General features: G+C 51.3%; 1 protein-coding gene across 1 annotated transcript; it reads left to right on the top strand.

Annotated features, from left to right (window-relative positions):
• The first annotated feature begins 47,479 nt into the window (after positions 1-47,479).
• Positions 47,480-140,653, top strand: LOC139272909 (uncharacterized). Its single transcript, XM_070889010.1, has 2 exons — positions 47,480-47,960; positions 140,494-140,653. The coding sequence occupies exons 1-2, from the start codon at positions 47,482-47,484 to the stop codon at positions 140,651-140,653; spliced, it is 639 nt and encodes a 212-aa protein (XP_070745111.1). The 5' UTR covers positions 47,480-47,481.
• Positions 140,654-144,179: the final 3,526 nt, after the last annotated feature.

Below are 144,179 nucleotides of genomic sequence, written 5' to 3'. Positions count from 1 at the left end.
TCCCCCGCTCACCCATCCCCCGCTCACCCATCCCCCGACCACCCATCCCCCGCTCACCCATCCCCCGCTCACCCATCCTCCGCTCACCCATCCCCTGCTCACCCATCCCCCGCTCACCCATCCCCCGCTCACCCATCCCCCGACCACCCATCCCCCGCTCACCCATCCCCCGCTCAACCATCCTCCGCTCACCCATCCCCTGCTCACCCATCCCCCGCTCACCCATCCCCCGCTCACCCATCCCCCGCTCACCCATCCCCCGACCACCCATCCCCCGCTCACCCATCCCCCGCTCACCCATCCTCCGCTCACCCATCCCCCTCTCACCCATCCCCCGCTCACCCATCCCCCTCTCACCCATCCCCCGCTCACCCATCCTCTGCTCACCCATCCCCCGCTCACCCATCCTCTGCTCACCCATCCCCCGCTCACCCATCCTCTGCTCACCCATCCCCCGCTCACCCATCCCCCGCTCACCCATCCCCCATCCCCCGCTCACCCATCCCCCGCTCACCCATCCCCCGCTCACCCATCCCCCGCTCACCCATCCCCCGCTCACCCATCCCCCGCTCACCCATCCCCCGCTCACCCATCCTCCGCTCACCCATCCCCCGCTCACCCATCCCCCGACCACCCATCCCCCGCTCACCCATCCCCCGCTCACCCATCCTCCGCTCACCCATCCCCTGCTCACCCATCCCCCGCTCACCCATCCCCCGCTCACCCATCTCCCGCTCACCCATCCCCCGCTCAACCATCCCCCGACCACCCATCCCCCGCTCACCCATCCCCCGACCACCCATCCCCCGCTCACCCATCCTCCGCTCACCCATCCTCTGCTCACCCATCCCCCGCTCACCCATCCCCCGCTCACCCATCCCCCGACCACCCATCCCCCGCTCACCCATCCGCCGCTCACCCATCCTCCGCTCACCCATCCCCTGCTCACCCATCCCCCGCTCACCCATCCCCCGCTCACCCATCCCCCGACCACCCATCCCCCGCTCACCCATCCCCCGCTCACCCATCCTCCGCTCACCCATCCCCTGCTCACCCATCCCCCGCTCACCCATCCCCCGCTCACCCATCCCCCGACCACCCATCCCCCGCTCACCCATCCCCCGCTCAACCATCCTCCGCTCACCCATCCCCTGCTCACCCATCCCCCGCTCACCCATCCCCCGCTCACCCATCCCCCGCTCACCCATCCCCCGACCACCCATCCCCCGCTCACCCATCCCCCGCTCACCCATCCTCCGCTCACCCATCCCCCTCTCACCCATCCCCCGCTCACCCATCCCCCTCTCACCCATCCCCCGCTCACCCATCCTCTGCTCACCCATCCCCCGCTCACCCATCCTCTGCTCACCCATCCCCCGCTCACCCATCCTCTGCTCACCCATCCCCCGCTCACCCATCCCCCGCTCACCCATCCCCCATCCCCCGCTCACCCATCCCCCGCTCACCCATCCCCCGCTCACCCATCCCCCGCTCACCCATCCCCCGCTCACCCATCCCCCGCTCACCCATCCCCCGCTCACCCATCCTCCGCTCACCCATCCCCCGCTCACCCATCCCCCGACCACCCATCCCCCGCTCACCCATCCCCCGCTCACCCATCCTCCGCTCACCCATCCCCTGCTCACCCATCCCCCGCTCACCCATCCCCCGCTCACCCATCCCCCGACCACCCATCCCCCGCTCACCCATCCCCCGCTCACCCATCCTCCGCTCACCCATCCCCTGCTCACCCATCCCCCGCTCACCCATTCCCCGCTCACCCATCCCCCGCTCACCCATCCCCCGACCACCCATCCCCCGCTCACCCATCCCCCGCTCACCAATCCTCCGCTCACCCATCCCCCTCTCACCCATCCCCCGCTCACCCATCCCCCTCTCACCCATCCCCCGCTCACCCATCCTCTGCTCACCCATCCCCCGCTCACCCATCCTCTGCTCACCCATCCCCCGCTCACCCATCCTCTGCTCACCCATCCCCCGCTCACCCATCCCCCATCCCCCGCTCACCCATCCTCTGCTCACCCATCCCCCGCTCACCCATCCCCCGCTCACCCATCCCCCGCTCACCCATCCCCCGCTCACCCATCCCCCATCCCCCGCTCACCCATCCCCCGCTCACCCATCCTCTGCTCACCCATCCCCCGCTCACCCATCCCCCATCCCCCGCTCACCCATCCCCCGCTCACCCATCCCCCGCTCACCCATCCCCCGCTCACCCATCCCCCGACCACCCATCCCCCGCTCACCCATCCCCCGCTCACCCATCCCCCGCTCACCCATCCCCCGCTCACCCATCCCCCGACCACCCATCCCCTGCTCACCCATCCCCCGCTCACCCATCCCCCGCTCACCCATCCCCCGTCACCCATCCCCCGACCACCCATCCCCCGACCACCCATCCCCCGCTCACCCATCCCCCGCTCTAAGTTCTGCCACAACCACCAACAGTGACCACTCTTCCAAAGTAACTCCTTGGCTGTGAAGCCCTTTGGGTCATGAAAAGCACCTCCTGGGCTTGGTTTTCCGCTCCTGTCCGCCTCTGTTTTTGTCCCGGCCGGGCGGCAATGGTAGCGGTGAGCTCTTCTGGGCAGGCGACCAGCTTCCAGGGCCCCACGAGTTTCTCGGGGCCACTTTCGGCGGGGCGGGGAGGATTACCGCCCGGGAGAGGCGCGCCGGTGTTCAACACCGGCTCGATTTTTGAGTCCCGCCCGACCCGCAGCGCCCCCTGCTGGGACCGCCTGTGAAGGCGGGCAGCCCGACCTATACCGGCTGCAGTGAGGTAACTAATGTCCACCTCGGGTAATTGTTTTGCGATTGACGTTGTGGTAGCGTGGGCTATGTATTGGGGATGTTTTTGGTGGATTTTTTCTGCTATTTTTCTCCACAGGCCTCTCTGAGAGCGAAACCCGGGCCGGATCTTCAGCTCGCCAATTTTGCTGACTGAGGTGCAAACTGTTCCCGGGCGCAAACTTTACCGCCCCACTGCCATTCCCGCCCGAAATCAGCAACGCCAAAATCCAGCCCTATAAATGCAAGTTTTTTTCATTCTTAAAATAATCTCCTGCCCCCTTTAAGACGTTGCTGATCATCCCGAAAGTACTGGCAACTTCACAAACCCTCTCCCCCTTTCCCTTCATCTTCCCCCGCTACGCTGTGTGGTTTTGGGCAGTATAGTGGAGGGAAATCCTGTTCTACACAATCCTCAATCCTCCCTCCCTCTTACAATATGAGCAGCTTTTAAACAAAAAGCTTGTTAACATCTGATCGTTATCCCGTGATTCACCTCTCCGTCCCTACTCGGTTTAACTGTGCTGCTGCTGTAAACAATGAAACCTGGCTCTTCATGGAGAACTTCAATTTAAAAATCCCCTGTGAAATATTGTAGCTGACAGAAAGATCAACATCCAAGATACGTGCATTGCCAGCAATGTACGGAATCTGCTATTGATTATATATCATGGCCAGCTCAGAGAAAGATTGGATCGTGGCCTAACAACCTGCCCACTCTGGGGCTGGAGATTACATCCTGCACTGACTCATACCCTGCCCTCACACTAACATATAGTCAGCTAGAAAAGGCCAGGCTGAAATAGAGAGGAATATTCCTTGTTCCTCATCCTCCTCAATCCTCTTCGATAAAATTCGATTCCTTGTACATGTGACTGGGGCCCGGCTAACCTGGGAATAATAATACGTTGAAAAGAGTCATCAACAATACAATGGGCTAGACTTTCCCTTAAGGCCCTCAACACCTGATTGCCCGCTGAGAAGAACAGCTAACGCTTGGTGAGAAAAGCTGGCAAGAATTGAAATTTTTATGTTTCAAATCATTAAAACTAATCGCCCGGCGAGAAAAATGGGCGTTGCACACTCATTGTTGGCGGGTAAGTGGACAGTTAGTACCATGGGCGGTCGTTACCAGAATGGATATTGGAGGGAGCAACATCAGCAGGCCGGGGCCATTGGAGGGAGCAGTGTGCAGCAGTCCAGCCCAGAAATTGGCACGGTCCCGGCCGACAAGACCATCAGCAGGCTGGGGCCATTGGAGGGAGCAGTGTGCAGCAGTCCAGCCCAGAAATTGGCACGGTCCCGGCCGACAAGACCATCAGCAGGCTGGGGCCATTGGAGGGAGCAGTGTGCAGCAGTCCAACCCGGAAATCGACACGGTCCCGGCCTACAAGACCATCAGCAGGCCGGGGCCATTGGAGGGAGCAGCGCGTGCTGCTGCAGGAGGGCGACGGCTACGAAGCCAGATCGCTGATTGCAGTGCGGGCAGGCACAGCAGGAGGGGCGAAGGAGCGTCAACAGTTTGTTGGGGGAAGTGACTGGGGCCCAGGAGAAGCATGAGTTAGAAACATAGAAACATGGAAAATAGGTGCAGGAGTAGGCCATTCGGCCCTTCGAGCCTGCACCGCCATTCAATAAGATCATGGCTGATCATGCAACTTCAGTACCCCATTCCTGCTTTCTCGCCATACCCCTTGATCCTTTTAGCTGTAAGGGCCACATCTAATTCCCTCTTGAATATATCTAATGAACTGGCCTCAACAACTTTCTGTGGTAGAGAATTCCACAGGTTCACAATTCTCTGAGTGAAGAAATTTCTCCTTATCTCGGTCCTAAATGGCTTACATCTTATCCTTAGACTGTGATCCCTGGTTCTGGACTTCCCCAACATCGGGAACATTCTTCCTGCATCTAAGCTGTCCAATCCCATCAGAATTCTATATGTTTCTCTGAGATCCCCTCTCATTCTTCTAAATTCCATTGAATATAAGCCTAGTCGATCCAGTCTTTCTTCATATGTCAGTCCTGCCATTCTGGGAATCAGTCTGGTGAACCTTCGCTGCATTCCCTCAATAGCAAGAATGTCCATCCTCAGATTAGGAGACCAAAGCTGTACACAATATTCAAGGTGTGGCCTCACCAAGGCCCTGTACAACTGTAGTACGACCTCCCTGCTACTATACTCAATTCCTCTCGCTATGAAGGACAACATGCCATTTGCTTTCTTAACCGCCTGCTGTACCTGCATGCCAACTTTCATTGACAGATGTACCATGACACCCAGGTCTCGTTGTACCTCCCCTTTTCCTAAGCTGTCACCTTTCAGATAATATTCTGCCTTCCTGTTTTTACCACCAAAGTGGATAGCCTCACATTTATCTACATTATACTGCACCTGCCATGCATTTGCCCACTTAGCTAACCTGTCCAAATCACCCTATAGCCTCTTAACATCCTCTTCACAGCTCACACTGCCACCTAGCTGAGTGTCATCTGCAGACTTGGAGATATTACATTCAATTCCTTCATCTAAATCATTAATGTATATTATAAATAGCTAGGGTCCCAGCACTGAACTTTGCGGCACCCCACTAGTCACTGCCTGCCATTCTGAAAAGGACCCGTTTATTCCTACTCTTTGCTTCCTGTCTGCCAACCAGTTCTCTATCCACGTCAATACATTACCCCCAATATCATGTGCTTTAATTTTGCACATTAATATTTTGTGTGGGACTTGGTCAAAAGCCTTTTGAAAGTGCAAGTACACCACATCCACTGGTTCTCCCTTGTCCACTCTACTAGTTACATCCTCAAAAAATTCCCTTTCATAAATCCATGCTGACTTGGACCGATCCTGTCACTGCTTTCCAAATGCTCTGCTATTACATCTTTAATAATTGATTCCAACATTTTCCCCACTACTGATGTCAGACTAACCAGTCTATAATTACCCATTTTCTCTCTCCCTCCTTTTTTAAAAAGCGGGGTTACATTAGCTACCCTCCAATCTATAGGAACTGATCCAGAGTCGATAGAATGTTTGAAAATGACCAGCAATCCATCCACTATTTCTAGGGCCACTTCCTTAAGTGCGTTGGGATGCAAACTATCAGGCCCTCAATCCCATCAATTTTCCTAACACAATTTCCTGACTACTCAGGATTTCCTTCAGTTCCTCCTTCTCACTAGACCCTCCGTCCGCTAGTATTTCCTGGGCCCAGCAGAGGTGAGGACCCAGGGGCAGCACGGGCCAGCCCACACTGTGGTATGTGTGCGCACTAGGTCCATGCAGCAGAGCTGGTCTCCAGTCGTCCTGGTTAATCCTTGCCACTGGACCGAGTCCTAGCTCTGTCAAGCCCGTGTGGCGGCTGGTGTGCAACGGCCACCACACGTTAAAAAAATCCCCACACAAAGGCATCTTCCACCCTTCAGCGTGTAGTTTGGGATCCGGAATATTAGGTCCTTCATTGAAACACCTGTGAACACATCCCTTTTTGGTATGGAAACAAGTCATGCTTGCTTTGAGGGACCGCCCATGGTGATGATGCTGGGCGGTAAGTACTAAAATTTAGTCCGAGGCTGCAGTTGGGCCTTGGGCGGAGGGGGGAAACTTTAAAAAAAAATTTCAATAAAAAAAACATACAAAACATTCCCAAGACAGTTGTAAACCGAATCGCCGTTTTAAAATTAAAAAATAAATAAAGAACCTTTCACTTACCTTTCTTTTCAGGGTCCCCCCTTACGGCCCTGATAAAGCAGCTTTTACAGGGCGGGTCACGCGGCAATCTGGATGTCGGCGGTTGAGACCAAACTTATGTCCTGGCGGTTGTTCTCGCCGTTGCCCGTGGGCGGTTTGGTCCCGGTGGGCGTCTTTAGATGTGGGTGATACCATGAAAAAGCTTCAGTGGAAACTTTCACCGGGTGGAGAATTAGCTGTACTGCCGAGAAAATCACTGACAATGAAGCCCGATGGGTTCTTTACTGGTGTCAGAAGAACATAAGAAATAGGAGCTGGAGTCGACCATTTGGCCCCTCGAGCCTGCTCCGCCATTTAATAAGATCATGGCTGATCTGATCATGGACTCAGCTCCACTTCCCCGCCCACTCCCCATAACCCTTGACTCCCTGTGATGTGTCACATCACAGATTTAACCAGCTCATCGACAGTGAAACTGTCAGCTGTGGCACAGTTGGTCTAACTCTCACCTCTGGGTCAGAAAGCCATGGGTTCAAGCTCCCTCTGGGACCCAGCATGTAACCTCGGCTCCCACGCCAGTGCAGAGGCATCAACACAGGTGCTGTCTTTCAGATAAGACAATAGACCGAGGCCCCGCTCACTCACTGAAGAGGAAAAAGAGGACAGAGTTCCCCCAGTGCCCAGTCCAACCCTAAAGCACCAAACACACATGAACCAGTCGTCCATTCATTTGCTGTTTATGGGATGTTAGCTGTGCATATTTTGGTTCATGGAATCACAGAAATGTACAGCACAGAAGAAGGCCATTCAGCCCATCATGTCCATGCTGGCTGTGAAAGAACTACCAGCCTAATCCCACTTTCCAGCTCTAGGTCCGTAATCCTGTACGTTATGGCTCGTCAAGTGCACATCCAAGTACTTTTTAAATGCTATGAAGGTTTCTGCCTCTACCACCCTTTCAGGCAGTGCGTTCCTGACCCCCACAACCCTCTGGGTGAAAAATATTCTCAACTCCCCTCTAAACCTTTGACTAATTACGTTAAACCTATGTCCCCTGGTTGTTGACCTCTGCGTTTGCCTATATAACAGCAGTAACTGCACTTCAAAATAACTCATTGGGAAGTTCTTTGAGACATGATAAGTTGCTCTGTAAATGCAAGTCTTGCTTCTATTGCTTTTCACAGTTTGCCCCAGTGGGTGATTATGAGTTGGTGCCAAATCAAATACAACAGAAAGGTCTTTGCTTCAATCCCCGGCCATTCTGAGAGCTGGCTCAGGATCAGGCACGATGGGTTTATCCCAATTGGGCTCCATGTCCCTGGGTTAAGCCAAGGTTCCGGCTCCTGGTCATCACCCTGCAACGCTTGGCTCTGGCTGGGTGTCACATGAGGACAAGATGGGCTCCCTCCAGTCCTCGAGCCCAGTGCCACTATCTGGGGACCAGCAGCACAAGGCCAGGAGGGAACAAGCGTGGAGACTGGAAGATTGAAAGCTAAATTCTTACAAAATGAGGGAGTTGAACTTTGTTGTGAGCCAATGATGACCTCACCTAGTCATCCCACAACACACATTCATTCCTAAACGCTCCAACATTCCACAGACAAAAGCTTGTTTAGTACACTTATTGGTTACCCTGGGATACCTCTTATCCTTTAGCCGTTGAAATTTTTTTTTAGCTTTGTATATTTCCAGATTTCGGCTCGAGCAGCAAGACATTAACCATTGCGATAGGCCGTTAGATTTTCTCAGAAGACCACCTTTCAGTTTGTGTTGCGGCTGGATACGACCAAGCAGCTGACTGGGTACATCAGAGGGGCGGTTAAAAGTCGACCACATTGGATTGGGACTGGAGTCACATATAGGCCCAGACCGGGGAAGGACGGCAGGTTTCCTTCCCCAAAGGACGAGTTGAACCCGTTGGGGTTTTACAACATTGAAACATAGAAAATAGGTGCAGGAGTAGGCCATTCGGCCCTTCGAGCCTGCACCGCCATTCAATGAGTTCATGGCTGATCATTCACCTCAGTACCCCATTCCTGCTTTCTCGCCATACCCCTTGATCCCCCTAGTAGTAAGGACTTCATCTAACTCCTTTTTGAATATATTTAGCGAATTGGCCTCAACAACTTTCTGTGGTAGAGAATTCCACAGGTTCACCACTCTCTGGGTGAAGAAGTTTCTCCTCATCTCAGTCCTAAATGGCTTACCCCTTATCCTTAGACTGTGACCCCTGATTCTGGACTTCCCCAACATCGGGAACATTCTTCCTGCATCTAACCTGTCTAAACCCATCAGAATTTTAAACGTTTCTATGAGATCCCCTCTCATTCTTCTGAACTCCAGTGAAACAATCCCAGTTGATCCAGTCTTTCTTGACAATCTATATGCATATTAAAGTCACCATGATAACTGCTGCACCTTTATTGCATGCACACCTAATTTCCTGTTTGATGCCCTCCCCAACATCACTACTACTGTTTGGAGGTCTGTACACAACTCCCACTAACGTTTTTTGCCCTTTGGTGTTCTGCAGCTCTACCCATATAGATTCCACATCATCCAAGCTAATGTCCTTCCTAACTATTGCATTAATCTCCTCTTTAACCAGCAATGCTACCCCACCTCCTTTTCCTTTTATTCTATCCTTCCTGAATGTTGAATACCCCTGGATGTTGAGTTCCCAGCCCTGATCATCCTGGAGCCACGTCTCTGTAATCCCAATCACATCATATCTGTTAACATCCATTTGCACAGTTAATTCATCCACCTTATTACGGATACTCCTTGCATTAAGATATAAAGCCTTCAGGCTTGTTTTTTTAACACCCTTTTCCTTTTAGAACAATCCGACTGCTTCACGCTCACCATTACCGATACCAGATTTTTATTTCCAGATTTTCTAAAACTGAATTCAGATTCTCAAACTATCCACATGTGGGATTTGAACTCACGTTCTCTGATTATTTAGTCCAATAACATAACAGATACACTAAAGATTGGAGCTCTATAACGAAGCGTAGGCGCTCCGGGAAATGATTGTGCTGAACTGGTGCTATTGAGCTCCCTTCAGTTCCAGTGCACGTTACCCCTCCTCCTGTACCAATCTATTCTGTGCTTCTCAAACTCAGCAGTTTAAAATCGAGCCAAGTCTCACCCCTCCACCCAGAAACTTCTCCCTTTCCTCGGCAATTCTCCCCGGTAAACCTCTCTTCGAATCAGACACCAGAAACTAGCTCACGGGTATTAAGTATTGAATAACTCCATGAGGCTAAGTACGGTGAGCTAGTTCAGGTATGACCTTACTCTAGTTTATTTATTCTCAAAGTGAGGATCCAATATGGCTGCCAACATTATATACACTGCTTGCACGTGTCTGCCAGTGACCATTAGGACTCCGACAGTCACGCCCTCCGGTGGCAGGTAAAACCCAGTTAACCTACATAACATCATTCCCCCCCAAAGTCCTTGGTACAGGTTGTATTTACAAGTTGAGACGGTCCGGGGCCTTCCACTCCCTGGTTGATCTTTTCAGTTCGAAGCCAAGCTTGGGTGAGTTAGTAGGACCATTGCTGCATTACGGAGCAGTCGGTCTGACAGGACTGTCGGGGATGGTAGGTTCGTCTTCGTGAATGACACAAGGGTCAACTGATGGTTGGTTGGTCGATGATGATGTCATCTTCAATTTGTTCTGGGTGGTCTGTGAATCGCAGTTTGGTTGGGTCGATGTGCCTCTCGCACGTTTGGCCATTTAACAGTGTGACTACAAACACCCTGTTACCCTCTTTGGCCAAAACTGAGCCAGCAACCCACTTTGGACCATGACCATAATTCAGGATAAACACAGGGTCATAAACAGCAATGTCATGTGATACGGCCGCGCGATCGTTGCCTTCTGGTTTCGACATGATCATTGAGATCCAGGTGTACAAGGGAGAGCTTGGTTTTGAGGCCTCTCTTCATTAACAGCTCAGCAGGAAGGACCCTGGTGAGCGAGTGGGGTCTCATCCAGTAACTGAGCAGAATGCGGGACAAGCGGGTCTGTAGGGAGCCGTGAGTCACGTGTTTTAGGCTCTGATTAATGGTTTTGACAGCCCGCTCTGTTTGACCGTTAGACGCGGATTTGAAAGGGGCAGACCTGACATGCTTGATGCCATTACGGGTCATAAACTCGTGGAACTCCGAACTGGTGAAGCTCAGTCCGTTGTCGCTGACAAGGACGTCAGGCAGACCATGGGTGGCGAACATGGCCCGGAGACTTTCAATAGTGGCTGTGGATGTGCTGGTAACGACATAATTACGCATTCAATCCATTTGGAGTAAGCGTCCACTGCCACTAAAAACATTTTGCCGAGAAAGGGGCCGGCAAAGTCTGTGTGGATCCTTGACCACGGTTTGGATGGCCATGACCACAGACTCAGCGGAGTCTCCACAGGTACGTTACTTAGTTGCATGCAAGTGTTGCACTGATGCATGCGTGACTCCAAGTCCGAGTCAATGTCTGGCCACCAAACGTGAGACCTGGCAATGGCCTTCATCATGACAATGCCTGGTTGGGTACTGTGTAAATCTCACACAAAAGTTTCCCTGCCTTTTTTGGGCATTACAACACAATTACTTCATAACAGACAATCAGACTGAATAGACAATTCATCTTTGCGGCGGCTATAAGGCTTAATTTCATCCTGCATTTCCCTGGGAATGGCAGACCAATTTCCATTTAGGACACACCTTTTTACGCTTGACAGTACAGGATCCTGGCTGGTCCAGGTACTAATTTGGCGAGCCGTGACGGGTGACCCCTCGCTCTCGAAAGCATCCATGACCAGCAGCAAGTCTGCGGGCTGTGGGCAATGGTAGCCGGCTAAGTGCAGCAGCACAGTTTTCAGTGCCTGGTCTGTGGCAGATGACATAATCATAAGCGGATAATGTCAGTGCCCATCTTTGGATGCGGGACAAGGCATTGGTGTTTATACCTTTGCTCTCAGAAAACAATGAAATGAGCGGCTTGTGGTCTGCTTCAAGCTCAAACCGAAGCCAAATAGGTATTGGTGCATTTTCCTAACCCCATATACGCATGCTAAAGCCTCTTTCTCTACCATACTATAGGCTCTCTCAGCCTTAGATAGACTTCTGGATGCGTAGTATGCAACTGGTTGGAGTTTACCTGATACATTGGCTTGTTGGAGCACACAATCGACCCCATATGATGAGTCGCAGGCCAGCACTAACTGCTTACATGGGTCAGTGTACCAGTAATTTATTGGAACATAGCGGGTTCCTGGCCTTCTTAAAGGCTCTGTCTTGAGATTTTCCCCAAACCCAGTCATTACCCTCTCTCAGCAACATGTGCAAGGGCTCTAGCAATGCGCTCAAACTAGGTGGAAAGTTACCAAAATAGTTGAGAAGACCCAGGAACGAACGCAGCTCCGTCACACTCTGGGTTCTTGATGGCCTCTGTCTTCGAGTCCGTAGGCCTGATGCCGTCTGCTGCAATCTTTCTCCCCAGGAATTCGACTTCTGGTGTCATGAAAACGCACTTGCAGTGTTTTAGCCTGAGTCCCACTCTGTCCAGACGACGTAGAACCTCTTCCAGGTTGTGCAGGTGTTTGGTGGTGTCTTGGAACACCGACGGTTCTCGGGACAGACTTCAGCAAACTCTCCATGTTTCTCTGAAATATGGCTGCCGCCGAGCGAATTCCGAAAAGGCATCTGTGGTATATAAACAGTCCATTGTGTGTGTTGATTCGACCAGCTCCTGTGTCATGTAAACGGAGCTCAGGTCCAATTTGGTGAACGACTTCCCCCCCCGCTAGCATTGCAAACGGGTCGTCAGCCTTGGGTAACGGGTACTGATCCTGTATCGAGACTCGGTTGATCGTTAATTTGCAGTCGCCACAGTTCCTGACCGTGCCATCACTTTTCAACACCGGGACAATTGGACTGGCCCATTCGCTGAACTCGACTGATGATATGATTCCTTCCCGTTGAAGTCTGTCCAGTTCGATCTCAACCTTCTCCCTCATCATGTACGGAACCGCCCGAGCCTTGTGATGGACGGGTCTTGCATTGGGGTCGAGATGGATCTGTACCTTGGCTCCCGTGAAGTTGCCTATGCCTGGATCGAACAACGAGGGAAACTTGCTCAGCACTTGAGCACACGAACGTCATCCACTGATGATAAGGCTTTAATATCGTTCCAGTTCCATTTAATTTTCTCAAGCCAACTCCTGCCGAACAGCGTTAGGCCATTGCCTGGAACGATCCACAACGATAAATCATGCACAGGATTCAACATGGCTGCCAACATTATATACATGGCTTGCACGTGTCTGCCAGTGACCATTAGTCCGACAGTCACACCTTCTGTTGGCAGGTAAAACCCAGTTAATATACATAACAACAGGTCCTCCCGATCGGCCGCTGATCAGCCTGGAACTGATTGACAGCAACCCCGATTAAAGCACCTTTCTGCCAAGGATTTATCGACCAATCGGCAGAACCCCCAAGGACATCTCCTGGTGGAATTTTGCAGCACAGAAAGAGGACATTCAGCCCATTGCCTCCCTCTGAAAGAGTTCTCCCTCAGTCCCATCACCCTGCCTTTGCCCCACACCCTTTTCAAATGTTCCTTTTTCAATATTTATCCACTCCTTTTTGAAAAGTGGTGATCAATTCTCCGCACCCCTCTCCCCACCCCCCCCCCCACCCCACATGTCTGTGCAAAAAACTTCTCCTCAGTGTAACATTCACACCACAAAAGTGCCAGGCACTGGCTATTTCCAACAAGTGAGAATCTAACCACCACCCCTTGACATTCACCGGCATTACCATCACCGAATACCCCACCATCAACATCCTGGGGGGTCACCATTGACCAGAAACACAATTGGACCAGCCACATAAATACTGTGGTTACAAGAGCGGGTCAGAGGCTGGGTATTCTGCAGCGAGTCTCTCACCTCCTGACTCCCCAAAGCCTTTCCACCATCTACAAGGCACAAATCAGGAGTGTGAGGGAATACTCGCCACTTGCCTGGAGGAGTGCAGCTCCAACAACACTCAAGAAGCTCGACACCATCCAGGACAAAGCAGCCCGCTTGATTGGCACCCCATCCACCACCTTAAACATTCACTCCCTCCACCACCGGCGCACCGTGGCTGCAGTGTGTACCATCTACAGGATGCACTGCAGCAACTCGCCAAGGCTTCTTCTCCCAAACCCGTGACCTCTACCATCTAGAAGGACAAGGGCAGCAGCCGCAGAGGAACACCAGTTCCCTTCCAAGTCACACACCATCCCGACTTGGAATTATATATATCGCCGTTCCTTCATCGTCGCTGGGTCAAAATCCTGCAACTCCCTCCCTAACAGCACTGTGGGAGTATCTATTGTGTTCCTAACACAGATGAGACTGCACACAGAGAGGTTAAAGTAACAGTGACCTCAGTCTTTATTAAGACACTCCAGAGTGAGGAACAGGCCTTAGGGGCCAGCTTATATACAATCCTCCCAAGAGATGCTGAGATCCCTTGGGATTTCAGGGAATGCGCTCCCTGGTGGCGGAACATGGGAGTGCATGCTTTACAGATACACAACATCACACCCCCCCCAAAGTCAAAGTGAAAACTATTTACAAGGTGAGGCGGTCGGGAGCCTTTCTTTCCCTGGTAGACCGCCTCGGTACAAATGTCTGTTCTGGTGTGTTGACTGTGCCCTCTCTGGGCTGGTGTGTTGTTGGCCCTGCAGGGCTGCTGGGTGAGCCTGGCCTTGCTGGGCTGTTGGATGTGATGGGTTCGATTTCCTGGTCCGGGGTGGTGTCGTTGATCCTTTGGGTGTGTGTTGTGGGCTCGATAAAGGTGGTGTCTGCTGTGGGTTGTTCAGGGCAGTCTGTGAACCGCAGCCTCGTTTGTTCCAGGTGCTTTCTGCAAATTTGTCCATTGTCTAGTTTGACAACAAACACCCTACTTCCTTCTTTAGCTATCACCGTGCCCGCGATCCACTTGGGACCATGTCCATAGTTTAGCACATACACAGAGTCATTCAGATCAATTTCCCGTGACACAGTGGCGGCGACCATCAGTTTACATTTTGTTGCTGCCACCTGCTCTCTACCTGATCATGCAGGTTGGGGTGAACCAGTGAGAGTCTGGTTTTAAGTGCCCTTTTCATGAGTAGCTCAGCCGGGGGCACCCCTGTGAGCGAGTGGGGTCTCGTGCATTAGCTGAGCAGTACTCAGGACAGACGGGTTTGGAGTGAGCCTTTTGTGACTCATTTAAGGCTCTGTTTGATGGTTTGTACTGCCCGCTCTGCCTGCCCATTGGAGGCTGGTTTAAACGGGGCCGAGGTGACAGGAAACTGGAAGCAATACGGTGGAGGAGGATTTCCTGGAGTGTATAAGGGATGGTTTTCTAGACCAATATGTCGAGGAACCAACTAGTGGGGAGGCCATCTTAGACTGGGTGTTGTGTAATGAGAGAGGATTAATTAGCAATCTCCTTGGGAAAGAGTGACCATAATATGGTGGAATTCTACATTAGGATGGAGAATGAAACAGTTAATTCAGAGACCATGGTCCAGAACTTAAAGAAGGTTAACTTTGAAGGTATGAGGCGTGAATTGGCTAGGATATATTGGCGAATGATACTTAAGGGGCTGACAGTGGATGGGTAATAGCAGAGATTCAGAGACCGCATGGATGAACTACAACAACTGTACATCCCTGTCAGGCGTAAAAATAAAAAAGGGAAGTTGGCTCAACCATGGCTATCAAGGGAAATCAGGGATAGTATAAAAGCCAAGGAAGTGGCATACAAATTGGCCAGAAATAGCAGTGAACCCGGGGACTGGGAGAAATTTAGAACTCAGCAGAGGAGGACAAAGAGTTTGTTTAGGGCAGGGAAAATAGAGTACGAGAGGAAGCTTGCAGGGAACATTAAGACGGACTGCAAAAGTTTCCATAGATATGTAAAGAGAAAAAGGTTAGTAAAGACAAACGTAGGTCCTCTGCAGTCAGAATCAGGGGAAGTCATAACAGGGGACAAAGAAATGGCAGACCAATTGAACAAGTACTTTGGTTCGGTATTCACTAAGGAGAACACAAACAACCTTCCGGATATAAAAGGGGTCAGAGAGTCAAGTAAGAAGGAGGAACTCAGGGAAATCCTTATTAGTCGGGAAATTGTGTTGGGGAAATTGATGGGATTGAAGGCCGATAAATCCCCAGGGCCTGATGGACTGCATCCCAGAGTACTTAAAGAGGTGGCCTTGGAAATAGCGGATGCATTGACAGTCATTTTCCAACATTCCATAGACTCTGGATCAGTTCCTATAGAGTGGAGGGTAGCCAATGTAACCCCACTTTTTAAAAAAGGAGGGAGAGAGAAAACAGGGAATTATAGACCGGTCAGCCTGACATCGGTAGTGGGTAAAATGATGGAATCAATTATTAAGGATGTCATAGCAGTGCATTTGGAAAGAGGTGACATGATAGGTCCAAGTCAGCATGGATTTGTGAAAGGGAAATCATGCTTGACAAATCTTCTGGAATTTTTTGAGGATGTTTCCAGTAGAGTGGACAAGGGAGAACCAGTTGATGTGGTGTATTTGGACTTTCAGAAGGCTTTCGACAAGGTCCCACACAAGAGATTAATGTGCAAAGTTAAAGCACATGGGATTGGGGGTAGTGTGCTGACATGGATTGAGAACTGGTTGTCAGACAGGAAGCAAAGAGTAGGAGTAAATGGGCACTTTTCAGAATGACAGGCCGTGACTAGTGGGGTACCGCAAGATTCTGTGCTGGGGCCCCAGCTGTTTACATTGTACATTAATGATTTAGACGAGGGGATAAAATGTAGTATCTCCAAATTTGCGGATGACACTAAGTTGGGTGGCAGTGTGAGCTGTGAGGAGGATGCTATGAGGCTGCAGAGTGACTTGGATAGGTTAGGTGAGTGGGCAAATGCATGGCAGACAAAGTATAATGTGGATAAATGTGAGGTTATCCACTTAGGTGGTAAAAACAGAGAGACAGACTATTATCTGAATGGTGACAGATTAGGAAAAGGGGAGGTGCAACGAGACCTGAGTGTCATGGTACATCAGTCATTGAAGGTTGGCATACAGGTACAGCAGGCAGTTAAGAAAGCAAATGGCATGTTGGCCTTCATAGCGAGGGGATTTGAGTACAGGGGCAGGGAGGTGTTGCTACAGTTGTACAGGGCCTTGGTGAGGCCACACCTGGAGTATTGTGTACAGTATTGGTCTCCTAACTTGAGGAAGGACATTCTTGCTATTGAGGGAGTGCAGCGAAGATTCACCAGACTGTTTCCCAGGATGGCGGTACTGACATATCAAGAAAGACTGGATCAACTGGGCTTGTATTCACTGGAGTTCAGAAGAATGAGAGGGGATCTCATAGAAACATTTAAAATTTTGATGGGTTGAGACAGGTTAGATGCAGGAAGAATGTTCCCAATGTTGGGGAAGTTCAGAACCATGGGTCACAGTCTAAGGATAAGGGGTAAGCCATTTAGGACCGAGATGAGGAGAAACTTCTTCACCCAGAGAGTGGTGAACCTGTGGAATTCTCTACCACAGAAAGTTGTTGAGGCCAATTCGCTAAATATATTCAAAAAGGAGTCAGATGCAGTCCTTACTACTAGGGAGATCAAGGGGTATGGCGAGAAAGCAGGAATGGGGTACTGAAGTTGCATGTTCAGCCATGAACTCATTGAATGGTGGTGCAGGCTCGAAGGGCCGAATGGCCTACTCCTGCACCTATTTTCTATGTTTCTATGTTTCTATGTTTGATCGCATTGCGGGTCATGAATTCTTTAAATTCGGCACTGGTGAAACATGGCCCGTTGTCACTGACCAGTATATCAGGCAGGCCGTGGGTGGCAAATATGGCCCTCAGGCTTTCAATGGTGGTGATGGCAGTGCTTCCCGACATTATTTCACATTCAATCCATTTTGAAAAAGCATCCACCACCACCTGGAACATTTTACTGAGAAACGGGCCCGCATAGTCGACATGGATCCTCGACCATGGTCTGGAGGGCCAGGACCACAAACTTAGTGGTGCCTCTCTGGGCGCGTTGCTCAACTGAGCACATACGCTGCATTGCCATACACAGGACTCTAAGTCAGAGTCGATACCAGGCCACCACACGTGGGATCTGGCTATCGCTTTCATCATTACTATACCCGGGTGTGTGCTGTGGAGATCCGAGATGAACGTCTCCCTGCCCTTTCTGGGTAGCACTACGCAGTTACCCCACAACAGGCAGTCTGCCTGAATGGACAGCTTGTCCTTTCGCTGCTGGAACGGCTTGATTAGCTCTTGCATTTCAACGGGGATGCTGGCCCAGCTCCCATACAGTACACAGTTTTTTACTCGGGACAGCAGAGGATCTTGGCTGGTCCAAGTCCTAATCTGGCGGGCCGTGACAGGTGATTTATAATTTTCAAACGCTTCCATGACCATCAACAAGTCTGCGGGCTGCACCACCATCAACAAGTTTGCAGGCTGCGCCATTTCCACCCCTGTGGTGGGCAATGGTAGCAGACTGAGAGCATCCGCACAGTTCTCGGTGCCTGGCCTGTGGCGGATGGTATAGTTATACGCTGACACCTTTGTGTGCGGGCTGAGGCATAGTACTTATCCCCTTGTTTTCAGCGAACCGAGATATGAGGGGCTTGTGATCGGTTTCTAGCTCAAATTTGAGGCCAAACAGGTACTGATGCATTTTCTTTACCCCGAACACACACGCTAATGCCTCTTTCTCAATCATGCTGTAGGTGCTCCCGGCCTTAGACAAGCTCCTGGAAGCATAGGCGACAGGGCGCAACTTCCCCGCAGCGTTAGCTTGTTGTAATACACACCCGACTCCGTATGACAATGCATCACATGCTAGCACAGGTCTTTTACACGGGTTATACAATACAAGCAGCTTGTTGGAGCATAAAATATTTCTGGCTTTCTCAAAAGTAAGTACTTGGTTTTTTCCCCATACCCAGTTCTCACTTTTATGCAATAACACATGTTGGGGCTCAAAAAGGGTGCTTTACCCCGGTGGGGATTTACCAAAATATTTGAGGAGTCCCAGGAACGACCGCAGCTCCGTGACGTTCTGTGGCCTGGGCGCGTTCCTGTTAGCCTCTGTCTTGGCGTCTGTGGGCCGAATGCCGTCCGCCGCGATCTTTCTTCCCAAAAACGCCATAAAGACGCATTTCGACCTCTTCAGCTGCAGCCCTCCTCCAGGTTTTGTAGGTGCTCGACAGTGTCTCGACCCATGACCAATATGTCGTCTATTAAAACCACCATGCGTGGTACCGACTTGAGTAGGTTCTCCATGTTTCTCTGGAAGATCGCTGCAGCCGACCAAATTCCAAACGGGCATCTGTTGTAGATGAACAGTCCCTTGTGCGTGTTGATGCAGGTGAGGCCCTTCGAAGACTCCTCCAGCTCCTGCGTCATGTAGGCCGAATTCAGGTCGAGCTGGGTGAACGTCTTGCCTCCTGCCAGTGTCGCAAATAGGTTGTCTGCCTTAGGTAGCGGGTATTGATCCAGTAGCAAGAAACGATTAATAGTTACTTTATAATGGCCACAAATACTGACTGTGCCATCACTTTTGAGTACTGGAACAATCGGGATGTCCCACTTGCTGAATTCCACTGGGGAGATGATGCCCTCGCATTGCAGCCTGTCCAGCTCGATTTCCACTCCCTCCCTCATCATGTAAGGTACTGCTCGCGCCTTGTGGTGAATGGGTCATGCCTCTGGGACCAAGTGGATCCGCACCTTCGCCCCGGAAAAGTTTCCAATGCCTGGCTCAAAAAGGGAAGGAAATTTGTTAAGAACCTGGGTACATGAGGCCTCATCGACATGTGATAGCGCTCGGATGTCATCCCAGTTCCAGCGGATTTTGCCCAGCCAGCTCCTTCCAAGCAGTGTGGGGCCATCGCCCAGGACAATCCAGAGTGGCAGTTCGTGCACCGTGCCCTCGTAGGTGACCTTGACCATGGCGCTGCCCAGGACAGTGATAAGCTCTTTGGTGTACGTTCTCAGTTTCGTGTGGATGGGGCTCAGGGCTGGTCTGAGTGCCTTGTTGCACCACAGTCTCTCAAACATCTTTTTACTCATGATGGATTGGCTAGCGCCAGTGTCCAGTTCCATGGCTACGGGTAAGCCATTCAATTTTACATTTAGCATTATAGGTGGACATTTCGTCAAAAATGTGTGCACCCTGTGTACTTCAGCATCTGCCTCCTCTCTCTGAGGCTCGAAATTGCTTTGATCCATCATGGACCGATCTTCCTCTGCCACATGGTGGTTAGCAGGTTTTGCAGAGCTTGCAGCTCGTCTGCAAGCTCATTGGAGGTGCCCCATTGTCCCACAGCTCTTGCAAACATACCCTTTGAAGCGGCATGATTAGGCTGAATGGAAGCCTCCACAATGCCAACAAGGTGTGAATTGCCTTGCATTCATTCTTTGTTGCAGACTCAGTCATCTGGGTCACCTGAGGCCTGCTGGCAGTTGCAGTCTCGTGGTTTCTGCCCTGTACATTTCTGCTCGCAAACACAGTTCCAGTTAATTTATGAACTTTGCTAGCACTTATGTGCTGAGAGATTTGTTTGGTGTTATCACTGGTGGACATAAACGCCTGTGCTATCGCAATGGCCTTACTGAGGGTCGGTGTCTCTACAGTCAAAAATTTTCATAGGATAGTCTCGTGGTCACTGCCCAGTACAAAAAAGTCTCTGAGCATCTGCTCCAGGTAGCCATCAAACTCACATTGTCCTGCAAGTCGCCTTAACTCGGTGATGTAGCTCACCACTTCCTGACCTTCAGATCGCTGGCACGTGTAGAACCGATACCTCGCCATCAGCACGCTCTCCCTCGGGTTAAGATGCTCCCGAACCAGTGTACGCAGCTCCTTGTTCGGCTTATCTGTGGGTTTCACCGGAGCCAGAAGATTCTTTATGAGGCTGTAGGTCGGTGCTCCGCAGACCGTGAGGAGGACCGCTCTCCTTTTTGCAGCGCTTCCTTCTCCGTCCAGCTCGTTGGCTACAAAGTACTGGTCTAGCTGTTCGACATAGGCTTCCCAGTCCTCACCCGCCGAGAACTTCTTCAGGATGCCCACAGTTTTCTGCATCTTTGCGTTGGATTCGTATACTCGTTGTCAGTTATTGTGTTCCTAACACAGATGAGGCTGCACACAGGGAGGTTAAAGTAACAGTGACATCAGTCTTTATTAAGACACTCCAGAGTGAGGAACAGGCCTTAGGGGCCGGCTTATATACAGTGCTCCCAAGGGATGCTGGGATCCCTTGGGACTTCAAGGGATGCGCTCCCTAGTGGCGGAACATGGGAGTACATGCTTTACAGATACACAACAGTACCTTCACCACACGGACTGCAGTGGTTCCAGAAGGTGGCTGGTGACTGGAGAATTTATCTATGAGGAAAGACTGGATCGGCTGGGGTTATTTTCTTTGAAACAGTGGAGGCTGAGGGGAGACCTAATTGAGGTGTATGCAATTACGAGATAGAGTGGATAGGAAGGACCTCTTTCCCTTGGCAGAGAGGTCAATAACCAGGGGGCATGGATTTAAAGTAATTGGTGGGAAGTTTAAAGGGGATTTGAGGGGAAGTGTCTTCAACCAGAGGGTGGTGGGGGTCTGGAACGCACTGTCTGAAAGGATGGCAGAGGCAGAAACCCTCACCACATTTAAAAAGTACTCGGATGTGCACTTGAAGTGCTGTAACGTACTGGGTTACGGACCTCGAGCTGCTAAGTGGGATTAGGCTGGGTGGCTCTAGGCTGGGTGGCTCTTGGTCGGCCGGCGCAGATACGATGGGCCGAATGGCCTCCTTCCATGCAGTAAATTTCTGGGATTCTATGATAAGAAAACCAGCAGACCAATTTGCCGCGGCCCTTTGACTGACCTCATTGGGCAGCATGCACAGCCCCAGCCTCATTCCCCGACTCCACCTCCGTCCAACTTCTGTGCATTGCAGAGTGTTGACTGGGCAGTGAGTGAGCGAGGGGCCCAGGGAGTCGGGACATTGAGAGTAACGTGCTCAGTGACAGTGCATCAGACGTCGTGTCCTCAAGCCCCGGGTCAGGGCTGGCCTCCTGGGGGAAGGCCATGGTAAGGATGAGTTCAAGGTTACTAGTGGCCTACACCAAAGCGCCGAGATCCATCTGCTTACAACGCCTGTCTCTGCCTGGCCCAGTCTGCAAATGTCAGTGGGATTAGCAATCTGTCTCAATGTCACAACGGGTGATAATAGGGAGGATCAGATACAGAATCCCAATAAAACAGCTTACAGCAAGCCCTCCTCTCCGCTCACGGTTGGTCGTCATGGAGATAGGTGCGTCATAAATCATTCTGCTATACTATGTCAGCCTAAAGGCAACAAGGCACTTGGAAAGGACAACAGGGAGAAGCAAGTTAAAGATACAAAAAAAAAGACTTGGATTTCTATAGTGCCTTTCACGATGACTGGACGCCTCAAAGCGCTTTACAACCAATGAAGTACTTTTTGAAGTGTAGTCACTGTTATACTGCAGGAAATGCGGCAGCCAATTTGCGCACAGCAAGCTCCCACAAACAGCAATGTGATAATGACCAGATAATCTGTTTTTTTCATTGAGGGATAAATATTGGCCAGGACACCAGGGATAACTCCCCTGCTTTTCTTCGAAATAGTGCCATGGGATCTTTTACGTCCATTTGAGAGGGCAGATGGGGCCTCGCTTTAACGTCTCATCCGAAAGATGGCTCCTTTGACAGTGCAGCACTCCCTCAGTACTGCACTGGAGTGTCAGCCTAGGTTTTTTGTGCTGGAGTGGGACTTGAAGAGGCGAGTGTGCTGCCCACTGAGCCACAGCTGACACTAAATGAAAGTTTGTTTTACAGATATTGGTGTGTATTCCATTAGACGAGATGGATTTGCTCGTGGCAGAGAACAGGGGTGGAAAATCGCAGTCCAAGGTGAATTGGGAGCCAACGTTGAATTCTCCATCACATACCCCCAGAGAGGAATGGCAAAGAGTAGAACAACCCCCTCCTGTTCACAGGGCTGCAGAAAGATTTGAAGAGTAGGTCACCAGGGGCAGGTGATATGTACCGCGCACAGTGGCTCAGTGAGCAGCATGCTCACCTCTGCGGCATAAGGTCGTGAGTTCCAAGTCCCACTGCAGAGATTGAGCGTAAAACCTAGGTTGACATTCCCACTGCAGCACTGAGGGAGGGCTGCACTGTCAGAGGGGTAGGACTGAGTGAGTGTTACACTGTGGGTATTATGTCTGTAGTGTACTTATGAATGACTCCACGAGGCAATGTGTTGTACTCAAACTGTAGTGACTTTGGTCCTTTGCTCGTAACTCCAGAGTGAGGCAGCCGCATGGTGGCTCCCCTTTTATACAGCCCCTGCCACCAGGGCAGGAAACCCCGGTCTCCACCAGTTGCACCCTCTAGTGCTGCCAGCATGTAAAAACAAAGTGTAAACCTTATTGACAATACATTAGGTAAACAGATCTCCATCTTATGCAACTAGACAGTGACTACACAGAGAATATATCTGTAGTCTGCATATACAACATCCCTCTCCCCCAAGTCCTTTGTGCCAAATACTTTTGCACTATGTGCTCTGGCTTAGCTCTCCCCAGACTTAAGTGCCAATAGCACTTGCAACTTGGCTGTGCTTTGGCTTGGCTCTCTGCCTGTTCACCCCAAAGTCCTTTTGCCACAACGTTGTTTGGATGGTCCAATGATGCAGTGGAGGTTCCAAAGGGTTCTGGGTGTGATCCATGGCTACGTACATCCAGTTCCTCCCCCCCTTCCCTCCCCCCCCCCCCACAGCGAGATCATACAGCTGGCCCATTACAGTAACATACAGGATCAGACACAGTGCAAGTAAAAAAAAAGGAAGAAAAAAATATTTTTTTTTACAGTTTGTATCGTGACACCTTGGTTCCGTGACTTACATTCGTTACGTTTTACGGTCGTGCGCCAGGATTGGCTAGATTGCATTCATGGTTCAGGCATGGTCAGTACTGAGGTAGCAGTACAGGTATGCGAGGACGCAGGTTCCAGAGCAACCGGACAGGGTCCTAGTCGTCTGATGGCGGCGCTGTGCCCCCTGCTGGCGGGGTGGGCTTGGTTCGCTCACCGAGCCAGGACTCAGGGCCTTTGCCGTTGCCTAGTGGTGGGCAGAGCCACAGATGTGTGTGGCCTCCCTGTCCTCCTTTGAGGGTTGCAGAATCTTCTGCCTGCTCTCTCACGGTGTTGGGAAGCTGGCTGTTCCAGGTCCCGTTTGGGGAACTCGTTGGTTCTGACCTTTCACTCCTGGACATGGCCGAGGTAGTGACTGGGTCTGGGGGCTGCACCGTCTCCACCCGGGTGCTGGGCAACGGCGGCCGACTGCGTGTATTGGCACCATTTTCGTTTCCAGATCCGTGGCGAATCTCCTTTAAGAGAACCCTGCTGGCTTTACCCCAATCAGATCCTTTGTTAGACACCACGTGGTGGTCCCTCAGCGTTGCACCTCGTGGTCTGGCCGCGCCCATCTTTTTTTCAGCCACGCTGCCCCTCGCTGCAGCAGGGACGCCATCTTGCCTCTGTCCTCGAGGTCGACTGCCTTGATCCTTCTCTCCCGCGATTCTGCCACAAAAGCTGGAAGAGTGCCTGTGAATTCAATCTTCCTCCCCAGGAGTCCTGCCACTGGAGCCGGGAAGGTACTTTTAGGTCGTTCCAGTCGGATCATTGCCACGCAGTCGTGATGGACGGTCTGTGCCTCAGGTGCTGTGCTGGTCTGTTCTCTGGTGCCTGGCCCAAGCGAAGGTGAGGTTTTGCTCTGCCTCTGAGCACGGGGGACATCGATTGCTGGAGTGAAGAGGTCTTCCCATTTCCACTGGATCTTCCCCATCCAGCTTCTTCCGAGTAGCGTTGGCCGATCACCTGCAACAATCCACAGAGGTAACTTGTGCACCACACCATTATGGATTACACTTACATCCGCACTACCGAGGACTGGGATCAGCTCCTTGGTGTAGGTGCACAACATTTCCTGTACTGGAACAAGCTCGAGTCGTTTTTCGTTCCATAGCCTCTCAAAGGCATCCTGGCTCATCACTGACTGGCTTGCTCCTGTGTCCACTTCCATGAAGACTGGAACGCCGTTTATCTCGACTTCCATCTTCACTGGAGGACAATCGGTGGTGCAGGTATACACTCCATACACTTCTTCTTGGGGCTGAGCTGCCTCTCTGGTCAAATCACCATACTTCCCGCTGGATTCAAAGTCATCTATCGACTCCTCTGCTAGACGGTGAGTCGTATTTCTTTTACACATACGCTGGAGGTGGCCCTTTGTGTTACCTCAGGCTTTGCATACGTATTCAGCAAACCGACACTGGTGAGCCCTATGGTTTCCTCCGCAACGCCAGCATGGTGCTACTCGATTAGCACCCCTCGGTGGACTCTGAGTTCTGGAGCCATGAGGTCTGTGCTCCCTGCCCTGGGCAGAGCCACATTCTACAGTCTTGCCAGTGAAAGGCACCATTCTGTGTACAGTACTTGCCGGGTTTGAGTCCACAGGATGAATAATTTGCTTGGTGCTGCAGGTCGAGGTCATGAACGCCTGACTGATGCCGATGGCCTTCTGCAGGTTGACTGTGGTGTCGGCAGATAGTAGCCTCTCGTGGCCAATTCCTATAACGAAGATGTCTCGCAATGCTTCATTGAGGTGCATGCCAATATTACACAGTGCCGCAAGTCTCCTGACGTCGGCAGCATATTTTGCAATCTCCTGGCCCTCACGTCTGCGGTGAGTAAAGAATATGTGCCTGGCCATGAGGATGCTCTGTTTTGGTTTTAGATGGTCGCGAAATAATTCAATCAGCTCATCGTATCACTTATCCTTGGCCTTCGTGGGTGCCAGCAAATCCCTGATGAGGTGGTAGACCTCAGGCCCACAACTGGTCAGCAGTATAGCCTTGCGCTTCTCCGCCAATGCGTCTGTCTCCCATTCCAGGTAATTTGCCACGAAATATAGCTCGAACCTTTCTGTGAAGGTATCCCAATCATCACCCTCTGCGAAGTCTTTTAGTGTGCCAAAGGTAGCCATAATCACGTGAAAGTCCATATTCTCATTACCAGTCCTTTATTCATAACTCCAGAGTGAGGCAGCCACATGATGCTCCGCTTTTATACAGCCCCTGCCACCAGGGCAGGAAAACGCGGGCTCCACCAGTTGCACCCTCTAGTGGTGCCAGCATGTATATACACAGTGTAAACCTTATTAATAGTACATCAGGTCAACAAGTCTCCATCTTATGCAACTATACAGTGACTACACAGAGAGTATATCTATAGTCTCATATACAACATCGGGTGTGTGAAACTGTGGGAATGTTGCACTGTGGGAGTGTTGCACTGTGGGAGGGCTGCATGCACTGTGGGAGTGTTGCATTGTGGGAAGGCTGCACGCACTGTGGGAGTGTTGTACTGTGGAAAGACTGCACGCACTGAGGGAGTGTTGCATTGTGGGAAGGCTGTACGCACTGAGGGAGTGTTGCACTGTGGGAGTGTTGCACTGTGGGAGTGTTGCACTGTGGGAGGGCTGCACGCACTGAGGGAGTGCTGCATTGTGGGAAGGCTGTACGCACTGAGGGAGTGTTGCACTGTGGGAGGGCTGCACTGTGAGAGGGCTGCACTGTGGGAGTGTTGCACTGAGGGAGTGTAGCACTGAGGGAGGGCTGCGCGCACTGAGGGAGTGTTGCACTGAGAGAGGGCTGCACGCACTGAGGGAGTGTTGCACTGAAGGAAGGCTGCACTGAGGGAGTGTTGCATTGAGAGATTGTTGCACTATGGTAGTATTTCACTATGGGAGTGTTGCAATGAGGGAAGGCTGCACTGAGGGAGTGTTGCACTGAGGGAGTGTTGCGCTGAGGGAAGGCTGCACTGAGGGAGTGTTGCACTGTGGGAGTGTTGCATTGAGAGAGTGTTGCACTATGGTAGTGTTGCACTGTGGGAGTGTTGCACTGAGGGAAGGCTGCACTGAGGGAGTGTTGCACTGAGGGAGTGTTTCACTGAGGGAAGGCTGCACGCACTGAAGGAGTGCTGCATTGTGGGAAGGCTGTACTCACTGAGGGAGTGTTGCACTGTGGGAGGGCTGCACTGTGAGAAGGCTGCACTGTGGGAGTGTTGCACTGAGGGAGTGTAGCACTGAGGGAGGGCTGCGCGCACTGAGGGAGTGTTGCACTGAGAGAGGGCTGCAATGAGGGAAGGCTGCACTGAGGGAGTGTTGCACTGAGGAAGTGTTGCAATGAGGGAAGGCTGCACTGAGGGAGTGTTGCGCTGAGGGAGTGTTGCGCTGAGGGAAGGCTGCACTGAGGGAAGGCTGCACTGAGGGAGTGTTGCGCTGAGGGAAGGCTGCACTGAGGGAGTGTTGCACTGAGGGAGTGTTTCACTGAGGGAAGGCTGCACTGAGGGAGTGTTGCACTGAGGGAGTGTTGCACTGAGGGAGTGATGCACTGTGGGAGTGATGCCATGTGGGAGTGTTGCACTGAGGGAGTGTTGCACTGTGGGAGGGCAGCACTGAGGGAGTGTTGCACTGAGGGAGTGTTGCACTGTGGGAGGGCAGCACTGAGGGAGTGTTGCACTGAGGGAGTGTTGCACTGTGGGAGGGCTGCACTGAGGGAGGGCTGCACTGAGGGAGGGCAACACTGAGGGAGTGATGCACTGTGGGAGGGCTGCACTGTGGGAGGGCTGCACTGTGGGAGGGCTGCACTGAGGGCTGCACTGAGGGAGTGATGCACTGAGGGAGTGTTGTCATGCGCTGAGGGAGTGATGCACTGAGGGAAGGCTGCACTGAGGGAGTGTTGCACTGAGGGAGTGTTGCACTGTGGGAGTGATGCACTGAGGGAGTGTTGCACTGAGGGAGTGATGCACTGAGGGAGTGTTGCACTGTGGGAGGGCAGCACTGAAGTAATGCTGCACTGTGGGATGTGCCGACTTTTGGATGAGACGTTAAACTGAGGCTCTGTCTGCTCTTTCAGGTAGTCTCAAAAGATCCCATGGCATTTCTGGAAGAAGAGCATGGTGTCTTGGCCAAATTATCGCTCAACCAACTAAAAACAGATTATCAGGCCATTATCACATTGCTGTTTGTGGGAGCTTGCCGTGCACCAAAATGGCTGCCGCGTTTCCTATATTACAACAGTGACTGTATGTCAAAAGTACTTCATTGGCTGTAAAGCACTTTGAGACGTCCTGAGTTGAAAGGCGCTATATAAATGCATAACATTCTTTGGAGGCCCAGGAGGGCAGGCTGAACCCGTGGAGCTGCAGCCCAGCTTTAACTGACCCTCGGTCCCAGACCCTGGGTCTCTGGGCCTGTCCACCCAGGAGACTGACCCTCGGGCCCAGACCCTGGGTCTCTGGGCCTGTCCACCCAGGAGACTGACCCTCAGGCCCAGACCCTCGGTCTCGGGGCCTGTCCACCCTGGAGACTGACCCTCAGGCCCGGACCCTGGGTCTCTGGGCCTGTCCACCCCGGGAACTGGAGCTCGGGCTCTTAACGGCACAGAGTGTTGCTCGCTGAATTGTTTAACTGATACCAACTGCTGTCAATCATGACTGGACGTGCTGTGTCAAGAGAAATCGTATCTGTTAATATCCAGTGCCAAAACATGACACCCAATACCCCAATACATCTTCCACCTTTTAAAATGAAGCTTGGGACCTGGCCCACGCTGGTCTCAACAACCACCTTACAACTCATGTTAGTGTGGAGCACTAACTCTGCTCCGGGCACTGCCGCAGAAGAAAATAACCTGAAGATCCAATTTCCCAATTTCTAATATCCAATCTCCCAATATATGCCCAATAGCTGAAACACCTAATATCCAATGTTCAAATTAAATGACTACTAGCCAATACGCAGCATCAATTATACAGGAACCGAATCTACTGTCCGCAACCTGAACAACTCACATTCAATATCCAAATTGTAATATCCGATATATAATATCCAATATTCAATTTGAGCATCCAGTGTCCAATCTCCTGTAAACTCTTAAACCCCAGAGCCGCACAGGAGAATTCCTGCTCCGTCAAGCCCCACACAGAACTCAGAGAAACAAACCTGTTGGGAGTCTCTCCCCCCCCGAACTCCATCCGACGCCTCCCCCGACCACTCTCATAACTCCTCCCGCCACCTGAACCCTCCACTCCTGACCCCTCCCCTGACTCTTCCCCCCACCGACACCTCCCCGGCCCCTCTCATGATTCCTCCCCTCACCCGACCCCTCCACTCCTGACCCCTCCCCTGTCTCCTCTCCCCACCTGAGTCTTCCCCGACCCCTCCCATGACTCCTCCCCTCACCCGACCCCTCCACTCCTGACCCCTCCCCTGACTCCTCCCCCCATATGACCCTCCACTCCTGACCCCTCCTCTGACTCCTCTCCCCACATGACCCTCCACTCCTGACCCCTTCCCTGACTCCTCCCACTACCCGACTCCTCCCACTACGGACCACTCACCCAGCGGCCCCTCCCTTGACCCCTCCCACTCCTGACCCCTCCCCCACAAACCACTCCCCTGTCCCATCCCATCACTGACCCCTCCCCCCACCCCCAACTCCTCACCCCACCTGACTCCTCCCAGTCCTGAATCCTACCCCTCACCGATCCCTCCCCTGACCCCTCCCACCACTCCCCCCCCCGCACTGACCCCTCCCATGGCTCCTCCCCCCACTTCCCTCCACCCCATTCAGGCAGCCATTTAAAATTGCTGTCAGGTATCGATGAGGTAATCTGGACCCAACGGGTGTGTAAAGAAGGATCATGTCAGTGTTGTGCAGGCATCCTAGCCAACTGTTGAGGGGAGCCGGTTAAACATAGAAACATAGAAACATAGAAAATAGGTGCAGGAGTAGGTCATTCAGCCCTTCGAGCCTGCACAGCCATTCAATATAATCCTGGCTGATCATTCACCTCAGTACCCCATTCCTGCTTTCTCTCCATACCCCTTGGTCCCTTTAGCCATAAGGGCCACATCTAATTCCCTTTTGAATATATCTAACGAACTGGCCTCAACAACTTTCTGTGGTAGAGAATTCTACAGGTTCACCACTCTCTGGGTGAAGAAGTTTCTCCTCATCTCGGTCCTAAATGGCTTACCCCTTATCCTTAGACTGTGACCCCTGGTTCTGGACTTCCCCAACATTGGGAACATTCTTCCTGCATCTAACCTGTCCAATCCCGTCAGAATTTTATATATTTCTATGAGATCCCCTCTCATTCTTCTAAATTGAATATAAGCCTAGTCGATCCAATCTTTCTTCATATGTCAGTCCTGTCATCCTGGGAATAAGTCTGGTGAACCTTGGCTGTACTCCCTCAATAGCAAGAATGTCCTTCCTCAGATTAGGAGAACAAAACTGTACATGATATTCAAGGTGTGACCTCACCAAGGCCCTGTACAACTGCAGTAAGACCTCCCTGCTCCTATACTCAAATCCTCTCACTATGAAGGCCAACATGCCATTTGCCTTCTTCACCGCCTGCTGTACCTGCATGCCAACTTTCAATGACTGATGTACCATGACACCCAGGTCTCGTTGCACCTCCCCTTTTCCTATCTGGCACCATTCAGATAATATTCTGTCTTCCTGTTTTTACCACCAAAGTGGATAATCTCACATTTATCTACATGTGTCACTCTCCATCTTGATGAAGAATTCTACCATATTATGGTCACTCTTCCCCAAGGGGCCTCACACAACAAGATTGCTAATTAATCCTCTCTCATTACACTACACCCAGTCTAGCATGGCCAGCTCTCTAGTTGGTTCCTCGAAATATTGGTCTAGAAAACCATCCCTTATACACCCCACCGTATTGCTACCAGTTTGTTTCGCCCAATCTATATGTAGATTAAAGTCACCCATGATAACTGCTGTACCTTTATTGCACGCATCCCTAATTTCCTGTTTGATGCCATCCCCAACCTCACTATGTCTGTTTGATGGTCTGTACACAACTCCCACTCGCGTTTTCTGCCCTTTGGTATTCCGCAGCTCTACCCATACAGATTTCACCTCATCCACGCTAATGTCCTTCCTTACTATTGCGTGAATCTCCTCTTTAACCAGCAACGCTACCCCACCTCCTTTTCCTTTCAGTCTATCGTTCCTGAATGTAGAATATCCTTGGATGTTGTGTTCCCAGCCTTGGTCACCCCGGACGGTTCCAAGGCAGGCAAGTTAGTCAGGCTGGTTAAACTGCTAACCGAGCTTGTGCCCGCTGGGCAGGGTGGCGATAAATCAGGCCCACATTTCTGAGGTGACTCAAACTGTGGACCCTGCGGAGATGGTTCTCCCTGAGAATCCTGGCCTTTGGGTCAGATTGTGAAAGCAGGCCGTGCCGGGGAATCTGACTCACCTTGGAGTCGCGCCCAGTCTGCCTGAGCAGCAACGCAGTGTTTCCAGAGCTTTGTGAAACTGGTCGGGAATGTTGTGGGCTCTCTCTCTCTCTCTCTCTCTCGAAGCTGAGCGGTGAAGGCATCAGCGAGGCTGTGAGGAGGAGGTACTCTACTCCCCCAAGCTCCCCCCACCCAGCTCAAAGATCACCAGCTTCCCGCTACCCCTCTCACCCGAGAAAGAGCACAGGATAGCGGGCACCAGGGCTGAGGGTTGGTGGGGGGGAACCAACCTTCTCCCAAGGGAGGGGTCATGATTGGGAGGACCTTCCCAACACCGGGCAGAACCTCAGCATCAACAGCTGCCACACCGGGGAGGGGACAGTGGCTGCTTCCGAGGGCAAACTGAGCCCTGGAGCCTCACAGTGTACAACCACACCTTGAAATGAGCGGCAAAGGAGGATCCCGGAGGGGCGGGGGGGGGGGGGGCAACACATCAAAGGTGGATGTGAGGGAATGATTTAGTTGGTCGAGAGAAGCCAACATGGCAGATGTTTGATTAGTTAGTTAGTGAGGCACGGGGAAACCCTCGACTTCCACTGCTCTCTGTCCAGACCAGGAGATCAGACTCCATCATAAGTTGTCCCTTTCCGATCGTCCAACCAGGCCGAGCCTCATCCTCCTCCGCACCTCTCCCACCCCAGTCTAAGGTGGATCGTGGGATCTTGCCTCTCAGAAAGCTGGATCACTTGGACCAGTTAATGGGGTATCCTCACACCAGCTCAAAGCTGAAAGAAATGCAGATATTGATGAGAGTGAGGAATGTTGGAACCTGCACCTCAGGAGCTGCCCCCTTAAGGATATAATCCATGAGGAAACTGTGGGAAGATATTCCGTCGGTGATTGGTGGGGGAGGGGGTGGGGATTGGGAGAGGGCAGGGTCAGTGGAGAGACGGCTGGAAGTTAATGTCAGCCGGGATTAGGATATGTGCAATTCATAGGCTGAGGGAGGAGATCCCAGCGAGGGAGATCCCGTGAGGCGTGGTGGGGGGGGCAGGGGGTGGGGGAGAGGGATGGGGTGGGGGGATGGAACGGGGTGGGGAAGGGCGACAAGGTGGGGGAGGGGGTTGGGGTGGGGTTGGGAGAGAGGGTTAGGGATTGGGATGGGGGGCAGGGGAGGGGGTAAGGTGGGGAGCAGGAAGTTACTGTGTGGGGGTGGGGATTGGGATGGGGGGGTGAAACGGGGTGGGGGTGGGGATTGGGACGGGAGATTGGGACGGGGAGAGGGGTGGGGAGGGGGACAGGGTGAGGGCGGATGGAACGGGGTGGGGGGATGGGACAGGGGGGACGTGTGGGGGGTGGGCAGAGGGGGATGGGATGGGGGGGATGAGCCAGGGGTATTGGGATGGGGGGGAGAGGGGGCGGTGGGGGGATGGGCCGGGGGTATTGGGATGGGGGGAGGGGGGGCGGTGGGGGGATGGGACGTGGTGGGGAGGATGGGACAGGGGTGGGGGGATGGGACGGGGTGGGGTGGGGGGGAGGGGACGGGGACGGGGGGAGGGGGTTGGTGGGGGTAGGGGGACGGAGTGGGGGATTGGGACGTGGTGGGGTGGGGAATGGGACGGGGGGGATTGGGACGGGGGTGGGGAATGGGACGGGGGGGATTGGGACAGGCGGGATTGGGACGGGGTGGGGAATGGGACGGTGGGATTGGGACGGGGGGATTGGGACGGGGGGTGGGGAATGGGAAGGGGGGATTGGGGCGGGGTGGATGGGACGGGGGGGATTGGGATGGGGGTGGGGGATGGGACGGGGGGATTGGGACGGGGGTGGGGAATGGGACGGGGGGGATTGGGACGGGGGTGGGGGATTGGGACGGGGAGGATTGGGACGGGGGTGGGGGATGGGACGGAGGGTATTGGGACGGGGGTGGGGGATGGAACGGGGGGATTGGGACGGGGGTGGGGAATGGGACGGGGGGGGATTGGGACGGGGGGGATTGGGACGGGGGTGGGGGATGGGACGGAGGGTATTGGGACGGGGGTGGGGAATGGGACGGGGGGGGATTGGGACGGGGGGGATTGGGACGGGGGTGGGGGATTGGGACGGGGGGGGGATTGGGACGGGGGTGGGGGATGGGACGGAGGGCATTGGGACGGGGGTGGGGAATGGGACGGGGGGGATTGGGACGGGGGTGGGGGATGGGACGGAGGGTATTGGGACGGGGGTGGGGGATGGGACGGGGGGATTGGGACGGGGGTGGGGAATGGGACGGGGGGGATTGGGACGGGGGGGATTGGGACGGGGGGGATTGGGACGGGGGTGGGGGATGGGACGGAGGGTATTGGGACGGGGGTGGGGGATGGGACGGGGGGATTGGGACGGGGGTGGGGAATGGGACGGGGGGGATTGGGACGGGGGGGATTGGGACGGGGGTGGGGGATGGGACGGGGGGATTGGGACGGGGGTGGGGAATGGGACGGGGGGGATTGGGACGGGGGGGATTGGGACGGGGGTGGGGGATTGGGACGGGGGGGGATTGGGACGGGGGTGGGGGATGGGACGGAGGGTATTGGGACGGGGGTGGGGGGGTGGGACGGGGGGGATTGGGACGGGGGTGGGGGATGGGACGGGTGGGATTGGGACGGGGGGGGATTGGGACGGGGGTGGGGAATGGGACGGTGGGATTGGGACGGGGGGATGGGGAATGGGAAGGGGGGATTGGGGCGGGGTGGATGGGACGGGGGGGATTGGGATGAGGGGGATGGGACAGGGGGTATTGGGACGGGGGTGGGGGGGTGGGGGGGTGGGACGGGGAGGATTGGGACGGGGGTGGGGGATGGGACGGAGGGTATTGGGACGGGGGTGGGGGGGTGGGACGGGGGGGATTGGGGCGGGGGTGGGGGATGGGATGGGTGGGATTGGGACGGGGGGGATTGGGACGGTGGGGATTGGGACGGGGTGGGGAATGGGACGGGGTGGGGAATGGGACGGGGGGGATTGGGACGGGGGTGGGGGATGGGACGGGTGGGATTGGGACGGGGGGGGATTGGGACGGGGGGGGATTGGGACGGGGGTGGGGAATGGGACGGGGGGGATTGGGACGGGGGTGGGGAATGGGACGGTGGGATTGGGAATGGGAAGGGGGGATTGGGGCGGGGTGGATGGGACGGGGGGGATTGGGATGGGGGGGGATGGGACGGTGGGTATTGGGGGGGGGTGGGGGGGTGGGACGGGGAGGATTGGGACGGGGGTGGGGGATGGGACGGAGGGTATTGGGACGGGGGTGGGGGGGTGGGACGGGGGGGATTGGGGCGGGGGTGGGGGGGTGGGACGGGGGGGATTGGGGCGGGGGTGGGGGATGGGACGGGTGGGATTGGGACGGGGGGGATTGGGACGGGGTGGGGAATGGGACGGGGGGGATTGGGACGGGGTGGGGAATGGGACGGGGGGATTGGGACGGGGTGGATGGGACGGGGGGTATTGGGACGGGGGTGGGGGATGGGACGGGTGGGATTTGGACGGGGGGGGATTGGGACGGGGGGGGATTGGGACGGGGGTGGGGGATGGGACGGAGGGTATTGGGACGGGGGCGGGGGATGGGACGGGTGGGATTGGGACGGGGGGGGATTGGGACGGGGTGGATGGGACGGGGGGTATTGGGACGGGGGTGGGGGATGGGACGAGGGGATTGGGACGGGGGTGGGGAGTGGGGAGTGGGGAGAGGTTGAGGTGTAAGCAGGTGTCGATGGGGGCAGGGCAGATGATGATGAGTTTAATTGGGGAGGTGTCAGTGAGCCACAGGGTTTGTCAGTGTGAGCCATGTGTCACTTAATGCCTGGCTCATTGAGTGATCCTCCACTAGTTAACAATTCACAACAACAACTTGTATTTATATAGCACCTTTAACGTAGTAAAACCTCCATTGGTGCTTCACAGTAGCGTTATCAAACAACATTCGACACTGAACCACAAGAGATAGTGGGCCTGAAATTCCGATCGAAGGTTTCTGTCAAACGAATGCCTCCGACCGGAGAATTTTTACGAATTTACCTGGTGGTCCCGGAGATGCTCCGGATTCCGTTGGGGAGGCCTTCTCTTCCCACGCTTCCGTCCTCCAGGTTCCCACGCAGACGGTGCAGTCACGTGTGACTGCTCAACCAATCAGGTAAAGTATTCCACAGCATTCTCATTAGCAGCAATGGGGACTCCGTATCTAACAGTTCTCATTGCTATTTATGAGAAAAAAACAAACACACCTCACATAATTAAAATTAATGGAAATTAAAATTAATAAATGCCTTAAAAAATATATATTTTTTTTCCGATTTTTAAAAAAGTTTTGTAACTTACCGTAGTTTCTAACAATAAAATGTGTTTTTAAAATTTTATTTTATTATATTTTTGTATGCTTTAAAATTCTTACGCCTGTAACAGTAGGCTATGTACCTGCTTTTATCAGGCGCAAGAGTTTTGAGGACATCCGCTGGGCAAGGCATGGGTAAATATCCGCAATCTTGCCCGTGTGAATGTCCTGGCTCCCGAGATGCGGAGGATCTGTCTAACTGGAGCTGGACAGATCGGAAAAGCCGGTTTCCGGCAGATGCGCATTGTGCGTTGAAAACCGGCCTGCGCAATGCCTTCCCAGATCGGTACACACTCCGTACGGACGTGGGGAGGCCGGGATTTCTGGGTCATTGGGACAGGTGACCAAAAGCTTGGTCAATGAGGTAGTTTCAAGACACATCCTAAAGGAGCAGTGTCGGTATCCCCCTTTTTTGGGACTTCTATTATTCCAAAAGATTCAAATTGACCCAAATTGGTAGCAGAGATTAAAACATCATTGCTGAATTTTATTCAGTACCATCAAGGATCATCATTAATTGCGGTGTCTTAGGCAGTGGTAACAAAATACAAAGCATAGCCTTACTACCCGCCATACCTTGGGTAAAAGTCACATAGGGGTTGTCTGCGCCCTCACACACGCTCTCCGACCCCCCTATTCTCCCCTCGAGGTGTCCCTCCCTCTCACACACGGCCCTCCGAACCCTTATTCTCCCCTCTGCCTCACACTCGACCCTCCTATTCTTCCTGTGCCCCTCTGCCTCACACATTGCCCCCCGACCCCTCTATTCTCCCCGTGCCCCTCCACCTCACACACGCTCCCCCAACCCCCCTATTCTCCCCATGCCCTTCCCCCTCACACACGTTCCCCCGACACCCCTATTCTCCCCATCCCCCTCCCCCTCACACATGCTCCCCCAACCCCCCTATTCTTCCTGTGCCCCTCTGCCTCACACATTGCCCCCTGACCCACCTATTCTCCCCATGCCCCTCCCCCTCACACACGCTCCCCGACCCCACTGTTCTCCCCTCTGCCTCACACACAGCCCCCCGACCCTCCTATTCTCCCCTCCCCCTCACACACGGCCCCCCGACCCCCCTATTCTCCCCTCCCCCTCACACGCTCCCCAAACCCCCCCTATTCTCCCCTCCCCCTCACACACGGCCCCCTGACCCCCCATTCTCCCCGTTCCCCTCCCCCTCACACACGCTTCCCCGACCCCCCTATTCTCCCCTTCCCCTCACATGCGACCCCAACCCCCCTATTCTCGAGGAGTCAGGCCTCAGTCTTTTACAAGTAACCCTTTCTGAGATCTTTTTATACCTTTCCTTTCCATTGAAATCTATGAGGTTCCTTGGCCCAATCACAGACTTGCACCTTCTTTCTTTCCATTGGGTCTCCTGTGTCACCCGACCGAGCCCAGATCCATTCTTGTGTGGCTCCCCACAGTAACTCAGCTATTTTAAAAACAAAGTATAAAGCATTTGTTTTGATAAGTTGTACCCGGGCCCTTCCGTATCTGCCTGTTTTGCTACCTCATCTAGGCTCACACTCCCAGTGCAGTATTGAGGGAGCGCTGCACTGTCGGAGGGGCAGTACTGAGGGAGTGCCGCACTGTCGGAGGGGCAGTATTGAGGGATTGCTGCACTGTTGGAGGGGTAGTACTGAGGGAGAGCTGCACTGTCGGAGGGGCAGTATTGAGGGATTGCTGCACTGTTGGAGGGGCAGTACTGAGGGAGTGCTGCACTGTCGGAGGGGCATTACTGAGGGAGCGCTGCACTGTCGGAGGGGCAGTATTGAGGGAGCGCTGCACTGTCGGAGGGGCAGAACTGAGGGAGTGCCGCACTGTCGGAGGGGTAGTACTGAGGGATTGCTGCACTGTCGGAGGGGCAGTATTGAGGGATTGCTGCACTGTCGGAGGGGCAGTACTGAGGGAGTGCTGCACTGTCGGAGGGGCAGTACTGAGGGAGCGCTGCACTGTTGGAGGTGCCATCTTTTGGATGAGACGTTAAACCGAGGCCCCGTCTGCTCTCTCAGGTGGATCCCATGACACTATTTAGAAGCAGAGCTCTGCCCAATATTTATCCCTCAACCAACTTAACAAAAAACAGTTTATCTGGCTCATTATCACATTGCTGTTTGTGGGAGCTTGCTGTGTGCAAATTGGCTTCCCACGTTACAACAGTGACTACACATCAAAAGTACTTATTGGCTGTAAAGCACTTTGAGACATCCGGTGGTCGTGAAAGGCGCTATATAAATGCAAGTCTTTCTTTTATCAGATCAGTTTCTATGGTTACAGAGATTCCCACCCTAGCTCTGTCTGGTTTTCCCCAGGTTTTTATAACTCCCGTCCTTTCAAGGTCTGTGACTTCCTGCCTCTCCCCTGTGTTTTGTTCAGTTATCGTCCGCCATGATAAAAGGTCAGGCTGATTAGCGAAAAGACCGATGGGAAAACACCAGTTTTGACTGGTTGACCTCACGGCCTGAAAGGGGGGTAGAGGCAGGAACTCTCACCACATTTAAAAAGTACTTGGCTGTGCACTTGAAGTGCCATAACTTACAGGGCTACGGACCTGGAGCTGGAAAGTGGGATTAGGCCGGATAGCTCTTTGTCGGCTGGCACAGATACGATGGTCCGGAATGTAAATTTCTATGATTCTATGGTTGCTAAGCTTTGTGAGCTAATTATGATTACATACATGTGTTTATATAAAGTAAGTATTAATAATCAAAGCAATTAATTCGTAAGGAAGTTAGCTAAAATGTCAAAGGAGAGAGAGAGAGAGAGATAGAGAGGCGGAGAGGTTTAGGCAGGGAGTTCCAGAGCTTGGGGCCCAGGCAACAGAAGGCATGGCCACCAATGGTGGAGCGATTATAGTCAGGGATGCTCAGGAGGGCAGAATTAGAGGAGCGCAGAGATCTCGGGGGGTTGTGGGGCTGGAGGAGATTACAGAGATAGGGAGGGCGAGTGGCCATGGGGGGATTTGAAAACCAGGATGAGAATTTTGAAATCAAGTCGTTGCCATGGTGGGAGCCAATGTCGGTCAGCGAGCACTCACTGCCCTCTGAAAAGTCTAACAAGACACGCAGTTGTCTCATCATAGGCAGTCCCTCGAAGCAAGGATAACCTGCTTCCACGCTGAAAAGGGATGAGTTCACAGGTGTTTCAATGAAGGACCTAATATTCCCGAACCCGAACTTCATATTGAAGGGTGGAAGATGCCTGTGCGTGGATTTTTTTAACGTGTGGTGACCGTTGCACATCAGCCACCACACGGGCTTGACAGAGCAAGGTCTTGGTCCAGTGGCAAGGGTTAACCAGGACGACTGGAGACCAGCTCTGCTGCACGGACCTAGTGCGCACACACATATCGCACAGTGTGGGCTGGCCCCTGCTGCCCCCTGGGCCCTCGCCTCTTCTGGGCCTCGAACCCACGCCTCCCCTGGGCCCCGGTCACGTCCCTCTACAATCTCTTGCTGCTCCTTCGCCCTGACCTCGCCGCTCCTGCTGCACCTGCCCGCACTGCAGCCAGCCATCGCCCTCCTGCAGCAGCACGCGCTGCTCCCTCTAATGGCCCCGGCCTGCTGATGGTTGTATCCAAACCACTTGCAGCGGTTCAAGGCGGCCTGTCACCACCTCCTCAGGGCAACTAGGGATGGGCAGTAAATGTCAGCCTTGCTCACGCCGCCCACATCCTCAGAATCATTTATTTAAGAACCAGTGCCTGCTGCCACTGCCCCTTTAAGAATCATCACTGAAGCCAATGTTTATTTCCACTCCCTGTCTGGAGCCCAGGGCACATCTGTAAATCATTAACATATTACAGATGTGCAGGAGACGGAGCCATCCAGCGGCAAATAGAAAATACATTTACAGAATAAAGAGCAGGAGCCCAGAGCATCTCAGCACCAAATACAGAGAGCAGGAACTTCCAAATCCCCACCGTCGCTCCCTCTCAGTCAGACTGAATAAAGGAGAGCTGGAAACAGCCAGCGTTCAACTCCTGGGAAACTGGTGAGTGAGTCAGACCAACAAACTGCAGCTGTGTGAGAGAAGAAAGTCCATCCAGTTAACAGCAGCATCACTTTAAGGTAACATTCCGTTTCACTAGCTGCCGTGTGTCTGTGTGTGTGTGTATGTGTGTGTGTGTGTGTATGTGTATCTGTGTGTGTGTGTGTGTATGTGTATCTGTGTGTGTGTGTATCTGTGTGTGTGTGTATCTGTGTGTGTGTGTGTGTATCTGTGTGTGTATCTGTGTGTGTGTGTGTATCTGTGTGTGTGTACGTGTATCTGTGTGCGTGTACATGTCTGTGTGTGTATCTGTGTGTGCGTGCGTATCTGTGCGTGTGTGTGTATGTGTGTGTGTATATGTATATCTGTGTGTGTGTGTCTATGTGTATTTCTGTGTGTGTATCTGTATGCGTGTGTGCATATCTGTGTGTGTGTATCTCTGTGTGTGTGTGTGTGTGTATCTGTATGCATGTGTGCGTATCCGTGTGTGTGTATCTGTGTTTGTTTGTGTCTATATGTGCATGTGTATCTGTGTGTGTCCGCGTATCTGTTGGTGTGTGTGTATGGGGGGGGGGGCAGGGGGGGTTGGGGGTGGTGGGGTGAGGGAGTGCTGTTTAAGGAAACTTCTGTAACTGGGAGAATTAGAGATCCCAGCCAAACATTGCACTAATCAGTCCCATCTTGATTTTGCTGTGCCTGTTGGTCATGGTCAATGTATCCTGCTGACCCAGTGTCTCCTGTACACACTGTGTGTGTCCCAGTGTCTCCTGTACACACTGTGTGTGTCCCAGTGTCCCCTGTACACACTATGTGTGTCTCAGTGTCTCCTGTACACACTGTGTGTGTCTCAGTGTCTCCTGTACACACTGTGTGTGTCCCATTGTCAGCTCCTGTACACACTGTGTGTGCCCCAGTGTTTCCTGTACACACAGTGTGTGCCCCAGTGTCTCTTGTACACAGTGTGTGTGACCCAGTGTCTCCTGTACACACTTTGTTTGTCCCAGTGTCTCCTGTACACACTGTATGTGTCCCAGTGTCAGCCCCTGTACACACTGTGTGTGACCCAGTGTCTGTACACAGTGTGTGTCCCAGTGTCCCCTTTACACACAGTTTGTGTCCCAGCGTCTCCTGTACACACTGTATGTGTCTCAGTGTCTCCTGTACACACTGTGTGTGTCTCAGTGTCGCCTGTAGACACTGTTTGTGTCTCAGTGTCTCCTGTACACACTGTTTGTGTCCCAATGTCTCCTGTACACAGTGTGTGTGTCCCCATGTCTCCTGTACACACTGTGTGTGTCCCAATGTCTCCTGTACATACTGTGTGTGTCCCAGTGTCTGTACACATTGTGTGTGTCTCAGTGTCTCCTGTACACATTGTGTGTGACCCAGTGTCCCCTGTACACACTGTGTGTGACCCAGTGTCAGCCCGTGTAAACACTTTGTGTGTCCCAATATCTCCTGTACACACTGTGTGTGTCCCAGTATCCCCTGTACACACTGTGTGTGTCCGATTGTCAGCTCCTGTACACACTGTGTGTGCCCTAGTGTCTCCTGTACACACAGTGTGTGCCCCAGTGTCTCTTGTACACACAGTGTGTGCCCCAGTGTCTCCTGTACACACTTTGTTTGTCCCAGTGTCTCCTGTACACACTGTATGTTTCCCAGTGTCAGCCCCTGTACACACTGTGTGACCCAGTGTCTGTACACAGTGTGTGTCCCCATGTCTCCTGTACACACTGTGTGTGTCCCAATGTCTCCTGTACACACTGTATGTGTCTCAGTGTCTCCTGTACACACTGTGTGTGTCTCAGTGTCTCCTGTAGACACTGTTTGTGTCTCAGTGTCTCCTGTACACACTGTGTGTGTCTCAGTGTCTCCTGTAGACACTGTTTGTGTCTCAGTGTCTCCTGTACACACTGTGTGTGTCTCAGTGTCTCCTGTACACACTGTGTGTGTCTCAGTGTCTCCTGTACACACACTCTGTGTCCCAGTATCAGCCCGTGTCATGTATGTAACCATCATGCAACGGTAATCTTCATGTAACTGTAACCTTCATGCAACTCCTGTACACTGTACTTATAGCCTAGAAATGCACACCCTAACCACAGGGGGTGAACTTATGGGAGACAGTCCTCACCCGAGTTTCCAGGTATAAAAGGGAAGGTCCCACCCAGGGTCAGCATTCCTTGGTTCTGGGAATAAAGGTTAAGGTCACATAGTGATTGTGTCTGCAGTACATGACTCGTGTGAGTTTGTAGTACGGTGCAGGGGTACCATATTTGGCGACGAGAAACGGGAATCACCGAACCACGAGGATGGCCACCGGTGGCACAGAGGAACGTTACTGTGTGGGTGAGGACTGGGACGACTTCATGGAAAGACTCCAGCAGAGCTTTGTCACAAAGGATTGGCTGGGAGCGACAGCAGCTGACAAGTGGAGGGCGCATCTACTGACCAGCTGTGGTCCACAGACGTATGCGCTGATGAAAGACCTGCTCGCTCCTCAAAAGCCAGTGAACAAGTCCTTTGAAGAGCTCAGCCAGCTGATCAGTGAGCATCTCAAGCCGGCGAGTAGCGTACATATGGCCCGGCACCAGTTCTACACACACCGGCGTCTAAAGGGACAATACATCTCGGACTTCGTTGCGGACCTGCGGCGCTTGGCCAGTCTCTGTAAGTTCACAGACGCCTGCAGGGGGGAGATGTTAAGGGACTGTTTCATCGAGGGCATTAATCATGCCAGCATTTTCAGGAAGCTCATAGAGACCAAGGACTTGACTTTAGAAGGGGCGGCGTTAATGGCTCAAACCTTCATGGCAGGGGAAGAGGAGACCAAGCTAATTTACACGCGCAGCCCTGGTCCCAACGTGGCGATGGACCAGGGAGTTAACATGGTGAACACGGCTCGGGACCCCGCAGGTAGGCAAGGGCATTTTGAAACCGCCCAGGCAGCAACAGACTCTAGGGTGGGCCCGCAACAGGGACAATGGGAAGGGGATCGGCAATTCACGCCATCTCGAGGAACAATGCGTCCCGCGATGGGACCATTAACACCCACCATCAGAGTGCTTAGAAACAACCAAATGGGCAATCAGAGAGGAATGCCTGGAAATAGTCCTTTTGTTAACAGCAATTTCAGCTCATGCTGGAGGTGCGGGGGTAGACACACTGCGAAAAGCTGCAGGTTCCAGCAATATACCTGTAGGATTTGTAACGTCAGTGGACACTTGGCCAGGATGTGCAAAAAGGCTGTGGTGAGGCTAATCTGCGAGACAGAGGAACAAGATGAGGGGTCTGTAAGGCAGGATGATGCCTGGGGTAAAGCCATGGATGCTGAAGTTCAGCGGGTTCAGTGGCTGACGTCCGCAGCTCATACACTAAAACGCCACCCGTGATGATGAAAGTTTTATTGAATGGCATCCCGGTGTGCATGGAGCTGGATACGGGAGCGAGCCAGTCACTTATGAGCGCCCAACAATTTGAGAGACTATGGCCACACAGGGCTAGCAGGCCCAAACTGGAACGCATTGACACGCAGCTACGGATGTACACCAAAGAGATCATCCCAGTGCTGGGCAGTGCAAACTTGGTGGTAACACACAATGGATCACAGAACCGGCTGCCACTCTGGATCATCCCGGGAAATGGCTCCGTGCTCTTGGGGAGGAGTTGGCTAGCTGAGATGAATTGTAAATGGAGGGATGTGCACGCCATTTCATCTGTGGAGCGAAGTTCATGCTCACAGGTCCTGCAAAAATTCGGGTCACTGTTTCAACCCGGTGTCGGAATGTTCAAGGACACCAAAGTAGTGATACACATCACTCCGGACGCCAGACCAGTGCACCACAAAGCCAGAGCGGTGCCGTATGTGATGCGTGAGAAAATTGAAAGTGAATTGGACAGGCTGCTCAGAGAGGGCATAATTTCGGCCGTTGAATTCAGCGACTGGGCAAGTCCCATCGTTCCTGTCCTCAAAGCAGATGGCTCGGTCAGGATTTGTGGCGACTACAAAGCCACCATCAACCGAGTGTCACTGCAAGACCAATACCTGCTCCCGAGAGCGGAGGACCTTTTTGCCACGCTGGCAGGTGGCAAGCTGTTCATGAAGCTGGACCTCACTTCGGCCTACATGACTCAGGAACTGGCTGAAGAATCCAAGCTTCTGACCACCATCACGGCGCACAAAGGATTATTTGTCTACAACAGGTGTCCGTTTGGCATTCGTTCAGCAGCAGCCATCTTTCAGAGAAACATGGAAAGCTTGCTCAAATCCATTCCTGGAACGATCGTATTCCAAGACCACATTCTCATAACGGGTCGAGACACCGAAGAACATCTCCACAACCTGGAGGAGGTGCTACGCTGACTGGACCGGGTAGGCTTGTGGCTGAAAAAGGCCAAGTGTGTGTTTTTGGCCCCAGAGGTCGAGTTCCTGGGCAGGAGGGTTGCAGCAGACGGGATCCAGCCCACTGAATCAAAAGCGGAGGTGATCCGCCGGGCGCCCAGGCCCGGCAACATGTCGGAGTTGCGATCATTCCTGGGACTTTTGAACTATTTTGGGAACTTTCTGCCGAACTTAAGCACATTGTTGGAGCCGTTACACATGCTCCTGCGTAAGGGTTGTGAATGGCTTTAGGGGGACTGTCAAGAACGGGCTTTCAATAAGGCAAGGAACCTGCTGTGTTCTAACAAACTGTTGACTTTGTATGACCCCTGTAAAAAACTGGTCTTAACATGCGATGCAGCATCCTACGGGGTTGGGTGTGTGTTGCAGCAGGGTAACGATAACGGCCGACTCCAACCGGTGGCTTACGCCTCCAGGTCACTCTCCCAGGCAGAGCGTGGATACAGCATGGTCGAGAAGGAGGCACTCGCTTGTGTTTATGGTGTGAAAAAGATGCACCAGTACATTTTCGGTAGACGGTTTGAGCTAGAGACGGACCACAAGCCGTTAACATCCCTGTTGTACGACAGCAAGGCTGTCAATACCAATGCGTCAGCTCGCATACAGCGATGGGCTCTCACGCTGGTTGCGTATGACTACACCATACGGCACCGGCCAGGCACCGAAAATTGCGCTGGCGCGCTCAGCAGACTTCCACTGGCCACCACCGAGGGGGCGTCGGAGCAAAGCTCTGAGATGGTCATGGCCGTTGAGGCTTTTGACACTGCGGGCTCCCCCATTACAGCCCACCAGATCAAACTCTGGACCAACAGGGACCCCCTCCTATCCATGATAAAGAAATGTGGGCCTGACTGGGGATTGGGCGCCCGCACACAGGGCGTACCCCGAGGAGGTCAGACCGTTTCAGAGACGGATGGATGAACTCTCCATCCAAGCCGACTGCCTGCTAGGCAGGGAAGTGTTCATCAGGGAACTCCACAGCGAGCACCCTGGCATTGTGTTAATGAAGGCCATTGCCCGGTCACATGTATGGTGGCCGGGGATTAACTCAGACCTGGAACACTGGTGCCAGCGGAACTCCTCATGAAACGCACGCTCAAGACGCGGCTGTCCCTCATTCACCCAGCCCTGGCAGACATTGTTGAGGGCAAGCACCAGTCCCAAACCGAGCTCCAGGATCGAAACTCAAGGGGGAGGTGTATAGAAATAGATGACCCAGTATTTGTTCTTAACCATGCTTTGGGAACCAAGTGGCTTGAGGGCACCGTAATCGGCAAAGAAGGAAACAGGGTCATGGTGGTCAGGCTAAACAATGGGCAGATGTGCCGCAAACACTTGGACCAAGTAAAGACAAGGTTCAGTGCAGACACGGTGGAACCTGAAGAAGAGCATGAGATAGCACCCACACCACTGCCAGTGGACGAGCAACAAAGACAGCCCTCAGCATGCACAGTCCCTGCGGCCAGCCCGGACAGGCCGGAATCACCTCAAGTGACAGAGACGCGTGCTGAGGCTCAGCCACCAGAGCCACAACTGCGGCGCTCCACGAGAGAGCGTCGACCACCTGACAGACTTAACCTCTGAAACAAAAAGACTTAAGGGGGGAGGTGATGTCATGTATGTAACCATCATGCAACGGTAATCTTCATGTAACTGTAACCTTCATGCAACTCCTGTACACTGTAATTATGCCCTAGAAATGCACACCTTGACCACAGGGGGTGAACTTGTGGGAGACACTCCTCACCTGGGTTTCCAGGTATAAAAGGGGAGATCCCACCCAGGGTCAGCATTCCTTGGTCCTGGGAATAAAGGTTAAGGTCACAGAGTGACTGTGTCTGCAATACATGCCTCGTGTGAGTTTGTAGTACGGTACAGGGACACCATACCCTGTACACACTGTGTGTGACCCTGTGTCTGTACACACTGTGTGTGTCCCAGTGTCTCCTGTACACTGTGTGTGTCCCATTGTCTCCTGTACACACTGTGTGTGACCCAGTGTCTCCTGTACACACTGTTTGTGTCTCAGTGTCTCCTGTACACCCTGTGTGTGTCCCAGTGTCTCCTGTACACAGTGTGTGTGACCCAGTGTCTGACCCAGTGTCTCCTGTACACATTGTGTGTGTCCCAGTGTCTCCTGTACACACTGTGTGTGTCCCAGTGTCTCCTGTACACACTGTGTGTGACCCAGTGTCAGCTCCTGTAAACCCTGTGTGTGTCCCAGTGTCTCCTGTACACCCTGTGTGTAACCCAGTGTCACCTGTACACACTGTGTCTGTCTCAGTGTCTCCTGTACACACTGTGTGTTACCCAGTGTCACCTGTACACACTGTGTGTGTCTCAGTGTCTCCTGTACACACTGTGTGTCTCAGTGTCTCCTGTACACACTGTGTGTGACCCAGTGTCTCCTGTACACAGTGTGTGACCCAGTGTCTCCTGTACACATTGTGTGTCCCAGTGTCTCCTGTACACACTGTGTGTGACCCAGTGTCTCCTATACACACTGTGTGTCCCAGAGTCTCCTGTACACAGTGTGTGTCCCAGTGTCTCCTGTACACACTGTGTGTCCCAGAGTCTCCTGTACACACTGTGTGTGACCCAGTGTCTCCTGTACACAATGTGTGTGACCCAGTGTCAGCTCCTGTACACACTGTGTGTGTCCCAGTGTCTCCTGTACACACTGTGTGTGTCCCAGTGTCTCCTGTACTCCCTGTGTGTGACCCAGTGTCTCCTGTACACACTGTGTGTGACCCAGTGTCTCCTGTACACATTGTGTGTGACCCAGTGTCTCCTGTACACCCTGTGTGTGTCCCAGTGTCTCCTGTACACACTGTGTATCCCAGTGTCTCCTGTACACACTGTATGTGACCCAGTGTCTCATGTACACACTATGTCCCAGAGTCTCCTTTACACACTGTGTGTGACCCAGTGTCTCCTGTACACACTGTGTGTGACCCAGTGTCTCCTGTACACACTGTGTGTGACCCAGTGTCTCCTGTACACACTGTGTGTCTCAGAGTCTCCTGTACACACTGTGTGTGTCCCAGTGTCTCCTGTACACACTGTGTGTCCCAGAGTCTCCTGTACACACTGTGTGTGACCCAGTGTCTCCTGTACACAATGTGTGTGACCCAGTGTCTGCCCCTGTACACACTGTGTGTGTCCCAGTGTCTCCTGTACACCCTGTGTGTGACCCAGTGTCTCCTGTACACCCTGTGTGTGACCCAGTGTCTCCTGTACACACTGTGTGTGACCCAGTGTCTCCTGTACACACTGTGTGTGTCCCAGTGTCTCCTGTACACAGTGTGTCCCAGTGTCTCCTGTACACACTGTATGTGACCCAGTGTCTCATGTACACACTGTATGTCCCAGAGTCTCCTGTACATACTGTGTGTGACCCAGTGTCTCCTGTACACACTGTGTGTGACCCAGTGTCTCCTGTACACACTGTGTGTGACCCAGTGTCTCCTGTACACACTGTGTGTGACCCAGTGTCTCCTGTACACACTGTGTGTGACCCAGTGTCTCCTGTACACACTTTGTGTGACCCAGTGTCAGCTCCTGTACCTTTACAACGTGCAGCAGATAAAAGGGAATACTCAATGAGCGGAAGTTTACGAAGGGTGCAGGGTGGGAGGCCAGCCAGGAGAGACTTGGAACAGTCGAGCCTGGAGGTAACAAAGGGCTGGGTGAGGGTTCCAGCAGCGGATGGGCTGAGGCAGGGCTGGAACGGCCGATGTTACGGAGAATTGTGTCTGATCTCCTCAGGTCACCATGAGGTTGCTGTGGATCTTGCAGTGCATCGTGGGAGCCCACTGTCTCCCTGACTGTGGGGCAGAGAGTGAGGAGGGTTACACCCAGCAGCCCGATACTGGGGATTCACTCTTCCTCTCCCTTGCGAACAATACTGGCATGGCCGACAGTGCGGCTGGATTCGAAGCGATAGACCCGGAGGAACTTTCGAGTATGTGTGCGATCACAGTGCTGACCGGCGAGATGGCCGATCCCGAGGGAGGACACCCCGCCACTATAGAGGACCTAAGTCCGGTCAAGGGTTTGCTGGACGGCAGCAGTTGGGTCTTGGAAAGCTTGGCCTCGGCGGTCAATGCTGAGATTGGGAAAGTGAGCTACCAATCCATGATCGCAGACACAGTGCTGGACATCAAGCAGCACAACCAGTTGTCCAACAACATCATGGCCGAGATCCTGCAGAGTCTTCACTCGGATACAACCTCAGAGAGTCACGTCACAAAGTAAGTACCGAACCCTTTACTGCACGAGGGGCAACAAGGCTCCACACTGAATTGTTGGACTCATCAAGGGGAGGGGTGGAGGGCCTTACCGTGTGAACGCATCTCACTGAACACTCCCAGGGCAGGTACAGCACGGGGTTAGATACAGAGTAAAGCTCCCCCTACACTGTCCCATCAAACACTCCCAGGGCAGGTACAGCACGGGTTAGATACAGAGTAAAGCTCCCTCTACACTGTCCCATCAAACACTCCCAGGGCAGGTACAGCACGGGTTAGATACAGAGTAAAGCTCCCTCTACACTATCCCATCAAACTCTCCCAGGGCAGGTACAGCACGGGTTAGATACAGAGTAAAGCTCCCTCTACACTGTCCCATCAAACACTCCCAGGGCAGGTACAGCACGGGGTTAGATACAGAGTAAAGCTCCCTCTACACTGTCCCATCAAACTCTCCCAGGGCAGGTACAGCACGGGTTAGATACAGAGTAAAGCTCCCTCTACACTGTCCCATCAAACACTCCCAGGGCAGGTACAGCACGGGTTAGATACAGCGTAAAGCTCCCTCTACACTGTCCCATCAGACACTCCCAGGGCAGGTACAGCACGGGTTAGATACAGAGTAAAACTCCCTCTACACTGTCCCATCAAACACTCCCAGGGTAGGTACAGCACGGGTTAGATAAAGAGTAAAGCTCACTCTACACTGTCCCATCAAACACTCCCAGGGTAGGTACAGCACGGGTTAGATACAGAGTAAAGCTCACTCTACACTGTCCCATCAAACACTTCCAGGGCAGGTACAGCACGGGTTAGATACAGAGTGAAGCTCCCTCTACACTGTCCCATCAAACACTCCCAGGGCAGGTACAGCACGGGTTAGATACAGAGTAAAGCTCCCTCTACACTGTCACATCAAACACTCCCAGGGCAGGTACAGCACGGGTTAGATACAGAGTGAAGCTCCCTCTACACTGTCCCATCAAACACTCCCAGGGTAGGTACAGCATAGGGTTAGATACAGAGTAAAGCTCCCTCTACACTGTCCCATCAAACACTTCCAGGGCAGGTACAGCACGGGTTAGATACAGAGTAAAGATGAAATAAACATAGTGAGAAATTAGATATTAATGGGTTTAGCAGCTTTGAAAGTGTGTAAGTCCACAGGCCTGGATGAAATGTATCCCAGGCTGTTACGTGAAGAAAAAGAGGAAATAGCAGAGGCTTTGGCTATCATTTTCCAATCCTCTCTGGCTTCAGGTGTAGTGCCGGAGGACTGGAGGACTGCTAATGTTGTACCTTTGTTTAAAAAGGGAGAAAGGGATAGACCGAGTAATTACAGGCCAGTCAGCCTAACCTCAGTGGTGGGAAAATTATTGGAAAAAAATCTTGAACAGGATAAATCTTCACTTAGAAAGACATGGATTAATCAAGGACAGTCAGCACGGATTTGTTGAGGGAAGGTAATGTCTGACTAACTTGATTGAATTTTTCGAGGAGATAACCAGGAGGATCGATGAGGACAGTGCGTTCGATGTAGTGTATATGGATTTTAGCAAAGCTTTTGGTAAGGTCCCACATGGCAGACTGGTCACGAAAGTAAAAGCCCATTGGATCCAGGGCAAAGTGGCAAGTTGGATCCAAAATTGACTCAGAGGCAGGAAGCTAAGGGTAATGGTTGATGGGTGTTTTTGTGACTGGAAGGATGTTTCCAGTGGGGTTCTGCAGGGCTCAGTACTGGGTCCCTTGCTTTTTGTGGTATATATCAATGATATTGGGCTAGAACCTCGACTTTTTTTGCCTGCTTAACGCCCACTTAACGCCCATTTTACCGCTGAAATGATGTATAACGCCCATATATCGCCCATTTTGGCACAAAATGGAAACTGACAGGCTTTTTTAGGAGACTTATCAGTGAGCATTATTTTCCCAATGGGCTTAACGCTGAGAAAAAATATCACTGCCCGCCCATATTTTTGGGCGGAATCAGCAGAATGGTCAAATCCAACGCCCATAATATCGCCCAGCGTTACTTTCCACACGGAATTAACACCGAGATTCAATATTAACGCCCGCCCACTGTTTTTTGTCGGAAAGAGCATATTTACCCAAACTAGCGGCCATGGAGATCGCCCATCTTCAATTTCACCACCTTGCACACAACATCGCTCACCCAAAAAACCGCCCACAAAAAGTGGAACTAATCGGAACGACCGCCAGTGGTGTGGCTAGCATTTGTTAAATCCCACTCTTAAGTGAGGAGCTGATATCGGAAAGATTTGACTGAAAGAGCGTTGATGTGAGTGACAATGCGGACACACTGCTGTGTGTGTGCAGCTCGGACATCAATGGTGCCCATCACCTTGGTGCCAGTTAAAGTTTACGTTGATTGCTGTTAAGTTGTATTTAACCCTTTTATGGTAAGGAATCACCAGTTCAGCTATCTGAGACAATGCGCAACAAAGTTATGTTCAATAACAAAAATTTAATACCAACATTGGTCTGAAATCATAAGTATCACAGCCAATAACACCCAACCCCTGCCCACACCCCAATTTTTCCACCATTGAAATCAATCACATGTTCAGCATTTCCAGCAACACAGAATACAAAGGCAAAGCAGGAGCTTAGTCCCCGGCCCCCATACATTGCAACAAATTGCATACACCCAGATGGAGATATAACACAGCCATCACCTGCACACATGCACCTCACTTTTCTTTCCCCACCTCGAGCCCTTCCCCTCCTCGCTCCACGGTGCCTGGCCGAGGAGCTTCTCAGGCAGTGCCTCATTCGGGGGGATGAAGGCAGATGCGTTGGTTGCACGGGTACGGGAGCGGGGGGTTGCCGAGGGGGCAACATTCTCTGATGCAGAAGCAGGATCTTGGTCCTTGCTCGCTTCTGTCGTTCGCAGTGGCGGTGCGGAACCTAGGGGTGGAGTGCCGCGCTCTGGGACCATTGGGAGGGCTGTGGCAGCAGTGTTCCTGGCTATTGCATCCAGGGACTCCGCCATGCATGGAATGTACTCGGTCATGGTGGCCAGGTGTCGGGATATTCCCCCCCAAAGCTTCAATGAGCTGGTCACCAATGTCTACAGTCCTCCTGGACAACTGTACCATCTCTCCGCTGTCATGTCGCACTCGTGGAACAGACCTGCCACATCCACGAGACCTCCCCGGGGTCGCCGCTGTTCTGGGCACAAATGGGGTACCCTGTGGAGAGGTGCTTGGGGCCGGCACCTCCAGAGTGGAGGCGGGAATGACCGGAGGACCAAGAGATGGCCTTGGGGTGGAATGGGTTCTGGAGCGTGGTGATGCAGGTTCTTCGAAGTCCGCGCTCTCATCTGTCGAGAACAGACCCAGTGGATTGACGGGCGACAATCGGAGCTCCTGAGCACCAGATGTCGTAGGATCATCCGCCGACTCCTGCCCCGCGTCCCCCGCCTTCTGGCCTCTGTGGCCTTGCCTGGGGCAGCGCAGCTAACTGAGCTGCAAGAGGTTGTTAGAGGAGAAGGGGGTGCTAGGGTGACAAGGTGAGTCCAGCGCTACACACAGCATATGCACGACAAAATCAACACCGCTATCAAAATCATCACAGACATCACATTTCATGACCAGCAACACATTGTGCATGGCAATGATTTTCATTAGACCAGCATTATTTCTATGACACTGTTAGCAATCATCTATCATATATGATTGGTCGGATATGAGTTGGTGGCATCTATTGACTTTACATCACGCAATGGTATAAGCTTTACTCACGTGGCATCACTTCAGCGTCCGCAGATGCATCCATGACTGTCCGGGAGTGCTTCCCCACGAGTGTGAGCACCCGCTCCTCCCTCTGTGATGTCGCTGGGGACTGGTTGCCCCCCAGCCGCTCGCCTCTGCATGGACCTCATCGTCGATAGCTTCTTCTGTAAAAGGTGACATGGCATGAGATCATTGCGTGATATCATTGCTAGGTTCTGTTACGGAGACTGATACAACACATAACCGACAGATGTAATCATGATTATTATCATTCTTTACCTAAAGACGTGCACCGTGACTGCAGGCTTTGAGTAAAACATTCCCGGTTAAAGTGCAAGACCTCACATCTGATGATAGTCACTGTTACAAATCAAATTATATAAATACATAAGTCCATATAAATACATGTAATACTTACTCTTGCGGATCCCACAAGGGTGTTCCATCATTTGCGGCATTAGTTGCCCTCACCTATCTCGTTGGTTGTCGACGAGACCACCTCTGCTATCTCGGTCCATATCCTCTGATAGACCTTTGGGGTGGGCTTCCCACGCCCTCCCTGTGTCAAATCATCCCAGTGTGACTCGACCTCCTGCAGGAGGGAGGCGTTTGCCTCGTCCGAGAACCTCCTGGCTCTTTTGCGCCCTCCAATGTGCTCCTCTCCCACCTCACTGCTCTCTCCAGCGTCAGTCTCCACAGCGTGCTGTGATGCCTCCTCCCCTCTCTCTCCATTATCGGGCAAATTCGGTCAAATATGTGGCTGTTAACAGCTACTTTTTGTTTGCCTACTTGCTGTGAAGCTCTAAAGTCTCCCTCCTTCCTCCCAAAGCAGCCACACCACATCCAGCCGCACCTTCAGTCCCTCTGACCTCCCTCTCTCTCTCTCTGTCTCCTCTTCTGCGCATGTCATGGTGACCATTGACCTCCAGAATCGCGGGAATCGAGCATTGCCATGCCGTTGCTAAGGACGGCCACATTTTACAGCAGAAGGACAAAAGGATTTAACGCTACCGCCCATGTGATATCACTCACGATTTCAAAAATGTAAACATGGTGTTTTGAGAATGGGCAAGAAGCCAGCGATCTGAAAAAACCTTTTTTACCGCCCATGCCGGAAATAACGCCCATTTTTGGGTGATAATCTCAAAAGTGGAGGTTCTAGCCTCTAGACGAGAATATAGGGGGTATGGTTAAGAAGTTTGCAAATGATACTAAAATCGGCCATGTGTTGATAATGGAGAAGAAAGCTGTGGACTGCAGGAAGACATCAATCAACTGGTCAGGTGGGCAAATTAAATTTAATCCAGAGAAGTGTTAGGTAATACATTTGGGGAGGGTTAACAAGGCAAGGGAATACACATTAAATGGTAGGACACTGAGAAGTGTAGAGTAACAGAGGGACCTTAGAGTGCAGGTCCACAGATCGCTGAAGGTAGCAGGCCTGGTAGATAAGGTGGTGAAGAAGGCATACGGAATACTTGCCTTTATTAGCCAAGGCAGAGAATACAAGAGCAGGGGCGGGTTATGCTTGAACTGTATAAAACACTGGTTAGGCCACAGCTGGAGTGCTGCATGCAGTTCTGGTCACGGCATTACAGGAAGGGTGTGATTGCACTGCAGAAGGTACAGAGGAAATTTACGAGGATGTTGCCAGAAGTGGAGAATCTTAGCTATGAGGACAGATTGGTTAGGCTGGGTTTGTTTTCCTTGGAACAAAGGAGGCTGAGGGGAGACCTCATTGAGGTGTATAAAATTATGAGGGGCCTAGATATAGTGAATAGGATGGTCCTATTTCCCTTAGCAGAGGGATCAACAACCAGGGGGCATAAATTTAAATAATTGGTAGAAGGTTTAGAGGGGACATGAGATGAAATTTCTTCACCCAGGGGGTTGTGGGGGTCTGGAACTCACTGCCTGAAAGGGTGGTAGAGGCAGAAACCCTCACCACATTTAAAAAGTACTTGGATGTACACTTGAAGTGCCGCGACCTACAGGGCTACGGACCTAGTGTTGGAAAGTGGGATTAGGCTGGATAGCCTCTTGGTTGGCCAACACGGACATGGCCTCCTTCCGTGCTGTAAACTTCTCTGGTTCTTTGGGGCCAAAATTCATCACCTCACCGCCCGCTGCCGCTGACGTTCCTCCTGCTGATCCGCCCAGTGCCATTGTCAGGGTGGCCTGGAGCGGGCGGGAGCGGGTGTGAGGGGAGAGCCAGCGGACGGTTCCCGCCCACCGAGGTGCCAGATTGGTGCGGGCGGGAGTCGGCGACAGAACGGGGGGGGTCCGCCGGCTGCAGGCTGGTCTGTCCCCGGCGGTAAGTCTGAAGAACCTGAAAAAAAGGGAAGTGACCACGTCAAAAAAAATTTCAACAGCAACTTACCTGCATGGGGTCCCCTGAAGCTCTTCGGAGAGTTTTTGTATTTTTTACTGTTAATGTTTATGTTCAGGTCTTCGGCCCTCCGTGGGCCCGACTCCATCTCGGAGGCACTTGGGCGGCAAGCGCCCCTGCTGCCGAGAATGAGACCTCCCACCCGCTGCCGCCCAGATTGGCGGCGTACGTCGTCCATTCGCCGCCCACCGATCTCGGAGGGACCTCGGCCATGAATATCCCGCCCAAAGTACCGTCCGGTACATCGGCAGTCATCGGGGGCACTTTGGGCAACACTTGGGCGGGTGGGAGCCTTGCTCAAAATCGGCCCCGATGATTCTAAAGCTCCCGTTACACTGTCCCATCAAACACTCCCAGGGCAGGGACAGCACAGGGTTAGATACAGAGTAAAGCTCCCTTTACACTGTCCCATCAAACAATCCGAGGGCAGGTACAGCACGGGTTAGATACAGAGTAAAGCTCCCTCTACACTGTCCCATCAAACACTCCGAGGGCAGGTACAGCACGGGTTAGATACAGAGTAAAGCTCCCTCTACACTGTCCCATCAAACACTCCCAGGGCTGGTACAGCACGGGTTAGATACAGAGTAAAGCTCCCTCGACAGTGTCCCATCAAACACTCCCACGACAGGTACAGCATGGGTTAGATACAGAGTAAAGCTCCCTCTGCACTGCCCCATCAAACTCTCCCAGGGCAGACACAGCACGGGTTAGATACAGAGTGAAGCTCACTCTACACTGTCCCATCAAACACTTCCAGGACAGGTACAGCACGGGTTAGATACAGAGTAAAGCTCTCTCTACAGTGTCCCATCAAACACTCCCAGGGCAGGTACAGCATGGGATCGATACAGAGTAAAGCTCCCTCTACACTGTCCCATCAAACACTCCCAGGACAGGTACAGCACGGGTTAGATACAGAGTAAAGCTCTCTCTACAGAGTCCCATCAAACACTCCCAGGGCAGGTACAGCATGGGATCGATACAGAGTAAAGCTCTCTCTACACTGTCCCATCAAACACTCCCAGGGCAGGTACAGCACGGGTTAGATACATAGTAAAGCTCCCTCTACACTGTCCCATCAAACACTCCCAGGGCAGGTACAACACGGGTTAGATACAGAGTAAAGCTCCCTCTGCACTGTCCCATCAAACTCTCCCAGGGCAGACACAGCACGGGTTAGATACAGAGTGAAGCTCACTCTACACTGTCCCATCAAACACTCCCAGGGCAGACACAGCACGGGTTAGATACAGAGTGAAGCTCCCTCTACACTGTCCCATCAAACACTCCCAGGGCAGGTACAGCACGGGTTAGATACAGAGTAAAGCTCCCTCTGCACTGTCCCATCAAACACTCAGAGGACAGGTACAGCATGGGTTAGATACAGAGTAAAGCGCCCTCTACAATGTCCCATCAAACACTCCCAGGGCAGGTACATCCCGGGTTAGATACAGAGTAAAGCTCTCTCTACAGTGTCCCATCAAACACTCCCAGGGCAGGTACAGCATGGGATCGATACAGAGTAAAGCTCCCTCTACACTGTCCCATCAAACACTCCCAGGACAGGTACATCCCGGGTTAGATACAGAGTAAAGCTCCCTCTACACTCTCCCATCAAACACTCCCAGGGCAGGTACAGCATAGGGTTAGATACAGAGTAAAGCTCCCTCTACACTGTCCCATCAAACACTCCGAGGACAGGTACAGCACAGGTTAGATACAGAGTAAAGCTCCCTCTACACTGTCCCATCAAACACACCCAGGACAGGTACATCACGGGTGTGATACAGAGTAAAGCTCCCTCGACACTGTCCCATCAAACACTCCCAGGGCAGGTACAGCACGCGTTAGATACAGAGTAAAGCTCCCACGACACTGTCCCATCAAACACTCCCAGGGTAGGTACAGGGAGTTAGATACAGTGTAAAGCTCCCTCTACACTGTCCCATCAAACACTCACAGGGCAGGGACAGCACGGGTTAGATACAGAGTAAAGCTCCCTCTACAGTGTCCCATCAAACACTCCCACGACAGGTACAGCACGGGTTAGATATAGAGTAAAGCTCCCTCTGCACTGTCCCATCAAACTCTCCCAGGGCAGGTACAGCACGGATTAGATACAGAGTAAAGCTCCCTCTACACTGTCCCATCAAACACTCCCAGGGCAGACACAGCACGGGTTAGATACAGAGTGAAGCTCCCTCTACACTGTCCCATCAAACACTCCCAGGGCAGGTACAGCACGGGTTAGATACAGAGTAAAGCTCCCTCGACACTGTCCCATCAAACACTCCCAGGGCAGACACAGCGCGGGTTAGATACAGAGTGAAGCTCCCTCTACACTGTCCCATCAAACTCTTCCAGGACAGGTATAGCACGGGTTAGATATAGAGTAAAGCTCCCTCTGCACTGTCCCATCAAACACTCCCAGGACAGGTATAGCACGGGTTAGATATAGAGTAAAGCTCCCTCTGCACTGTCCCATGAAATTCTCCCAGGACAGGTACAGCACATGTTAGATACAGAGTAAAGCTCCTTCTACAGTGTCCCATCAAACACTCCCACGACAGGTACAGCATGGGTTAGATACAGAGTAAAGCTCCCTCTACACTGTCCCATCAAACTCTCCCAGGGCAGGTACAGCATGGGGTTAGATACAGACTAAAGCTCCCTCTACAATGTCCCATCAAACACTCCGAGGACAGGTACAGCACAGGTTAGATACAGAGTAAAGCTCCCTCAACACTGTCACATCAAACACTCCCAGGACAGGTACATCACGGGTTAGATACACAGTAAAGCTCCCTCTACACTGTCCCATCAAACACTCCCAGGGCAGGTACAGCAGAGGGTTAGATGCAGAGTAAAGCTCCATCTGCACTGTCCCAACAAACACTCCCAGGGCAGGTACAGCACGGGTTAGATACAGAGTAAAGCTCCCTCTACACTGTCCCATCAAACACTCCCAGGGCAGGTACAGCACGGGTTAGATACAGAGTAAAGCTCCCTCTACACTGTCCCATCAAACACTCCCAGGGCAGGTACAGCAGGGTTAGATACAGAGTAAAGCTGCCTCTACACTGTCCCATCAAACACATCCAGGGCAGGTACAGCATGGGGTTAGATACAGAGTAAAGCTCCCTCTACACTGTCCCATCAAACACTCCGAGGACAGGTACAGCACAGGTTAGATACAGAGTAAACCTCCCTCTACACTGTCCCATCAAACACACCCACGACAGGTACATCACGGGTTTGATACAGAGTAAAGCTCCCTCTGCACTGTCCCATCAAACTCTCTCAGGGCAGGTACAGCACGGATTAGATACAGAGTAAAGCTCCCTCTACACTGTCCCATCAAACACTCCCAGGACAGGTACAGCATGGGTTAGACACAGAGTAAAGTTCTCTCTACGGTGTCCCATCAAACACTCCCAGGACAGGTACAGCACGGGTTAGATACAGAGTAAAGCTCTCTATACAGTGTCCCATCAAACACTCCCAGGGCAGGTACAGCATGGGATCGATACAGAGTAAAGCTCCCTCTACACTGTCCCATCAAACACTCCCAGGGCAGGTACAGCATAGGGTTAGATACAGAGTAAAGCTCCCTCTATACTGTCCCATCAAACACTCCCAGGGCAGGTACAGCATGGGGTGAGATACAGAGTAAAGCTCCCTCGACACTGTCCCATCAAACACACCCACGACAGGTACATCACGGGTTTGATACAGAGTGAAGCTCCCTCGACACTGTCCCATCAAACACTCCCAAGGCAGGTACAGCACGGGTTAGATACAGAGTAAAGCTCTCTCTACAGTGTCCCATCAAACACTCCCAGGGCAGGTACAGCATGGGTTAGATACAGAGTAAAGCTCCCTCTACACTGTCCCATCAAACACTCCCAGGGCAGGTACAGCATAGGGTTAGATACAGAGTAAAGCTCCCCCTATACTGTCCCAGCAAACACTCCCAGGGCAGGTACAGCAGAGGTTAGATACAGAGTAAAGCTCCCTCTACACTGTCCCATCAAACACTCCGAGGACAGGTACAGCACAGGTTAGATACAGAGTAAAGCTCCCTCTACACTGTCCCATCAAACACACCCAGGACAGGTACATCAGGGGTGTGATACAGAGAAAAGCTCCCTCGACACTATCCCATCAAACACTCCCACGGCAGGTACAGCACGGGTTAGATACAGAGTAAAGCTCCCACGACACTGTCCCATCAAACACTCCCAGGGCAGGTACAGCACGGGTTAGATCCAGAGTAAAGCTCCCTCTACACTGTCCCATCAAACACTCCCAGGACAGGTACAGCACGGGTTAGATACAGAGTAAAGCTCTCTCTACAGTGTCCCATCAAACACTCCCAGGGCAGGTACAGCATGGGATCGATACAGAGTAAAGCTCCCTCTACATTGTCCCATCAAACACTCCCAGGACAGGTACAGCACGGGTTAGATACACAGTAAAGCTCCCTCTACAATGTCCCATCAAACACTCCCAGGACAGGTACATCCCGGGTTAGATACAGAGTAAAGCTCCCTCTACACTGTCCCATCAAACACTCCCAGGGCAGGTACAGCATAGGGTTAGATACAGAGTAAAGCTCCCTCTACACTGTCCCATCAAACACTCCTAGGGCAGGTACAGCACGGGTTAGATACAGAGTAAAACACCCTCTACAATGTCCCATCAAACACTCCCAGGACAGGTACATCCCGGGTTAGATACAGAATAAAGCTCCCTCTACAACGTCCCATCAAACACTCCCAGGGCAGGTACAGAAGAGGGTTAGATACAGAGTAAAGCTCCCTCTACACTGTCCCATCAAACACTCCTAGGGCAGGTACAGCACGGGTTAGATACAGAGTAAAACACCCTCTACAATGTCCCATCAAACACTCCCAGGACAGGTACATCCCGGGTTAGATACAGAGTTAAGCTCCCTCTACACTGTCCCATCAAACACTCCCAGGGCAGGTACAGCATAGGGTTAGATACAGAGTAAAGCTCCCTCTATACTGTCCCATCAAACACTCCCAGGGCAGGTACAGGAGGTTAGATACAGAGTAAAGCTCCCTCTACACTGTCCCATCAAACACTCACAGGGCAGGTACAGCACATGTTAGATACAGAGTAAAGCTCCCTCTACACTGTCCCATCAAACACTCCCAGGGCAGGGACAGCACGGGTTAGATACAGAGTAAAGCTCCCTCTACAGTGTCCCATCAAACACTCCCAGGGCAGGTACAGCACGGGTTAGATACAGAGTGAAGCTCCCTCTGAACTGTCCCATCAAACACTCCCAGGGCAGGTACAGCACGGGTTAGATACAGAGTAAAGCTCACTCTGCACTTTCCCATCAAATTCTCCCAGGACAGGTACAGCACATGTTAGATACAGAGTAAAGCTCCTTCTACAGTGTCCCATCAAACACTCCCACGACAGGTACAGCATGGGTTAGATACAGAGTAAAGCTCCCTCTACACTGTCCCATCAAACTCTCCCAGGGCAGGTACAGCACGGGTTAGATACAGAGTAAAGCTCCCTCTACACTGTCCCATCAAACACTTCCAGGACAGGTGCAGCACGGGTTAGATACAGACTAAAGCTCCCTCTACAATGTCCCATCAAACACTCCGAGGACAGGTACAGCACAGGTTAGATACAGAGTAAAGCTCCCTCTACACTGTCCCATCAAACACTCCCAGGACAGGTACATCACGGGTTAGATACACAGTAAAGCTCCCTCTACACTGTCCCATCAAACACTCCCAGGGCAGGTACAGCAGAGGGTTAGATACAGAGTAAAGCTCCATCTACACTGTCCCAACAAACACTCCCAGGGCAGGTACAGCACGGGTTAGATACAGAGTAAAGCTCCCTCTACACTGTCCCATCAAACACTCCCAGGGCAGGTACAGCACGGGTTAGATACAGAGTAAAGCTGCCTCTACACTGTCCCATCAAACACTCCCAGGGCAGGTACAGCATGGGGTTAGATACAGAGTAAAGCTCCCTCTACACTGTCCCATCAAACACTCCGAGGGCAGGTACAGCACAGGTTAGATACAGAGTAAAGCTCCCTCTACACTGTCCCATCAAACACACCCACGACAGGTACATTACGGGTGTGATACAGAGTAAAGCTCCCTCGACACTGTCCCATCAAACACTCCCAGAGCAGGTACAGCACGGGTTAGATACAGAGTAAAGCTCCCACGACACTGTCCCATCAAACACTCCCAGGGTAGGTACAGGGGGTTAGATACAGAGTAAAGCTCCCTCTACACTGTCCCATCAAACACTCACAGGGCAGGTACAGCACAGGTTAGATACAGAGTAAAGCTCCCTCTACACTGTCCCATCAAACACTCCCAGGGCAGGGACAGCACGGGTTAGATACAGAGTAAAGCTCCCTCTACAGTGTCCCATCAAACACTCCCAGGGCAGGTACAGCACGGGTTAGATACAGAGTAAAGCTCCCTCTGCACTGTCCCATCAAACACTCCCAGGGCATGTACAGCACGGGTTAGATACAGAGTAAAGCTCACTCTGCACTGTCCCATCAAATTCTCCCAGGACAGGTACAGCACATGTTAGATACAGAGTAAAGCTCCTTCTACAGTGTCCCATCAAACACTCCCACGACAGGTACAGCATGGGTTGGATACAGAGTAAAGCTCGCTCTACACTGTCCCATCAAACTCTCCCAGGGCAGGTACAGCACGGGTTAGATACAGAGTAAAGCTCCCTCTACACTGTCCCATCAAACACTTCCAGGACAGGTACAGCACGGGTTAGATACAGAGTAAAGCTTCCTCAACACTGTCCCATCAAACACTCCCAGGGCAGGTACAGCATGGGGTTAGATACAGACTAAAGCTCCCTCTACAATGTCCCATCAAACACTCCGAGGACAGGTACAGCACAGGTTAGATACAGAGTAAAGCTCCCTCTACACTGTCCCATCAAACACTCCCAGGACAGGTACATCACGGGTTAGATACACAGTAAAGCTCCCTCTACACTGTCCCATCAAACACTCCCAGGGCAGGTACAGCAGAGGGTTAGATACAGAGTAAAGTTCCATCTACACTGTTCCAACAAACACTCGCAGGGCAGGTACAGCACAGGTTAGATACAGAGTAAAGCTCCCTCTACACTGTCCCATCAAACACTCCCAGGGCAGGTACAGCACGGGTTAGATACAAGGTAAAGCTCCCTCTACACTGTCCCATCAAACACTCCCAGGGCAGGTACAGCACGGGTTAGATACAGAGTAAAGCTGCCTCTACACTGTCCCATCAAACACTCCCAGGGCAGGTACAGCATGGGGTTAGATACAGAGTAAAGCTCCCTCTACACTGTCCCATCAAACACACCCACGACAGGTACATCACGGGTTTGATACATAGTAAAGCTCCCTCGACACTGTCCCATCAAACACTCCCAGGGCAGGTACAGCACGGGTTAGATACAGAGTAAAGCTCCCACGACACTGTCCCATCAAACACTCCCAGGGTAGGTACAGGTGGTGAGATACAGAGTAAAGCTCCCTCTACACTGTCCCATCAAACACTCACAGGGCAGGTACAGCACAGGTTAGATACAGAGTAAAGCTCCCTCTACACTGTCCCATCAAACACTCCCAGGGCAGGGACAGCACGGGTTAGATACAGAGTAAAGCTTCCTCTACAGTGTCCCATCAAACACTCCCACGACAGGTACAGCAGGGGTTAGATACAGAGTAAAGCTCCCTCTGCACTGTCCCATTAAACTCTCCCAGGGCAGGTACAGCACGGATTAGATACAGAGTAAACCTCCCTCTACACTGTCCCATCAAACACTCCCAGGACAGGTACTGCATGGGTTAGATACAGAGTGAAGCTCCCTCTACACTGTCCCATCAAACACTCCCAGGGCAGGTACAGCACGTGTTAGATACAGAGTAAAGCTCCCTCTGCACTGTCCCATCAAACACTCCCAGGACAGGTACAGCACGGGTTAGATACAGAGTAAAGCTCCCTCAACACTGTCCCATCAAACACTCCCAGGGCAGGTACAGCAGAGGGTTAGATACAGAGTAAAGCTCCATCTACAATGTCCCATCAAACACTCCCAGGACAGGTACAGCACGGGTTAAATACAGAGTAAAGCTCCCTCTTCACTGTCCCATCAAACACTCCCAGGGCAGGTACAGCACGGGTTAGATACAGAGTAAAGCTCCCTCTACACTGTCCCATCAAACACTCCCAGGGCAGGTACAGCATGGGTTAGATACAGATTAAAGCTCCCTCGACACTGTCCCATCAAACACTCCCAGGACAGGTACAGGGGGTTAGATACAGAGTAAAGCTCCCTCTACACTGTCCCATCAAACACTCCCAGGGCAGGTACAGCAGAGGTTATATACAGAGCAAAGCTCCCTCTACACTGTCCCATCAAACACTCCCACGGCAGGTACAGCACGGGTTAGATACAGAGTAAAGCTCCCTCTACACTGTCCCATCAAACACTCCCAGGACAGGTACAGCACGGGTTAGATACAGAGTAAAGCTCTCTCTACAGTGTCCCATCAAACACTCCCAGGGCAGGTACAGCATGGGATCGATACAGAGTAAAGCTCCCTCTACACTGTCCCATCAAACACTCCCAGGACAGGTACAGCACGGGTTAGATACAGAGTAAAGCTCCCTCTACACTGTCCCATCAAACACACCCACGACAGGTACATCACGGGTTTGATACAGAGTAAAGCTCCCTCGACACTGTCCCATCAAACACTCCCAGGGCAGGTACAGCACGGGTTAGATACAGAGTAAAGCTCCCACGACACTGTCCCATCAAACACTCCCAGGGTAGGTACAGGGCGTTAGATGCAGAGTAAAGCTCCCTCTACACTGTCCCATCAAACACTCACAGGGCAGGTACAGCACAGGTTAGATACAGAGTAAAGCTCCCTCTACAGTGTCCCATCAAACACTCCCAGGGCAGGGACAGCATGGGTTAGATACAGATTAAAGCTCCCTCTCCACTGTCCCATCAAACACTCCCAGGACAGGTACAGGGGGTTAGATACAGAGTAAAGCTCCCTCTGCACTGTCCCATCAAACACTCCCAGGGCAGGTACAGCAGAGGTTAGATACAGAGTAAAGCTCCCTCTATACTGTCCCATCAAACACTCCCAGGGCAGGTACAGCACGGGTTAGATACAGAGTAAAGCTCCCTCTACACTGTCCCATCAAACACTCCCAGGACAGGTACAGCACGGGTTACATACAGAGTAAAGCTCTCTCCACAGCGTCCCATCAAACACTCCCAGGGCAGGTACAGCATGGGATCGATACAGAGTAAAGCTCCCTCTACACTGTCCCATCAAACACTCCCAGGGCAGGTACAGCATAGGGTTAGATACAGAGTAAAGCTCCCTCTACACTGTCCCATCAAACACTCCTAGGGTAGGTACAGCACGGGTTAGATACAGAGTAAAACACCCTCTACAATGTCCCATCAAACACTCCCAGGACAGGTACATCCCTGGTTAGATACAGAGTAAAGCTCCCTCTACACTGTCCCATCAAACACTCACAGGGCAGGTACAGCAGAGGGTTAGATACAGAGTAAAGCTCCCTCTACACTGTCCCATCAAACACTCCCAGGGCAGGGGTTAGATACAGAGTAAAGCTCCCTCTACACTGTCCCATCAAACACTCCCACGACAGGTACAGCACGGGTTAGATATAGAGTAAAGCTCCCTCTGCACTGTCCCATCAAACTCTCCCAGGACAGGTACAGCACGGATTAGATACAGAGTAAAGCTCCCTCTACACTGTCCCATCAAACACTCCCAGGGCAGACACAGCACGGGATAGATACAGAGTGAATCTCCCTCTACACTGTCCCATCAAACACTCCCAGGGCAGGTACAGCACGGGTTAGATACAGAGTAAAGCTCCCTCAGCACTGTCCCATCAAACACTCCCAGGGCAGGTACAGCATGGGGTTAGATACAGATTAAAGCTCCCTCTACAATGTCCCATCAAACACTCCGAGGACAGGTACAGCACAGGTTAGATACAGAGTAAAGCTCCCTCTACACTGTCCCATCAAACACTCCCAGGACAGGTACATCACGGGTTAGATACACAGTAAAGCTCCCACGACACTGTCCCATCAAACACTCCCAGGGTAGGTACAGGGGGTTAGATACAGAGTAAAGCTCCCTCTACACTGTCCCATCAAACACTCACAGGGCAGGTACAGCATGGGTTAGATACAGAGTAAAGCTCCCTCTACACTGTCCCACCAAACTCTCCCAGGGCAGGGACAGCACGGGATAGATACAGAGTAAAGCTCCCTCTACACTGTCCCATCAAACACTCCCAGGACAGGTACAGCACGGGTTAGATACAGAGTAAAGCTCCCTCAACACTGTCCCATCAAACACTCCCAGGACAGGTACAGCATGGGGTTAGATACAGACTAAAGCTCCCTCTACAATGTCCCATCAAACACTCCGAGGACAGGTACAGCACAGGTTAGATACAGAGTAAAGCTCCCTCTACACTGTCCCATCAAACACTCCCAGGACAGGTACATCACGGGTTGGAGACACAGTAAAGCTCCCTCTACACTGTCCCATCAAACACTCCCAGGGCAGGTACAGCAGAGTGTTAGATACAGAGTAAAGCTCCATCTACACTGTCCCAACAAACACTCCCAGGGCAGGTACAGCACGGGTTAGATACAGAGTAAAGCTCCCTCTACACTGTCCCATCAAACACTCCCAGGGCAGGTACAGCACGGGTTAGATACAGAGTAAAGCTCCCTCTACACTGTCCCATCAAACACTCCCAGGGCAGGTACAGCACGGGTTAGATACAGAGTAAAGCTGCCTCTACACTGTCCCATCAAACACTCCCAGGGCAGGTACAGCATGGGGTTAGATACAGAGTAAAGCTCCCTCTACACTGTCCCATCAAACACTCCGAGGACAGGTACAGCACAGGTTCGATACAGAGTAAAGCTCCCTCTACAGTGTCCCATCAAACACACCCACGACAGGTACATCACGGGTTTGATACAGAGTAAAGCTCCCTCGACACTGTCCCATCAAACACTCCCAGGGCAGGTACAGCACGGGTTAGATACAGAGTAAAGCTCCCACGACACTGTCCCATCAAACACTCCCAGGGTAGGTGCAGGGGGTTCGATACAGAGTAAAGCTCCCTCTACAATATCCCATCAAACACTCCCAGGGCAGGTACAGCACGGGTTAGATACAGAGTAAAGCTGCCTCTACACTGTCCCATCAAACACTCCCAGGGCAGGTACAGCATGGGGTTAGATACAGAGTAAAGCTCCCTCTGCCCTGTCCCATCAAACACTCCCACGACAGGTACAGCATGGGATCGATACAGAGTAAAGCTCCCTCTACACTGTCCCATCAAACACTCCCAGGACAGGTACAGCACGGGTTAGATAGACAGTAAAGCTCCCTCTACACTGTCCCATCAAACACTCCCAGGGCAGGTACAGCATGGGGTGAGATACAGAGTAAAGCTCCCTTTACACTGTCCCATCAAACACTCCGAGGACAGGTACAGCACAGGTTAGATACAGAGTAAAGCTCCCTCTACACTGTCCCATCAAACACTCCCAGGACAGGTACAGCATGGGTTAGATACAGAGTAAAGCTCTCTCTACAGTGTCCCATCAAACACTCCCAGGGCAGGTACAGCATGGGTTAGATACAGATTAAAGCTCCCTCTCCACTGTCCCATCAAACACTCCCAGGACAGGTACAGGGGGTTAGATACAGAGTAAAGCTCCCTCTGCACTGTCCCATCAAACACTCCCAGGGCAGGTACAGCAGAGGTTAGATACAGAGTAAAGCTCCCTCTACACTGTCCCATCAAACACTCCCAGGGCAGGTACAGCACGGGTTAGATACAGAGTAAAGCTCCCTCTACACTGTCCCATCAAACACTCCCAGGACAGGTACAGCACGGGTTACATACAGAGTAAAGCTCTCTCTACAGTGTCCCATCAAACACTCCCAGGGCAGGTACAGCATGAGATCGATACAGAGTAAAGCTCCCTCTACACTGTCCCATCAAACACTCCCAGGGCAGGTACAGCATAGGGTTAGATACAGAGTAAAGCTCCCTCTACACTGTCCCTTCAAACACTCCTAGGGCAGGTACAGCACGGGTTAGATACAGAGTAAAACACCCTATACAATGTCCCATCAAACACTCCCAGGACAGGTACATCCCTGGTTAGATACAGAGTAAAGCTCCCTCTACACTGTCCCATCAAACACTCACAGGGCAGGTACAGCAGAGGGTTAGATACAGAGTAAAGCTTCCTCTACACTGTCCCATCAAACACTCCCAGGGCAGGGGTTAGATACAGAGTAAAGCTCCCTCTACACTGTCCCATCAAACACTCCCAGGGCAGGTACAGCACGGGTTAGATACAGAGTAAAGCTCCCTCAGCACTGTCCCATCAAACACTCCCAGGGCAGGTACAGCATGGGGTTAGATACAGATTAAAGCTCCCTCTACAATGTCCCATCAAACACTCCGAGGACAGGTACAGCACAGGTTAGATACAGAGTAAAGCTCCCTCTACACTGTCCCATCAAACACTCCCAGGACAGGTACATCACGGGTTGGAGACACAGTAAAGCTCCCTCTACACTGTCCCATCAAACACTCCCAGGGCAGGTACAGCAGAGTGTTAGATACAGAGTAAAGCTCCATCTACACTGTCCCAACAAACACTCCCAGGGCAGGTACAGCACGGGTTAGATACAGAGTAAAGCTCCCTCTACACTGTCCCATCAAACACTCCCAGGGCAGGTACAGCACGGGTTAGATACAGAGTAAAGCTCCCTCTACACTGTCCCATCAAACACTCCCAGGGCAGGTACAGCACGGGTTAGATACAGAGTAAAGCTGCCTCTACACTGTCCCATCAAACACTCCCAGGGCAGGTACAGCATGGGGTTAGATACAGAGTAAAGCTCCCTCTACACTGTCCCATCAAACACTCCGAGGACAGGTACAGCACAGGTTCGATACAGAGTAAAGCTCCCTCTACAGTGTCCCATCAAACACACCCACGACAGGTACATCACGGGTTTGATACAGAGTAAAGCTCCCTCGACACTGTCCCATCAAACACTCCCAGGGCAGGTACAGCACGGGTTAGATACAGAGTAAAGCTCCCACGACACTGTCCCATCAAACACTCCCAGGGTAGGTGCAGGGGGTTCGATACAGAGTAAAGCTCCCTCTACAATATCCCATCAAACACTCCCAGGGCAGGTACAGCACGGGTTAGATACAGAGTAAAGCTGCCTCTACACTGTCCCATCAAACACTCCCAGGGCAGGTACAGCATGGGGTTAGATACAGAGTAAAGCTCCCTCTGCCCTGTCCTATCAAACACTCCCACGACAGGTACAGCATGGGATCGATACAGAGTAAAGCTCCCTCTACACTGTCCCATCAAACACTCCCAGGACAGGTACAGCACGGGTTAGATACACAGTAAAGCTCCCTCTACACTGTCCCATCAAACACTCCCAGGGCAGGTACAGCATGGGGTGAGATACAGAGTAAAGCTCCCTTTACACTGTCCCATCAAACACTCCGAGGACAGGTACAGCACAGGTTAGATACAGAGTAAAGCTCCCTCTACACTGTCCCATCAAACACTCCCAGGACAGGTACAGCATGGGTTAGATACAGAGTAAAGCTCTCTCTACAGTGTCCCATCAAACACTCCCAGGGCAGGTACAGCATGGGTTAGATACAGATTAAAGCTCCCTCTCCACTGTCCCATCAAACACTCCCAGGACAGGTACAGGGGGTTAGATACAGAGTAAAGCTCCCTCTGCACTGTCCCATCAAACACTCCCAGGGCAGGTACAGCAGAGGTTAGATACAGAGTAAAGCTCCCTCTACACTGTCCCATCAAACACTCCCAGGGCAGGTACAGCACGGGTTAGATACAGAGTAAAGCTCCCTCTACACTGTCCCATCAAACACTCCCAGGACAGGTACAGCACGGGTTACATACAGAGTAAAGCTCTCTCTACAGTGTCCCATCAAACACTCCCAGGGCAGGTACAGCATGAGATCGATACAGAGTAAAGCTCCCTCTACACTGTCCCATCAAACACTCCCAGGGCAGGTACAGCATAGGGTTAGATACAGAGTAAAGCTCCCTCTACACTGTCCCTTCAAACACTCCTAGGGCAGGTACAGCACGGGTTAGATACAGAGTAAAACACCCTATACAATGTCCCATCAAACACTCCCAGGACAGGTACATCCCTGGTTAGATACAGAGTAAAGCTCCCTCTACACTGTCCCATCAAACACTCACAGGGCAGGTACAGCAGAGGGTTAGATACAGAGTAAAGCTTCCTCTACACTGTCCCATCAAACACTCCCAGGGCAGGGGTTAGATACAGAGTAAAGCTCCCTCTACACTGTCCCATCAAACACTCCCAGGGCAGGTACAGCACGGGTTAGATACAGAGTAAAGCTCCCTCAGCACTGTCCCATCAAACACTCCCAGGGCAGGTACAGCATGGGGTTAGATACAGATTAAAGCTCCCTCTACAATGTCCCATCAAACACTCCGAGGACAGGTACAGCACAGGTTAGATACAGAGTAAAGCTCCCTCTACACTGTCCCATCAAACACTCCCAGGACAGGTACATCACGGGTTAGATACACAGTAAAGCTCCCACGACACTGTCCCATCAAACACTCCCAGGGTAGGTACAGGGGGTTAGATACAGAGTAAAGCTCTCTCTACAGTGTCCCATCAAACACTCCCAGGGCAGGTACAGCATGGGTTAGATACAGATTAAAGCTCCCTCTCCACTGTCCCATCAAACACTCCCAGGACAGGTACAGGGGGTTAGATACAGAGTAAAGCTCCCTCTGCACTGTCCCATCAAACACTCCCAGGGCAGGTACAGCAGAGGTTAGATACAGAGTAAAGCTCCCTCTACACTGTCCCATCAAACACTCCCAGGGCAGGTACAGCACGGGTTAGATACAGAGTAAAGCTCCCTCTACACTGTCCCATCAAACACTCCCAGGACAGGTACAGCACGGGTTACATACAGAGTAAAGCTCTCTCTACAGTGTCCCATCAAACACTCCCAGGGCAGGTACAGCATGAGATCAATACAGAGTAAAGCTCCCTCTACACTGTCCCATCAAACACTCCCAGGGCAGGTACAGCATAGGGTTAGATACAGAGTAAAGCTCCCTCTACACTGTCCCTTCAAACACTCCTAGGGCAGGTACAGCACGGGTTAGATACAGAGTAAAACACCCTATACAATGTCCCATCAAACACTCCCAGGACAGGTACATCCCTGGTTAGATACAGAGTAAAGCTCCCTCTACACTGTCCCATCAAACACTCACAGGGCAGGTACAGCAGAGGGTTAGATACAGAGTAAAGCTCCCTCTACACTGTCCCATCAAACACTCCCAGGGCAGGGGTTAGATACAGAGTAAAGCTCCCTCTACACTGTCCCATCAAACACTCCCAGGGCAGGTACAGCACGGGTTAGATACAGAGTAAAGCTCCCTCAGCACTGTCCCATCAAACACTCCCAGGGCAGGTACAGCATGGGGTTAGATACAGATTAAAGCTCCCTCTACAATGTCCCATCAAACACTCCGAGGACAGGTACAGCACAGGTTAGATACAGAGTAAAGCTCCCTCTACACTGTCCCATCAAACACTCCCAGGACAGGTACATCACGGGTTAGATACACAGTAAAGCTCCCACGACACTGTCCCATCAAACACTCCCAGGGTAGGTACAGGGGGTTAGATACAGAGTAAAGCTCCCTCTACACTGTCCCATCAAACACTCACAGGGCAGGTACAGCATGGGTTAGATACAGAGTAAAGCTCCCTCTACACTGTCCCATCAAACTCTCCCAGGGCAGGGACAGCACGGGATAGATACAGAGTAAAGCTCCCTCTACACTGTCCCATCAAACACTCCCAGGACAGGTACAGCACGGGTTAGATACAGAGTAAAGCTCCCTCAACACTGTCCCATCAAACACTCCCAGGACAGGTACAGCATGGGGTTAGATACAGACTAAAGCTCCCTCTACAATGTCCCATCAAACACTCCGAGGACAGGTACAGCACAGGTTAGATACAGAGTAAAGCTCCCTCTACACTGTCCCATCAAACACTCCCAGGACAGGTACATCACGGGTTGGAGACACAGTAAAGCTCCCTCTACACTGTCCCATCAAACACTCCCAGGGCAGGTACAGCAGAGTGTTAGATACAGAGTAAAGCTCCATCTACACTGTCCCAACAAACACTCCCAGGGCAGGTACAGCACGGGTTAGATACAGAGTAAAGCTCCCTCTACACTGTCCCATCAAACACTCCCAGGGCAGGTACAGCACGGGTTAGATACAGAGTAAAGCTCCCTCTACACTGTCCCATCAAACACTCCCAGGGCAGGTACAGCACGGGTTAGATACAGAGTAAAGCTGCCTCTACACTGTCCCATCAAACACTCCCAGGGCAGGTACAGCATGGGGTTAGATACAGAGTAAAGCTCCCTCTACACTGTCCCATCAAACACTCCGAGGACAGGTACAGCACAGGTTCGATACAGAGTAAAGCTCCCTCTACAGTGTCCCATCAAACACACCCACGACAGGTACATCACGGGTTTGATACAGAGTAAAGCTCCCTCGACACTGTCCCATCAAACACTCCCAGGGCAGGTACAGCACGGGTTAGATACAGAGTAAAGCTCCCACGACACTGTCCCATCAAACACTCCCAGGGTAGGTGCAGGGGGTTCGATACAGAGTAAAGCTCCCTCTACACTGTCCCATCAAACACTCCCAGGGCAGGTACAGCACGGGTTAGATACAGAGTAAAGCTGCCTCTACACTGTCCCATCAAACACTCCCAGGGCAGGTACAGCATGGGGTTAGATACAGAGTAAAGCTCCCTCTGCCCTGTCCCATCAAACACTCCCACGACAGGTACAGCATGGGATCGATACAGAGTAAAGCTCCCTCTACACTGTCCCATCAAACACTCCCAGGACAGGTACAGCACGGGTTAGATACACAGTAAAGCTCCCTCTACACTGTCCCATCAAACACTCCCAGGGCAGGTACAGCATGGGGTGAGATACAGAGTAAAGCTCCCTTTACACTGTCCCATCAAACACTCCGAGGACAGGTACAGCACAGGTTAGATACAGAGTAAAGCTCCCTCTACACTGTCCCATCAAACACTCCCAGGACAGGTACAGCATGGGTTAGATACAGAGTAAAGCTCTCTCTACAGTGTCCCATCAAACACTCCCAGGGCAGGTACAGCATGGGTTAGATACAGATTAAAGCTCCCTCTCCACTGTCCCATCAAACACTCCCAGGACAGGTACAGGGGGTTAGATACAGAGTAAAGCTCCCTCTGCACTGTCCCATCAAACACTCCCAGGGCAGGTACAGCAGAGGTTAGATACAGAGTAAAGCTCCCTCTACACTGTCCCATCAAACACTCCCAGGGCAGGTACAGCACGGGTTAGATACAGAGTAAAGCTCCCTCTACACTGTCCCATCAAACACTCCCAGGACAGGTACAGCACGGGTTACATACAGAGTAAAGCTCTCTCTACAGTGTCCCATCAAACACTCCCAGGGCAGGTACAGCATGAGATCGATACAGAGTAAAGCTCCCTCTACACTGTCCCATCAAACACTCCCAGGGCAGGTACAGCATAGGGTTAGATACAGAGTAAAGCTCCCTCTACACTGTCCCTTCAAACACTCCTAGGGCAGGTACAGCACGGGTTAGATACAGAGTAAAACACCCTATACAATGTCCCATCAAACACTCCCAGGACAGGTACATCCCTGGTTAGATACAGAGTAAAGCTCCCTCTACACTGTCCCATCAAACACTCACAGGGCAGGTACAGCAGAGGGTTAGATACAGAGTAAAGCTCCCTCTACACTGTCCCATCAAACACTCCCAGGGCAGGGGTTAGATACAGAGTAAAGCTCCCTCTACACTGTCCCATCAAACACTCCCAGGGCAGGTACAGCACGGGTTAGATACAGAGTAAAGCTCCCTCAGCACTGTCCCATCAAACACTCCCAGGGCAGGTACAGCATGGGGTTAGATACAGATTAAAGCTCCCTCTACAATGTCCCATCAAACACTCCGAGGACAGGTACAGCACAGGTTAGATACAGAGTAAAGCTCCCTCTACACTGTCCCATCAAACACTCCCAGGACAGGTACATCACGGGTTAGATACACAGTAAAGCTCCCACGACACTGTCCCATCAAACACTCCCAGGGTAGGTACAGGGGGTTAGATACAGAGTAAAGCTCTCTCTACAGTGTCCCATCAAACACTCCCAGGGCAGGTACAGCATGGGTTAGATACAGATTAAAGCTCCCTCTCCACTGTCCCATCAAACACTCCCAGGACAGGTACAGGGGGTTAGATACAGAGTAAAGCTCCCTCTGCACTGTCCCATCAAACACTCCCAGGGCAGGTACAGCAGAGGTTAGATACAGAGTAAAGCTCCCTCTACACTGTCCCATCAAACACTCCCAGGGCAGGTACAGCACGGGTTAGATACAGAGTAAAGCTCCCTCTACACTGTCCCATCAAACACTCCCAGGACAGGTACAGCACGGGTTACATACAGAGTAAAGCTCTCTCTACAGTGTCCCATCAAACACTCCCAGGGCAGGTACAGCATGAGATCAATACAGAGTAAAGCTCCCTCTACACTGTCCCATCAAACACTCCCAGGGCAGGTACAGCATAGGGTTAGATACAGAGTAAAGCTCCCTCTACACTGTCCCTTCAAACACTCCTAGGGCAGGTACAGCACGGGTTAGATACAGAGTAAAACACCCTATACAATGTCCCATCAAACACTCCCAGGACAGGTACATCCCTGGTTAGATACAGAGTAAAGCTCCCTCTACACTGTCCCATCAAACACTCACAGGGCAGGTACAGCAGAGGGTTAGATACAGAGTAAAGCTCCCTCTACACTGTCCCATCAAACACTCCCAGGGCAGGGGTTAGATACAGAGTAAAGCTCCCTCTACACTGTCCCATCAAACACTCCCAGGGCAGGTACAGCACGGGTTAGATACAGAGTAAAGCTCCCTCAGCACTGTCCCATCAAACACTCCCAGGGCAGGTACAGCATGGGGTTAGATACAGATTAAAGCTCCCTCTACAATGTCCCATCAAACACTCCGAGGACAGGTACAGCACAGGTTAGATACAGAGTAAAGCTCCCTCTACACTGTCCCATCAAACACTCCCAGGGCAGGTACAGCACGGGGTTAGATACAGAGTAAAGCTCCCTCTGCCCTGTCCCATCAAACACTCCCACGGCAGGTACAGCAGAGGTTATATACAGAGTAAAGCTCCCTCTACACTGTCCCATCAAACACTCCCACGGCAGGTACAGCACGGGTTAGATACAGAGTAAAGCTCCCTCTACACTGTCCCATCAAACACTCCCAGGACAGGTACAGCACGGGTTAGATACAGAGTAAAGCTCTCTCTACAGTGTCCCATCAAACACTCCCAGGGCAGGTACAGCATGGGATCGATACAGAGTAAAGCTCCCTCTACACTGTCCCATCAAACACTCCCAGGACAGGTACAGGGGGTTAGATACACAGTAAAGCTCCCTCTACACTGTCCCATCAAACACTCCCAGGGCAGGTACAGCATGGGGTGAGATACAGAGTAAAGCTCCCTTTACACTGTCCCATCAAACACTCCGAGGACAGGTACAGCACAGGTTAGATACAGAGTAAAGCTCCCTCTACACTGTCCCATCAAACACACCCACGACAGGTACATCACGGGTTTGATACAGAGTAAAGCTCCCTCGACACTGTCCCATCAAACACTCCCAGGGCAGGTACAGCACGGGTTAGATACAGAGTAAAGCTCCCACGACACTGTCCCATCAAACACTCCCAGGGCAGGGATAGCACGGGTTAGATACAGAGTAAAGCTCCCTCTACAGTGTCCCATCAAACACTCCCACGACAGGTACAGCATGGGGTTAGATACAGACTAAAGCTCCCTCTGCACTGTCCCATCAAACTCTCCCAGGGCAGGTACAGCATGGATTAGATACAAAGTAAAGCTCCCTCGACACTGTCCCATCAAACACTCCCAGGACAGGTACAGCATGGGTTAGATACAGAGTAAAGCTCTCTCTACAGTGTCCCATCAAACACTCCCAGGGCAGGTACAGCATGGGTTAGATACAGATTAAAGCTCCCTCTCCACTGTCCCATCAAACACTCCCAGGACAGGTACAGGGGGTTAGATACAGAGTAAAGCTCCCTCTGCACTGTCCCATCAAACACTCCCAGGGCAGGTACAGCAGAGGTTAGATACAGAGTAAAGCTCCCTCTACACTGTCCCATCAAACACTCCCAGGGCAGGTACAGCACGGGTTAGATACAGAGTAAAGCTCCCTCTACACTGTCCCATCAAACACTCCCAGGACAGGTACAGCACGGGTTACATACAGAGTAAAGCTCTCTCTACAGTGTCCCATCAAACACTCCCAGGGCAGGTACAGCATGGGATCGATACAGAGTAAAGCTCCCTCTACACTGTCCCATCAAACACTCCCAGGGCAGGTACAGCATAGGGTTAGATACAGAGTAAAGCTCCCTCTACACTGTCCCTTCAAACACTCCTAGGGCAGGTACAGCACGGGTTAGATACAGAGTAAAACACCCTATACAATGTCCCATCAAACACTCCCAGGACAGGTACATCCCTGGTTAGATACAGAGTAAAGCTCCCTCTACACTGTCCCATCAAACACTCACAGGGCAGGTACAGCAGAGGGTTAGATACAGAGTAAAGCTCCCTCTACACTGTCCCATCAAACACTCCCAGGGCAGGGGTTTTATACAGAGTAAAGCTCCCTCTACACTGTCCCATCAAACACTCCCAGGGCAGGTACAGCACGGGTTAGATACAGAGTAAAGCTCCCTCAGCACTGTCCCATCAAACACTCCCAGGGCAGGTACAGCATGGGGTTAGATACAGATTAAAGCTCCCTCTACAATGTCCCATCAAACATTCCGAGGACAGGTACAGCACAGGTTAGATACAGAGTAAAGCTCCCTCTACACTGTCCCATCAAACACTCCCAGGACAGGTACATCACGGGTTAGATACACAGTAAAGCTCCCACGACACTGTCCCATCAAACACTCCCAGGGTAGGTACAGGGGGTTAGATACAGAGTAAAGCTCCCTCTACACTGTCCCATCAAACACTCACAGGGCAGGTACAGCATGGGTTAGATACAGAGTAAAGCTCCATCTACACTGTCCCATCAAACTCTCCCAGGGCAGGGACAGCACGGGATAGATACAGAGTAAAGCTCCCTCTACACTGTCCCATCAAACACTCCCAGGACAGGTACAGCACGGGTTAGATACAGAGTAAAGCTCCCTCAACACTGTCCCATCAAACACTCCCAGGACAGGTACAGCATGGGGTTAGATACAGACTAAAGCTCCCTCTACAATGTCCCATCAAACACTCCGAGGACAGGTACAGCACAGGTTAGATACAGAGTAAAGCTCCCTCTACACTGTCCCAACAAACACTCCCAGGGCAGGTACAGCACGGGTTAGATACAGAGTAAAGCTCCCTCTACACTGTCCCATCAAACACTCCCAGGGCAGGTACAGCACGGGTTAGATACAGAGTAAAGCTCCCTCTACACTGTCCCATCAAACACTCCCAGGGCAGGTACAGCACGTGTTAGATACAGAGTAAAGCTGCCTATACACTGTCCCATCAAACACTCCCAGGGCAGGTACAGCATGGGGTTAGATACAGAGTAAAGCTCCCTCTACACTGTCCCATCAAACACTCCGAGGACAGGTACAGCACAGGTTAGATACAGAGTAAAGCTCCCTCTACAGTGTCCCATCAAACACACCCACGACAGGTACATCACGGGTTTGATACAGAGTAAAGCTCCCTCGACACTGTCCCATCAAACACTCCCAGGGCAGGTACAGCACCGGTTCGATACAGAGTAAAGCTCCCACGACACTGTCCCATCAAACACTCCCATGGCAGGTACAGCAGTTAGATACAGAGTAAAGCTCCCTCTCTACTGTCCCATCAAACACTCCCAGGGCAGGTACAGCATGGGATCGATACAGAGTAAAGCTCCCTCTACACTGTCCCATCAAACACTCCCAGGGCAGGTACAGCACGGGTTAGATACAGAGTAAAGCTCCCTCTGCACTGTCCCATCAAACTCTCCCAGGGCAGGTACAGCACGGATTAGATACAGAGTAAAGCTCCCTCTACACTGTCCCATCAAACACTCCCAGGACAGGTACAGCATGGGTTAGATACAGAGTAAAGCTCTCTCTACAGTGTCCCATCAAACACTCCCAGGGCAGGTACAGCATGGGTTAGATACAGATTAAAGCTCCCTCTGCACTGTCCCATCAAACACTCCCAGGACAGGTACAGGGGGTTAGATACAGAGTAAAGCTCCCTCTGCACTGTCCCATCAAACAATCCCAGGGCAGCTACAGCAGAGGTGAGATACAGAGTAAAGCTCCCTCTACACTGTCCCATCAAACAATCCCAGGGCAGGTACAGCACGGGTTAGATACAGAGTAAAGCTCCCACTACACTGTCCTATCAAACACTCCCAGGACAGGTAAAGCACGGGTTAGATACAGAGTAAAGCTCTCTCTACAGTGTCCCATCAAACACTCCCAGGGCAGGTACAGCATGGGATCGATACAGAGTAAAGCTCCCTCCACACTGTCCCATCAAACACTCCCAGGACAGGTACAGCACGGGTTAGATACACAGTAAAGCTCCCTCTACACTGTCCCATCAAACACTCCCAGGGCAGGTACAGCATAGGGTTAGATACAGAGTAAAGCTCCCTCTACACTGTCGCATCAAACACTCCTAGGGCAGTGACAGCACGGGTTCGATACAGAGTAAAACACCCTCTACAATGTCCCATCAAACACTCAGAGAACACGTACAGCACGGGTTCGATACACAGTAAAGCTCACTCTACAATGTCCCATCAAACACTCCCAGGACAGGTACATCCCGGGTTAGATACAGAGTAAAGCTCCCTGAACACTGTCCCATCAAACACTCCCAGGGCAGGTACAGCATGGGTTTAGATACAGAGTAAAGCTCCATCTACACTGTCCCATCAAACACTCCCAGGGCAGGTACAGCACGGGTTAGATACAGAGTAAAGCTCCCTCTACACTGTCCCATCAAACACTCCCAGGACAGGTACAGCACGGGTTACATACAGAGTAAAGCTCTCTCTACAGTGTCCCATCAAACACTCCCAGGGCAGGTACAGCATGAGATCAATACAGAGTAAAGCTCCCTCTACACTGTCCCATCAAACACTCCCAGGGCAGGTACAGCATAGGGTTAGATACAGAGTAAAGCTCCCTCTACACTGTCCCTTCAAACACTCCTAGGGCAGGTACAGCACGGGTTAGATACAGAGTAAAACACCCTATACAATGTCCCATCCAACACTCCCAGGACAGGTACATCCCTGGTTAGATACAGAGTAAAGCTCCCTCTACACTGTCCCATCAAACACTCACAGGGCAGGTACAGCAGAGGGTTAGATACAGAGTAAAGCTCCCTCTACACTGTCCCATCAAACACTCCCAGGGCAGGGGTTAGATACAGAGTAAAGCTCCCTCTACACTGTCCCATCAAACACTCCCAGGGCAGGTACAGCACGGGTTAGATACAGAGTAAAGCTCCCTCAGCACTGTCCCATCAAACACTCCCAGGGCAGGTACAGCATGGGGTTAGATACAGATTAAAGCTCCCTCTACAATGTCCCATCAAACACTCCGAGGACAGGTACAGCACAGGTTAGATACAGAGTAAAGCTCCCTCTACACTGTCCCATCAAACACTCCCAGGACAGGTACATCACGGGTTAGATACACAGTAAAGCTCCCACGACACTGTCCCATCAAACACTCCCAGGGTAGGTACAGGGGGTTAGATACAGAGTAAAGCTCCCTCTACACTGTCCCATCAAACACTCACAGGGCAGGTACAGCATGGGTTAGATACAGAGTAAAGCTCCCTCTACACTGTCCCATCAAACTCTCCCAGGGCAGGGACAGCACGGGATAGATACAGAGTAAAGCTCCCTCTACACTGTCCCATCAAACACTCCCAGGACAGGTACAGCACAGGTTAGATACAGAGTAAAGCTCCCTCTACAGTGTCCCATCAAACACACCCACGACAGGTACATCACGGGTTTGATACAGAGTAAAGCTCCCTCGACACTGTCCCATCAAACACTCCCAGGGCAGGTACAGCACGGGTTAGATACAGAGTAAAGCTCCCACGACACTGTCCCATCAAACACTCCCAGGGTAGGTGCAGGGGGTTCGATACAGAGTAAAGCTCCCTCTACACTGTCCCATCAAACACTCCCAGGGCAGGTACAGCACGGGTTAGATACAGAGTAAAGCTGCCTCTACACTGTCCCATCAAACACTCCCAGGGCAGGTACAGCACGGGGTTAGATACAGAGTAAAGCTCCCTCTGCCCTGTCCCATCAAACACTCCCAGGGCAGGTACAGCAGAGGTTATATACAGAGTAAAGCTCCCTCTACACTGTCCCATCAAACACTCCCACGGCAGGTACAGCACGGGTTAGATACAGAGTAAAGCTCCCTCTACACTGTCCCATCAAACACTCCCAGGACAGGTACAGCACGGGTTAGATACAGAGTAAAGCTCTCTCTACAGTGTCCCATCAAACACTCCCAGGGCAGGTACAGCATGGGATCGATACAGAGTAAAGCTCCCTCTACACTGTCCCATCAAACACTCCCAGGACAGGTACAGGGGGTTAGATACACAGTAAAGCTCCCTCTACACTGTCCCATCAAACACTCCCAGGGCAGGTACAGCATGGGGTGAGATACAGAGTAAAGCTCCCTTTACACTGTCCCATCAAACACTCCGAGGACAGGTACAGCACAGGTTAGATACAGAGTAAAGCTCCCTCTACACTGTCCCATCAAACACACCCACGACAGGTACATCACGGGTTTGATACAGAGTAAAGCTCCCTCTACACTGTCCCATCAAACACTCCCAGGGCAGGTACAGCACGGGTTAGATACAGAGTAAAGCTCCCACGACACTGTCCCATCAAACACTCCCAGGGTAGGTACAGGGCGTTAGATGCAGAGTAAAGCTCCCTCTACACTGTCCCATCAAACACTCACAGGGCAGGTACAGCACAGGTTAGATATAGAGTAAATCTCCCTCTACACTGTCCCATCAAACACTCCCAGGACAGGTACAGCATGGGTTAGAGACAGAGTAAAGCTCTCTCTACAGTGTCCCATCAAACACTCCCAGGGCAGGTACAGCATGGGTTAGATACAGATTAAAGCTCCCTCTCCACTGTCCCATCAAACACTCCCAGGACAGGTACAGGGGGTTAGATACAGAGTAAAGCTCCCTCTGCACTGTCCCATCAAACACTCCCAGGGCAGGTACAGCAGAGGTTAGATACAGAGTAAAGCTCCCTCTACACTGTCCCATCAAACACTCCCAGGGCAGGTACAGCACGGGTTAGATACAGAGTAAAGCTCCCTCTACACTGTCCCATCAAACACTCCCAGGACAGGTACAGCACGGGTTACATACAGAGTAAAGCTCTCTCTACAGTGTCCCATCAAACACTCCCAGGGCAGGTACAGCATGGGATCGATACAGAGTAAAGCTCCCTCTACACTGTCCCATCAAACACTCCCAGGGCAGGTACAGCATAGGGTTAGATACAGAGTAAAGCTCCCTCTACACTGTCCCTTCAAACACTCCTAGGGCAGGTACAGCACGGGTTAGATACAGAGTAAAACACCCTATACAATGTCCCATCAAACACTCCCAGGACAGGTACATCCCTGGTTCGATACAGAGTAAAGCTCCCTCTGCACTGTCCCATCAAACACTCACAGGGCAGGTACAGCATGGGGTTAGATACAGATTAAAGCTCCCTCTACAATGTCCCATCAAACATTCCGAGGACAGGTACAGCACAGGTTAGATACAGAGTAAAGCTCCCTCTACACTGTCCCATCAAACACTCCCAGGACAGGTACAGGGGGTTAGATACAGAGTAAAGCTCCCTCTACACTGTCCCATCAAACACTCCCAGGGCAGGGGTTTTATACAGAGTAAAGCTCCCTCTACACTGTCCCATCAAACACTCCCAGGGCAGGTACAGCACGGGTTAGATACAGAGTTAAGCTCCCTCAGCACTGTCCCATCAAACACTCCCAGGGCAGGTACAGCATGGGGTTAGATACAGATTAAAGCTCCCTCTACAATGTCCCATCAAACATTCCGAGGACAGGTACAGCACAGGTTAGATACAGAGTAAAGCTCCCTCTACACTGTCCCATCAAACACTCCCAGGACAGGTACATCACGGGTTAGATACACAGTAAAGCTCCCACGACACTGTCCCATCAAACACTCCCAGGGTAGGTACAGGGGGTTAGATACAGAGTAAAGCTCCCTCTACACTGTCCCATCAAACACTCACAGGGCAGGTACAGCATGGGTTAGATACAGAGTAAAGCTCCATCTACACTGTCCCATCAAACTCTCCCAGGGCAGGGACAGCACGGGATAGATACAGAGTAAAGCTCCCTCTACACTGTCCCATCAAACACTCCCAGGACAGGTACAGCACGGGTTAGATACAGAGTAAAGCTCCCTCAACACTGTCCCATCAAACACTCCCAGGACAGGTTCAGCATGGGGTTAGATACAGACTAAAGCTCCCTCTACAATGTCCCATCAAACACTCCGAGGACAGGTACAGCACAGGTTAGATACAGAGTAAAGCTCCCTCTACACTGTCCCAACAAACACTCCCAGGGCAGGTACAGCACGGGTTAGATACAGAGTAAAGCTCCCTCTACACTGTCCCATCAAACACTCCCAGGGCAGGTACAGCACGGGTTAGATACAGAGTAAAGCTCCCTCTACACTGTCCCATCAAACACTCCCAGGGCAGGTACAGCACGTGTTAGATACAGAGTAAAGCTGCCTCTACACTGTCCCATCAAACACTCCCAGGGCAGGTACAGCATGGGGTTAGATACAGAGTAAAGCTCCCTCTACACTGTCCCATCAAACACTCCGAGGACAGGTACAGCACAGGTTAGATACAGAGTAAAGCTCCCTCTACAGTGTCCCATCAAACACACCCACGACAGGTACATCACGGGTTTGATACAGAGTAAAGCTCCCTCGACACTGTCCCATCAAACACTCCCAGGGCAGGTACAGCACCGGTTCGATACAGAGTAAAGCTCCCACGACACTGTCCCATCAAACACTCCCATGGCAGGTACAGCAGTTAGATACAGAGTAAAGCTCCCACTACACTGTCCTATCAAACACTCCCAGGACAGGTAAAGCACGGGTTAGATACAGAGTAAAGCTCTCTCTACAGTGTCCCATCAAACACTCCCAGGGCAGGTACAGCATGGGATCGATACAGAGTAAAGCTCCCTCCACACTGTCCCATCAAACACTCCCAGGACAGGTACAGCACGGGTTAGATACACAGTAAAGCTCCCTCTACACTGTCCCATCAAACACTCCCAGGGCAGGTACAGCATAGGGTTAGATACAGAGTAAAGCTCCCTCTACACTGTCGCATCAAACACTCCTAGGGCAGTGACAGCACGGGTTCGATACAGAGTAAAACACCCTCTACAATGTCCCATCAAACACTCAGAGAACACGTACAGCACGGGTTCGATACACAGTAAAGCTCACTCTACAATGTCCCATCAAACACTCCCAGGACAGGTACATCCCGGGTTAGATACAGAGTAAAGCTCCCTGAACACTGTCCCATCAAACACTCCCAGGGCAGGTACAGCATGGGTTTAGATACAGAGTAAAGCTCCATCTACACTGTCCCATCAAACACTCCCAGGGCAGGTACAGCACGGGTTAGATACAGAGTAAAGCTCCCTCTACACTGTCCCATCAAACACTCCCAGGACAGGTACAGCACGGGTTACATACAGAGTAAAGCTCTCTCTACAGTGTCCCATCAAACACTCCCAGGGCAGGTACAGCATGAGATCAATACAGAGTAAAGCTCCCTCTACACTGTCCCATCAAACACTCCCAGGGCAGGTACAGCATAGGGTTAGATACAGAGTAAAGCTCCCTCTACACTGTCCCTTCAAACACTCCTAGGGCAGGTACAGCACGGGTTAGATACAGAGTAAAACACCCTATACAATGTCCCATCCAACACTCCCAGGACAGGTACATCCCTGGTTAGATACAGAGTAAAGCTCCCTCTACACTGTCCCATCAAACACTCACAGGGCAGGTACAGCAGAGGGTTAGATACAGAGTAAAGCTCCCTCTACACTGTCCCATCAAACACTCCCAGGGCAGGGGTTAGATACAGAGTAAAGCTCCCTCTACACTGTCCCATCAAACACTCCCAGGGCAGGTACAGCACGGGTTAGATACAGAGTAAAGCTCCCTCAGCACTGTCCCATCAAACACTCCCAGGGCAGGTACAGCATGGGGTTAGATACAGATTAAAGCTCCCTCTACAATGTCCCATCAAACACTCCGAGGACAGGTACAGCACAGGTTAGATACAGAGTAAAGCTCCCTCTACACTGTCCCATCAAACACTCCCAGGACAGGTACATCACGGGTTAGATACACAGTAAAGCTCCCACGACACTGTCCCATCAAACACTCCCAGGGTAGGTACAGGGGGTTAGATACAGAGTAAAGCTCCCTCTACACTGTCCCATCAAACACTCACAGGGCAGGTACAGCATGGGTTAGATACAGAGTAAAGCTCCCTCTACACTGTCCCATCAAACTCTCCCAGGGCAGGGACAGCACGGGATAGATACAGAGTAAAGCTCCCTCTACACTGTCCCATCAAACACTCCCAGGACAGGTACAGCACAGGTTAGATACAGAGTAAAGCTCCCTCTACAGTGTCCCATCAAACACACCCACGACAGGTACATCACGGGTTTGATACAGAGTAAAGCTCCCTCGACACTGTCCCATCAAACACTCCCAGGGCAGGTACAGCACGGGTTAGATACAGAGTAAAGCTCCCACGACACTGTCCCATCAAACACTCCCAGGGTAGGTGCAGGGGGTTCGATACAGAGTAAAGCTCCCTCTACACTGTCCCATCAAACACTCCCAGGGCAGGTACAGCACGGGTTAGATACAGAGTAAAGCTGCCTCTACACTGTCCCATCAAACACTCCCAGGGCAGGTACAGCACGGGGTTAGATACAGAGTAAAGCTCCCTCTGCCCTGTCCCATCAAACACTCCCAGGGCAGGTACAGCAGAGGTTATATACAGAGTAAAGCTCCCTCTACACTGTCCCATCAAACACTCCCACGGCAGGTACAGCACGGGTTAGATACAGAGTAAAGCTCCCTCTACACTGTCCCATCAAACACTCCCAGGACAGGTACAGCACGGGTTAGATACAGAGTAAAGCTCTCTCTACAGTGTCCCATCAAACACTCCCAGGGCAGGTACAGCATGGGATCGATACAGAGTAAAGCTCCCTCTACACTGTCCCATCAAACACTCCCAGGACAGGTACAGGGGGTTAGATACACAGTAAAGCTCCCTCTACACTGTCCCATCAAACACTCCCAGGGCAGGTACAGCATGGGGTGAGATACAGAGTAAAGCTCCCTTTACACTGTCCCATCAAACACTCCGAGGACAGGTACAGCACAGGTTAGATACAGAGTAAAGCTCCCTCTACACTGTCCCATCAAACACACCCACGACAGGTACATCACGGGTTTGATACAGAGTAAAGCTCCCTCTACACTGTCCCATCAAACACTCCCAGGGCAGGTACAGCACGGGTTAGATACAGAGTAAAGCTCCCACGACACTGTCCCATCAAACACTCCCAGGGTAGGTACAGGGCGTTAGATGCAGAGTAAAGCTCCCTCTACACTGTCCCATCAAACACTCACAGGGCAGGTACAGCACAGGTTAGATATAGAGTAAATCTCCCTCTACACTGTCCCATCAAACACTCCCAGGACAGGTACAGCATGGGTTAGAGACAGAGTAAAGCTCTCTCTACAGTGTCCCATCAAACACTCCCAGGGCAGGTACAGCATGGGTTAGATACAGATTAAAGCTCCCTCTCCACTGTCCCATCAAACACTCCCAGGACAGGTACAGGGGGTTAGATACAGAGTAAAGCTCCCTCTGCACTGTCCCATCAAACACTCCCAGGGCAGGTACAGCAGAGGTTAGATACAGAGTAAAGCTCCCTCTACACTGTCCCATCAAACACTCCCAGGGCAGGTACAGCACGGGTTAGATACAGAGTAAAGCTCCCTCTACACTGTCCCATCAAACACTCCCAGGACAGGTACAGCACGGGTTACATACAGAGTAAAGCTCTCTCTACAGTGTCCCATCAAACACTCCCAGGGCAGGTACAGCATGGGATCGATACAGAGTAAAGCTCCCTCTACACTGTCCCATCAAACACTCCCAGGGCAGGTACAGCATAGGGTTAGATACAGAGTAAAGCTCCCTCTACACTGTCCCTTCAAACACTCCTAGGGCAGGTACAGCACGGGTTAGATACAGAGTAAAACACCCTATACAATGTCCCATCAAACACTCCCAGGACAGGTACATCCCTGGTTCGATACAGAGTAAAGCTCCCTCTGCACTGTCCCATCAAACACTCACAGGGCAGGTACAGCATGGGGTTAGATACAGATTAAAGCTCCCTCTACAATGTCCCATCAAACATTCCGAGGACAGGTACAGCACAGGTTAGATACAGAGTAAAGCTCCCTCTACACTGTCCCATCAAACACTCCCAGGACAGGTACAGGGGGTTAGATACAGAGTAAAGCTCCCTCTACACTGTCCCATCAAACACTCCCAGGGCAGGGGTTTTATACAGAGTAAAGCTCCCTCTACACTGTCCCATCAAACACTCCCAGGGCAGGTACAGCACGGGTTAGATACAGAGTTAAGCTCCCTCAGCACTGTCCCATCAAACACTCCCAGGGCAGGTACAGCATGGGGTTAGATACAGATTAAAGCTCCCTCTACAATGTCCCATCAAACATTCCGAGGACAGGTACAGCACAGGTTAGATACAGAGTAAAGCTCCCTCTACACTGTCCCATCAAACACTCCCAGGACAGGTACATCACGGGTTAGATACACAGTAAAGCTCCCACGACACTGTCCCATCAAACACTCCCAGGGTAGGTACAGGGGGTTAGATACAGAGTAAAGCTCCCTCTACACTGTCCCATCAAACACTCACAGGGCAGGTACAGCATGGGTTAGATACAGAGTAAAGCTCCATCTACACTGTCCCATCAAACTCTCCCAGGGCAGGGACAGCACGGGATAGATACAGAGTAAAGCTCCCTCTACACTGTCCCATCAAACACTCCCAGGACAGGTACAGCACGGGTTAGATACAGAGTAAAGCTCCCTCAACACTGTCCCATCAAACACTCCCAGGACAGGTTCAGCATGGGGTTAGATACAGACTAAAGCTCCCTCTACAATGTCCCATCAAACACTCCGAGGACAGGTACAGCACAGGTTAGATACAGAGTAAAGCTCCCTCTACACTGTCCCAACAAACACTCCCAGGGCAGGTACAGCACGGGTTAGATACAGAGTAAAGCTCCCTCTACACTGTCCCATCAAACACTCCCAGGGCAGGTACAGCACGGGTTAGATACAGAGTAAAGCTCCCTCTACACTGTCCCATCAAACACTCCCAGGGCAGGTACAGCACGTGTTAGATACAGAGTAAAGCTGCCTCTACACTGTCCCATCAAACACTCCCAGGGCAGGTACAGCATGGGGTTAGATACAGAGTAAAGCTCCCTCTACACTGTCCCATCAAACACTCCGAGGACAGGTACAGCACAGGTTAGATACAGAGTAAAGCTCCCTCTACAGTGTCCCATCAAACACACCCACGACAGGTACATCACGGGTTTGATACAGAGTAAAGCTCCCTCGACACTGTCCCATCAAACACTCCCAGGGCAGGTACAGCACCGGTTCGATACAGAGTAAAGCTCCCACGACACTGTCCCATCAAACACTCCCATGGCAGGTACAGCAGTTAGATACAGAGTAAAGCTCCCTCTCTACTGTCCCATCAAACACTCCCAGGGCAGGTACAGCATGGGATCGATACAGAGTAAAGCTCCCTCTACACTGTCCCATCAAACACTCCCAGGGCAGGTACAGCACGGGTTAGATACAGAGTAAAGCTCCCTCTGCACTGTCCCATCAAACTCTCCCAGGGCAGGTACAGCACGGATTAGATACAGAGTAAAGCTCCCTCTACACTGTCCCATCAAACACTCCCAGGACAGGGACAGCATGGGTTAGATACAGAGTAAAGCTCTCTCTACAGTGTCCCATCAAACACTCCCAGGGCAGGTACAGCATGGGTTAGATACAGATTAAAGCTCCCTCTGCACTGTCCCATCAAACACTCCCAGGACAGGTACAGGGGGTTAGATACAGAGTAAAGCTCCCTCTGCACTGTCCCATCAAACAATCCCAGGGCAGCTACAGCAGAGGTTAGATACAGAGTAAAGCTCCCTCTACACTGTCCCATCAAACAATCCCAGGGCAGGTACAGCACGGGTTAGATACAGAGTAAAGCTCCCACTACACTGTCCTATCAAACACTCCCAGGACAGGTAAAGCACGGGTTAGATACAGAGTAAAGCTCTCTCTACAGTGTCCCATCAAACACTCCCAGGGCAGGTACAGCATGGGATCGATACAGAGTAAAGCTCCCTCCACACTGTCCCATCAAACACTCCCAGGACAGGTACAGCACGGGTTAGATACACAGTAAAGCTCCCTCTACACTGTCCCATCAAACACTCCCAGGGCAGGTACAGCATAGGGTTAGATACAGAGTAAAGCTCCCTCTACACTGTCGCATCAAACACTCCTAGGGCAGTGACAGCACGGGTTCGATACAGAGTAAAACACCCTCTACAATGTCCCATCAAACACTCAGAGAACACGTACAGCACGGGTTCGATACACAGTAAAGCTCACTCTACAATGTCCCATCAAACACTCCCAGGACAGGTACATCCCGGGTTAGATACAGAGTAAAGCTCCCTGAACACTGTCCCATCAAACACTCCCAGGGCAGGTACAGCATGGGTTTAGATACAGAGTAAAGCTCCATCTACACTGTCCCAACAAACACTCCCAGGGCAGGTACAGCACGGGTTAGATACAGAGTAAAGCTCCCTCTACACTGTCCCATCAAACACTCCCAGGGCAGGTACAGCACGGGTTAGATACAGAGTAAAGCTCCCTCGACACTGTCCCATCAAACATTCCCAGGGCAGGTACAGCACGGGTTAGATACAGAGTAAATCTGCCTCTACACTGTCCCATCAAACACTCCCAGGGCAGGTACAGCATGGGGTTAGATACAGAGTAAAGCTCCCTCTACACTGTCCCATCAAACACTCCGAGGACAGCTACAGCACAGGTTAGATACAGAGTAAAGCTCCCTCTACACTGTCCCATCAAACACACCCACGACAGGTACATCACGGGTTTGATACAGAGTAAAGCTCCCTCGACACTGTCCCATCAAACACTCCCAGGGCAGGTACAGCACGGGTTAGATACAGAGTAAAGCTCCCACGACACTGTCCCATCAAACACTCCCAGGGTAGGTACAGGGGGTTAGATACAGAGTAAAGCTCCCTCTACACTGTCCCATCAAACACTCCCAGGACAGGTACAGGGGGTTAGATACAGAGTAAAGCTCCCTCTGCACTGTCCCATCAAACAATCCCAGGGCAGCTACAGCAGAGGTTAGATACAGAGTAAAGCTCCCTCTACACTGTCCCATCAAACAATCCCAGGGCAGGTACAGCACGGGTTAGATACAGAGTAAAGCTCCCTCTACACTGTCCCATCAAACACTCCCAGGACAGGTAAAGCACGGGTTAGATACAGAGTAAAGCTCTCTCTACAGTGTCCCATCAAACACTCCCAGGGCAGGTACAGCATGGGATCGATACAGAGTAAAGCTCCCTCTACACTGTCCCATCAAACACTCCCAGGACAGGTACAGCACGGGTTAGATACACAGTAAAGCTCCCTCTACAATGTCCCATCAAACACTCCCAGGACAGGTACATCCCGGGTTAGATACAGAGTAAAGCTCCCTCTACACTGTCCCATCAAACACTCCCAGGGCAGGTACAGCATAGGGTTAGATACAGAGTAAAGCTCCCTCTACACTGTCCCATCAAACACTCCCAGGACAGGTACAGCATGGGTTAGATACAGAGTAAAGCTCTCTTTACAGTATCCCATCAAACACTCCCAGGGCAGGTACAGCATGGGTTAGATACAGATTAAAGCTCCCTCTACACTGTCCCATCAAACACTCCCAGGACAGGTACAGGGGGTTAGATACAGAGTAAAGCTCCCTCTGCACTGTCCCATCAAACAATCCCAGGGCAGCTACAGCAGAGGTTAGATACAGAGTAAAGCTCCCTCTACACTGTCCCATCAAACAATCCCAGGGCAGGTACAGCACGGGTTAGATACAGAGTAAAGCTCCCTCTACACTGTCCCATCAAACACTCCCAGGACAGGTAAAGCACGGGTTAGATACAGAGTAAAGCTCTCTCTACAGTGTCCCATCAAACACTCCCAGGGCAGGTACAGCATGGGATCGATACAGAGTAAAGCTCCCTCTACACTGTCCCATCAAACACTCCCAGGACAGGTACAGCACGGGTTAGATACACAGTAAAGCTCCCTCTACAATGTCCCATCAAACACTCCCAGGACAGGTACATCCCGGGTTAGATACAGAGTAAAGCTCCCTCTACACTGTCCCATCAAACACTCCCAGGGCAGGTACAGCATAGGGTTAGATACAGAGTAAAGCTCCCTCTACACTGTCCCATCAAACACTCCTAGGGCAGGTACAGCACGGGTTAGATACAGAGTAAAACACCCTCTACAATGTCCCATCAAACTCTCCCAGGGCAGGTACAGCACGGATTAGATACAGAGTAAAGCTCCCTCTACACTGTCCCATCAAACACTCCCAGGGCAGACACAGCACGGGTTAGATACAGAGTGAAGCTCCCTCTACACTGTCCCATCAAACACTCCCAGGGTAGGTACAGGGGGTTAGATACAGAGTAAAGCTCCCTCTACACTGTCCCATCAAACACTCCCAGGGCAGGTACAGCACGGGTTAGATACAGAGTAAAGCTCCCTCTACACTGTCCCATCAAACACTCCGAGGACAGGTACAGCACAGGTTAGATACAGAGTAAAGCTCCCTCTACACTGTCCCATCAAACACACCCAGGAGAGGTACAGCACGGGTTAGATACAGAGTAAAGCTCCCTCTGCACTGTCCCGTCAAACACTCCCAGGACAGGTATAGCACGGGTTATATATAGAGTAAAGCTCCCTCTGCACTGTCCCATCAAATTCTCCCAGGACAGGTACAGCACATGTTAGATACAGAGTAAAGCTCCTTCTACAGTGTCCCATCAAACACTCCCACGACAGGCACAGCATGGGTTAGACACAGAGTAAAGCTCGCTCTACACTGTCGCATCAAACTCTCCCAGGGCAGGTACAGCACGGGTTAGATACAGAGTAAAGCTCCCTCTACACTGTCCCATCAAACACTCCCAGGGCAGGTACAGCAGAGGCTTAGATACAGAGTAAAGCTCCATCTACACTGTCCCAACAAAAACTCCCAGGGCAGGTACAGCACGGGTTTGATACAGAGTAAAGCTCCCTCTACACTGTCCCATCAAACACTCCCAGGACAGGTGCAGCATGGGTGAGATACAGAGTAAAGCTCTCTCGACAGTGTCCCATCAAACACTCCCAGGGCAGGTACAGCATGGGTTAGATACAGATTAAAGCTCCCTCTACACTGTCCCATCAAACACTCCCAGGACAGGTACAGGGGGTTAGATACAGAGTAAAGCTCCCTCTGCACTGTCCCATCAAACAATCCCAGGGCAGCTACAGCAGAGGTTAGATACAGAGTAAAGCTCCCTCTACACTGTCCCATCAAACAATCCCAGGGCAGGTACAGCACGGGTTAGATACAGAGTAAAGCTCCCTCTACACTGTCCCATCAAACACTCCCAGGACAGGTAAATTACGGGTTAGATACAGAGTAAAGCTCTCTCTACAGTGTCCCATCAAACACTCCCAGGGCAGGTACAGCATGGGATCGAGACAGAGTAAAGCTCCCTCTACACTGTCCCATCAAACACTCCCAGGACAGGTACAGCACGGGTTAGATACACAGTAAAGCTCCCTCTACAATGTCCCATCAAACACTCCCAGGACAGGTACATCCCGGGTTAGATACAGAGTAAAGCTCCCTCTACACTGTCCCATCAAACACTCCCAGGGCAGGTACAGCATAGGGTTAGATACAGAGTCAAGCTCCCTCTACACTGTCCCATCAAACACTCCTAGGGCAGGTACAGCACGGGTTAGATACAGAGTAAAACACCCTCTACAATGTCCCATCAAACTCTCCCAGGGCAGGTACAGCACGGATTAGATACAGAGTAAAGCTACCTCTACACTGTCCCATCAAACACTCCCAGGGCAGACACAGCACGGGTTAGATACAGAGTGAATGCTCCCTCTACACTGTCCCATCAAACACTCCCAGGGCAGGTACAGCACGGGTTAGATACAGAGTCAAGCTCCCTCTGCACTGTCCCATCATACACTCCCAGGACAGGTACAGCACAGGTTAGAAGCAGAGTCAAGCTCCCTCTACACTGTCCCATCAAACACACCCAGGAGAGGTACAGCACGGGTTAGATACAGAGTAAAGCTCCCTCTGCACTGTCCCGTCAAACACTCCCAGGACAGGTATAGCACGGGTTATATATAGAGTAAAGCTCCCTCTGCACTGTCCCATCAAATTCTCCCAGGACAGGTACAGCACATGTTAGATACAGAGTAAAGCTCCTTCTACAGTGTCCCATCAAACACTCCCACGACAGGTACAGCATGGGTTAGACACAGAGTAAAGCTCGCTCTACACTGTCGCATCAAACTCTCCCAGGGCAGGTACAGCACGGGTTAGATACAGAGTAAAGCTCCCTCTACACTGTCCCATCAAACACTCCCAGGGCAGGTACAGCAGAGGGTTAGATACAGAGTAAAGCTCCATCTACACTGTCCCAACAAACACTCCCAGGGCAGGTACAGCACGGGTTAGATACAGAGTAAAGCTCCCTCTACACTGTCCCATCAAACACTCCCAGGGCAGGTACAGCACGGGTTAGATACAGAGTAAAGCTCCCTCTACACTGTCCCATCAAACACTCCCAGGGCGGGTACAGCACGGGTTAGATACAGAGTAAAGCTGCCTCTACACTGTCCCATCAAACACTCCCAGGGCAGGTACAGCACAGGTTAGATACAGAGTAAAGCTCCCTCTACACTGTCCCATCAAACACACCCACGACAGGTACATCACGGGTTTGATACAGAGTGAATCTCCCTCGACACTGTCCCATCAAACACTCCCAGGGCAGGTGCAGCACGGGTTAGATACAGAGTAAAGCTCCCACGACACTGTCCCATCAAACACTCCCAGGGTAGGTACAGGGGGTTAGTTACAGAGTAAAGCTCCTTCTACAGTGTCCCATCAAACACTCACAGGGCAGGTACAGCACAGGTTAGATACAGAGTAAAGCTCCCACTACACTGTCCCATCAAACACTCCCAGGGCAGGGACAGCACGGGTTAGATACAGAGTAAAGCTCCCTCGACAGTGTCCCATCAAACACTCCCACGACAGGTACAGCACGGGTTAGATACAGAGTAAAGCTCCCTCTGCACTGTCCCATCAAACTCTCCCAGGGCAGGTACAGCACGGGTTAGATACAGAGTAAAGCTCTATCTACACTGTCCCATCAAACACTCCCAGGACAGGTACAGGGGGTTAGATACAGAGTAAAGCTCCCTCTGCAATGTCCCATCAAACACTCCCAGGGCAGGTACATCAGAGGTTAGATACAGAGTAAAGCTCCCTCTACACTGTCCCATCAAACACTCCCAGGGCAGGTACAGCACGGGTTAGATACAGAGTAAAGCTCCCTCTACACTGTCCCAACAAACACTCCCAGGGCAGGTACAGCACGGGTTAGATACAGAGTAAAGCTCCCTCTCTTCACTGTCCCATCAAACACTCCCAGGACAGGTACAGCACGGGTTAGATACAGAGTAAAGCTCTCTCTGCAGTGTCCCATCAAACACTCCCAGGGCAGGTACAGCATGGGATCGATACAGAGTAAAGCTCCCTCTACACTGTCCCATCAAACACTCCCAGGACAGGTACATCCCGGGTTAGCTACAGAGTAAAGCTCCCTCTACACTGTCCCATCAAACACTCCCAGGGCAGGTACAGCATAGGGTTAGATACAGAGTAAAGCTCCCTCTATACTGTCCCATCAAACACTCCCAGGGCAGGTACAGCAGAGGTTAGATACGGAGTAAAGCTCCCTCTACACTGTCCCATCAAACACTCCGAGGACAGGTACAGCACAGGTTAGATACAGAGTAAAGCTCCCTCTACAATGTCCCATCAAACACTCCCAGGACAGGTACATCCCGGGTTAGATACAGAGTAAAACTCCCTCTACACTGTCCCATCAAACACTCCCACGACAGGTACAGCACGGGTTAGATATAGAGTAAAGCTCCCTCTGCACTGTCCCATCAAACTCTCCCAGGGCAGGTACAGCACGGATTAGATACAGAGTAAAGCTCCCTCTACACTGTCCCATCAAACACTCCCAGGGCAGGTACAGCACGGATTAGATACAGAGTAAAGCTCCCTCTACACTGTCCCATCAAACACTCCGAGGACAGGTACAGCACGGGTTAGATACAGAGCAAAGCTCCCTCAACACTGTCCCATCAAACACTCCCAGGACAGGTATAGCACGGGTTATATATAGAGTAAAGCTCCCTCTGCACTGTCCCATCAAATTCTCCCAGGACAGGTACAGCAGAGGTTAGATACAGAGTAAAGCTCCCTCTACACTGTCCCATCAAACACTCCGAGGACAGGTACAGCACAGGTTAGATACAGAGTAAAGCTCCCTCTACACTGTCCCATCAAACACACTCAGGACAGGTACATCACGGGTTTGATACAGAGTAAAGCTCCCTCGACACTGTCCCATCAAACACTCCCAGGGGAGGTACAGCACGGGTTAGATACAGAGTAAAGCTCCCACGACACTGTCCCATCAAACACTCCCAGGGTAGGTAGAGGGGGTTAGATACAGAGTAAAGCTCCCTCTGCACTGTCCCATCAAACACTCCGAGGACAGGTACAGCACAGGTTAAATACAGAGTAAAGCTCCCTCTACACTGTCCCATCAAACACACTCAGGACAGGTACATCACGGGTTTGATACAGAGTAAAGCTCCCTCGACACTGTCCCATCAAACACTCCCAGGGCAGGTACAGCACGGGTTAGATCCAGAGTAAAGCTCCCACGACACTGTCCCATCAAACACTCCCAGGGTAGGTACAGGGGGTTAGATACAGAGTAAAGCTCCCTCTACACTGTCCCATCAAACACTCCCAGGGCAGGGACAGCACGGGTTAGATACAGAGTAAAGCTCCCTCTACAGTGTCCCATCAAACACTCCCACGACAGGTACAGCATGGGTTAGATATAGAGTAAAGCTCGCTCTATACTGTCCCATCAAACACTCCCAGGGCAGGTACAGCAGAGGTTAGATACAGAGTAAAGCTCCCTCTACACTGTCCCATCAAACACTCCGAGGACAGGTACAGCACAGGTTAGATACAGAGTAAAGCTCCCTCTGCACTGTCCCATCAAACACACTCAGGACAGGTACATCACGGGTTTGATACAGAGTAAAGCTACCTCGACACTGTCCCATCAAACACTCCCAGGGCAGGTACTGCACGGGTTAGATACAGAGTAAAGCTCCCACGACACTGTCCCATCAAACACTCCCAGGGTAGGTACAGGGGGTTAGATACAGAGTAAAGCTCCCTCTACACTGTCCCATCAAGCACTCACAGGGCAGGTACAGCACGGATTAGATACAGAGTAAAGCTCCCTCTACAGTGTCCCATCAAACACTCCCACGATAGGTACAGCACGGGTTAGATATAGAGTAAAGCTCCCTCTGCACTGTCCCATCAAACTCTCCCAGGGCAGGTACAGCACGGATTAGATACAGAGTAAAGCTCCCTCTACACTGTCCCATCAAACACTCCCAGGACAGGTACAGCATGGGTTAGATACAGAGTAAAGCTCTCTCTACAGTGTCCCATCAAACACTCCCAGGGCAGGTACAGCATGGGTTAGATACAGAGTAAAGCTCCCTCTACACTGTCCCATCAAACACTCCCACGACAGGTACAGAATGGGTTAGATACAGAGTAAAGCTCCCTCTGCACTGTCCCATCAAACTCTCCCAGGGCAGGTACAGCACGGATTAGATACAGAGTTAAGCTCCCTCGACAGTGTCCCATCAAATACTCCCACGACAGGTACAGCACGGGTTAGATATAGAGTAAAGCTCTCTCTACAGTGTCCCATCAAACACTCCCAGGGCAGGTACAGCATGGGTTCGATAGAGAGTAAAGCTCCCTCTACACTGTCCCATCAAACACTCCCAGGACAGGTACAGCACGGGTTAGATACAGAGTAAAGCTCCCTCTACAATTCCCATCAAACACTCCCAGGACAGGTACATCCCGGGTTAGATACAGAGTAAAGCTCCCTCTACACTGTCCAATCAAACTCTCCCAGGGCAAGAACAGCACGGGTTAGATACAGAGTAAAGCTCCCTCTACACTGTCCCATCAAACACTCCCAGGACAGGTACAGCACGGGTTAGATACAGAGTAAACGCCCTCTACGCTGTCCCATCAAACACTCCCAGGACAGGTACAGCACGGGTTAGATACACAGTAAAGCTCCCTCTACAATGTCCCATCAAACACTCCCAGGACAGGTACATCTCGGGTTAGATACAGAGTAAAGCTCCCTCTACACTGTCCCATCAAACACTCCCAGGGCAGGTACAGCATAGGGTTAGATACAGAGTAAAGCTCCCTCTACACTGTCCCATCAAACACTCCCAGGGCAGGTACAGCACGGGTTAGATACAGAGTAAAGCTCCCTCTACACTGTCCCATCAAACACTCCCAGGGCGGGTACAGCACGGGTTAGATACAGAGTAAAGCTGCCTCTACACTGTCCCATCAAACACTCCCAGGGCAGGTACAGCACAGGTTAGATACAGAGTAAAGCTCCCTCTACACTGTCCCATCAAACACACCCACGACAGGTACATCACGGGTTTGATACAGAGTGAATCTCCCTCGACACTGTCCCATCAAACACTCCCAGGGCAGGGGCAGCACGGGTTAGATACAGAGTAAAGCTCCCACGACACTGTCCCATCAAACACTCCCAGGGTAGGTACAGGGGGTTAGTTACAGAGTAAAGCTCCCTCTACAGTGTCCCATCAAACACTCACAGGGCAGGTACAGCACAGGTTAGATACAGAGTAAAGCTCCCACTACACTGTCCCATCAAACACTCCCAGGGCAGGGACAGCACGGGTTAGATACAGAGTAAAGCTCCCTCGACAGTGTCCCATCAAACACTCCCACGACAGGTACAGCACGGGTTAGATACAGAGTAAAGCTCCCTCTGCACTGTCCCATCAAACTCTCCCAGGGCAGGTACAGCACGGGTTAGATACAGAGTAAAGCTCTATCTACACTGTCCCATCAAACACTCCCAGGACAGGTACAGGGGGTTAGATACAGAGTAAAGCTCCCTCTGCAATGTCCCATCAAACACTCCCAGGGCAGGTACATCAGAGGTTAGATACAGAGTAAAGCTCCCTCTACACTGTCCCATTAAACACTCCCAGGGCAGGTACAGCACGGGTTAGATACAGAGTAAAGCTCCCTCTACACTGTCCCAACAAACACTCCCAGGGCAGGTACAGCACGGGTTAGATACAGAGTAAAGCTCCCTCTCTTCACTGTCCCATCAAACACTCCCAGGACAGGTACAGCACGGGTTAGATACAGAGTAAAGCTCTCTCTGCAGTGTCCCATCAAACACTCCCAGGGCAGGTACAGCATGGGATCGATACAGAGTAAAGCTCCCTCTACACTGTCCCATCAAACACTCCCAGGACAGGTACATCCCGGGTTAGCTACAGAGTAAAGCTCCCTCTACACTGTCCCATCAAACACTCCCAGGGCAGGTACAGCATAGGGTTAGATACAGAGTAAAGCTCCCTCTATACTGTCCCATCAAACAGTCCCAGGGCAGGTACAGCAGAGGTTAGATACGGAGTAAAGCTCCCTCTACACTGTCCCATCAAACACTCCGAGGACAGGTACAGCACAGGTTAGATACAGAGTAAAGCTCCCTCTACAATGTCCCATCAAACACTCCCAGGACAGGTACATCCCGGGTTAGATACAGAGTAAAACTCCCTCTACACTGTCCCATCAAACACTCCCACGACAGGTACAGCACGGGTTAGATATAGAGTAAAGCTCCCTCTGCACTGTCCCATCAAACTCTCCCAGGGCAGGTACAGCACGGATTAGATACAGAGTAAAGCTCCCTCTACACTGTCCCATCAAACACTCCCAGGGCAGGTACAGCACGGATTAGATACAGAGTAAAGCTCCCTCTACACTGTCCCATCAAACACTCCGAGGACAGGTACAGCACGGGTTAGATACAGAGCAAAGCTCCCTCAACACTGTCCCATCAAACACTCCCAGGACAGGTATAGCACGGGTTATATATAGAGTAAAGCTCCCTCTGCACTGTCCCATCAAATTCTCCCAGGACAGGTACAGCAGAGGTTAGATACAGAGTAAAGCTCCCTCTACACTGTCCCATCAAACACTCCGAGGACAGGTACAGCACAGGTTAGATACAGAGTAAAGCTCCCTCTACACTGTCCCATCAAACACACTCAGGACAGGTACATCACGGGTTTGATACAGAGTAAAGCTCCCTCGACACTGTCCCATCAAACACTCCCAGGGGAGGTACAGCACGGGTTAGATACAGAGTAAAGCTCCCACGACACTGTCCCATCAAACACTCCCAGGGTAGGTAGAGGGGGTTAGATACAGAGTAAAGCTCCCTCTGCACTGTCCCATCAAACACTCCGAGGACAGGTACAGCACAGGTTAAATACAGAGTTAAGCTCCCTCTACACTGTCCCATCAAACACACTCAGGACAGGTACATGACGGGTTTGATACAGAGTAAAGCTCCCTCGACACTGTCCCATCAAACACTCCCAGGGCAGGTACAGCACGGGTTAGATCCAGAGTAAAGCTCCCACGACACTGTCCCATCAAACACTCCCAGGGTAGGTACAGGGGGTTAGATACAGAGTAAAGCTCCCTCTACACTGTCCCATCAAACACTCCCAGGGCAGGGACAGCACGGGTTAGATACAGAGTAAAGCTCCCTCTACAGTGTCCCATCAAACACTCCCACGACAGGTACAGCATGGGTTAGATATAGAGTAAAGCTCGCTCTATACTGTCCCATCAAACACTCCCAGGGCAGGTACAGCAGAGGTTAGATACAGAGTAAAGCTCCCTCTACACTGTCCCATCAAACACTCCGAGGACAGGTACAGCACAGGTTAGATACAGAGTAAAGCTCCCTCTGCACTGTCCCATCAAACACACTCAGGACAGGTACATCACGGGTTTGATACAGAGTAAAGCTACCTCGACACTGTCCCATCAAACACTCCCAGGGCAGGTACAGCACGGGTTAGATACAGAGTAAAGCTCCCACGACACTGTCCCATCAAACACTCCCAGGGTAGGTACAGGGGGTTAGATACAGAGTAAAGCTCCCTCTACACTGTCCCATCAAGCACTCACAGGGCAGGTACAGCACGGATTAGATACAGAGTAAAGCTCCCTCTACAGTGTCCCATCAAACACTCCCACGACAGGTACAGCACGGGTTAGATATAGAGTAAAGCTCCCTCTGCACTGTCCCATCAAACTCTCCCAGGGCAGGTACAGCACGGATTAGATACAGAGTAAAGCTCCCTCGACACTGTCCCATCAAACACTCCCAGGACAGGTACAGCATGGGTTAGATACAGAGTAAAGCTCTCTCTACAGTGTCCCATCAAACACTCCCAGGGCAGGTACAGCATGGGTTCGATAGAGAGTAAAGCTCCCTCTACACTGTCCCATCAAACACTCCCAGGACAGGTACAGCACAGGTTAGATACAGAGTAAAGCTCCCTCTACAATTCCCATCAAACACTCCCAGGACAGGTACATCCCGGGTTAGATACAGAGTAAAGCTCCCTCTACACTGTCCAATCAAACTCTCCCAGGGCAAGAACAGCACGGGTTAGATACAGAGTAAAGCTCCCTCTACACTGTCCCATCAAACACTCCCAGGACAGGTACAGCACGGGTTAGATACAGAGTAAACGCCCTCTACGCTGTCCCATCAAACACTCCCAGGACAGGTACAGCACGGGTTAGATACACAGTAAAGCTCCCTCTACAATGTCCCATCAAACACTCCCAGGACAGGTACATCTCGGGTTAGATACAGAGTAAAGCTCCCTCTACACTGTCCCATCAAACACTCCCAGGGCAGGTACAGCATAGGGTTAGATACAGAGTAAAGCTCCCTCTATACTGTCCCATCAAACACTCCCAGGGCAGGTACAGCAGAGGTTAGATATAGAGTTAAGCTCCCTCTACACTGTACCATCAAATACTCCGAGGACAGGTACAGCACAGGTTAGATACAGAGTAAAGCTCCCTCTACACTGTCCCATCAAACACACCCAGGACAGGTACATCACGGGTGTGATACAGAGTAAAGCTCCCTCGACACTGTCCCATCAAACACTCCCAGGGCAGGTACAGCACGGGTTGGATACAGAGTAAAGCTCCCACGACACTGTCCCATCAAACACTCCCAGGGTAGGGACAGGGGGTTAGATACAGAGTAAAGCTCCCTCTATACTGTCCCATCAAACACTCCCGGGCAGGTACAGCAGAGGTTAGATACAGAGTAAAGCTCCCTCTACACTGTCCCATCAAACACTCCCAGGGCAGGGACAGCACGGGTTAGATACAGAGTAAAGCTCCCTCTACAGTGTCCCATCAAACACTCCCAGGGCAGGTACAGCATGGGTTAGATATAGAGTAAAGCTCCCTCTATACTGTCCCATCAAACACTCCCAGGGCAGGTACAGCAGAGGTTAGATACAGAGTAAAGCTCCCTCTACACTGTCCCATCAAACACTCCGAGGACAGGTACAGCACAGGTTAGATACAGAGTAAAGCTCCCTCTGCACTGTCCCATCAAACACACTCAGGACAGGTACATCACAGGTTTGATACAGAGTAAAGCTCCCTCGACACTGTCCCATCAAACACTCCCAGGGCAGGTACAGCACGGGTTAGATACAGAGTAAAGCTCCCACGACACTGTCCCATCAAACACTCCCAGGGTAGGTACAGGGGGTTAGATACAGAGTAAAGCTCCCTCTACACTGTCCCATCAAGCACTCACAGGGCAGGTACAGCACAGGTTAGATACAGAGTAAAGCTCCCTCTATACTGACCCATCAAACACTCCCAGGGCAGGGACGGCACGGGTTAGATACAGAGTAAAGCTCCCTCTACAGTGTCCCATCAAACACACCCACGACAGGTACAGCACTGGTTAGATATAGAGTAAAGCTCCCTCTGCACTGTCCCATCAAACTCTCCCAGGGCAGGTACAGCACGGATTAGATACAGAGTAAAGCTCCCTCTGCACTGTCCCATCAAACACTCCCAGGACAGGTACAGCATGGGTTAGATACAGAGTAAAGCTCTCTCTACAGTGTCCCATCAAACACTCCCAGGGCAGGTACAGCATGGGTTAGATACAGAGTAAAGCTCCCTCTACACTGTCCCATCAAACACTCCCACGACAGGTACAGAATGGGTTAGATACAGAGTAAAGCTCCCTCTGCACTGTCCCATCAAACTCTCCCAGGGCAGGTACAGCACGGATTAGATACAGAGTTAAGCTCCCTCTACAGTGTCCCATCAAATACTCCCACGACAGGTACAGCACGGGTTAGATACAGAGTAAACCTCTCTCTACAGTGTCCCATCAAACACTCCCAGGGCAGGTACAGCATGGGTTCGATACAGAGTAAAGCTCCCTCTACACTGTCCCATCAAACACTCCCAGGACAGGTACAGCACGGGTTAGATACAGAGTAAAGCTCCCTCTACAATGTACCATCAAACACTCCCAGGACAGGTACATCCCGGGTTAGATACAGAGTAAAGCTCCCTCTACACTGTCCCATCAAACACACCCAGGACAGGTACATCACGGGTGTGATACAGAGTAAAGCTCCCTCGACACTGTCCCATCAAACACTCCCAGGGCAGGTACAGCACGGGTTGGATACAGAGTAAAGCTCCCACGACACTGTCCCATCAAACACTCCCAGGGCAGGGGTTAGATACAGAGTAAAGCTCCCTCTACACTGTCCCATCAAACACTCCCAGGGCAGGTACAGCACGGGTTAGATACAGAGTAAAGCTCCCTCAGCACTGTCCCATCAAACACTCCCAGGGCAGGTACAGCATGGGGTTAGATACAGATTAAAGCTCCCTCTACAATGTCCCATCAAACACTCCGAGGACAGGTACAGCACAGGTTAGATACAGAGTAAAGCTCCCTCTACACTGTCCCATCAAACACTCCCAGGACAGGTACATCACGGGTTAGATACACAGTAAAGCTCCCACGACACTGTCCCATCAAACACTCCCAGGGTAGGTACAGGGGGTTAGATACAGAGTAAAGCTCCCTCTACACTGTCCCATCAAACACTCACAGGGCAGGTACAGCATGGGTTAGATACAGAGTAAAGCTCCCTCTACACTGTCCCATCAAACTCTCCCAGGGCAGGGACAGCACGGGATAGATACAGAGTAAAGCTCCCTCTACACTGTCCCATCAAACACTCCCAGGACAGGTACAGCACAGGTTAGATACAGAGTAAAGCTCCCTCTACAGTGTCCCATCAAACACACCCACGACAGGTACATCACGGGTTTGATACAGAGTAAAGCTCCCTCGACACTGTCCCATCAAACACTCCCAGGGCAGGTACAGCACGGGTTAGATACAGAGTAAAGCTCCCACGACACTGTCCCATCAAACACTCCCAGGGTAGGTGCAGGGGGTTCGATACAGAGTAAAGCTCCCTCTACACTGTCCCATCAAACACTCCCAGGGCAGGTACAGCACGGGTTAGATACAGAGTAAAGCTGCCTCTACACTGTCCCATCAAACACTCCCAGGGCAGGTACAGCACGGGGTTAGATACAGAGTAAAGCTCCCTCTGCCCTGTCCCATCAAACACTCCCAGGGCAGGTACAGCAGAGGTTATATACAGAGTAAAGCTCCCTCTACACTGTCCCATCAAACACTCCCACGGCAGGTACAGCACGGGTTAGATACAGAGTAAAGCTCCCTCTACACTGTCCCATCAAACACTCCCAGGACAGGTACAGCACGGGTTAGATACAGAGTAAAGCTCTCTCTACAGTGTCCCATCAAACACTCCCAGGGCAGGTACAGCATGGGATCGATACAGAGTAAAGCTCCCTCTACACTGTCCCATCAAACACTCCCAGGACAGGTACAGGGGTTTAGATACACAGTAAAGCTCCCTCTACACTGTCCCATCAAACACTCCCAGGGCAGGTACAGCATGGGGTGAGATACAGAGTAAAGCTCCCTTTACACTGTCCCATCAAACACTCCGAGGACAGGTACAGCACAGGTTAGATACAGAGTAAAGCTCCCTCTACACTGTCCCATCAAACACACCCACGACAGGTACATCACGGGTTTGATACAGAGTAAAGCTCCCTCGACACTGTCCCATCAAACACTCCCAGGGCAGGTACAGCACGGGTTAGATACAGAGTAAAGCTCCCACGACACTGTCCCATCAAACACTCCCAGGGTAGGTACAGGGCGTTAGATGCAGAGTAAAGCTCCCTCTACACTGTCCCATCAAACACTCACAGGGCAGGTACAGCACAGGTTAGATATAGAGTAAATCTCCCTCTACACTGTCCCATCAAACACTCCCAGGGCAGGGATAGCACGGGTTAGATACAGAGTAAAGCTCCCTCTACAGTGTCCCATCAAACACTCCCACGACAGGTACAGCATGGGGTTAGATACAGACTAAAGCTCCCTCTGCACTGTCCCATCAAACTCTCCCAGGGCAGGTACAGCATGGATTAGATACAAAGTAAAGCTCCCTCGACACTGTCCCATCAAACACTCCCAGGACAGGTACAGCATGGGTTAGATACAGAGTAAAGCTCTCTCTACAGTGTCCCATCAAACACTCCCAGGGCAGGTACAGCATGGGTTAGATACAGATTAAAGCTCCCTCTCCACTGTCCCATCAAACACTCCCAGGACAGGTACAGGGGGTTAGATACAGAGTAAAGCTCCCTCTGCACTGTCCCATCAAACACTCCCAGGGCAGGTACAGCAGAGGTTAGATACAGAGTAAAGCTCCCTCTACACTGTCCCATCAAACACTCCCAGGGCAGGTACAGCACGGGTTAGATACAGAGTAAAGCTCCCTCTACACTGTCCCATCAAACACTCCCAGGACAGGTACAGCACGGGTTACATACAGAGTAAAGCTCTCTCTACAGTGTCCCATCAAACACTCCCAGGGCAGGTACAGCATGGGATCGATACAGAGTAAAGCTCCCTCTACACTGTCCCATCAAACACTCCCAGGGCAGGTACAGCATAGGGTTAGATACAGAGTAAAGCTCCCTCTACACTGTCCCTTCAAACACTCCTAGGGCAGGTACAGCACGGGTTAGATACAGAGTAAAACACCCTATACAATGTCCCATCAAACACTCCCAGGACAGGTACATCCCTGGTTAGATACAGAGTAAAGCTCCCTCTACACTGTCCCATCAAACACTCACAGGGCAGGTACAGCAGAGGGTTAGATACAGAGTAAAGCTCCCTCTACACTGTCCCATCAAACACTCCCAGGGCAGGGGTTTTATACAGAGTAAAGCTCCCTCTACACTGTCCCATCAAACACTCCCAGGGCAGGTACAGCACGGGTTAGATACAGAGTAAAGCTCCCTCAGCACTGTCCCATCAAACACTCCCAGGGCAGGTACAGCATGGGGTTAGATACAGAGTAAAGCTCCCTCTACACTGTCCCATCAAACACTCCGAGGACAGGTACAGCACAGGTTAGATACAGAGTAAAGCTCCCTCTACACTGTCCCATCAAACACTCCCAGGACAGGTACATCACGGGATAGATACAGAGTAAAGCTCCCTCTACACTGTCCCATCAAACACTCCCAGGACAGGTACAGCACGGGTTAGATACAGAGTAAAGCTCCCTCAACACTGTCCCATCAAACACTCCCAGGACAGGTACAGCATGGGGTTAGATACAGACTAAAGCTCCCTCTACAATGTCCCATCAAACACTCCGAGGACAGGTACAGCACAGGTTAGATACAGAGTAAAGCTCCCTCTACACTGTCCCAACAAACACTCCCAGGGCAGGTACAGCACGGGTTAGATACAGAGTAAAGCTCCCTCTACACTGTCCCATCAAACACTCCCAGGGCAGGTACAGAACGGGTTAGATACAGAGTAAAGCTCCCTCTACACTGTCCCATCAAACACTCCCAGGGCAGGTACAGCACGTGTTAGATACAGAGTAAAGCTGCCTCTACACTGTCCCATCAAACACTCCCAGGGCAGGTACAGCATGGGGTTAGATACAGTGTAAAGCTCCCTCTACACTGTCCCATCAAACACTCCGAGGACAGGTACAGCACAGGTTAGATACAGAGTAAAGCTCCCTCTACAGTGTCCCATCAAACACACCCACGACAGGTACATCACGGGTTTGATACAGAGTAAAGCTCCCTCGACACTGTCCCATCAAACACTCCCAGGGCAGGTACAGCACCGGTTCGATACAGAGTAAAGCTCCCACGACACTGTCCCATCAAACACTCCCAGGGTAGGTGCAGGGGGTTCGATACAGAGTAAAGCTCCCTCTACACTGTCCCATCAAACACTCCCATGGCAGCTACAGCAGTTAGATACAGAGTAAAGCTCCCTCTCTACTGTCCCATCAAACACTCCCAGGGCAGGTACAGCATGGGATCGATACAGAGTAAAGCTCCCTCTACACTGTCCCATCAAACACTCCCAGGGCAGGTACAGCACGGGTTAGATACAGAGTAAAGCTCCCTCTGCACTGTCCCATCAAACTCTCCCAGGGCAGGTACAGCACGGATTAGATACAGAGTAAAGCTCCCTCTACACTGTCCCATCAAACACTCCCAGGACAGGTACAGCATGGGTTAGATACAGAGTAAAGCTCTCTCTACAGTGTCCCATCAAACACTCCCAGGGCAGGTACAGCATGGGTTAGATACAGATTAAAGCTCCCTCTGCACTGTCCCATCAAACACTCCCAGGACAGGTACAGGGGGTTAGATACAGAGTAAAGCTCCCTCTACACTGTCCCATCAAACAATCCCAGGGCAGGTACAGCACGGGTTAGATACAGAGTAAAGCTCCCACTACACTGTCCTATCAAACACTCCCAGGACAGGTAAAGCACGGGTTAGATACAGAGTAAAGCTCTCTCTACAGTGTCCCATCAAACACTCCCAGGGCAGGTACAGCATGGGATCGATACAGAGTAAAGCTCCCTCCACACTGTCCCATCAAACACTCCCAGGACAGGTACAGCACGGGTTAGATACACAGTAAAGCTCCCTCTACACTGTCCCATCAAACACTCCCAGGGCAGGTACAGCATAGGGTTAGATACAGAGTAAAGCTCCCTCTACACTGTCGCATCAAACACTCCTAGGGCAGTGACAGCACGGGTTCGATACAGAGTAAAACACCCTCTACAATGTCCCATCAAACACTCAGAGAACACGTACAGCACGGGTTCGATACACAGTAAAGCTCACTCTACAATGTCCCATCAAACACTCCCAGGACAGGTACATCCCGGGTTAGATACAGAGTAAAGCTCCCTGAACACTGTCCCATCAAACACTCCCAGGGCAGGTACAGCATGGGTTTAGATACAGAGTAAAGCTCCATCTACACTGTCCCAACAAACACTCCCAGGGCAGGTACAGCACGGGTTAGATACAGAGTAAAGCTCCCTCTACACTGTCCCATCAAACACTCCCAGGGCAGGTACAGCACGGGTTAGATACAGAGTAAAGCTCCCTCTACACTGTCCCATCAAACATTCCCAGGGCAGGTACAGCACGGGTTAGATACAGAGTAAATCTGCCTCTACACTGTCCCATCAAACACTCCCAGGGCAGGTACAGCATGGGGTTAGATACAGAGTAAAGCTCCCTCTACACTGTCCCATCAAACACTCCGAGGACAGCTACAGCACAGGTTAGATACAGAGTAAAGCTCCCTCTACACTGTCCCATCAAACACACCCACGACAGGTACATCACGGGTTTGATACAGAGTAAAGCTCCCTCGACACTGTCCCATCAAACACTCCCAGGGCAGGTACAGCACGGGTTAGATACAGAGTAAAGCTCCCACGACACTGTCCCATCAAACACTCCCAGGATAGGTACAGGGGGTTAGATACAGAGTAAAGCTCCCTCTACACTGTCCCATCAAACACTCCCAGGACAGGTACAGCATGGGTTAGATACAGAGTAAAGCTCTCTCTACAGTATCCCATCAAACACTCCCAGGGCAGGTACAGCATGGGTTAGATACAGATTAAAGCTCCCTCTACACTGTCCCATCAAACACTCCCAGGACAGGTACAGGGGGTTAGATACAGAGTAAAGCTCCCTCTGCACTGTCCCATCAAACAATCCCAGGGCAGCTACAGCAGAGGTTAGATACAGAGTAAAGCTCCCTCTACACTGTCCCATCAAACAATCCCAGGGCAGGTACAGCACGGGTTAGATACAGAGTAAAGCTCCCTCTACACTGTCCCATCGAACACTCCCAGGACAGGTAAAGCACGGGTTAGATACAGAGTAAAGCTCTCTCTACAGTGTCCCATCAAACACTCCCAGGGCAGGTACAGCATGGGATCGATACAGAGTAAAGCTCCCTCTACACTGTCCCATCAAACACTCCCAGGACAGGTACAGCACGGGTTAGATACACAGTAAAGCTCCCTCTACAATGTCCCATCAAACACTCCCAGGACAGGTACATCCCGGGTTAGATACAGAGTAAAGCTCCCTCTACACTGTCCCATCAAACACTCCCAGGGCAGGTACAGCATAGGGTTAGATACAGAGTAAAGCTCCCTCTACACTGTCCCATCAAACACTCCTAGGGCAGGTACAGCACGGGTTAGATACAGAGTAAAACACCCTCTACAATGTCCCATCAAACTCTCCCAGGGCAGGTACAGCACGGATTAGATACAGAGTAAAGCTCCCTCTACACTGTCCCATCAAACACTCCCAGGGCAGACACAGCACGGGTTAGATACAGAGTGAAGCTCCCTCTACACTGTCCCATCAAACACTCCCAGGGTAGGTACAGGGGGTTAGATACAGAGTAAAGCTCCCTCTACACTGTCCCATCAAACACTCCCAGGGCAGGTACAGCACGGGTTAGATACAGAGTAAAGCTCCCTCTACACTGTCCCATCAAACACTCCGAGGACAGGTACAGCACAGGTTAGATACAGAGTAAAGCTCCCTCTACACTGTCCCATCAAACACACCCAGGAGAGGTACAGCACGGGTTAGATACAGAGTAAAGCTCCCTCTGCACTGTCCCGTCAAACACTCCCAGGACAGGTATAGCACGGGTTATATATAGAGTAAAGCTCCCTCTGCACTGTCCCATCAAATTCTCCCAGGACAGGTACAGCACATGTTAGATACAGAGTAAAGCTCCTTCTACAGTGTCCCATCAAACACTCCCACGACAGGTACAGCATGGGTTAGACACAGAGTAAAGCTCGCTCTACACTGTCGCATCAAACTCTCCCAGGGCAGGTACAGCACGGGTTAGATACAGAGTAAAGCTCCCTCTACACTGTCCCATCAAACACTCCCAGGGCAGGTACAGCAGAGGCTTAGATACAGAGTAAAGCTCCATCTACACTGTCCCAACAAAAACTCCCAGGGCAGGTACAGCACGGGTTTGATACAGAGTAAAGCTCCCTCTACACTGTCCCATCAAACACTCCCAGGACAGGTACAGCATGGGTGAGATACAGAGTAAAGCTCTCTCGACAGTGTCCCATCAAACACTCCCTGGGCAGGTACAGCATGGGTTAGATACAGATTAAAGCTCCCTCTACACTGTCCCATCAAACACTCCCAGGACAGGTACAGGGGGTTAGATACAGAGTAAAGCTCCCTCTGCACTGTCCCATCAAACAATCCCAGGGCAGCTACAGCAGAGGTTAGATACAGAGTAAAGCTCCCTCTACACTGTCCCATCAAACAATCCCAGGGCAGGTACAGCACGGGTTAGATACAGAGTAAAGCTCCCTCTACACTGTCCCATCAAACACTCCCAGGACAGGTAAAGCACGGGTTAGATACAGAGTAAAGCTCTCTCTACAGTGTCCCATTAAACACTCCCAGGGCAGGTACAGCATGGGATCGAGACAGAGTAAAGCTCCCTCTACACTGTCCCATCAAACACTCCCAGGACAGGTACAGCACGGGTTAGATACACAGTAAAGCTCCCTCTACAATGTCCCATCAAACACTCCCAGGACAGGTACATCCCGGGTTAGATACAGAGTAAAGCTCCCTCTACACTGTCCCATCAAACACTCCCAGGGCAGGTACAGCATAGGGTTAGATACAGAGTCAAGCTCCCTCTACACTGTCCCATCAAACACTCCTAGGGCAGGTACAGCACGGGTTAGATACAGAGTAAAACACCCTCTACAATGTCCCATCAAACTCTCCCAGGGCAGGTACAGCACGGATTAGATACAGAGTAAAGCTACCTCTACACTGTCCCATCAAACACTCCCAGGGCAGACACAGCACGGGTTAGATACAGAGTGAATGCTCCCTCTACACTGTCCCATCAAACACTCCCAGGGCAGGTACAGCACGGGTTAGATACAGAGTCAAGCTCCCTCTGCACTGTCCCATCATACACTCCCAGGGCAGGTACAGCACGGGTTAGATACAGAGTAAAGCTCCCTCTACACTGTCCCATCAAACACTCCGAGGACAGGTACAGCACAGGTTAGAACCAGAGTCAAGCTCCCTCTACACTGTCCCATCAAACACACCCAGGAGAGGTACAGCACGGGTTAGATACAGAGTAAAGCTCCCTCTGCACTGTCCCGTCAAACACTCCCAGGACAGGTATAGCACGGGTTATATATAGAGTAAAGCTCCCTCTGCACTGTCCCATCAAATTCTCCCAGGACAGGTACAGCACATGTTAGATACAGAGTAAAGCTCCTTCTACAGTGTCCCATCAAACACTCCCACGACAGGTACAGCATGGGTTAGACACAGAGTAAAGCTCGCTCTACACTGTCCCATCAAACTCTCCCAGGGCAGGTACAGCACGGTTTAGATACAGAGTAAAGCTCCCTCTACACTGTCCCATCAAATACTCCCAGGGCAGGTACAGCAGAGGGTTAGATACAGAGTAAAGCTCCATCTACACTGTCCCAACAAACACTCCCAGGGCAGGTACAGCACGGGTTAGATACAGAGTAAAGCTCCCTCTACACTGTCCCATCAAACACTCCCAGGGCAGGTACAGCACGGGTTAGATACAGAGTAAAGCTCCCTCTACACTGTCCCATCAAACACTCCCAGGGCGGGTACAGCACGGGTTAGATACAGAGTAAAGCTGCCTCTACACTGTCCCATCAAACACTCCCAGGGCAGGTACAGCACAGGTTAGATACAGAGTAAAGCTCCCTCTACACTGTCCCATCAAACACACCCACGACAGGTACATCACGGGTTTGATACAGAGTGAAGCTCCCTCGACACTGTCCCATCAAACACTCCCAGGGCAGGTGCAGCACGGGTTAGATACAGAGTAAAGCTCCCACGACACTGTCCCATCAAACACTCCCAGGGTAGGTACAGGGGGTTAGTTACAGAGTAAAGCTCCCTCTACAGTGTCCCATCAAACACTCACAGGGCAGGTACAGCACAGGTTAGATACAGAGTAAAGCTCCCACTACACTGTCCCATCAAACACTCCCAGGGCAGGGACAGCACGGGTTAGATACAGAGTAAAGCTCCCTCGACAGTGTCCCATCAAACACTCCCACGACAGGTACAGCACGGGTTAGATACAGAGTAAAGCTCCCTCTGCACTGTCCCATCAAACTCTCCCAGGGCAGGTACAGCACGGGTTAGATACAGAGTAAAGCTCTATCTACACTGTCCCATCAAACACTCCCAGGACAGGTACAGGGGGTTAGATACAGAGTAAAGCTCCCTCTGCAATGTCCCATCAAACACTCCCAGGGCAGGTACATCAGAGGTTAGATACAGAGTAAAGCTCCCTCTACACTGTCCCATCAAACACTCCCAGGGCAGGTACAGCACGGGTTAGATACAGAGTAAAGCTCCCTCTACACTGTCCCAACAAACACTCCCAGGGCAGGTACAGCACGGGTTAGATACAGAGTAAAGCTCCCTCTCTTCACTGTCCCATCAAACACTCCCAGGACAGGTACAGCACGGGTTAGATACAGAGTAAAGCTCTCTCTGCAGTGTCCCATCAAACACTCCCAGGGCAGGTACAGCATGGGATCGATACAGAGTAAAGCTCCCTCTACACTGTCCCATCAAACACTCCCAGGACAGGTACATCCCGGGTTAGCTACAGAGTAAAGCTCCCTCTACACTGTCCCATCAAACACTCCCAGGGCAGGTACAGCATAGGGTTAGATACAGAGTAAAGCTCCCTCTATACTGTCCCATCAAACACTCCCAGGGCAGGTACAGCAGAGGTTAGATACGGAGTAAAGCTCCCTCTACACTGTCCCATCAAACACTCCGAGGACAGGTACAGCACAGGTTAGATACAGAGTAAAGCTCCCTCTACAATGTCCCATCAAACACTCCCAGGACAGGTACATCCCGGGTTAGATACAGAGTAAAACTCCCTCTACACTGTCCCATCAAACACTCCCACGACAGGTACAGCACGGGTTAGATATAGAGTAAAGCTCCCTCTGCACTGTCCCATCAAACTCTCCCAGGGCAGGTACAGCACGGATTAGATACAGAGTAAAGCTCCCTCTACACTGTCCCATCAAACACTCCCAGGGCAGGTACAGCACGGATTAGATACAGAGTAAAGCTCCCTCTACACTGTCCCATCAAACACTCCGAGGACAGGTACAGCACGGGTTAGATACAGAGCAAAGCTCCCTCAACACTGTCCCATCAAACACTCCCAGGACAGGTATAGCACGGGTTATATATAGAGTAAAGCTCCCTCTGCACTGTCCCATCAAATTCTCCCAGGACAGGTACAGCAGAGGTTAGATACAGAGTAAAGCTCCCTCTACACTGTCCCATCAAACACTCCGAGGACAGGTACAGCACAGGTTAGATACAGAGTAAAGCTCCCTCTACACTGTCCCATCAAACACACTCAGGACAGGTACATCACGGGTTTGATACAGAGTAAAGCTCCCTCGACACTGTCCCATCAAACACTCCCAGGGGAGGTACAGCACGGGTTAGATACAGAGTAAAGCTCCCACGACACTGTCCCATCAAACACTCCCAGGGTAGGTAGAGGGGGTTAGATACAGAGTAAAGCTCCCTCTGCACTGTCCCATCAAACACTCCGAGGACAGGTACAGCACAGGTTAAATACAGAGTAAAGCTCCCTCTACACTGTCCCATCAAACACACTCAGGACAGGTACATCACGGGTTTGATACAGAGTAAAGCTCCCTCGACACTGTCCCATCAAACACTCCCAGGGCAGGTACAGCACGGGTTAGATCCAGAGTAAAGCTCCCACGACACTGTCCCATCAAACACTCCCAGGGTAGGTACAGGGGGTTAGATACAGAGTAAAGCTCCCTCTACACTGTCCCATCAAACACTCCCAGGGCAGGGACAGCACGGGTTAGATACAGAGTAAAGCTCCCTCTACAGTGTCCCATCAAACACTCCCACGACAGGTACAGCATGGGTTAGATATAGAGTAAAGCTCGCTCTATACTGTCCCATCAAACACTCCCAGGGCAGGTACAGCAGAGGTTAGATACAGAGTAAATCTCCCTCTACACTGTCCCATCAAACACTCCGAGGACAGGTACAGCACAGGTTAGATACAGAGTAAAGCTCCCTCTGCACTGTCCCATCAAACACACTCAGGACAGGTACATCACGGGTTTGATACAGAGTAAAGCTACCTCGACACTGTCCCATCAAACACTCCCAGGGCAGGTACAGCACGGATTAGATACAGAGTAAAGCTCCCTCTACACTGTCCCATCAAACACTCCCAGGGCAGACACAGCACGGGTTAGATACAGAGTGAAGCTCCCTCTACACTGTCCCATCAAACACTCCCAGGGTAGGTACAGGGGGTTAGATACAGAGTAAAGCTCCCTCTACACTGTCCCATCAAACACTCCCAGGGCAGGTACAGCACGGGTTAGATACAGAGTAAAGCTCCCTCTACACTGTCCCATCAAACACTCCGAGGACAGGTACAGCACAGGTTAGATACAGAGTAAAGCTCCCTCTACACTGTCCCATCAAACACACCCAGGAGAGGTACAGCACGGGTTAGATACAGAGTAAAGCTCCCTCTGCACTGTCCCGTCAAACACTCCCAGGACAGGTATAGCACGGGTTATATATAGAGTAAAGCTCCCTCTGCACTGTCCCATCAAATTCTCCCAGGACAGGTACAGCACATGTTAGATACAGAGTAAAGCTCCTTCTACAGTGTCCCATCAAACACTCCCACGACAGGTACAGCATGGGTTAGACACAGAGTAAAGCTCGCTCTACACTGTCGCATCAAACTCTCCCAGGGCAGGTACAGCACGGGTTAGATACAGAGTAAAGCTCCCTCTACACTGTCCCATCAAACACTCCCAGGGCAGGTACAGCAGAGGCTTAGATACAGAGTAAAGCTCCATCTACACTGTCCCAACAAAAACTCCCAGGGCAGGTACAGCACGGGTTTGATACAGAGTAAAGCTCCCTCTACACTGTCCCATCAAACACTCCCAGGACAGGTACAGCATGGGTTAGATACAGATTAAAGCTCCCTCTACACTGTCCCATCAAACACTCCCAGGACAGGTACAGGGGGTTAGATACAGAGTAAAGCTCTCTCGACAGTGTCCCATCAAACACTCCCAGGGCAGGTACAGCATGGGTTAGATACAGATTAAAGCTCCCTCTACACTGTCCCATCAAACACTCCCAGGACAGGTACAGGGGGTTAGATACAGAGTAAAGCTCCCTCTGCACTGTCCCATCAAACAATCCCAGGGCAGCTACAGCAGAGGTTAGATACAGAGTAAAGCTCCCTCTACACTGTCCCATCAAACAATCCCAGGGCAGGTACAGCACGGGTTAGATACAGAGTAAAGCTCCCTCTACACTGTCCCATCAAACACTCCCAGGACAGGTAAAGCACGGGTTAGATACAGAGTAAAGCTCTCTCTACAGTGTCCCATCAAACACTCCCAGGGCAGGTACAGCATGGGATCGAGACAGAGTAAAGCTCCCTCTACACTGTCCCATCAAACACTCCCAGGACAGGTACAGCACGGGTTAGATACACAGTAAAGCTCCCTCTACAATGTCCCATCAAACACTCCCAGGACAGGTACATCCCGGGTTAGATACAGAGTAAAGCTCCCTCTACACTGTCCCATCAAACACTCCCAGGGCAGGTACAGCATAGGGTTAGATACAGAGTCAAGCTCCCTCTACACTGTCCCATCAAACACTCCTAGGGCAGGTACAGCACGGGTTAGATACAGAGTAAAACACCCTCTACAATGTCCCATCAAACTCTCCCAGGGCAGGTACAGCACGGATTAGATACAGAGTAAAGCTACCTCTACACTGTCCCATCAAACACTCCCAGGGCAGACACAGCACGGGTTAGATACAGAGTGAATGCTCCCTCTACACTGTCCCATCAAACACTCCCAGGGCAGGTACAGCACGGGTTAGATACAGAGTCAAGCTCCCTCTGCACTGTCCCATCATACACTCCCAGGGCAGGTACAGCACGGGTTAGATACAGAGTAAAGCTCCCTCTACACTGTCCCATCAAACACTCCGAGGACAGGTACAGCACAGGTTAGAACCAGAGTCAAGCTCCCTCTACACTGTCCCATCAAACACACCCAGGAGAGGTACAGCACGGGTTAGATACAGAGTAAAGCTCCCTCTGCACTGTCCCGTCAAACACTCCCAGGACAGGTATAGCACGGGTTATATATAGAGTAAAGCTCCCTCTGCACTGTCCCATCAAATTCTCCCAGGACAGGTACAGCACATGTTAGATACAGAGTAAAGCTCCTTCTACAGTGTCCCATCAAACACTCCCACGACAGGTACAGCATGGGTTAGACACAGAGTAAAGCTCGCTCTACACTGTCCCATCAAACTCTCCCAGGGCAGGTACAGCACGGTTTAGATACAGAGTAAAGCTCCCTCTACACTGTCCCATCAAATACTCCCAGGGCAGGTACAGCAGAGGGTTAGATACAGAGTAAAGCTCCATCTACACTGTCCCAACAAACACTCCCAGGGCAGGTACAGCACGGGTTAGATACAGAGTAAAGCTCCCTCTACACTGTCCCATCAAACACTCCCAGGGCAGGTACAGCACGGGTTAGATACAGAGTAAAGCTCCCTCTACACTGTCCCATCAAACACTCCCAGGGCGGGTACAGCACGGGTTAGATACAGAGTAAAGCTGCCTCTACACTGTCCCATCAAACACTCCCAGGGCAGGTACAGCACAGGTTAGATACAGAGTAAAGCTCCCTCTACACTGTCCCATCAAACACACCCACGACAGGTACATCACGGGTTTGATACAGAGTGAAGCTCCCTCGACACTGTCCCATCAAACACTCCCAGGGCAGGTGCAGCACGGGTTAGATACAGAGTAAAGCTCCCACGACACTGTCCCATCAAACACTCCCAGGGTAGGTACAGGGGGTTAGTTACAGAGTAAAGCTCCCTCTACAGTGTCCCATCAAACACTCACAGGGCAGGTACAGCACAGGTTAGATACAGAGTAAAGCTCCCACTACACTGTCCCATCAAACACTCCCAGGGCAGGGACAGCACGGGTTAGATACAGAGTAAAGCTCCCTCGACAGTGTCCCATCAAACACTCCCACGACAGGTACAGCACGGGTTAGATACAGAGTAAAGCTCCCTCTGCACTGTCCCATCAAACTCTCCCAGGGCAGGTACAGCACGGGTTAGATACAGAGTAAAGCTCTATCTACACTGTCCCATCAAACACTCCCAGGACAGGTACAGGGGGTTAGATACAGAGTAAAGCTCCCTCTGCAATGTCCCATCAAACACTCCCAGGGCAGGTACATCAGAGGTTAGATACAGAGTAAAGCTCCCTCTACACTGTCCCATCAAACACTCCCAGGGCAGGTACAGCACGGGTTAGATACAGAGTAAAGCTCCCTCTACACTGTCCCAACAAACACTCCCAGGGCAGGTACAGCACGGGTTAGATACAGAGTAAAGCTCCCTCTCTTCACTGTCCCATCAAACACTCCCAGGACAGGTACAGCACGGGTTAGATACAGAGTAAAGCTCTCTCTGCAGTGTCCCATCAAACACTCCCAGGGCAGGTACAGCATGGGATCGATACAGAGTAAAGCTCCCTCTACACTGTCCCATCAAACACTCCCAGGACAGGTACATCCCGGGTTAGCTACAGAGTAAAGCTCCCTCTACACTGTCCCATCAAACACTCCCAGGGCAGGTACAGCATAGGGTTAGATACAGAGTAAAGCTCCCTCTATACTGTCCCATCAAACACTCCCAGGGCAGGTACAGCAGAGGTTAGATACGGAGTAAAGCTCCCTCTACACTGTCCCATCAAACACTCCGAGGACAGGTACAGCACAGGTTAGATACAGAGTAAAGCTCCCTCTACAATGTCCCATCAAACACTCCCAGGACAGGTACATCCCGGGTTAGATACAGAGTAAAACTCCCTCTACACTGTCCCATCAAACACTCCCACGACAGGTACAGCACGGGTTAGATATAGAGTAAAGCTCCCTCTGCACTGTCCCATCAAACTCTCCCAGGGCAGGTACAGCACGGATTAGATACAGAGTAAAGCTCCCTCTACACTGTCCCATCAAACACTCCCAGGGCAGGTACAGCACGGATTAGATACAGAGTAAAGCTCCCTCTACACTGTCCCATCAAACACTCCGAGGACAGGTACAGCACGGGTTAGATACAGAGCAAAGCTCCCTCAACACTGTCCCATCAAACACTCCCAGGACAGGTATAGCACGGGTTATATATAGAGTAAAGCTCCCTCTGCACTGTCCCATCAAATTCTCCCAGGACAGGTACAGCAGAGGTTAGATACAGAGTAAAGCTCCCTCTACACTGTCCCATCAAACACTCCGAGGACAGGTACAGCACAGGTTAGATACAGAGTAAAGCTCCCTCTACACTGTCCCATCAAACACACTCAGGACAGGTACATCACGGGTTTGATACAGAGTAAAGCTCCCTCGACACTGTCCCATCAAACACTCCCAGGGGAGGTACAGCACGGGTTAGATACAGAGTAAAGCTCCCACGACACTGTCCCATCAAACACTCCCAGGGTAGGTAGAGGGGGTTAGATACAGAGTAAAGCTCCCTCTGCACTGTCCCATCAAACACTCCGAGGACAGGTACAGCACAGGTTAAATACAGAGTAAAGCTCCCTCTACACTGTCCCATCAAACACACTCAGGACAGGTACATCACGGGTTTGATACAGAGTAAAGCTCCCTCGACACTGTCCCATCAAACACTCCCAGGGCAGGTACAGCACGGGTTAGATCCAGAGTAAAGCTCCCACGACACTGTCCCATCAAACACTCCCAGGGTAGGTACAGGGGGTTAGATACAGAGTAAAGCTCCCTCTACACTGTCCCATCAAACACTCCCAGGGCAGGGACAGCACGGGTTAGATACAGAGTAAAGCTCCCTCTACAGTGTCCCATCAAACACTCCCACGACAGGTACAGCATGGGTTAGATATAGAGTAAAGCTCGCTCTATACTGTCCCATCAAACACTCCCAGGGCAGGTACAGCAGAGGTTAGATACAGAGTAAATCTCCCTCTACACTGTCCCATCAAACACTCCGAGGACAGGTACAGCACAGGTTAGATACAGAGTAAAGCTCCCTCTGCACTGTCCCATCAAACACACTCAGGACAGGTACATCACGGGTTTGATACAGAGTAAAGCTACCTCGACACTGTCCCATCAAACACTCCCAGGACAGGTACAGCACGGGTTAGATACAGAGTAAAGCTCCCACGACACTGTCCCATCAAACACTCCCAGGGTAGGTACAGGGGGTTAGATACAGAGTAAAGCTCCCTCTACACTGTCCCATCAAGCACTCACAGGGCAGGTACAGCACGGATTAGATACAGAGTAAAGCTCCCTCTACACTGTCCCATCAAACACTCCCAGGACAGGTACAGCATGGGTTAGATACAGAGTAAAGCTCTCTCTACAGTGTCCCATCAAACACTCCCAGGGCAGGTACAGCATGGGTTAGATACAGAGTAAAGCTCCCTCTACACTGTCCCATCAAACACTCCCAGGACAGGTATAGCACGGGTTATATATAGAGTAAAGCTCCCTCTGCACTGTCCCATCAAATTCTCCCAGGACAGGTACAGCACATGTTAGATACAGAGTAAAGCTCCTTCTACAGTGTCCCATCAAACACTCCCACGACAGGTACAGCATGGGTTAGACACAGAGTAAAGCTCGCTCTACACTGTCCCATCAAACTCTCCCAGGGCAGGTACAGCACGGTTTAGATACAGAGTAAAGCTCCCTCTACACTGTCCCATCAAATACTCCCAGGGCAGGTACAGCAGAGGGTTAGATACAGAGTAAAGCTCCATCTACACTGTCCCAACAAACACTCCCAGGGCAGGTACAGCACGGGTTAGATACAGAGTAAAGCTCCCTCTACACTGTCCCATCAAACACTCCCAGGGCAGGTACAGCACGGGTTAGATACAGAGTAAAGCTCCCTCTACACTGTCCCATCAAACACTCCCAGGGCGGGTACAGCACGGGTTAGATACAGAGTAAAGCTGCCTCTACACTGTCCCATCAAACACTCCCAGGGCAGGTACAGCACAGGTTAGATACAGAGTAAAGCTCCCTCTACACTGTCCCATCAAACACACCCACGACAGGTACATCACGGGTTTGATACAGAGTGAAGCTCCCTCGACACTGTCCCATCAAACACTCCCAGGGCAGGTGCAGCACGGGTTAGATACAGAGTAAAGCTCCCACGACACTGTCCCATCAAACACTCCCAGGGTAGGTACAGGGGGTTAGTTACAGAGTAAAGCTCCCTCTACAGTGTCCCATCAAACACTCACAGGGCAGGTACAGCACAGGTTAGATACAGAGTAAAGCTCCCACTACACTGTCCCATCAAACACTCCCAGGGCAGGGACAGCACGGGTTAGATACAGAGTAAAGCTCCCTCGACAGTGTCCCATCAAACACTCCCACGACAGGTACAGCACGGGTTAGATACAGAGTAAAGCTCCCTCTGCACTGTCCCATCAAACTCTCCCAGGGCAGGTACAGCACGGGTTAGATACAGAGTAAAGCTCTATCTACACTGTCCCATCAAACACTCCCAGGACAGGTACAGGGGGTTAGATACAGAGTAAAGCTCCCTCTGCAATGTCCCATCAAACACTCCCAGGGCAGGTACATCAGAGGTTAGATACAGAGTAAAGCTCCCTCTACACTGTCCCATCAAACACTCCCAGGGCAGGTACAGCACGGGTTAGATACAGAGTAAAGCTCCCTCTACACTGTCCCAACAAACACTCCCAGGGCAGGTACAGCACGGGTTAGATACAGAGTAAAGCTCCCTCTCTTCACTGTCCCATCAAACACTCCCAGGACAGGTACAGCACGGGTTAGATACAGAGTAAAGCTCTCTCTGCAGTGTCCCATCAAACACTCCCAGGGCAGGTACAGCATGGGATCGATACAGAGTAAAGCTCCCTCTACACTGTCCCATCAAACACTCCCAGGACAGGTACATCCCGGGTTAGCTACAGAGTAAAGCTCCCTCTACACTGTCCCATCAAACACTCCCAGGGCAGGTACAGCATAGGGTTAGATACAGAGTAAAGCTCCCTCTATACTGTCCCATCAAACACTCCCAGGGCAGGTACAGCAGAGGTTAGATACGGAGTAAAGCTCCCTCTACACTGTCCCATCAAACACTCCGAGGACAGGTACAGCACAGGTTAGATACAGAGTAAAGCTCCCTCTACAATGTCCCATCAAACACTCCCAGGACAGGTACATCCCGGGTTAGATACAGAGTAAAACTCCCTCTACACTGTCCCATCAAACACTCCCACGACAGGTACAGCACGGGTTAGATATAGAGTAAAGCTCCCTCTGCACTGTCCCATCAAACTCTCCCAGGGCAGGTACAGCACGGATTAGATACAGAGTAAAGCTCCCTCTACACTGTCCCATCAAACACTCCCAGGGCAGGTACAGCACGGATTAGATACAGAGTAAAGCTCCCTCTACACTGTCCCATCAAACACTCCGAGGACAGGTACAGCACGGGTTAGATACAGAGCAAAGCTCCCTCAACACTGTCCCATCAAACACTCCCAGGACAGGTATAGCACGGGTTATATATAGAGTAAAGCTCCCTCTGCACTGTCCCATCAAATTCTCCCAGGACAGGTACAGCAGAGGTTAGATACAGAGTAAAGCTCCCTCTACACTGTCCCATCAAACACTCCGAGGACAGGTACAGCACAGGTTAGATACAGAGTAAAGCTCCCTCTACACTGTCCCATCAAACACACTCAGGACAGGTACATCACGGGTTTGATACAGAGTAAAGCTCCCTCGACACTGTCCCATCAAACACTCCCAGGGGAGGTACAGCACGGGTTAGATACAGAGTAAAGCTCCCACGACACTGTCCCATCAAACACTCCCAGGGTAGGTAGAGGGGGTTAGATACAGAGTAAAGCTCCCTCTGCACTGTCCCATCAAACACTCCGAGGACAGGTACAGCACAGGTTAAATACAGAGTAAAGCTCCCTCTACACTGTCCCATCAAACACACTCAGGACAGGTACATCACGGGTTTGATACAGAGTAAAGCTCCCTCGACACTGTCCCATCAAACACTCCCAGGGCAGGTACAGCACGGGTTAGATCCAGAGTAAAGCTCCCACGACACTGTCCCATCAAACACTCCCAGGGTAGGTACAGGGGGTTAGATACAGAGTAAAGCTCCCTCTACACTGTCCCATCAAACACTCCCAGGGCAGGGACAGCACGGGTTAGATACAGAGTAAAGCTCCCTCTACAGTGTCCCATCAAACACTCCCACGACAGGTACAGCATGGGTTAGATATAGAGTAAAGCTCGCTCTATACTGTCCCATCAAACACTCCCAGGGCAGGTACAGCAGAGGTTAGATACAGAGTAAATCTCCCTCTACACTGTCCCATCAAACACTCCGAGGACAGGTACAGCACAGGTTAGATACAGAGTAAAGCTCCCTCTGCACTGTCCCATCAAACACACTCAGGACAGGTACATCACGGGTTTGATACAGAGTAAAGCTACCTCGACACTGTCCCATCAAACACTCCCAGGACAGGTACAGCACGGGTTAGATACAGAGTAAAGCTCCCACGACACTGTCCCATCAAACACTCCCAGGGTAGGTACAGGGGGTTAGATACAGAGTAAAGCTCCCTCTACACTGTCCCATCAAGCACTCACAGGGCAGGTACAGCACGGATTAGATACAGAGTAAAGCTCCCTCTACAGTGTCCCATCAAACACTCCCACGACAGGTACAGCACGGGTTAGATATAGAGTAAAGCTCCCTCTGCACTGTCCCATCAAACTCTCCCAGGGCAGGTACAGCACGGATTAGATACAGAGTAAAGCTCCCTCTACACTGTCCCATCAAACACTCCCAGGACAGGTACAGCATGGGTTAGATACAGAGTAAAGCTCTCTCTACAGTGTCCCATCAAACACTCCCAGGGCAGGTACAGCATGGGTTAGATACAGAGTAAAGCTCCCTCTACACTGTCCCATCAAACACTCCCACGACAGGTACAGAATGGGTTAGATACAGAGTAAAGCTCCCTCTGCACTGTCCCATCAAACTCTCCCAGGGCAGGTACAGCACGGATGAGATACAGAGTTAAGCTCCCTCGACAGTGTCCCATCAAATACTCCCACGACAGGTACAGCACGGGTTAGATATAGAGTAAAGCTCTCTCTACAGTGTCCCATCAAACACTCCCAGGGCAGGTACAGCATGGGTTCGATAGAGAGTAAAGCTCCCTCTACACTGTCCCATCAAACACTCCCAGGACAGGTACAGCACGGGTTAGATACAGAGTAAAGCTCCCACGACACTGTCCCATCAAACACTCCCAGGGTAGGTACAGGGGGTTAGTTACAGAGTAAAGCTCCCTCTACAGTGTCCCATCAAACACTCACAGGGCAGGTACAGCACAGGTTAGATACAGAGTAAAGCTCCCACTACACTGTCCCATCAAACACTCCCAGGGCAGGGACAGCACGGGTTAGATACAGAGTAAAGCTCCCTCGACAGTGTCCCATCAAACACTCCCACGACAGGTACAGCACGGGTTAGATACAGAGTAAAGCTCCCTCTGCACTGTCCCATCAAACTCTCCCAGGGCAGGTACAGCACGGGTTAGATACAGAGTAAAGCTCTATCTACACTGTCCCATCAAACACTCCCAGGACAGGTACAGGGGGTTAGATACAGAGTAAAGCTCCCTCTGCAATGTCCCATCAAACACTCCCAGGGCAGGTACATCAGAGGTTAGATACAGAGTAAAGCTCCCTCTACACTGTCCCATCAAACACTCCCAGGGCAGGTACAGCACGGGTTAGATACAGAGTAAAGCTCCCTCTACACTGTCCCAACAAACACTCCCAGGGCAGGTACAGCACGGGTTAGATACAGAGTAAAGCTCCCTCTCTTCACTGTCCCATCAAACACTCCCAGGACAGGTACAGCACGGGTTAGATACAGAGTAAAGCTCTCTCTGCAGTGTCCCATCAAACACTCCCAGGGCAGGTACAGCATGGGATCGATACAGAGTAAAGCTCCCTCTACACTGTCCCATCAAACACTCCCAGGACAGGTACATCCCGGGTTAGCTACAGAGTAAAGCTCCCTCTACACTGTCCCATCAAACACTCCCAGGGCAGGTACAGCATAGGGTTAGATACAGAGTAAAGCTCCCTCTATACTGTCCCATCAAACACTCCCAGGGCAGGTACAGCAGAGGTTAGATACGGAGTAAAGCTCCCTCTACACTGTCCCATCAAACACTCCGAGGACAGGTACAGCACAGGTTAGATACAGAGTAAAGCTCCCTCTACAATGTCCCATCAAACACTCCCAGGACAGGTACATCCCGGGTTAGATACAGAGTAAAACTCCCTCTACACTGTCCCATCAAACACTCCCACGACAGGTACAGCACGGGTTAGATATAGAGTAAAGCTCCCTCTGCACTGTCCCATCAAACTCTCCCAGGGCAGGTACAGCACGGATTAGATACAGAGTAAAGCTCCCTCTACACTGTCCCATCAAACACTCCCAGGGCAGGTACAGCACGGATTAGATACAGAGTAAAGCTCCCTCTACACTGTCCCATCAAACACTCCGAGGACAGGTACAGCACGGGTTAGATACAGAGCAAAGCTCCCTCAACACTGTCCCATCAAACACTCCCAGGACAGGTATAGCACGGGTTATATATAGAGTAAAGCTCCCTCTGCACTGTCCCATCAAATTCTCCCAGGACAGGTACAGCAGAGGTTAGATACAGAGTAAAGCTCCCTCTACACTGTCCCATCAAACACTCCGAGGACAGGTACAGCACAGGTTAGATACAGAGTAAAGCTCCCTCTACACTGTCCCATCAAACACACTCAGGACAGGTACATCACGGGTTTGATACAGAGTAAAGCTCCCTCGACACTGTCCCATCAAACACTCCCAGGGGAGGTACAGCACGGGTTAGATACAGAGTAAAGCTCCCACGACACTGTCCCATCAAACACTCCCAGGGTAGGTAGAGGGGGTTAGATACAGAGTAAAGCTCCCTCTGCACTGTCCCATCAAACACTCCGAGGACAGGTACAGCACAGGTTAAATACAGAGTAAAGCTCCCTCTACACTGTCCCATCAAACACACTCAGGACAGGTACATCACGGGTTTGATACAGAGTAAAGCTCCCTCGACACTGTCCCATCAAACACTCCCAGGGCAGGTACAGCACGGGTTAGATCCAGAGTAAAGCTCCCACGACACTGTCCCATCAAACACTCCCAGGGTAGGTACAGGGGGTTAGATACAGAGTAAAGCTCCCTCTACACTGTCCCATCAAACACTCCCAGGGCAGGGACAGCACGGGTTAGATACAGAGTAAAGCTCCCTCTACAGTGTCCCATCAAACACTCCCACGACAGGTACAGCATGGGTTAGATATAGAGTAAAGCTCGCTCTATACTGTCCCATCAAACACTCCCAGGGCAGGTACAGCAGAGGTTAGATACAGAGTAAAGCTCCCTCTACACTGTCCCATCAAACACTCCGAGGACAGGTACAGCACAGGTTAGATACAGAGTAAAGCTCCCTCTGCACTGTCCCATCAAACACACTCAGGACAGGTACATCACGGGTTTGATACAGAGTAAAGCTACCTCGACACTGTCCCATCAAACACTCCCAGGGCAGGTACAGCACGGGTTAGATACAGAGTAAAGCTCCCACGACACTGTCCCATCAAACACTCCCAGGGTAGGTACAGGGGGTTAGATACAGAGTAAAGCTCCCTCTACACTGTCCCATCAAGCACTCACAGGGCAGGTACAGCACGGATTAGATACAGAGTAAAGCTCCCTCTACAGTGTCCCATCAAACACTCCCACGACAGGTACAGCACGGGTTAGATATAGAGTAAAGCTCCCTCTGCACTGTCCCATCAAACTCTCCCAGGGCAGGTACAGCACGGATTAGATACAGAGTAAAGCTCCCTCTACACTGTCCCATCAAACACTCCCAGGACAGGTACAGCATGGGTTAGATACAGAGTAAAGCTCTCTCTACAGTGTCCCATCAAACACTCCCAGGGCAGGTACAGCATGGGTTAGATACAGAGTAAAGCTCCCTCTACACTGTCCCATCAAACACTCCCACGACAGGTACAGCACGGGTTAGATATAGAGTAAAGCTCTCTCTACAGTGTCCCATCAAACACTCCCAGGGCAGGTACAGCATGGGTTCGATAGAGAGTAAAGCTCCCTCTACACTGTCCCATCAAACACTCCCAGGACAGGTACAGCACGGGTTAGATACAGAGTAAAGCTCCCTCTACAATTCCCATCAAACACTCCCAGGACAGGTACATCCCGGGTTAGATACAGAGTAAAGCTCCCTCTACACTGTCCCATCAAACACTCCCAGGACAGGTACAGCACGGGTTAGATACAGAGTAAACGCCCTCTACGCTGTCCCATCAAACACTCCCAGGACAGGTACAGCACGGGTTAGATACACAGTAAAGCTCCCTCTGCAATGTCCCATCAAACACTCCCAGGACAGGTACATCTCGGGTTAGATACAGAGTAAAGCTCCCTCTACACTGTCCCATCAAACACTCCCAGGGCAGGTACAGCAGAGGTTCGATATAGAGTTAAGCTCCCTCTACACTGTACCATCAAATACTCCGAGGACAGGTACAGCACAGGTTAGATACAGAGTAAAGCTCCCTCTACACTGTCCCATCAAACACACCCAGGACAGGTACATCACGGGTGTGATACAGAGTAAAGCTCCCTCGACACTGTCCCATCAAACACTCCCAGGGCAGGTACAGCACGGGTTGGATACAGAGTAAAGCTCCCACGACACTGTCCCATCAAACACTCCCAGGGTAGGGACAGGGGGTTAGATACAGAGTAAAGCTCCCTCTATACTGTCCCATCAAACACTCCCGGGCAGGTACAGCAGAGGTTAGATACAGAGTAAAGCTCCCTCTACACTGTCCCATCAAACACTCCCAGGGCAGGGACAGCACGGGTTAGATACAGAGTAAAGCTCCCTCTACAGTGTCCCATCAAACACTCCCACGACAGGTACAGCATGGGTTAGATATAGAGTAAAGCTCCCTCTATACTGTCCCATCAAACACTCCCAGGGCAGGTACAGCAGAGGTTAGATACAGAGTAAAGCTCCCTCTACACTGTCCCATCAAACACTCCGAGGACAGGTACAGCACAGGTTAGATACAGAGTAAAGCTCCCTCTGCACTGTCCCATCAAACACACTCAGGACAGGTACATCACAGGTTTGATACAGAGTAAAGCTCCCTCGACACTGTCCCATCAAACACTCCCAGGGCAGGTACAGCACGGGTTAGATACAGAGTAAAGCTCCCACGACACTGTCCCATCAAACACTCCCAGGGTAGGTACAGGGGGTTAGATACAGAGTAAAGCTGCCTCTACACTGTCCCATCAAGCACTCACAGGGCAGGTACAGCACAGGTTAGATACAGAGTAAAGCTCCCTCTATACTGACCCATCAAACACTCCCAGGGCAGGGACAGCACGGGTTAGATACAGAGTAAAGCTCCCTCTACAGTGTCCCATCAAACACACCCACGACAGGTACAGCACTGGTTAGATATAGAGTAAAGCTCCCTCTGCACTGTCCCATCAAACTCTCCCAGGGCAGGTACAGCACGGATTAGATACAGAGTAAAGCTCCCTCTGCACTGTCCCATCAAACACTCCCAGGACAGGTACAGCATGGGTTAGATACAGAGTAAAGCTCTCTCTACAGTGTCCCATCAAACACTCCCAGGGCAGGTACAGCATGGGTTAGATACAGAGTAAAGCTCCCTCTACACTGTCCCATCAAACACTCCCACGACAGGTACAGAATGGGTTAGATACAGAGTAAAGCTCCCTCTGCACTGTCCCATCAAACTCTCCCAGGGCAGGTACAGCACGGATTAGATACAGAGTTAAGCTCCCTCTACAGTGTCCCATCAAATACTCCCACGACAGGTACAGCACGGGTTAGATACAGAGTAAACCTCTCTCTACAGTGTCCCATCAAACACTCCCAGGGCAGGTACAGCATGGGTTCGATACAGAGTAAAGCTCCCTCTACACTGTCCCATCAAACACTCCCAGGACAGGTACAGCACGGGTTAGATACAGAGTAAAGCTCCCTCTACAATGTACCATCAAACACTCCCAGGACAGGTACATCCCGGGTTAGATACAGAGTAAAGCTCCCTCTACACTGTCCCATCAAACACACCCAGGACAGGTACATCACGGGTGTGATACAGAGTAAAGCTCCCTCGACACTGTCCCATCAAACACTCCCAGGGCAGGTACAGCACGGGTTGGATACAGAGTAAAGCTCCCACGACACTGTCCCATCAAACACTCCCAGGGTAGGGACAGGGGGTTAGATACAGAGTAAAGCTCCCTCTATACTGTCCCATCAAACACTCCCGGGCAGGTACAGCAGAGGTTAGATACAGAGTAAAGCTCCCTCTACACTGTCCCATCAAACACTCCCAGGGCAGGGACAGCACGGGTTAGATACAGAGTAAAGCTCCCTCTACAGTGTCCCATCAAACACTCCCACGACAGGTACAGCACGGGTTAGATATAGAGTAAAGCTCCCTCTGCACTGTCCCATCAAACACTCCCAGGGCAGGTACAGCACGGGTTGGATACAGAGTAAAGCTCCCACGACACTGTCCCATCAAACACTCCCAGGGTAGGGACAGGGGGTTAGATACAGAGTAAAGCTCCCTCTATACTGTCCCATCAAACACTCCCGGGCAGGTACAGCAGAGGTTAGATACAGAGTAAAGCTCCCTCTACACTGTCCCATCAAACACTCCCAGGGCAGGTACAGCACGGGTTAGATATAGAGTAAAGCTCCCTCTGCACTGTCCCATCAAACTCTCCCAGGGCAGGTACAGCACGGATTAGATACAGAGTAAAGCTCCCTCTACACTGTCCCATCAAACACTCCCAGGACAGGTACAGCATGGGTTAGATACAGAGTAAAGCTCTCTCTACAGTGTCCCATCAAACACTCCCAGGACAGGTACAGCACGGGTTAGATACAGAGTAAAGCTCCCTCTACAATGTACCATCAAACACTCCCAGGACAGGTACATCCCGGGTTAGATACAGAGTAAAGCTCCCTCTACACTGTCCCATCAAACACTCCCAGGACAGGTACAGCACGGGTTAGATACAGAGTAATGCTCTCTCTACAGTGTCCCATCAAACACTCCCAGGGCAGGGACAGCATGGGATCGATACAGAGTAAAGCTCCCTCTACACTGTCCCATCAAACACTCCCAGGACAGGTACAGCACGGGTTAGATACACAGTAAAGCTCCCTCTACAATGTCCCATCAAACACTCCCTAGACAGGTACATCCCGGGTTAGATACAGAGTAAAGCTCCCTCTACACTGTCCCATCAAACACTCCCAGGGCAGCTACAGCATAGGGTTAGATAAAGAGTAAAGCTCCCTCTACACTGTCCCATCAAACACTCCTAGGGCAGGTACAGCACGGGTTAGATACAGATTAAAACACCCTCTACAATGTCCCATCAAACACTCCCAGGACAGGTACATCTCGGGTTAGATACAGAGTAAAGCTCCCTCTACACTGTCCCATCAAACACTCCCAGGGCAGGTACAGCATAGGGTTAGATACAGAGTAAAGCTCCCTCTATACTGTCCCATTAAACAGTCCCAGGGCAGGTACAGCAGAGGTTAGATACAGAGTAAAGCTCCCTCTACACTGTCCCATCAAACACTCCGAGGACAGGTACAGCACAGGTTAGATACAGAGTAAAGCTCCCTCTACACTGTCCCATCAAACACTCCCAGGGTAGGTACAGGGGGTTAGATACAGAGTAAAGCTCCCTCTACACTGTCCCATCAAGCACTCACAGGGCAGGTACAGCACAGGTTAGATACAGAGTAAAGCTCCCTCTACACTGTCCCATCAAACACTCCCAGGGCAGGGACAGCACGGGTTAGATACAGAGTAAAGCTCCCTCTACAGTGTCCCATCAAACACTCCCACGACAGGTACAGCACGGGTTAGATATAGAGTAAAGCTCCCTCTATACTGTCCCATCAAACACTCCCAGGGCAGGTACAGCAGAGGTTAGATACAGAGTAAAGCTCCCTCTACACTGTCCCATCAAACACTCCGAGGACAGGTACAGCACAGGTTAGATACAGAGTAAAGCTCCCTCTGCACTGCCCCATCAAACACACTCAGGACAGGTACATCACGGGTTTGATACAGAGTAAAGCTCCCTCGACACTGTCCCATCAAACACTCCCAGGGCAGGTACAGCACGGGTTAGATACAGAGTAAAGCTCCCTCTACACTGTCCCATCAAACACTCCTAGGGCAGGTACAGCACGGGTTAGATACAGATTAAAACACCCTCTACAATGTCCCATCAAACACTCCCAGGACAGGTACATCTCGGGTTAGATACAGAGTAAAGCTCCCTCGACACTGTCCCATCAAACACTCCCAGGGCAGGTACAGCATAGGGTTAGATACAGAGTAAAGCTCCCTCTATACTGTCCCATTAAACAGTCCCAGGGCAGGTACAGCAGAGGTTAGATACAGAGTAAAGCTCCCTCTACACTGTCCCATCAAACACTCCGAGGACAGGTACAGCACAGGTTAGATACAGAGTAAAGCTCCCTCTACACTGTCCCATCAAACACTCCCAGGGTAGGTACAGGGGGTTAGATACAGAGTAAAGCTCCCTCTACACTGTCCCATCAAGCACTCACAGGGCAGGTACAGCACAGGTTAGATACAGAGTAAAGCTCCCTCTACACTGTCCCATCAAACACTCCCAGGGCAGGGACAGCACGGGTTAGATACAGAGTAAAGCTCCCTCTACAGTGTCCCATCAAACACTCCCACGACAGGTACAGCACGGGTTAGATATAGAGTAAAGCTCCCTCTATACTGTCCCATCAAACACTCCCAGGGCAGGTACAGCAGAAGTTAGATACAGAGTAAAGCTCCCTCTACACTGTCCCATCAAACACTCCGAGGACAGGTACATCACGGGTTTGATACAGAGTAAAGCTCCCTCGACACTGTCCCATCAAACACTCCCAGGGGAGGTACAGCACGGGTTAGATACAGAGTAAAGCTCCCACGACACTGTCCCATCAAACACTCCCAGGGTAGGGACAAGGGGTTAGATAGAGAGTAAAGCTCCCTCTACACTGTCCCATCAAACACTCCGAGGACAGGTACAGCACAGGTTAGATACAGAGTAAAGCTCCCTCTACACTGTCCCATCAAACACACTCAGGACAGGTACATCACGGGTTTGATACAGAGTAAAGCTCCCTCGACACTGTCCCATCAAACACTCCCAGGGCAGGTACAGCACGGGTTAGATACAGAGTAAAGCTCCCACGACACTGTCCCATCAAACACTCCCAGGGTAGGTACAGGGGGTTAGATACAGAGTAAAGCTCCCTCTACACTGTCCCATCAAGCACTCACAGGGCAGGTACAGCACAGGTTAGATACAGAGTAAAGCTCCCTCTACACTGTCCCATCAAACACTCCCAGGGTAGGTACAGGGGGTTAGATACAGAGTAAAGCTCCCTCTACACTGTCCCATCAAGCACTCACAGGGCAGGTACAGCACAGGTTAGATACAGAGTAAAGCTCCCTCTACACTGTCCCATCAAACACTCCCAGGGCAGGGACAGCACGGGTTAGATACAGAGTAAAGCTCCCTCTACAGTGTCCCATCAAACACTCCCACGACAGGTACAGCACGGGTTAGATATAGAGTAAAGCTCCCTCTATACTGTCCCATCAAACACTCCCAGGGCAGGTACAGCAGAGGTTAGATACAGAGTAAAGCTCCCTCTACACTGTCCCATCAAACACTCCGAGGACAGGTACAGCACAGGTTAGATACAGAGTAAAGCTCCCTCTGCACTGCCCCATCAAACACACTCAGGACAGGTACATCACGGGTTTGATACAGAGTAAAGCTCCCTCGACACTGTCCCATCAAACACTCCCAGGGCAGGTACAGCACGGGTTAGATACAGAGTAAAGCTCCCTCTACACTGTCCCATCAAACACTCCTAGGGCAGGTACAGCACGGGTTAGATACAGATTAAAACACCCTCTACAATGTCCCATCAAACACTCCCAGGACAGGTACATCTCGGGTTAGATACAGAGTAAAGCTCCCTCTACACTGTCCCATCAAACACTCCCAGGGCAGGTACAGCATAGGGTTAGATACAGAGTAAAGCTCCCTCTATACTGTCCCATTAAACAGTCCCAGGGCAGGTACAGCAGAGGTTAGATACAGAGTAAAGCTCCCTCTACACTGTCCCATCAAACACTCCGAGGACAGGTACAGCACAGGTTAGATACAGAGTAAAGCTCCCTCTACACTGTCCCATCAAACACTCCCAGGGTAGGTACAGGGGGTTAGATACAGAGTAAAGCTCCCTCTACACTGTCCCATCAAGCACTCACAGGGCAGGTACAGCACAGGTTAGATACAGAGTAAAGCTCCCTCTACACTGTCCCATCAAACACTCCCAGGGCAGGGACAGCACGGGTTAGATACAGAGTAAAGCTCCCTCTACAGTGTCCCATCAAACACTCCCACGACAGGTACAGCACGGGTTAGATATAGAGTAAAGCTGCCTCTATACTGTCCCATCAAACACTCCCAGGGCAGGTACAGCAGAGGTTAGATACAGAGTAAAGCTCCCTCTACACTGTCCCATCAAACACTCCGAGGACAGGTACATCACGGGTTTGATACAGAGTAAAGCTCCCTCGACACTGTCCCATCAAACACTCCCAGGGGAGGTACAGCACGGGTTAGATACAGAGTAAAGCTCCCACGACACTGTCCCATCAAACACTCCCAGGGTAGGTACAGGGGGTTAGATACAGAGTAAAGCTCCCTCTACACTGTCCCATCAAACACTCCCAGGGTAGGTACAGGGGGTTAGATACAGAGTAAAGCTCCCTCTACACTGTCCCATCAAGCACTCACAGGGCAGGTACAGCACAGGTTAGATACAGAGTAAAGCTCCCTCTACACTGTCCCATCAAACACTCCCAGGGCAGGGACAGCACGGGTTAGATACAGAGTAAATCTCCCTCTACAGGGTCCCATCAAACACTCCCACGACAGGTACAGCATGGGTTAGATATAGAGTAAAGCTCCCTCTATACTGTCCCATCAAACACTCCCAGGGCAGGTACAGCAGAGGTTAGATACAGATTAAAGCTCCCTCTACACTGTCCCATCAAACACTCCGAGTACAGGTACAGCACAGGTTAGATACAGAGTAAAGCTCCCTCTGCACTGTCCCATCAAACACACTCAGGACAGGTACATCACGGGTTTGATACAGAGTAAAGCTCCCTCGACACTGTCCCATCAAACACTCCCAGGGCAGGTACAGCACGGGTTAGATACAGAGTAAAGCTCCCACGACACTGTCCCATCAAACACTCCCAGGGTAGGTACAGCATGGGTTAGATACAGAGTAAAGCTCCCTCTACACTGTCCCATCAAGCACTCACAGGGCAGGTACAGCACGGATTAGATACAGAGTAAAGCTCCCTCTACAGTGTCCCATCAAACACTCCCACGACAGGTACAGCACGGGTTAGATATAGAGTAAAGCTCCCTCTGCACTGTCCCATCAAACTCTCCCAGGGCAGGTACAGCACGGATTAGATACAGAGTAAAGCTCCCTCTACACTGTCCCATCAAACACTCCCAGGACAGGTACAGCATGGGTTAGAGACAGAGTAAAGCTCTCTCTACAGTGTCCCATCAAACACTCCCAGGGCAGGTACAGCATGGGTTAGATACAGAGTAAAGCTCCCCCTACACTGTCCCATCAAACACTCCCACGACAGGTACAGAATGGGTTAGATACAGAGTAAAGCTCCCTCTGCACTGTCCCATCAAACACTCCCAGGGCAGGTACAGCAGAGGTTAGATACAGAGTAAAGCTCCCTCTGCACTGTCCCATCAAACTCTCCCAGGGCAGGTGCAGCACAGATTCGATACAGAGTAAAGCTCCCTCTACACTGTCCCATCAAACACTCCCAGGACAGGTACAGCATGGGTTAGATACAGAGTAAAGCTCTCTCTGCAGTGTCCCATCAAACACTCCCAGGGCAGGTACAGCATGGGTTAGATACAGAGTAAAGCTCCCTCTGCACTGTCCCATCAAACACTCCCACGACAGGTACAGAATGGGTTAGATACAGAGTAAAGCTCCCTCTGCACTGTCCCATCAAACTCTCCCAGGGCAGGTACAGCACGGATTAGATACAGAGTTAAGCTCCCTCTACAGTGTCCCATCAAATACTCGCACGACAGGTACAGCACGGGTTAGATACAGAGTAAAGCTCTCTCTACAGTGTCCCATCAAACACTCCCAGGGCAGGTACAGCACGGGTTAGATACAGAGTAAAGCTCCCTCTACAATTCCCATCAAACACTCCCAGGACAGGTACATCCCGGGTTAGATAAAGAGTAAAGCTCCCTCTACACTGTCCAATCAAACTCTCCCAGGGCAAGAACAGCACGGGTTAGATACAGAGTAAAGCTCCCTCTACAATTCCCATCAAACACTCCCAGGACAGGTACATCCCGGGTTAGATACAGAGTAAAGCTCCCTCTACACTGTCGCATCAAACACTCCCAGGACAGGTACAGCACGGGTTAGATACAGAGTAAACGCCCTCTACACTGTCCCATCAAACACTCCCAGGACAGGTACAGCACGGGTTAGATACACAGTAAAGCTCCCTCTACAATGTCCCATCAAACACTCCCAGGACAGGTACATCTCGGGTTAGATACAGAGTAAAACTCCCTCTACACTGTCCCATCAAACACTCCCAGGGCAGGTACAGCATAGGGTTAGATACAGAGTAAAGCTCCCTCTATACTGTCCCATCAAACACTCCCAGGGCAGGTACAGCAGAGGTTAGATATAGAGTAAAGCTCCCTCTACACTGTACCATCAAATACTCCGAGGACAGGTACAGCACAGGTTAGATACAGAGTAAAGCTCCCTCTACACTGTCCCATCAAACACACCCAGGACAGGTACATCACGGGTGTGATACAGAGTAAAGCTCCCTCGACACTGTCCCATCAAACACTCCCAGGGCAGGTACAGCACGGGTTGGATACAGAGTAAAGCTCCCTCTACACTGTCCCATCAAACACACCCAGGACAGGTACATCACGGGTGTGATACAGAGTAAAGCTCCCACGACACTGTCCCATCAAACACTCCCAGGGTAGGGACAGGGGGTTAGATTCAGAGTAAAGCTCCCTCTATACTGCCCCATCAAACACTCCCGGGCAGGTACAGCAGAGGTTAGATACAGAGTAAAGCTCCCTCTACACTGTCCCATCAAACACTCCGAGGACAGGTACATCACGGGTTTGATACAGAGTAAAGCTCCCTCGACACTGTCCCATCAAACACTCCCAGGGCAGGTACAGCACGGGTTAGATACAGAGTAAAGCTCCCACGACACTGTCCCATCAAACACTCCCAGGGTAGGTACACGGGGTTAGATACAGAGTAAAGCTCCTTCTACACTGTCCCATCAAGCACTCACAGGGCAGGTACAGCACAGGTTAGATACAGAGTAAAGCTCCCTCTACACTGTCCCATCAAACACTCCCAGGGCAGGGACAGCACGGGTTAGATACAGAGTAAAGCTCCCTCTACAGTGTCCCATCAAACACTCCGAGGACAGGTACAGCACAGGTTAGATACAGAGTAAAGCTCCCTCTGCACTGTCCCATCAAACACACTCAGGACAGGTACATCACGGGTTTGATACAGAGTAAAGCTCCCTCGACCCTGTCCCATCAAACACTCCCAGGGCAGGTACAGCACGGGTTAGATACAGAGTAAAGCTCCCACGACACTGTCCCATCAAACACTCCCAGGGTAGGTACAGGGGGTTAGATACAGAGTAAAGCTCCCTCTACACTGTCCCATCAAGCACTCACAGGGCAAGTACAGCACAGGTTAGATACAGAGTAAAGCTCCCTCTATACTGTCCCATCAAACACTCCCACGACAGGTACAGCACGGGTTAGATATAGAGTAAAGCTCCCTCTGCACTGTCCCATCAAACTCTCCCAGGGCAGGTACAGCACGGATTAGATACAGAGTAAAGCTCCCTCTACACTGTCCCATCAAACACTCCCAGGACAGGTACAGCATGGGTTAGATACAGAGTAAAGCTCTCTCTACAGTGTCCCATCAAACACTCCCAGGGCAGGTACAGCATGGGTTAGATACAGAGTAAAGCTCCCTCTGCACTGTCCCATCAAACTCTCCCAGGGCAGGTACAGCACGGATTCGATAGAGAGTAAAGCTCCCTCTGCACTGTCCCATCAAACACTCCCAGGACAGGTACAGCATGGGTTAGATACAGAGTAAAGCTCTCTCTACAGTGTCCCATCAAACACTCCCAGGGCAGGTACAGCATGGGTTAGATACAGAGTAAAGCTCCCTCTACACTGTCCCATCAAACACTCCCAGGACAGGTACAGCATGGGTTGGATACAGAGTAAAGCTCCCTCTGCACTGTCCCATCAAACTCTCCCAGGGCAGGTACAGCACGGATTAGATACAGAGTTAAGCTCCCTCTACAGTGTCCCATCAAATACTCCCACGACAGGTACAGCACGGGTTAGATACAGAGTAAAGCTCTCTCTACAGTGTCCCATCAAACACTCCCAGGGCAGGTACAGCATGGGTTCGATACAGAGTAAAGCTCCCTCTACACTGTCCCATCAAACACTCCCAGGACAGGTACAGCACGGGTTAGATACAGAGTAAAGCTCCCTCTACAATGTACCATCAAACACTCCCAGGACAGGTACATCCCGGGTTAGATACAGAGTAAAGCTCCCTCTACACTGTCCCATCAAACACTCCCAGGGTAGGTACAGCACGGGTTAGATACAGAGTAAAGCTCCCTCTACACTGTCCCATCAAACACTCCCAGGACAGGTACAGCACGGGTTAGATACAGAGTAAAGCTCTCTCTACAGTGTCCCATCAAACACTCCCAGGGCAGGGACAGCATGGGATCGATACAGAGTAAAGCTCCCTCTACACTGTCCCTTCAAACACTCCCAGAACAGGTACAGCACGGGTTAGATACACAGTAAAGCTCCCTCTACAATGTCCCATCAAACACTGCCAGGACACGTACATCCAGGGTTAGATACAGAGTAAAGCTCCCTCTACACTGTCCCATCAAACACTCCCAGGGCAGGTACAGCATAGGGTTAGATACAGAGTAAAGCTCCCTCTACACTGTCCCATCAAACATTCCTAGGGCAGGTACAGCACGGGTTAGATACAGATTAAAACACCCTCTACAATGTCCCATCAAACACTCCCAGGACAGGTACAGCATAGGGTTAGATACAGAGTAAAGCTCCCTCTATACTGTCCCATCAAACAGTCCCAGGGCAGGTACAGCAGAGGTTAGATACAGAGTAAAGCTCCCTCTACACTGTCCCATCAAACACTCCGAGGACAGGTACAGCACAGCTTAGATACAGAGTAAAGCTCCCTCTACACTGTCCCATCAAACACACCCAGGACAGGTACATCACGGGTGTGATACAGAGTAAAGCTCCCTCGACACTGTCCCATCAAACACTCCCAGGGCAGGTACAGCACGGGTTAGATACAGAGTAAAGCTCCCACGACACTGTCCCATCAAACACTCCCAGGGTAGGTACAGGGGGTTAGATTCAGAGTAAAGCTCCCTCTATACTGTCCCATCAAACACTCCCAGGGCAGGGACAGCACGGGTTAGATACAGAGTAAAGCTCCCTCTACAGTGTACCATCAAACAATCCCACGACAGGTACAGCACGGGTTAGATATAGAGTAAAGCTCCCTCTATACTGTCCCATCAAACACTCCCAGGGCAGGTACAGCAGAGGTTAGAAACAGAGTAAAGCTCCCTCTACACTGTCCCATCAAACACTCCGAGGACAGGTACAGCACAGGTTAGATGCAGAGTAAAGCTCCCTCGACACTGTCCCATCAAACATTCCCAGGGCAGGTACAGCACGGGTTAGATACAGAGTAAATCTCCCACGACACTGTCCCATCAAACACTCCCAGGGTAGGTACAGGGGGTTAGATACAGAGTAAAGCTCCCTCTACACTGTCCCATCAAGCACTCACAGGGCAGGTACAGCACAGGTTAGATACAGAGTAAAGCTCCCTCTACACTGTCCCATCAAACACTCCCAGGTCAGGGACAGCACGGGTTAGATACAGAGTAAAGCTCCCTCTACAGTGTCCCATCAAACACTCCCACGACAGGTACAGCACAGGTTAGATATAGAGTAAAGCTCCCTCTGCACTGTCCCATCAAACACTCCCAGGGCAGGTACAGCACGGATTAGATACAGAGTAAAGCTCCCTCTACACTGTCCCATCAAACACTCCCAGGACAGGTACAGCATGGTTAGATACAGAGTAAAGCTCTCTCTACAGTGTCCCATCAAACACTCCCAGGGCAGGTACAGCAGAGGTGAGAGACAGAGTAAAGCTCCCTCTACACTGTCTCATCAAACACTCCCAGGACAGGTACAGCAAGGGTTAGATACAGAGTAAAGCTCCCTCTACAATGTCCCATCAAACACTCCCAGGACAGGTACATCCCGGGTTAGATACAGAGTAAAGCTCCCTCTACACTGTCCCATCAAACACTCCCAGGACAGGTACAGCATAGGGTTAGATACAGAGTATAACACCCTCGACAATGTCCCATCAAACACTCAGAGAACAGGTACAGCACGGGTTAGATACACAGTAAAGCTCCCTCTACAATGTCCCATCAAACACTCCCAGGACAGGTACATCTCGGGTTAGATACAGAGTAAAGCTCCCTCTACACTGTCCCATCAAACACTCCCAGGGCATGTACAGCAGAGGGTTAGATACAGAGTAAAGCTCCCTCTCTACTGTCCCATCAAACACTCCCAGGGCAGGTACAGCAGAGGTTAGATACAGAGTAAAGCTCCCTCTACACTGTCCCATCAAACACTCCGAGGACAGGTACAGCACAGGTTAGATACAGAGTAAAGCTCCCTCTACACTGTCCCATCAAACACACTCAGGACAGGTACATCACGGGTTTGATACAGAGTAAAGCTCCTTCGACACTGTCCCATCAAACACTCCCAGGGCAGGTACAGCACGGGTTAGATACAGAGTAAAGCTCCCACGACACTGTCCCATCAAACACGCCCAGGGTAGGTACAGGGGGTTAGATACAGAGTAAAGCTCCCTCTACACTGTCCCATCAAGCACTCACAGGGCAGTTACAGCACAGGTTAGATACAGAGTAAAGCTCCCTCTACACTGTCCCATCAAACACTCCCAGGGCAGGTACAGCACAGGTTAGATACAGAGTAAAGCTCCCTCTACACTGTCCCATCAAACACTCCCAGGGCAGGGACAGCACGGGTTAGATACAGAGTAAAGCTCCCTCTACAGTGTCCCATCAAACACTCCCACGACAGGTACAGCACGGGTTAGCTATAGAGTAAAGCTCCCTCTATACTGTCCCATCAAACACTCCCAGGGCAGGTACATCAGAGGTTAGATACAGAGTAAAGCTCCCTCTACACTGTCCCATCAAACACTCCGAGGACAGGTACAGCACAGGTTAGATACAGAGTAAAGCTCCCTCTACACTGTCCCATCAAACACTCCCAGGGCAGGTACAGCACAGGTTAGATACAGAGTAAAGCTCCCTCTACACTGTCCCATCAAACACTCCCAGGGCAGGGACAGCACGGGTTAGATACAGAGTAAAGCTCCCTCTACAGTGTCCCATCAAACACTCCCACGACAGGTACAGCACGGGTTAGATATAGAGTAAAGCTCCCTCTGCACTGTCCCATCAAACTCTCCCAGGGCAGGTACAGCACGGATTAGATACAGAGTAAAGCTCCCTCTACACTGTCCCATCAAACACTCCCAGGGCAGGTACAGCATGGGTTCGATACAGAGTAAAGCTCCCTCTACACTGTCCCATCAAACACTCCCAGGACAGGTGCAGCATGGGTTCGATACAGAGTAAAGCTCCCTCTACAATGTCCCATCAAACACTCCCAGGACAGGTACATCCCGGGTTAGATACAGAGTAAAGCTCCCTCTACACTGTCCCATCAAACACTCCCAGGACAGGTACAGCACGGGTTAGATACACAGTAAAGCTCCCTCTACAATGTCCCATCAAAAACTCCCAGGACAGGTACATCCCGGGTTAGATACAGAGTAAAGCTCCCTCTACACTGTCCCATCAAACACTCCCAGGGCAGGTACAGCATAGGGTTAGATACAGAGTAAAGCTCCCTCTATACTGTCCCATCAAACACTCCCAGGGCAGGTACAGCAGAGGTTAGATACAGAGTAAAGCTCCCTCTACACTGTCCCATCAAACACTCCGAGGACAGGTACAGCACAGGTTAGATACAGAGTAAAGCTCCCTCTACACTGTCCCATCAAACACACTCAGGACAGGTGCATCACGGGTTTGATACAGAGTAAAGCTCCCTCGACACTGTCCCATCAAACACTCCCAGGACAGGTACAGCATGGGTTAGATACAGAGTAAAGCTCTCTCTACAGTGTCCCATCAAACACTCCCAGGGCAGGTACAGCATGGGTTAGATACAGAGTAAAGCTCCCTCTACACTGTCCCATCAAACACTCCCCGGGCAGGTACAGCATGGGTTCGATACAGAGTAAAGCACCCTCTACAATGTCCCATCAAACACTCAGAGGACAGGTACATCACGGGTTTGATACAGAGTAAAGCTCCCTCGACACTGTCCCATCAAACACTCCCAGGGCAGGTACAGCACGGGTTAGATACAGAGTAAAGCTCCCACGACACTGTCCCATCAAACACTCCCAGGGTAGGTACAGGCGGTTAGATACAGAGTAAAGCTCCCTCTACACTGTCCCATCAAGCACTCACAAGGCAGGTACAGCTCAGGTTAGATACAGAGCAAAGCTCCCTCTGCACTGTCCCATCAAACACTCCCAGGACAGGGACAGCACGGGTTAGATACAGAGTAAAGCTCCCTCTACAGTGTCCCATCAAACACTCCCATGACAGGTACCGCACGTGTTAGATATAGAGTAAAGCTCCCTCTGCACTGTCCCATCAAACACTCCCAGGGCAGGTACAGCATGGGTTAGATACAGAGTAAAGCTCCCTCTACACTGTCCCATCAAACACTCCCAGGGCAGGTACAGCATGGGTTCGATACAGAGTAAAGCTGCCTCTACACTGTCCCATCAAACACTCCCAGGACAGGTACAGCACGGGTTAGATATAGAGTAAAGCTCCCTCTACAATGTCCCATCAAACACTCCCAGGACAGGTACATCCCGGGTTAGATACAGAGTAAAGCTCCCTCTACACTGTCCCATCAAACACTCCCAGGGCAGGTACAGCACGGGTTAGATATAGAGTAAAGCTCCCTCTACAATGTCCCATCAAACACTCCCAGGACAGGTACAGCACGGGTTAGATACAGAGTAAAGCTCCCTCTACAATGTCCCATCAAACACTCCCAGGAGAGGTACATCCCGGGTTAGATACAGAGTAAAGCTCCCTCTACACTGTCCCATCAAACACTCAGAGGACAGGTGCAGCACGGGTTAGATACACAGTAAAGCTCCCTCTACAATGTCCCATCAAACACTCCCAGGACAGGTACATCCCGGGTTAGATACAGAGTAAAGCTCCCTCTACACTGTCCCATCAAACACTCCCAGGACAGGTACAGCACGGGTTAGATACAGAGTAAAGCTCCCTCTACACTGTCCCATCAAACTCTCCCAGGGCAAGTACAGCACGGGTTAGATACAGAGTAAAGCTCCCTCTACACTGTCCCATCAAACACTCCCAGGACAGGTGCAGCACGGGTTAGATACAGAGTAAAGCTCCCTCTACAGTGTCCCATCAAACACTCCCAGGACAGGTACAGCACGGGTTAGATACAGAATAAACTCCCTCTACACTGTCCCATCAAACACTCCGAGGACAGGTTCAGGGGGTTAGATACAGAGTAATGCTCCCTCTACACTGTCCCATCAAACACTCCCAGGGCAGGGACAGCACGGGTTAGATGCAGAGTAATGCTCCCTCTACACTGTCCCATCAAACACTCCCAGGACAGGGACAGCACGGGTTAGATACAGAGTAAAGCTCCCTCTACAGTGTCCCATCAAACACTCCCAGGGCAGGTACAGCACGGGGTTAGATACAGAGTAAAGCTCCCTATGCAGTTGTGGGCTTAGATTTGTCAGTTTGTGGTCCATTGCCGTGTCAGACATGGAGGTGCATGATGGATCAGCTCAGGGTGTCATTTCAATACTGTGATTGCCCTGACCCCCTGTAGGTTCAAGGAGAAGGTTTCGAAGATGGAGGCAATGCTGCAGGCCATCGAACATCTTGCCACTCAGGTAGAGCAGATGTCGGACACCCTGTCCACAGAACTGAGCCAGCACTTGGACAAGTCACGCAAGATGGAGTCTACCCTTCACCAGAGGCCCAACTGAGAGGCGCCTGGGAGACCACCTTCCCCCATTCATCAGGCAAGGTGTTAATCGTTTCTGCTTCCAGCAACTCCTGAACTTGTCAAACAGAGAGCCAAACACACCAGGCTCAAGCCAATGTTTCAATCATGGTCCCTCCAGAGGAATGCACGATCGTATAATCAATCTTTTTTGCCCTTTCCCGCTCAGTCTAGGCTGCTTTTTAGAACTTTCCAAATCATAGACTGTGACTGGAGGAAGATTCCAAGCTTAGCAGTGACCAGGTGCTTAGCAGGATATAGACCTGTTGCATATACCCATATTTCGCTTCCCAATGTTGCCATATAATTATGGTCTCTTTCCATATGGTCTGTTTATCCACTGCTGAGACCCTCATCCGTGCCTTTGTTACCTCTAGACTTTACTATTCCAATGCACTCCTGGCTGGCCTCACATATTATACCCTACGTAAACTCGAGGTAATCCAAAACTCCGCTGCCCGTGTCCTAACTCGCACCAAATCCTGCTCACCCATCACCCCTGTGCTTGCTGACTTACATTGACTCCCGGTTAAACAACACCTCGATTTCAAAATTCTGATCCTTGTTTACAAATCCCTCCATAGCCTCACCCCTCCCTACCTCTGTAATCTCCTCCAGACCCACAACTCCCCCACCCCCCCCGCCCCCGGAGATGTCTGTGCTTATCTAATTCTGCCCTCTTGACCATCCCTGATTATAATCGCTCCACCATTGGTGGCCGTGCCTTCTGTTGCCTGGGCCCCAAGCTCTGGAACTCCCTGCCTAAACCTCTCCGCCTCTCTACCTCTCTTCCCTCCTTCAAGCCTTCAAGACGCTCCTTAAAACCTCCCTCCTTGACCAAGCTTTTGGTCACCTGCGCTAATTTCTCCTTATGCAGCTCAGTGTCAAATGTTTTGTCTCGTAATACTCCTGTGAAGCGCCGTGGGATGTTTCACTGCATTAAAGGTGCTATATAAATACAAGTTGTTGTTGTTTATAATAGTAAAACTTGCCACTTATTCAGCTCTGTAAATATTTGCTTCGATGCATGTGTTCAAACTCACAAAGCTGTTGGATGTTGATAAACTAGCTCGTTAACAAACGATGAATGTGGAGTTGTGGGAGGCTTTTATCCGTTGATACTCCCCTCACTGGGTTTCTCCAGAGTGTGGGAGGCTGGACGGATGATCTGACCCTCTCAGTACGGCCCTGATCCAGCATGCTGAGAATGGCCAAGGACACTCGGAGTGCCCTGACCTTCAGTTAGTGCTGCCCCACAGAGGTTAAGCAGAGGTCAGAAGCCCCATAATCTGAGGGTATTTGAACCCGACTTCCGCCACTTGCTGTAACTTGTATAAGAACATAAGAAATAGGAGCAGGAGACGGCCATTCAGCCCCTCGAGCCTGCTCCGCCATTCAATACAGTCATGGCTGATCATCAACCTCAACTCCACCTTCCTGCACTATCCCCATTTTTCCTTAATTCCCTTATCATTCAAGAATCAGTCTATCTCCGCCTTGAATGTATTCAATGGCCCAGCCTCCACAGCTCTCTGGGGCAGAGAATTCCACAGATTCACCACCCTCTGAGAGAAGTATATAACACACTCGCCCATTACAGAGACTCAGACACTTTCTCACAGCGAGATGTAGGAGCTGCAGAAAGTCCAACACCGAGACAAAGGGACAACTGTCAGGTGACTGAACTTATGAGCCGAAAAACATCCAAAGAAGCAAATGGCCAATCGAATGTCCCTGAATGGATGCCAATTATTAATGTAAGAATTAGGAGCAGGAGTAGGCCATTCGGCCCCTCGAGCCAGCTCCGCCATTCAATAAGATCATGGCTGATCTTCTACCTCAACTCCATCTTCATACCCCTGATTCCCTTAATATCCAAAAATCTATTGATCTCTGTCTTGAATATGCTCAAAGACTGAGATTTCGCAGCTCTCTGGGGCAGAGAACTTCAAAGGTTCACCACCCTCTGAGTGAAGAAATTTCTCCTTCTGTCCTAAATGGCCGACCCCTTATTCTGAGATTGTGACCCCTGGTTCTAGACTCCCCAGCCGGGGGAAACATCCTCCCTGCATCTACCCTGTTATTGGAGCCAAACCTCTTGGCACTAACGTACAAAGAGGAAATCCCAACATAGCGCAGAGCAATGAACCTTCCACAGTTATTTATTTGAACAGTCTTTGTATCGTTTAAATGAAATCTCCATATTTTATGCGGGGTGATTGATGGGTCAGACTTCCTACAGTCACTCTTTGGCCATGATCAGCTTGTGTACTAAAGGGGACATTATCCTCCCTGAGTTTCCCAGAGGTCCGGAGCTATCGAAGGAGTAGAAAGTCTTTTGAATAGGCTGTCTTCAGGCAGAGTTCAGAGAGTAACCAATATGCATGTTCCAAAAGTGATCTCAGCAATATTAGTTTGGAGGACATGGAGTGTAATTACTGCCGAGCAGTTGGAGGAAGGCCGCTGGGGAGTGTGGCAGGAGAAGGAGTACAGGTGTCTCACCGCCCACAACCTGGGACCAGCTCACTGGGAGGTGGACCTGTCTGGATTCAGCATTCAAACTGCTAGCCCATCGCAGAGGCCATATAGCGTATATTAATGCTATCCATGATATGCACTTATACAGAACGCGTGCAATTGTTACTTTATCTTTTATTATGTTAACTGAAGAAGGTTAATATTATCAATCACATACTGGAGTCCTTGAAGCAGACTATTATTGATGAATTATGTTAATTTGAATCTAGTTAAAACAATGCTGCAATGAATTATAAATGAGGTTGTGCTGCCCGACACCGTTAATGTGATTCCAAAACCACGTTATTCCATTTCAGATTCATATGATCCTGTCTCCACAATGCAGAAGTTTAGACATAAACTAGTTAGAGTTGTGCCTCAAACTGTGTCTGGTATTTGTGGGGTGAGTCAAGAACAATGGAAATGTGCAGAATCGAAGGAGGCCATTCAGCCCATCGCTCCTGTCCTTGTGCTGGTCTCTGAACAGACTCTCGCTGTCGTCTCATTACACACTTCTCACCACATTCTATAACATGTTTCTTCTTGGAATATATTTCCATTTCCGTGCCCACGTCCCATCAATCCCTCAAAATAAAATGTTCTCTGAACCTCATTTGGCCCATTGCTCTCTCTGCTTTGCCCTCTCCCCGTTCAGCTCCTCATTGAGAGTTCTAGGCAGAGAAATTCACCACCGCTGCACCCATTATTCGGGCATTAAACGGGCGCCCAATATGGCGGGCAGGAAGTGCATGCTCATTACAAGCCGGAAGTCCGCCGCCTGCCATATTGGTATAGGAAAAAAAAAATCGAGGGGCGAAATCACCCTGCTCTCCGATTGGGGGCGGTTATCACCTGGGGGCGGGGCTTCTAAACCCCCGTCGCTGAATTGGGCTTACCGCTCCTCGAAGGAAGCGGAGCGCAGTCTCCAGCACTCCACTCCCTCTGGGGGCGGGTCCCGACTGGGACGGTGGGAGAAGCACTGCGTGGACACT

Source organism: Pristiophorus japonicus, chromosome 9 (genome assembly GCF_044704955.1).
Source record: "Pristiophorus japonicus isolate sPriJap1 chromosome 9, sPriJap1.hap1, whole genome shotgun sequence".
NCBI lineage: Eukaryota > Metazoa > Chordata > Chondrichthyes > Pristiophoridae > Pristiophorus > Pristiophorus japonicus.
Note: the sequence above shows the minus strand (reverse complement) of the source record. Positions and strands in the feature narration are given on the sequence as shown.

What these genes read in the sequence shown, in the direction of transcription:
- LOC139272909 (XM_070889010.1), top strand. Translation starts at nt 47,482, where the DNA reads ATGAGGTTGCTGTGGATCTTGCAGTGCATCGTGGGAGCCCACTGTCTC. An exon ending in TCAGAGAGTCACGTCACAAA is followed by an intron (nt 47,961 to 140,493) that starts GTAAGTACCGAA and finishes GACCCCCTGTAG; the next exon opens with GTTCAAGGAGAAGGTTTCGA.